General features: G+C 45.6%; 9 protein-coding genes across 31 annotated transcripts in view; 4 read left to right on the top strand and 5 right to left on the bottom strand.

The window, feature by feature from the left end:
* The window catches only part of tns1a (tensin 1a), a 47,441-nt gene extending 362 nt beyond the window's left edge, over positions 1 to 47,079 (top strand). Inside the window, exons 1-35 of one of the 16 annotated variants that reach the window (XM_057026522.1) lie at positions 1 to 609; positions 12,789 to 12,903; positions 14,111 to 14,148; positions 21,359 to 21,397; positions 22,323 to 22,364; positions 24,070 to 24,119; positions 24,697 to 24,868; positions 24,942 to 24,992; positions 25,079 to 25,201; positions 25,324 to 25,388; positions 25,724 to 25,807; positions 27,076 to 27,188; positions 27,261 to 27,321; positions 27,416 to 27,491; positions 27,557 to 27,686; positions 27,790 to 27,855; positions 27,945 to 28,070; positions 35,219 to 36,895; positions 37,580 to 37,660; positions 37,949 to 38,112; positions 38,296 to 38,377; positions 40,835 to 40,900; positions 41,332 to 41,358; positions 41,504 to 41,585; positions 41,820 to 42,355; positions 42,453 to 42,539; positions 42,683 to 42,811; positions 42,908 to 43,003; positions 43,088 to 43,165; positions 43,240 to 43,311; positions 43,504 to 43,530; positions 43,765 to 43,933; positions 44,106 to 44,174; positions 44,289 to 44,318; positions 44,572 to 47,079. The exon at positions 1 to 609 is cut by the window's left edge and continues 355 nt beyond it. In XM_057026522.1, coding sequence (XP_056882502.1) covers positions 514 to 609; positions 12,789 to 12,903; positions 14,111 to 14,148; positions 21,359 to 21,397; positions 22,323 to 22,364; positions 24,070 to 24,119; positions 24,697 to 24,868; positions 24,942 to 24,992; positions 25,079 to 25,201; positions 25,324 to 25,388; positions 25,724 to 25,807; positions 27,076 to 27,188; positions 27,261 to 27,321; positions 27,416 to 27,491; positions 27,557 to 27,686; positions 27,790 to 27,855; positions 27,945 to 28,070; positions 35,219 to 36,895; positions 37,580 to 37,660; positions 37,949 to 38,112; positions 38,296 to 38,377; positions 40,835 to 40,900; positions 41,332 to 41,358; positions 41,504 to 41,585; positions 41,820 to 42,355; positions 42,453 to 42,539; positions 42,683 to 42,811; positions 42,908 to 43,003; positions 43,088 to 43,165; positions 43,240 to 43,311; positions 43,504 to 43,530; positions 43,765 to 43,933; positions 44,106 to 44,174; positions 44,289 to 44,318; positions 44,572 to 44,701 — 5,049 coding nt within the window. In that variant the 5' untranslated portion in view covers positions 1 to 513 and the 3' untranslated portion in view covers positions 44,702 to 47,079. Of the gene's footprint in view, positions 610 to 4,523; positions 4,905 to 12,788; positions 12,904 to 14,110; positions 14,149 to 17,046; positions 17,389 to 20,178; positions 20,287 to 21,358; positions 21,398 to 22,322; positions 22,365 to 22,728; positions 23,718 to 24,069; positions 24,120 to 24,696; positions 24,869 to 24,941; positions 24,993 to 25,078; positions 25,202 to 25,323; positions 25,389 to 25,723; positions 25,808 to 27,075; positions 27,189 to 27,260; positions 27,322 to 27,415; positions 27,492 to 27,556; positions 27,687 to 27,789; positions 27,856 to 27,944; positions 28,071 to 35,218; positions 36,896 to 37,579; positions 37,661 to 37,948; positions 38,113 to 38,295; positions 38,441 to 40,834; positions 40,901 to 41,331; positions 41,359 to 41,503; positions 41,586 to 41,819; positions 42,356 to 42,452; positions 42,540 to 42,682; positions 42,812 to 42,905; positions 43,004 to 43,087; positions 43,166 to 43,239; positions 43,312 to 43,503; positions 43,531 to 43,764; positions 43,934 to 44,105; positions 44,175 to 44,288; positions 44,319 to 44,571 lie in introns of those variants that run through there. The other 15 variants (XM_057026516.1, XM_057026517.1, XM_057026518.1 and 12 more) reach the window with 15 other exon arrangements.
* On the bottom strand, positions 38,471 to 40,839 carry LOC130522323 (putative C-type lectin domain family 20 member A). The gene has a single exon (XM_057026532.1). It carries the CDS (start codon positions 39,473 to 39,475, stop codon positions 38,633 to 38,635), a length of 843 nt encoding a protein of 280 aa, XP_056882512.1. The 5' UTR covers positions 39,476 to 40,839; the 3' UTR covers positions 38,471 to 38,632.
* Positions 47,080 to 63,587: 16,508 nt separating the features above from the next.
* LOC130522789 (insulin-like growth factor-binding protein 5) lies at positions 63,588 to 69,988 on the top strand. Its single transcript, XM_057027511.1, has 4 exons — positions 63,588 to 64,420; positions 67,623 to 67,822; positions 67,889 to 68,008; positions 68,078 to 69,988. Exons 1-4 carry the CDS (start codon positions 63,976 to 63,978, stop codon positions 68,213 to 68,215), a joined length of 903 nt encoding a protein of 300 aa, XP_056883491.1. The 5' UTR covers positions 63,588 to 63,975; the 3' UTR covers positions 68,216 to 69,988.
* Positions 69,989 to 70,656: 668 nt separating this feature from the next.
* On the bottom strand, positions 70,657 to 80,639 carry igfbp2a (insulin-like growth factor binding protein 2a). Its single transcript, XM_057027821.1, has 4 exons — positions 80,165 to 80,639; positions 72,122 to 72,303; positions 71,393 to 71,533; positions 70,657 to 71,252 (listed from the first exon to the last, which is right to left on the bottom strand). The coding sequence occupies exons 1-4, from the start codon at positions 80,562 to 80,564 to the stop codon at positions 71,094 to 71,096; spliced, it is 882 nt and encodes a 293-aa protein (XP_056883801.1). The 5' UTR covers positions 80,565 to 80,639; the 3' UTR covers positions 70,657 to 71,093.
* Positions 80,640 to 88,177: 7,538 nt separating this feature from the next.
* stk11ip (serine/threonine kinase 11 interacting protein) lies at positions 88,178 to 107,239 on the top strand. Of its 2 annotated transcripts, XM_057027242.1 has the most exons (26): positions 88,178 to 88,325; positions 88,496 to 88,563; positions 89,234 to 89,436; positions 89,761 to 89,835; positions 89,916 to 90,011; positions 90,105 to 90,212; positions 90,288 to 90,359; positions 90,459 to 90,588; positions 90,922 to 91,025; positions 91,098 to 91,187; positions 91,304 to 91,345; positions 91,450 to 91,614; positions 91,698 to 91,779; positions 91,874 to 92,308; positions 92,455 to 92,675; positions 93,539 to 93,649; positions 94,167 to 94,401; positions 95,582 to 95,727; positions 95,822 to 96,074; positions 96,995 to 97,104; positions 98,355 to 98,452; positions 99,114 to 99,295; positions 103,093 to 103,177; positions 103,872 to 103,954; positions 105,694 to 105,911; positions 106,426 to 107,239. In XM_057027242.1, exons 2-26 carry the CDS (start codon positions 88,497 to 88,499, stop codon positions 106,555 to 106,557), a joined length of 3,543 nt encoding a protein of 1,180 aa, XP_056883222.1. In that variant the 5' UTR covers positions 88,178 to 88,325; position 88,496; the 3' UTR covers positions 106,558 to 107,239. The 2 variants fall into 2 exon arrangements, with proteins under 2 accessions (XP_056883222.1, XP_056883223.1); XM_057027243.1 differs by having other exon boundaries at positions 88,192 to 88,563.
* A 3,543-nt stretch (positions 107,240 to 110,782) lies between these two features.
* On the top strand, positions 110,783 to 116,899 carry LOC130522858 (gap junction gamma-1 protein-like). 6 transcript variants are annotated; one of them, XM_057027637.1, is made up of 5 exons: positions 110,783 to 110,990; positions 113,685 to 113,956; positions 114,044 to 114,269; positions 114,343 to 115,023; positions 115,611 to 116,899. In XM_057027637.1, the coding sequence occupies exons 2-5, from the start codon at positions 113,717 to 113,719 to the stop codon at positions 115,622 to 115,624; spliced, it is 1,161 nt and encodes a 386-aa protein (XP_056883617.1). In that variant the 5' UTR covers positions 110,783 to 110,990; positions 113,685 to 113,716; the 3' UTR covers positions 115,625 to 116,899. The 6 variants fall into 6 exon arrangements, with proteins under 6 accessions (XP_056883617.1, XP_056883618.1, XP_056883622.1 ...); XM_057027638.1 differs by lacking the exon at positions 110,783 to 110,990 and adding an exon at positions 111,002 to 111,146; XM_057027642.1 differs by lacking the exon at positions 110,783 to 110,990 and adding an exon at positions 111,738 to 111,882.
* A 2,480-nt stretch (positions 116,900 to 119,379) lies between these two features.
* On the bottom strand, positions 119,380 to 120,847 carry LOC130522735 (trichohyalin-like). Its single transcript, XM_057027417.1, has 2 exons — positions 120,117 to 120,847; positions 119,380 to 120,030 (listed from the first exon to the last, which is right to left on the bottom strand). Exons 1-2 carry the CDS (start codon positions 120,822 to 120,824, stop codon positions 119,914 to 119,916), a joined length of 825 nt encoding a protein of 274 aa, XP_056883397.1. The 5' UTR covers positions 120,825 to 120,847; the 3' UTR covers positions 119,380 to 119,913.
* Positions 120,848 to 124,374: 3,527 nt separating this feature from the next.
* On the bottom strand, positions 124,375 to 125,973 carry LOC130522657 (L-rhamnose-binding lectin CSL1-like). Of its 2 annotated transcripts, XM_057027237.1 has the most exons (8): positions 125,900 to 125,973; positions 125,788 to 125,820; positions 125,589 to 125,639; positions 125,254 to 125,389; positions 125,047 to 125,162; positions 124,910 to 124,960; positions 124,708 to 124,831; positions 124,375 to 124,621 (listed from the first exon to the last, which is right to left on the bottom strand). In XM_057027237.1, exons 1-8 carry the CDS (start codon positions 125,928 to 125,930, stop codon positions 124,507 to 124,509), a joined length of 657 nt encoding a protein of 218 aa, XP_056883217.1. In that variant the 5' UTR covers positions 125,931 to 125,973; the 3' UTR covers positions 124,375 to 124,506. The 2 variants fall into 2 exon arrangements, with proteins under 2 accessions (XP_056883217.1, XP_056883218.1); XM_057027238.1 differs by lacking the exon at positions 125,589 to 125,639 and having other exon boundaries at positions 125,900 to 125,945.
* Positions 125,974 to 129,480: 3,507 nt separating this feature from the next.
* LOC130523146 (L-rhamnose-binding lectin CSL1-like) lies at positions 129,481 to 131,088 on the bottom strand. The gene is made up of 8 exons (XM_057028166.1): positions 131,013 to 131,088; positions 130,899 to 130,931; positions 130,699 to 130,749; positions 130,363 to 130,498; positions 130,156 to 130,271; positions 130,020 to 130,070; positions 129,818 to 129,941; positions 129,481 to 129,731 (listed from the first exon to the last, which is right to left on the bottom strand). The coding sequence occupies exons 1-8, from the start codon at positions 131,041 to 131,043 to the stop codon at positions 129,617 to 129,619; spliced, it is 657 nt and encodes a 218-aa protein (XP_056884146.1). The 5' UTR covers positions 131,044 to 131,088; the 3' UTR covers positions 129,481 to 129,616.
* Positions 131,089 to 134,824: the final 3,736 nt, after the last annotated feature.

Raw genomic sequence — 134,824 nt, 5'->3', positions numbered from 1 at the left:
GCCGCCGTGCGACGAGAGGGGGCTCTTCTGCCTGTGGATGTATGCGCCAGGACATCGGCGGTCTTCTCTCGTGCGTGTGGGCATCCCAGCCTGCAAACGCCTCAACAGCGTCGTCGTTCAGCGAGCGGCTCTTTGCAGTATGCGGCCAACGGTGCTCGCCACACTTTGAGGACTGACTCATCCGGCTTGTGGAAACAGAGGAGATGGAGGAGATTGATGGAAAGAAAAGGAGGCAGTCTTAGGGTCCCTCTGCGCCGTCCAAGGGTCTCGTCCATCTGTGGGACACCAGGGGCTTCACCCGCGTCCCCCTTGACAACTGGAATTGCAGACACAAAACCGTGACAAAGGGGGAAATAAATCTCTCCATCCGACTTCACAAAGGGTTTTGGTTCATCTGGACGGACCAGGACCAGTGGGCTTCCTCTTTTTTCTCTTCACGGGGGGTGGGGGGTGGGTCGCAGGATCCAATCCCGGAGCTGAGAGGCTGGCAGACGAGACAGGAAGGAAACAGGCATGGCTCGCCTCAACTGGTGCCTGGCTGCCGTCATCAGCTGGGGCAAGTTCCTCTTCGCCTGCTTCTTCCCACTGCGGGGGGCCAAGCGAGACACGGTAAGTCCTCAGAGCGGGGGACTGCGAGGCGGCAGGGGGCTGTTGTGAATGGGAGATTTGGACGGATTCATGGGAATCAGAGTTCTCGATTATGTGCAAACCCAGATTGGGTATTGGCATCGGGCTAGGCCTGGTTCTTGGTCTCACCTCCAAACCGCGGTGGTCGGTGTGGTGCTGCCTGAGCCACCAAATGACGTAGCCACGGAATTCTGGTAGCGGTGGTGGACCCTGGGCTGGGGACCAGTTTGTGTGTCTCTAAGTGATGATCGGAGTTCAGCGTTATTTCTCCATGAGGTCTCCAGGCAACCGTTCCAGATAGAGATGTTGGAGAAGCACGAGGAGGGAATTTGGACTCCTGCGTTTGCAGCTTCTGCTGGAATGACCATCAGTTTCTCCTGGCGCATTGGGTCACCTTGCATTTCAGAGCTGCAAGATCACCAAGCCCCATGATTGAAAGAGCTCTCCCCATTCATCTCATGCCGCAACTGCTAATTTCTGACCGAGGAGGAAGGAAAGGGGGGCGTGTGAGGCTTTCGCTGCTGCGCCATATTCCGATAGCCGCACATGTCAGCACCCAAAGCCAATCCGAGTTCAATTACCGGCAGCGGGCGGAATTTCCGTTGTTGCTTCCCAAAGCCAGAAATGATCGGCGATATTTCGCCAATCAGGCGTTGAAGCCCGGTCCGAACGGTCCGGTCCACTGTTGCACACATGGAGGTTGCAGCAAGTTGGACCCTGAAGGCTGCAGAGAAAGAGTAGAAACCGGATTCCTCCCCCCCACCATCGCGTTTTCTACCAAAAGGCCACAGTGTGCAGCGCTGCAGCCGCCCGTCCTCTCTCCAAGCCCCAACACCCTCCCACCAGCAGCAAACCCCCCCACTTCGTTGCCGCAGCTCCTTATCTCTACACCCGTGCACAATCCAACTACCCCCCCCCCCCCCCCCCCCCCGCCCCTCGTCTCCTGCTTCAAACCGTGTGTGATTGTTCTCTCTCCACGCATCACTATGAACACCAAACCGTGTGCACTCCACCGTTTTTCATGTTTTATATAAAAAAAGCAAACGTTTTGCATATGCGGGGGGGGGGGACCGGCTCAGTTTGCATGGAAGCTGTCTGCCAGGGAAGATGTTCGGGCTGCAATGATTTCATTCCTGCCTGGTGAATTCTTTTATTAGGGAATACGGATGAGTGAGGGTGTCGTTTACCTGCCTGGAAAGTTCTTGAAAGTTGTTGGAAATGTCACTCCCACAATAACAAACTCTGAGCAAACTTCCATCTTCAATCACTTTTTTTACACTCAGGTTGTCACTGAAAATGAATATTTTCAGCATGAATGAATGAATGAATGAATGAATGGATGGATGGATGGATGGATGGATGGATGGATGGATGGATGGATGGATGGATGGAGCACTGGCAGGCTCTTCCCACACATGATCGCCATTCACACTGCAGCGCCACAGCTTGGTCACGTGACTGGGGAGGTGAAAGTGGAGAGGTAAGGCTCTGTGCCTTCCCTCCAAGGACCACTGTGAGATGTTCAGTTTCCATGGCAACGCGGCTCACGCAGTCCCCACATAACGATGGGCCAGGTTAACAGCGGGAGATGGGCTCATCGCTGTTTATCAGTATGTGCACCGGCTACAAATCTGTCGGTTTTTTCTTTTTATTTAAGGGGGATGTGGAGGAAGAGGATGACATTTCCTTTCCTTCAGTTCTTCTCTTTTTTCTTTTTTGGATCCCATCTTTATCTAATCCTGTCTTTACATTGACAAAATACCTTTTAATTCCATGGTTATTGTGGGATGTCATTCAGCAATAAGATATAAATGTATGCAACTATCTTAGGCATGAAAATGTCTTCAAGTCGTGGAGTAACTCATTCATAATCCTTATTTTTCTAAAGTAAATAAATACATAATTCCAGTAAACATGTGAAACATGTAAACAATCTATTCTGTGCAGACAGGATGTTATAGCCCCTGCAAATATCAATTTACAGGCTTTTTATTAACTTTGGAGTGACATTTTTAGAGAAATACTGACCTTTATGGCTGCTGAAGTGTTCCTGCGGGAGCCCAGTGCAGACCAACGGGTGTGAATCTGAACTTGAGCTGGACGGAAACCAGTTGAGGATGCAGGTTTGGAGCTCTCTGACTGGCACCAGAGGGTATTCCCACTGAGTCCTCCACGCTGGACCTTTAAAAATGGAGCCTCTGGTGTGTAATTAGGGGAAGGGGTACGCACTCACTGACCTCTCGCTGTTCGGTTCCCTGTGTTATGTTCTCCTCCCTCCTCATGGCTCCCCCCCTTAACTCCTCACGCATTGTGTGTTTGCTTTTCCTGGGCCTTTGTTTTTTTCGTCTCCTCACTTTTTTGTGCTTAGTTACCTCTTTATTTTGTCAACCGATGTCCCTCTGGACAGTGGATTATAGTCAGAAGAGAAGAGGGTGCTGGAGAACCCAGTTGGCAGGATGGTTCCTTATCTTCTCCCACTAAATTGCTTCCTCCAGCAGATGCACTAAAACCTCCACCCTTGCTTGTTGTATTTATCGCACACTCCCACATACCTGTTTTTGCCCTGGCGAGGCATTCAGGTACCGGGTTTCAGGATTCTGCCCTGAATGGCTCATTGTGCTCCAGCCCACTGTTCAACATGATGAATGTGCTGTTATTCTAACATTAAAGCTTTAATGTGATGGATTCTCCAGCAGCAGGAGAGGAGACTGCAGCTGGCTTGCCCCTTCTTATTCACCCCTTTTTTATTCGATCCGCAAATTCGGAATATCTGAACATCTCTTCGGCGTGTTTGTGAGGGTGGAGCCGAAGGATCCAACACGCATTTGTCAGTGACATATCTAAGAGTTCTGAGGCTGCTAATACCAATAGTCTAGGAATTAACTGTCCAAATTCCTTCATTTCCTGAGCAGATTTTTGTGGGAAACAAAGGGAGTTTGTGCTGGTTGCGCTGGGAATAAGGGAGCAAGGACCTGACCTCACCCCTCCCAAGACTGATGCTTTTTGCAGGTTGCAGAGGAGCTACGTGTGCATTTACAGCACAACTGCCTCTGCAAAACGTCTCTCTGAGATGGTCTGGAGCCACTAGAGGCTGCTAGCAACCCGGTTTAGACTCAGCCAAAGATATAAACACTGGATCCATTTATTGGTTCAGAAGTCAAACTGTGCTGCTGTCAGAGCCCGGAGTGTTACCCCAGTGGGTCCACGCTGTGTTGTGTGTGGACATTATGTTAATAGACCACACACACACACACACACACACACACACACACACACACACACACACACACACACACACACACACAGATGATGTGTCAGGTTAAACTATGGATCGAGGTAACAGTTACGGAGCAAGTGATGGAGTGCACGAGGATCAATAAAGGGTGTTTTCTCAAAATGAATTGGCTCTTAGGCCTTTATGGATCTGACTGTGGAGCAGTGGAATGATGCCTGCACGGCAGATATGATGTCAGAGAACTCCATGTGCACTTGCTCTGGAATGCTCGCATGCATCGCTCCTGTGTGTGCACAATGAGAGTCGCCCCTCTTCGTGGTTGGCGTCCTTCCAGTTGGTTCTGGGCTCAGGGGTGTTATTTGTGATGGCTGATGTTGACAACATCTGGCCAGGTGGGTCCGGTCACGGCGGCTTCGAGTCTCGGAGATGTTTTCCAAGGAGTGGACAGGGAACAGGAAGGCAGCGCCGATGAAAAATTGAAGTGACATGAGTGCAGACATGAGTGGGCATGCTTGCACGGGAGAGGTGGAAGGAGAGAGGTGAGGTATGCGAGGGTGGTCAATAGTGTGTGGAGAAGGGGGGAAGGAGTGGCTAACAAGGATCATTTGAGGAAAGTTGAGTCACCGGAGGGGGAAAAGTAAAGACCAGGAATCACCTCCCCCTCACCCTGTTTTTACCTCCGTGGAATAAAGTTCCTCGACTCCAAGAGCAGGAAAAAGTGAGTGAAAGCAGGAGAGAGAAAGCGGGAGGAGGGGAAAGAGTAGAATAGAAAGAGAGAGAGGGGGCGAGCGCTGATGCACAAGGCTGACCGAGTCCATCAGAGAGCCGGAAAACCAGAAACCGGAGCAGCGTCTGATTCCCTGCCTCTGGTATGAATCTGTGTCGTCCCAGCCTGTGCGGAACTGGTGGGAATTTTTGGGAATACCATGGGAATGCTGCGGTGACGGATTAGATTTTCAGGATGCCCTCGGTCTCTCTGTCGTTGCCCTCCAGCCTGGCTGGGAGGACCAGGACCTGGGTTTGCCTCTCCTGCATGTTCTGGGTAAGAATTCAGGTGTCACAAACAAACCAGAGTCATCGACATAGTTTGGTTAGTCGCCAGATCATCAAACCTTCCACGTTTGGAATGTTTGTCACCAAACCTTTTCAACGGTTTTGGTTACATTTTGGATGACTGGTACCTGGAGCTATCGTCTGCATCCGTTCCTCACCTGAGATCAGTTTCAGACCTTCTTTTTGTCAGTTTTATTTCAGGATCTAGCTTTAATGCTAACTGGGATCCCTATAGACACCCCTAAATAAGGAAACTACCCCAACTAAGAGGTTTAACTATCAAACAAGCAACACACAACTATCTCCACACGCTGCGTACCCGCTTCTATCGTGCTGCTCCATCATCTGGCCTTAATCCGGTCGACTGCCTTCCGGCGTCTCACGCCAGCGTGTTCCTGCATCGGGTCCACGCAGCCTTGGCACTACAGCTATTTCTGGTCTCTCCTGTATAATTTAATCTGCTGCTTGCTTCTCCTCCTATCTGGGACTGGGCCGGTGTGCCAGGCACCGGCAGCTTTCCACGCAGCATCTGTGTCAACACAACAAATTGTTTAAAACAAGGAGTGAAAAGTCACAAACTTGTCTGCTTAAAGCTCTCGGGGGACATTTGAAACAGGCACCTTTGTTGATGAAAGAGGCGACTTGATTAAATTCACACGAAGCATCTTTCAAACCTGAGATCTGTGGCGCCTCTGTCCTCATTTCTCTCCAGCTTGCAGCGCAGAAGAGGGTCATTTATGCAAAAAGGGGGGAAAAGAAAAGGACTAGTTTATATTCGAAGTAGGGCAGCGCTCTGCCCGCTCGCTGCCGCTTCCAGTCGCTGCGTTAATATTGACAACAGATGGAGATTGAAGAGGGGGAACGAAGGGAAGATGGACGAGCGCCGCGAACGAAAGAGGAGGAGCGAGCAGCTGGGCTGAGTGACGTGCCAGAAGCCCATTCTGAGAAAGCTCCTCAAATACACGTTATTAATAATGTATCCGCCCAACCCCCCCCACCCCACCCCACACACACACAGACGGAGAGGGAATATTAGATTTGACACTCTGACAGAAGCAGCCGCGAACGCATGCTAGCTCCTCCAGTCCTGTAGCCGAGCGCATCAGCGCGCTCTTCACCGGCATCTCTGCCATGAAATGAACAAGTTTTATACCTGTTGTGTGGATTTTTGTTGGGCTTCCACCCCCCCCCCCCCTTGAAAACCGACACCGTGAAGCTGCAGAACAAACACCTGCGACACTTTGAGTCAAGACGTATGGTTGATCCATCATGTCTGCAGTTGTCCAACAGAGTCCGTTATCGAGCGGGCCGGATCCCCGGAGAGCTCTGAAAATCAATCAGGCTTTGATTGTACCGTTACCGCCACGCCTGTGTGTCACCTCGCCGCCGCACGTGTGTGTGGTCCTCCGTGCACGCTGGGAATGTCATTTCCCGACGCCGCCGTGCAGCTGCCGGGGGCCCGCCAGGCAGGGCGATTAGCTCCCGTTTAGAGGGGAGATTCTTGAGGAATGAAACCGTCTCTACGTCATTTTTACCGGTTTATTTTCTGCAACATTGAGACTTTTCTCCGCTCTGGACTTTGTTTATAAGAATCTGTAACTGAACCACAGGGCTGCTTGTTGCTAACAGGCTCCCGGGAGGCTTCCCGCTGCCACACATGCTCCCCGCCCACCCACCTGACCCCTCCAGCTCACTCAGGAGCTTTCGCCACGCTTGTTTTCCAGCCAGTGATGCGTGTGTGTGTGTGTGTGTGTGTGTGTGTGCTTTATCTCCGAGAGCCAGTCCATCCCCAAAGAGGTTAGCCGTTGCTCTGGCTAAACATCGCTCCATCGTGGATGTGACCAGGTGATTTATATGCGATGTGACCGGATGCCTCCCTCCGGGCCCCGTGGTTGCTGCCGGCCAGTCCAGGACCCGGCTTTAGCGCACCCTCCCCCCACGGGAAGAGTGCATCTCTTGTCCCACATTTCACATCCAGTCTCGGATGAGCGGCGACGGAGTTCAGGAGAAACTCGGAGCGTCGCTAAGAAAACAGGGAATGTGGGATTTTTTTTGGTTTTCAAAGTGAGCATATGCGACGTTTTTAGTTCATTAGCATCTGGCTGCTGATTACAAGCACCCGAGCCTGGACGATCTCAGCTCAATGATCGACTTGGCTCCCCGTGCACACCTGGTATTGATCAGCCGTAGGCCTGCAGTCAAACCCACATGGCAACATGTGTTCCGTCTCTGTAACATGTCAGTCGGTAACGGTGTTTGGCGGGATTTACTACAGGCTGGCGCCGGGCCAGTGTCCCTCCAGTGGCATGGGTTCCGCTTGGAGCCATAAATAAAATATCCTGAGCGTGTAACTACGGTCGTGTCCGCCTGTCACTTATGGAATTCCTGTTTCTGGAAGCTTCTCTGAATGCGTCGATGGATCCACACCTGGTGTTTTTGAACATGGGGGTTTAGCTCGTGTAGCCAGAATCATCTCAACCAGAATAACGACTGTCCCAAAGAACGGATTGGCCCTCCGCTCTGTTATTCGCCCATCTCAGATGTCCAGGAACAGCAGGGCACTCCAGGATCTGTGGTTCTGACCTCCTCTGGTCCTGGAGCCTCTTCACTGAGCCAGTAAAAGTTGCAGCGCGGTTCCACCTGAGCAGTTTGGCGGGCGGGTCTGAGGCAGCCTGGAACATTTGAAGTACCATCTGTGTTATGAGACCGGGGATCCACGAGGGACCCTGGCAGGGTTTACTGCGAGGTGACGAGTCTCTTGGAGACGGGGAGAGCAGGGCCGTATTTAGCTCCTGCCTGATAAAAGCTTGCTGCATCCAGAACCAGCCTGAAGAGGTGGAAGTTTCTCGGGGCACCCCGAGGGCCTCCCCTGTCAAACTGAGCCTTCGCTTGAACATCTTCATCCAACATTCAAGAGCCAAACTCTCGGGGTTTCAAAATGACATTGGCTCAGCTCAGCCCCTCCGGGTGGAGCTCTCTGACCCCCCACTCGGACGCCCCCCCTTCATAAAGCTTTATATAATCTCAGGGCCTGACCCCCAACAAGCAACAGTGGCAAAAAAAACCCTCTCCTTTAACAGGAAGAAACCGTGAGCAGGACCATTAGAATGTAGGTCTGATGTAGAAGTAGTGAGCAAATATGGTTTTCAGTGCTGGTCATGGTGACACCAGGAGCATTGTGGGAAACTTCAGCCAGAAACTTTACGCACGTGCACCTAAATTCAGCAATGCTCACCGTCCACTTAGGAGCCGAAGACAGAGAGAAGGACTCCGACAGGAGGGTGTCGTTCACAAACACGTCTCTCTGTGAAACGTGTGCGAACACGTGACCTGCGCGCACATGTGCAAATATTACAACTGGTTCTCATTTTCCTTGTTTTTGTGTTTCTCGTCTCTGCGTCTCACAAAGACGCTCTTGTCCTGTACAGAATTTCAATTTAGCCCAAAGTGAAAACAGGTGCAGCTCTGCTTCATCTGTGCGTGTGTGTGTGTGTGTGTGTGTGTGCTCTTTACCAAATCCTACAGTTTGGTTCTGGTTAATTTTACCTCTCCCGGCCTCACCCACATGTAAAATGTCCTGTTTTTTGTCTTTATGACTGCCGACGGCCACCAGGAAGCGGAGCCGGAGATTAATGGACTTCAACATTATGCAAAATGACAGCAAACATGTGAACCTTTGGCCTCTTTTGTGTTTTTAAAACATTCTTCTAAGTCATGCAGAAGGATTTTCCTCATACCGAGCTATAATTGGGGCCACATGTGGATTTTTACAATATAAGAGTCACGTTGGTCTTACAAATGGGATTCTGGACCCACAATTCAGGTCCATGATGTGGTCTCCAAAACCTTCTCGTCTCAGCTCAGTGTAGGAAGGTTAGACCTCATCACTTTATCATGTTTTATCCTTGTTGGAAATGATGCATGTTGGGGCTGTGGCTTCCCTCAATAATTAGCAACTAGCTTATGTTAACGGTGGAGAAACTGAGCATGTCATGGTTGCAACTCAACCTCTAGCTAGCAAGAATTAGCCTCACTCATCACTTTTGTACTTGCATTTTCTCTCATATGAATATGTGATTCCAGTACGTGAGCTAAATTTCTGGCTGACACTGACTTTGTCAGTCATTATTTCACAACTGTTGTAGTTGTGTTTGGGTCGTAACAGCTGATATCTGCCCCCCGCACAGATGTAGCAATCACAGTCTATAATCTGCTGCCTCAATCAGCCATCTTTTCACTGTGGCTAACTCTTGAATGCGAGAAATGAGAAATATACAGTGGAGTATTAGTTTTGAGTGTCATTCATAATATGTGGTCGGACTGACCAGCTTGGCGGTGATCTGGACCCTCTGTGCTTTGTTTGGAGTTGCTAATGCAAACCCTCCAAGTCTCCTGTTGGTATAAGAGAAAAATAGCTGCAGCGAACGTATTTGTGAGGAAATGATTTTGCTTTTGCATAATTATATCAGTCCCAACTCCTGCAATCAGAAGAGGAGCAATTATTTATGCTAACCCTGGCTTGCTAGCCTCTCTGTAAAGGTGACTTCTGCTGCATTGTGATGTTGCCATAGCAGAAGTGATTCGGCATGTTTAGTCGCTGCTGCATCTGTTACAGATGGCATACATGTTCTGTGATTGATTGCACGTGTCCTCGATGATTTGTGTTCTTCTACACCCCCCCACCACCACCAATGCCCCCCCCCACACACACACACACACTCCCTCATCTTAGCTCTAAGTGGAGTCGCGGTCAAGGTAGCACAGCGGTGCTTTTCATTAGCTAAGTGCAACTGCAGGGAGAGGAGCACAGAGCTTTGATTTACTGGCCCTGGGAACACAGACACCCAGAGATACACTCCTCTTTTTCTCCATCTCTGCATTTTAGATGGTTCTCTCCATCCCTTCATCCCCATTTCCTCTGTATCTGCAATCAGGCCTTTTACTTTCTGCACGGCTTTTCAGTTTCTTTCCCTGGCCTCTCATGGGAGCCAGCTAACGCAGCTCAACGCTGGTTATCTCCTTTTATTATCGCTGCCATGTTGTTTTGAGTTTGTTTTCAGAAGTCAAACAGACTTTTTGCTTAAAAATCCACACCCTTAAATGTCCCTCCAAGTTTCCATGACTGTGAGTTCCCTCGCTTTGGCTAGCACACAGTGTTATCGTTTTAAAAGATGTCATCTTGGCTGAACATTTACGAGGAGCTCAGCAGAACATATGTTGTTGTTTCCGTCGCAACGGTCCCAGAAAAGCACTCATCGGCGATAAATGGCTAAATCTGCCCCTTTAAAGCCACTCAGCGCTCAACTTTATCACGACCTGCTCCCATTTATGCAAAAAGTGGCTGAGGACTATTTTCACATTATTTATTATTATTTTGGAGATATTTCATACAAAAGTCTTTCTTTTTGAACTTTGTTTGGGGCTGAAGTTAAAGTCATGTAGGTTCTGATACTAGAATTACCCTGATGCATTAACTTGCAGTTCTTGCAATGTTTTCATGAAGATTCGTATTTCCAGATGACATACAAAATACCTCTTTGCTAAAGCGATCCACATGTTTTAGAGCTAGCAAAGGAAAATGAAGCTCTTGTCAAACATTTGGCTGCTCCGATGAGCAGCTAATCTGTCAGCAGAGAAACTAAAACTGAAACCTCGAATGTTCTGAAAAGCTGACAAAGCATTTTTTAAAATATACAATTCTTCACCTCTAGTTTTTGCTAACTTTGTTCCCAGCATTTAGAAACACACGTGACCTCATGACCTTCACCCGGCACGTCTGGCAAACAGGAGCTTCTCCTGCTGCTAACTTTGGTTACTGTCACCTAGTTTGCTTGCGTCTGACAAATAAAACATGTTCATTTTTAGAGACTTTTAAAAACAGCAGACACCATCATGATGCACAAGGTGTCGACAGCGAGGTGCTGCTGTTCCCTGTTCAAACGTGCCAGGATGGGGTGTAAATCACCTGGAAACACATGTGGTCCAGGGTTGGCTGCTGCCTGTAGTGTTCAGATGAACTGAGTTAATAGCAAGCTAACGGTACATTTCCACTGCAGCACGTCCTGGTAAAGACTGGGAGCAGGAACTTTACAGGGACCGTTCTGCTCACGTTGCCTTGTGACGGTCGTGCCTCCACTGTGGGGACGTCAATTTCTGGTTGGTGTGTTTGTGTACATGGTGGTAGATGATATGAACCATGTTAAATTCCATGTTACATCAGGCGCTAAGTTTCTTCAGTCAGCGCCAAATAAAAATCAAGCCCCACCAGAAGTTTTCCGAGTCAGATCGAGCGACCTACCCTGGAGCAAGGTCATGGTTAGGCCCATAAACGCACCTATAAATGGCTGTTCGGGAGAGGTGCCTGCAGCTGAGACACGCAACAATGGCCTCGGCCTCATAAAATCCCCCGAAGTTCCGACAATGGAAAGGAGCCCGAACACCTCTGAAGGTGTGACATAAACTGCTAGCTGCTGCGCTACTAGCTTTAGGAACATAAGAGACATCGTATTCGTTTTTATCGAACACGAAGCAGGATTCTGTGTTTTTTGCTTTGATGATTCTGGGTCAAAGTGTCTGAAGCCCGCTCTGCCTCTGGAAACCGATGCCAGGATCCCAGACGCTCCGCGGCCTCCGTCCAAGAGCCATTTGCACTCATGTGGTGGTGAGATTCACAACCGGCCTGTTTGCCAATCTGCCTGTGTGTCTGGAAACGTGAGTTTCTCCGTCCTTTCACTCTCATCCACCTTCATCCATCATCGCTTGACAGGACATGTTGACCGCGGTTGCCGTGGCAGCCAGGTAACCATGGCTCCTGCCCGGGACACATCTGGCTGCGGCTGATTGGTTTAGTCTGTGGCGCCGAGCCAGGTCGTCTTTAAAGCCAGGCTCGCGGGGCGGCACCACGCCATTTCAAACAGTCCGTCCAAGAGAATCCCCTCCCCAAATAAAGCTGAGCCGAATGCCTCCCCGTCTTCCCACCTCCGTCAAGGTTAACCGGGACTGTTCCGGCGAGCGTGTCCCGGCGTGACAAAACCCATTAAGATGTCAAGCGATAAGCGAGCGGAAACTCTTAGAATTACACTTTTTAAAAACCCATCCGGATTGTGGCAAATGGAGTGTGGGGATTGGGAGGAATTAAAACGAGGCACCGGCCTTCGGGGGAGGGGGGGATTAGCACATCTGTGCTACCGCTAAACCATTTTTCTTCATCAATTCGTGCTGTGTGGTTGAGTCCGGTTAAAGAATTGCCGTGCAGTTGCAGTTTCGGTTGTCCCGGTCCCGGCCGCACTCAGGCGTGTCCAGAGGGAAAACACGAGCGCATCATCACGCTCATAAAAGAAACACATTCAGGTCGATGACGGCACGCTGCAGATGTGAGGACAAGCCAAAATGTCCCCACAATCTCCCCAAAAATGGCCCCCTTCTGCCAGATCAAGCAGTTTCTGGTGCTCACAGTGTGTGTGTGTGTGTGTGCATGAGAGGCCTCATATTTGCACCTCCACCCTTAATTAGTCTCGTCTTTGAACAACTTCAAAGTGAAAAAAAAAATCAATGTGAATGGGCGGAGCAAAACAGTGTGTTGTTCTGCATGTGTGTGTTTTTGTGTACATATTGAGGAACAAAGTCTTCATACAACTAGTAAAAAACTTCCATTGACTGAGGGTTTGGACATGGGACATGGCTTTAGGGTTGGGTTTAGGACAGGGTCATTGGGGTGGTTAGGGTTAAGGGCGGGGGCTGGGACATCGTAGACGACTTGGTTAATTGAAATCTAAACCCTTGATTCTGTCTCACACAGACATCGGAATATTAACGTGCTTCTGTCGGTCATTTATCCCACCATCTTCCATCTGCCTCCCTTTTCTCCATGCAGCCGGATGAGCTGGAGGGCGTCCACACTCACACCTTCAAGCTGAAGCCATTCAAGAAGGCCAAAAGCTGTGACATCTGTAAGCAGGCCATCACCAAGGAGGGCCTCGTCTGCAAAGGTTAGCATCTGTGCACGACTTTAACCTGGAATCTACAACGCAGAACTGGAGCTAAGGAGCTAAATGCTAACTGCAGTCTGTACAGATAAGCTTGCAGATGTGCGCATACATTAAACACAAACTAGCATAGATAATTAGCTGGGTGGCAGTGAGCAGGTTCTCTTTGTCCTCCAGGAAGTAGCCGCATCTAATTTTAGAAGGACTGCCGGTTCTGTTGGAACTCCGAGAAAAAATCCAGCGAAGCTCTGGAGCAGCTTCATTTCCCTCCCTTCCCCTCTTCCTCCCAACACGGCAAAAGCTGAGCCGACAAAGAGAAGGGGGCCTGCGCGAGGCTTTGGCGGAGGATTTGCTGTTAAAATTAGCATGGCCGCTGCTTCCACTGCTGCGTTAGCCTAGATAAGATGGGTAAACGGGGAAAGAGGGGGGAGGTGGGGGGTTGTTGTGGAGCCAAGGCTGAATAAAGACGGTGAAATCGGGCTGCAAAGGGATTGGTACATGAACAACAGGCTGGAAAGGAAAGCGAGCAGACTTAAAAACCTCAGACTGACGGCTACATACAATTTTCTTGCTTTTTATGGACACATTTAGCGAGCTGAATATCGCAGAAGAAAATCCAGAGATTTACGCCAACAAAGTAACAAATTAACATCCAAAAACCATCTTAGTAACACAAATGACAGGTTTACCTGAAAGGTGGGCGGGGCAAAAGAAGAAAGAGGAAGTGCAAGCAGGGTGGAAGTGATGCATTCTGGTTAATATTTGCTGATCTGTATCAACAGCCAGAACAGCTGTTTAACCCTTTTTCCAGGCATTAGACTTGAGGAAATCATCATTACTATGATTTCAGTGGTTTCCTCTGGCAATGATGCAAGAATTGATGCAAGAGAATCAAAATAAAAGAGCTGCTCAATGTTGGAAAATGACTTTGACTCAAACAAATGTTGCTCGTATTTAGCAAGAAAGCATGTTTCTGTAATTAAACCTAAAGAAAGTATTTTGAAAAGTATTCAACGTTGGGAAAATTAAACTTGGATTAAATTTTTATCGCCTTTCAAAATGTAACCTTTATTTTTCCACTATAATTATGTGATTTGCTCCTGGGGCCACTAGGGGGACACAGCACATCACGTTAGAGGGAAAAGAAACTTCATTTCTGCACGTTTGTCTGACAGTTTTTAACCATTCCCACCTTTCTGTGTTCCTCCAGCGTGTCGTCTCTCCTGCCACAAAAAATGTGAAGTGAAGGTAAGAGACAAACTCACACCCACGAGTCTTCTTCTTTAGAGATGGTGTGTTGGTGTTGGTCTTTTTCTAAATTTCCATTTCAATGACTTGCTTTCAAGAGCCACATTACTGAGTACTGAAACATAAAGATATTAGAAAAAAGGTTGAAGCGTTAGAGTAGGAGGGGACAAAGGATGACCTGCTCTAGAGGAGGGGTGGAGCTTAAACCAGCGAGGGAAGATCATTTCATACAGGGAAAGAATGGAGGGTCAATTCAGGTGATACAGGGTGAGAGAGCGCTCAGGTGGTTCAGCTGGTCCTGGAGCAGCTGCTCCACTCATAGCAAGCCGCTCGCCTCCACCCCAAACCAGCCTCCTGTTGGAACAAAAGCTCAGACATTTCCAAAACATCTGAAAAAGCAAGAAAACTCCCTCTGAAGCCAGGCAGAGCCATTACAGTGGCCAGCAGGGGGCGTCGGGGCGACCGGAGTGGTTTAATCTGGTGGAAAAGAGAGTTCTGGCACCACCGCGGGACAAACATTTATCCTGGCATTTCTGCCCCTCTCCATCCCCCCCCCCCCCCCTCCCCCGCAGCGGCACATTTATTGTTCCAGGCCGGAAGAGCGCGGAACGCCTCTGTGCAAACAGGGTTGTGGATCCTGCGCTGGTGCTGGTGCTGGTGCGGCGCGGCTCTGACCTTCAGCTGTAAATGTGTCAAGAAGCACAATGAGCCGATAACTGCCGATTCCTCTTTATGTGTTTATTATTTCAGGTTGCCACAACTTCCTGATTTAATGTTGCAGCTGACAGGCTGAAGCACCTGCTGTACGCGGGATTTACTAGCCTTTACACCCCGCCGCCACCGCCGCCGTCGTCTTGCTTCATATCAATACGTGTGTCTCTGTCTTTGCATCGAGACCACAGCGGCCCAAACGTGTCGCCTGAAGGTCGAAGGATCTGTTTATTTGCAGTCGCACAGATTGGGAATTCCGGAGAAACAGGTAGAGCAGCATCCCCCGCGCTCACCTGACGCTCCCATCATCGCCGTGGCAACCATCAGAGTCTCCTCCAATGTTCCCCTGTTGTTTTTCCCATGGTACGTTTGGCACAGCTGCAGCTGGAGGGTCCGAACTGAGCCGCCTCCCGGCATTCCTCCGGCGAATCCGTGCGCGCTCCCTCTGTTCCGTCCCATCGTCCACAGAAACAAGCCTTCCTTATTCCTGAGCATTTTTCCCAGCCGTGTCTTGGACCAGCCTTCTGGAATTCCACCGCAGCGGTTTGTGCTTTTCGGGGGAGGGTTTGGCAGGAAAACGGACGGCAGCGAGACTTTGGAGTGATGGGAACGCGACTATTTCGTATTTAAGCACAATTGTTTCAGAAAATGCGGTTTTCGGGGCCACCCTTTCAAAAGGCTCCGTCTCAGGGGCCACAACTAGATCTCCACCACATTCTGCTCCTCCACTCCAAAACAATCGTCCATGTTGTTTTTGTGACCTCAGCTCACCAAAGTCTCCTTGGAAATCCAAATAAACGCGTGTTCTTTGTCGTTTCTGTCTTCCAGCAGCTCAGCAGTGGGGGGTTCTGACTCTAACGTGAGTTATTAACCTGCGTTTTCAGCGCAGGAGGACATAATCCCGCTTCCCAAAAACATCCAATCTCACAGCTTGTTTGCTTATCAGCACTGTCAGTTGGAGAGGCGGAGGTCCAGTAATGAGTCTTTTCCAGCTCCGAAACACAAACCAAATGATCTTTTTTTGGGCCTTTAAACCCTTTAAAGTAGACTTTTTTTCGGCCGTGTCTCGGCTCCATTCCGGACTTTTCTAACCCTGATTTCAGCGAAGCCAGACCCTCATTTCTGAGGTCGAGACTTTAGCTTTTTAATCCTGGTGGTGTAATCCACATCCCTCACACATGTGGATGTGTGAAACCTGGGAGAGGTCTTTAATTGGACCTTCTGGAAATAACAAGCGCTATAAATGGATCCCAGGTTAGTGCTTTAATAGTTCAGGGGGGGTTTTAACACCGACTGTAAAACTCTGGACTGGGTGATCACAGAGCAAGCAGAGGCTCTCCGTGTTTTTGTTGAGAGTCAAACTGGTCGGACCTCTGTGGTCCTAGAGGCCGGACTGTTCCCAAAGAGCCCGCGAAGCTCTTCTCCATGGCGACGCCCTTCGGCCTGTAGCTGTGGTTGTCCAGAGAAGGTGCCGGCAGACAAATGCTAGAGGAGGGCTAATAAGTGTGTGCTACCAGATGACTGATGGACTAATTTACCCCGGTGTTCACGCGAAGGTCAAGAGCTGGGTCAGCACAACTGTTGAAGACCCCAGTGGGGGGGTGTTTCAGGGATATTCAGCTGGCCCCCCTGCAGTTATGTCAGTGTGGAGAGCTGCTAAAGTTTAGTTGCTTTCATTGAACATTTTGTGAGTCTTGTGAGGACTAGCTGCTTTACAGCGTTCTTTGTCCCAGGACTGTCTTTTGTCCAGTTCTGCTGTGCTGTGACTGGTCCGTTCTCCTGGTGCCTTGTGCCAGAATGTGGACCTCAGACTCTTAAACAGCCAAGCAGGGAAGGTTTCAAATTTGCCGTTGCTCCAAAGATGCACCATCGTGCTACCAAGTCCGGTTTATCAGAGAGGAAACTGGGCTTAGATAAAGGCCAGTAAGTTTTAAAACGGGACCGAGCCAGACGATCCAGAGTCCAGAAATCGGTCCGTCTAAAGGCGACTCTGATTATTAAGTCATTTTTGGTGGGTTGAATTCACCCATTTTTACTCGTGTTCTATAGTCGGTGTCCGAAAAAGATGAAGAACAGAATAGTTCTTCCTTTCCTTCTTCCTCCCTGTCGAATGTGTCATCAGCTCGGGAGAAAGGGAGGGAGGAGGAGAGGAGTACTTGTAGAGGGAGGGATAGACAGGGATATGCCCTCTCTCTCTCTCTCGTTTTGGGTACCGGGCTCACAGCGAAGCCTCGAGACACTTTTTTGGCCTTATATAGTGTGCTTCAAAGGTTCTTGGCAGTTCAGCAGAGCTGGCGGCCTTAGCAGAGTCTCCAGGTCCCGTCCGGAGGTAGTGTACACACTCAAAGAGCCCAGTCCAGTAGCTTCCTGGCACGCGTTCCGGATTGCTGCTGTTGTTTTGATCCAGAGGTGGGGGCAGAGGGGGAGGAGGAAAAGGGCCTGTATTTGGTTCTGTTCTTGCTCCTGGATGGAGGTCTGGCCTGACAGAATGCGACGGTAGAGACAAAGCATCAGAAGAAAAAGAGACAGGTAAGAAACCTGGAGCTGCTCACTTCCTGCAGGGTTTTGCTGTCTTATGTCTGAGTGTTTCCCCTGAAGGTTATTTTCATGTGAAAGGCTGGTGGTGCTCCTCAGCTTTATCGGCGTGTTTTGGGTCTGTCAGGCTTTCATGGGAAAGTTGTTCCCCTGAGAAAAAGACAGACTCCAGGAGCCATGACCTGACCAGTGGTGATTTGTGGCACCAGAGTCCTGGAGAGACTGGGAACAACTGGTCGTCCCAGCAGGGCAGCACGTGTTTTCTGGCTCAGCGTTAAACTGCATCTGCTTTGCTGTCAGGAGTCACTTGTGCCCCCGCGCTTTTCTTTTTCCCACCACTTTCTTTTTTCTTCCCACCCCTGAGAGGACAAGCAGACTGACGGGGGCAATCAGTCACCTTTGACCTTGAGCCAACACGGGGATGGTAGTTAAACACGAGTGGTCAGGAGGTCGCCACCATCGTGTGACTTGTCTCTTGTTCGAGAGTCGAACCAGGAGGAAAGAATGTGACCCTTTCATCTGCACTTTTGAATTTAACTTCAGGGACACGTAAAAAGGGCAGAATTAATCAGACTTATATTTGCTGATGCTTGACCAGAGAGAGAGTTAAGGTGCTTAAACCCCTCCCTCCCCTTCCTCCTATATATGAAGCAGGAGGCCCCTGGGTAGAACTTCAGGTTTTCAACGTGACTTTGGAACCTTCATTAGTTTTATTGAAGGAGCAGACAGTTTTGGAAGCAGCGGTGGAGATAGTAAAGGAAGGATTTAACACGACTCTAAGAAGTCAGATGGTCTGTCCTGATCACCTATTTCTGTTAATAGGTGACCACACGAGATCACATGAGGAGGAAAGGCAAAGCTGCAAAGTGGTCACGTCCAAGTGCAGATATTTAGCCTGCGGTCGCGTCAGATATTTGGAGCAACTTTCCTTTTAATCAGGTTTTCATTTGTATTTTTCAAAAAAGGAGAGAAAAAATAGTTCTAGCGTCCAACAAACAGGATCTGAGAGGTCCGGAAGAGACCCATCACCACCGCCATTTAGAAGACTCCATCCTGTAAATGATGAAAACATGCTTGTTTGTGAAGCCCGAGTTTCAAATCCAAACTGACGCCCACAGGGGAAACACTTGATGAGCACAGATGAGCTTTGATCCAAACCTCAATGCATCAGCTCCAGAAACGCTGATCATGGAGGCGTTCCTTCCCAGCCAGCCTGAATTCAAACTGAGTCGCAGTTGCACATATGATATCCATCATTTCCTTGTATTATAGCTTGCAGCAATTTGGTTGTAAGCATACGAGGGATTAAGTTGCCAAACCGAGGCTCGCTCATCATGGTCCCTGATCAAAGGGCCACCCCCTGTCGCCGGCCTCCTCATGAGCCCCTGGATGGAGCTCCTCAAACCCAACCCTGGCACGTCAGACTTGAGGTGAAAACAAATCGCTGCCGGACACAAATTGGAGCTAGCCTGGGAATCAAAATGGCTGAAAATCATTTGCCCCGATCCTCTGGGGAGGTGTTCTGCCCCCACACTCAACCATATGGCAGCGATTTTAGCCTTCTGGAGTTTATCCACGAGGTTTAAATGTTGGGTTCTTCTCAAGAATGAGCATCAAAGCTTCTCTTTGCCCTTTCGCGACCCCTCGTTTGTTCAACAACAACAAAACTGTTTTTCAGCTTGTTTGAGCGAAGACGCTGATGGACGGCAGCGGAAGCAGCTGGTGGCCATTGTTCTGAGTTCTGAAGCTGCACCAGCGTTCCCAGCATCCCAGATCGGCAGCGATACCCGGCCTTGACCAGTATGGTCCCACAGCGAGTTCTCGGTATTCCCGGCGATGCGCTCGACAGAAAGAGGATCGCATTTTTGCGGTCAACTTTTCCCACAATTGTTTTTTTTTTTGGAAGCAGCCTCACTGAGTCGCTCGCTCTACTACGACTCCGCTCAAGTCTCCTCTGATGTGCTACATCATGACATGACCACAGGCGCTGGCAGCTTCACGTGGCACCCGTTCCCGACATGGCGTGCCACACACTTGGCGTTGAACACGGCAAAGCTCTTGTAGCGCTCGGCAGATTAACTCGCCTCTCCAAGTAAAATAGAAAGCCAGCCGATGTTTAAACCCCCTCCAGAGGGGCCCTTTGAACTCCAGTCCTTATTTGGCCCCCGTTCGGAAAGTGAAGAATGTTCTGTTGTGTATGGGCAGGACAAGGGTTTGAGGAATTCCGCCTGTGGTCGCAACCAGCAGCAGGCTGGAGGACTGGGGCCAACAAGTTGCTCGATGGTCAATCTGCAACTACGTGCGTCCTGTCACCGGTTTGATGGAGAAGATCAGGTGGAATCAGAGCAACTGTTGCCAAGGAAACAAAGTCTGTTGAAGAGGTTTAGTGCAGGTGATTTAAAGAGTGTGAAATGGAGCACTGGCGCATTATCCAATCGTAGGAGCCAACGGGCTTTGATTTCCCAGACTTGAATAATTACAGAAAGACCCCCCCCCCCCCAAAAAAAAAAAAAAATGAAGAGGGGGGCTGGAGGAAAATCTGCAAGAGACTCACCTGAAACTTTGAAACATTCCCACACACTCGTCTCAGGTCACTTCTGTTTGCCCCCTGATGACACATTCTGGCTGGGTTGAGATTGGAAATTGCAGGCCCCCCCCCTTGGGGGTCTGTCTGAGGCCTAGTTCCAGTTCAGCGGCTTTTCAGACTCCCCTTGTGACTTGATAAGAGTATAAGCTGCAGGTTTTTAAAAGCCCGAGTCCACCGTGACGTCCCTTCTCTCACTGCTCGACGGTTTTTTAATGCGGTTTGCTGGACCAATATCTCATCGTCATCTTCATCTTCTCCAGTTGCCACACAGCTCAAAAACCTATGTACCTCGTTGCTGCGCCAGAGTAGGTATCTCAATAATATTGACTTGGTAAACTTAAGAAATACACAAGGGTGTTGTTTAAAAATGGTGGGTTTGAGTTCCGTTAAACGGGACTCGGCAATCAGAACATTAGCAGATCAACACTAGCATGATCAGCGGAAGTGGAAAATCCTCCAAACTGTTCGGTGTCACGCTGAAAAGAGAGAAAGAAAGAAAGATCAAGAAAGAAATGCTGTGCGACCGTTTTGTGTGGGTAAACAGAATGTGTTGACGTCACATGCTAACACCTGATGTTAGCATGTGACATTGTTTGGGTGGAGGACAGATCACCTCTGATTATTGTTTTCATGTATCAGGCTCTTTTATCGTCCACATTCTGATGGATTTGATGATAGCATAACAAAGAACACGTCATTTGTTCTCCAAATGAGGGGGCTAATCACGGCTTCCTTCCTGCCAGCTTGCCTCTGTTGACGGCTGATATAGCGCGCTCTCATCTTACCGCTCGTAAACATCCGGCAACTCACAACTGTTCCCAGAGTTCAGCATCCATGGACTTGAGCATCGAAGAGCGCCTGTTCATGAACCATAAACAGTCAAATAATGCGCTAACAGCTATCCTGTTAGCACTGGGCCACCATGCAGTCAAACTTAGCATCCAAGTTTGTGGAATTTGGAGGCACCTGGAGACCATAGCATGCATTACAAAAACAAAATACTTGTCCTCATTTCAGAAGTGTCTGAACTGACAAAATGAATTTTTCTGTGACTGGATCCCCAAGAACGTCCCATCCAAATGCTTCTTGTTGTACATAAACTGTTTTTTTGTTTTTTTCGTGCTGATTCGCATGTTTCCCAGTGAATCTGCTGCCATTTTTCCGGAATGACCCGGACGGTTTTCCCACAGGCTCAGTCAGCTCCGTCCTTTCTGTTGCATCAGAGGCTATTTACGTCCTGCTGGGGGCAGTTTGGGAACCACTGAGGAATTCAGGGGGGAATATTCCAAGACGTCCAACCTCCTCTGCTCCCAGAAATCATGGTCAACCGTTCACGTGCTCCACGTGCTCACGGTGTCTCCGTTTGTCCTTTTGCAGGTCACCACATCATGTCAGACGTCCACCAACCATGAGCTGGTGAGTGTGGAAACACTTGTGTCAAACATGTTCCATTCGTACCTTTGGTGCAACCTTCATGAAAAATGGTGCCGTGGAAGCCTTCAGAAACACGACGTCAGTGATACAACCGTTGACACTTATGGGATGGACGTGATAGTTTGCTCAGAATCTTAATGTGTGATGGACGTCTTGGTCGAAGACGCGGGTGAAATCGAACAAGATGTTTAAAGCAAGAAGCATTTCACAAGTCTGCTCCTCTTCAGTTGCTGGTTTGTTCCCAAAAAAAAGGCCCATCAGTGTTTTCTTTAACGTCACATGGCCACTTCTGTCATCCCCCCTTTAATGAGCTTGTGTGGGAGGTTCGATTCCCTCCCAGAAAGGCTGCACGCTCAGCACATATTTCCATGAGTCGACTGTTTTATTTTACCTGAAGGAAAGAAGTTCTCTGTTGACCAGTTTTAAGATAATTGACCAAGATTTGACCAAATTAGGAGCGTTTCAGGCTGGACTAAAGCAGCTTTTGACTTATTTACTTTGGGCTGCTGACCTTTTAAAGAACCTCAGCAGCTCGTTAAACAGCCCCTGCTTTTGTTTATGGAGCTTACATCAGCGTACGACTCCAAGACTTATTAACGCATGCATCATTGTCAAGATCCGCTCTATTACGTGTGTGTGTGTGTGTGTGTGTGTGTGTGTGAGTGTGAGACTCCAGCCTCCTGTCCTGGTGCAGTTAGCTTGTTCTCCCTGTACTGGAGTGTGTTTTCAGTCCTGTTTCATATCTTTTAAGCGAACAGAAAGTAAGCTAACAAAAGTGATCACTGAGGTGTCCGGAGCATTCTCTCCATCCTCTCCTCTCCTCCCCTCTCATCTTCTCTTCCCCGTGTTGTTTCTTCCTCCGTGTGAAAGAAACAATGACTAACCGCCTGTCTCGTTCTCTCTCCAGCCCCCCACTCCGCAGCTGCCATTAAAGCATGTAGACACGCCGGTAAGTAGCGCCTCTTCTCTGTCGGAGACATGCTTTAAGCGCTGCTCATCCATCCCTTCACAGAAATGACATTTTTGAGGATGCTTGTTCCTGCAGGCTGCAGAAGGTGGCAGCACGATGCAGCACATCGTAGAGCTAACTGTTTATACAGCATGCATACAGCTAGCACAAATAAACATCGCAGACTATGAAACCGTAAACGCTGCACATCTGTTAGCATCCGTTTGCTTCCAGTTTGCATATAAATGTGTCTCGCCAGTGTCGCGGATCACAGCCGAGCGTTGGCCCGCGCGAGCGTGTTTGGCTCCGCTGAGGAATGGCAGCTGTGGGCAGGTGCAGCAGGGCGCCAAGAAGGCCAGATTCCAGGAAAAATAAATAAAAGAGAGTCAAACATCAAAAAGGAGCTCGTCTGCTCTTTTCATCAGCTCAGCAGCAGCTCCAGTATAGGAGCTGCGCTGACGTCTCTCATCCTACTTTATCACTTGTGTTTGCGTCTGAAGTCGCCTGAATGTTTAGAAGTTCTGCTGTGACTCATGCTGGGACGATGTACACGATTAGGCTAGCAGATTAGCAGTTTGAAGAGATTAAGTCTGTTTTCACTTCGAAAGAACACTTGAGACCTGAATAATGTTTTTGGTTAGCTTATTCACTTTTCTACTACCGGTATGTCTCTGTCTGAGTTAGTTTGGCAACATATATATGAAACCTATTTCATCTACATTAATAGTTGTTAACAGTTGTCCATGCTAGCATATAATGGAGTGTAAGTTTTGGCTACCAGAGCTAACAGTTGCTAACTTTGCTGTGGCACCTCATAGGATGGGAAAAACATGTGCGTATTGGGAATATTTATGTTTGAAGGGGGTTTAGCTTCTGTTTTATTGCTATTTAAAAGGGTTCCAATACCAAAACATGAGTTACCAACACATCAGTTTGTTTGCAATTAAAAAAAAAATGTGGAAAGAAATGTGGCCCGAGGGACGGCTGTGACAGGAAAGAGTTGGTAATTACGAGAGCTAATGAGCCCGTGGGAGGACCCTGTCCCAGAGATAGAGCGATAGAAGAGGGACAAGAGAAACCATGGGGAGCACAGGAGAAGACAGAGGAGCGGTGAAGACATGATAGGAGCATAAACAGCATGTATATCACGTCCTCACTGGCACGAAGTTCATGAGAAGTCGGTGTTTTGTCTCAGGCGAGGACCTGCAGCCTCATTTTTTAAAATTTTGGATTTTATTCTGGAATCCGAACAGCTGTTAGCTGTTAGCGATGTCTCTGGGAAACTCAGTAGAGAAAAGATTTTCTCACCTGCGTTCATCCTTGAGATGGAGCACCGGTCACCTGTTCAGCAAGGTAGGCCCCGCCGTCAGTGGGACAACAGCCGTGTTTCTAACGGTAACCCCCCGAAACGCTGCACAGACAGGCTGACCAGGCTCACCAGAGTCCGTAGAGCATCTGGTTCCTCTGAAGCGATGAAGCGTTACGCTTCTGAGTTCTCAGGTCAGGATTCGGGACAGAGAGCTCCAGGTTTGTGTGTTGGGGAACATTCCTGCCAAAATGGTCATTTAAAGCATCGTGGGAGAATGTGTGGGCTGAGGAGGTGCACTCAGCTGCTGTATCCCTCTTTCTGGCTGTTATTGACTCAACTGTCAACTGCCGCATTTTCATGTCCACCCTGTGTTTAATACATGTTTCTGATTTCCAGGGATCTGCGAGGTCCTGCAAGAGTGTGGAGATAAGGCGGAAGCAGTCTCGGTAAGGAGATGTGGTGTCAAAACCACCCGATTGGGCTGTTTAAGGTCAACCAACTTGAACGTCTTCAAGAACGCTTGATCTCCACAACTTGGAGTTGAAAAAGAGCCTGTAAATGTTTTTCTCTCCTGTGAGCTGCAGGAGTTTACTGTTAATGGAGTGAATGTTCATGTTAAACTTTGGTTGTCACAGCATCTGGATAAAGGATTAATTTAGATATGTGAACAATTAACATTTGATGTCAAATAAAGCAGCCTATGAATCATTAAATAGAAATTTGCATCAGGCAGATGATTATTAACAGTGGACGTTAAATTGCGTGTCGTCGGCATAACAACGCGCTCTGTCAACACTGCACAAAATCCCTCCTCATGATTAGATTAATATTTAATCAGATCCAGATTTCAGGCTGTGTTTTGACGATCTCAAACACATTAGCTTGATGTGGGGCTTAGAAAGTTTGGGAGGTTTAATGAAGCCCAAATTCAAATACTGTCCCGTGACTAAACTGAAAGTGAAACTAAACATTTAAAAGATCCAACACAACCATGACAAAAACTAGTTCTGTGCTCGACTCCAGAAGCCAGAGTGTGGTTCTGACCATGGAGGAGAACTATGAGGTGGACCTGGTCTACATCACGGAGAGGATCATCTCCCTCTGCTTCCCCATTGGCATGGAGGACCAGGGCTACATCGCCAACCTCAAGGAGGTGGCCACCATGCTGCGATCCAAACATGGAGATCATTATTTGGTGAGTGTCTGAAGACGCGCAGAACACTTTTACATGTTCTCACAGCTTACGGGGATCCTCTTTGTCGGTTCAGGTGCTGAACCTGAGTGAATGGAGGACTGAGTTATCGAAGCTAAACCACAAGGTACAAACATCTCCAAGACCCAGTCCAAAAACACACTGGCATGTGGTTCTAGCAAGTGCCTGACTTTCTGGTTCTATCTCCATCAGGTCTTGGAATTTGGCTGGCCGGACTTTCACGCACCAGCCCTGGACAAGATCTGTAGCATGTGCAAAGCGATTGACACGTGGCTCAATGGAGACTCGCGCAATGTGGTGGTGCTTCACAACAAGGTAGGGCACACCTGTTAGCTTCCTGCTTCCCGATTTGTTACATCATTAAAACATTTCCTTGTATTTAATCAGCCTTCTCATACTTCCTGAACCCTGAGACTTCCTCCGTGTTTGTGTCACAGGGGAACCGAGGTCGAACTGGGGTCGTGGTGGCTGCTTACATGCACTATAGCAACATATCAGCAAGGTATCCAAAGGACTTGGCTCTGATTAGCTAACATGTTAACGCTTGTTAATGCTTGTAAAATTGTCCTCGTTACGTGTCCTCACATGGACGAGAGATTTGACTGGTCCTAGTTAGATATGGAAAACCCGTCAAACACTCCATCCCATCCAGCTTATTTTTCTGAATCGATTAGCCGAGGCGCTCCAAAATGGTTAGCATGCCTTCATGAGCGCATTAACAGTTGTGATGGAGCCAAAAGCCTCATTGTGAGGGCATTAAAAATCTGAGGTTGAAAAATGAATCTTCTGAGTGTTGTGACGAATTTAACGGTTCTCGTCTCATGTGGCTTCGTGCAGTGCTGACCAGGCCTTGGACAGGTTCGCCATGAGACGGTTCTACGAGGATAAAGCACTTCCTGTGGGTCAGCCGTCACAAAAAAGGTCATTTATATTTTGGTTTTTATAAGTTTGACCTTTGCTAACCGAGCGACACTTTAAAACTCCAACATGGTGGTGCTGTAACTCCTCCCCCCTCTACAGGTGTAAAAGCAATGCACATGCTAATTAGCAGGATATGCTAAAACATGTGGATTGTGACAGCAGACAAATATCCTTCATTTCTTAATATTAACAAACAGTCTGTTGAACTGTATGAAAGAGCAAACCAAGCATTGAAGCATCCATTCCTCCAGTTTTGTTTTGGAAAAGCCCAAAACAGGAAATTATTTTCATTCCTGTCTTTCAGAGAACAGCTGTAAGCAGAGGGAAAAGTTTTATCTCTAGGGATTCTGTTGCCGTCCCATAGGGCATCATCTGCATAGTTTTAGAACAATTTTTTTTGGAACAATTATCCTTTTTGAGTTAGCATTGGCTGATTCCGCATGATTCTTTTTCCAGAGTGACCGTAGCAGAATGGAGTGACGCCAATCATGAGCAGTCTGAAGGTAGCTCAGCAAGTGTCCTCCGAATCCTTAATACTTTACAAGCACCGTTGTTAGCGTCTCGGCGTTATTAGACAGGGCAACGCTTAAAGGTACGCCCGTGGTTAAACACAGAGGGAGTAATCGTGATCTGAATGAGAGGGACAAAGGTCAGAGGGAATACATGAGGTGGAGAAACTGAAGAAACAGCAGGGGAGCTCACACCTCTTCATCTGAGCTTGTGAATTAGACAGCAGCCTTTCTCTGCAGGTCTCTAGCCTTGCCCTCTGCCCTGCTGCTATTTCCTGCATTGGATATAATTATCTCTGCTCCGGGAGTCCGAAAGGATTACGGTGTGGAATGTGTGACATCAAGACGAGGAGGTTTTAGCTCAATCTGCCACTGCTGTAAAGGTGCGACGCTCCAACGTTAATAACTGCTAATCACAGCGGGAAGTCAGGCTGCGGTAAACAATCCCCCGGCCCCCAGGGAGCGCCGCTGGACTCCAGACTGCACTGGGAATGTGCAAAGCAAAGGATGAAAAGTTGGGAAAACAGGAATCAGTTTGGCCCAGCTGAATCTTTCATTTTCATATGAACTTGCTCACATTTAAACTTAGAAGCCAGGAGTGTCGCCTTCTGAATGTTAGCAACATGTTAGCTCTCAGGAGCCACTGGATATTTGCCTCCATCTAAATGCAAGCTTCCTCACTGGCGAAAACCTTTTTTCGCAAGCTCAGACCTGTGATTTTTAAATTAAAACCAGTTAAGATTCAAAATTTGCCGGCAGGTATGTGCGATACTTCAATGGCCTTCTGTCGGGGCACATCAAAATCAACAACAAACCTCTCTTCCTGCACCACGTCATCATGCACGGTATCCCCAACTTTGAGTCTAAAGGAGGTGAGCACCCGCCAGATGAACCGGAGCACATTGTTCTGGCAGGATTGTGAATAGGTTGTCTTGGTTGCACAGGCTGCCGCCCTTTCCTGAAGATCTACCAAGCGATGCAGCCAGTCTACACGTCAGGGATATAGTAAGAAAACGTTTATTCCATCATCTATCTGTGTTTTAGTTAGGAGACAAGGATGTTAGCCTACGCTAACACTTTATCGCTGTGATTCTTTTAGCAACGTGCAGGGAGACAGTAACACTAGTATCTGCATCACCATCGAACCAGGCCTCCTCCTGAAGGGAGACATCCTGGTAAGTTTTCCCGAGTGGGCGGGCGAACGGCTTGAGCTTTGTACTGACCTGACATCTCGCCGTAGCTGAAGTGTTACCACAAACGATACAGAGGCCCGACCAGAGACGTAGTGTTCCGGGTGCAGTTCCACACCTGTGCCATCCACGACCTTGGCGTGGTGTTCGGGAAGAGCGAACTGGACGAGACCTTCAAAGGTAATGGCTTTGCGGAGCTTTTAACATTAAAGTAACAAATAAACATAACTATTATTTGACCTGCTGCTCATTATTAATCATTTCATCCTCCTCGTCTGTGCAGACGACAGGTTTCCTGAATACGGGAAAGTGGAGTTTGTTTTCTCCTATGCACCAGAAAAAATTAGAGGTAGCTTTTATAATAGCACTGTTCCACATGGAAGCGAATGGTGGTGTCAGTAAGAGACTTCATTACCCATAATCCCCTCTGGTCCTCAGGCTTAGACCACCTGGAGAACGGCCCCAGTGTTTCCGTGGACTACAACACCCAGGAAAACCTGATTCGCTGTGATTCATATGACAACTTTAGCCAGCGCTCTGAAGATGCCGTGGATGGAGAGCGTGGTACGGCCCAGCACACACACATTTGTATTTTTGTATGTTTGTGAGGACTCATCACCATGGTTGTTGGTTGAGGCCCTCCCAAAGTGGCATGTATGCACACAAGTTTGTGTTTTTATTTTCGAGAACTCTCATCAATATTGGTAGATGTAGCCTGTAGGAGAACACACACATCCATACACACACACACACACACACACATAAAAACACATAAAATAAAATAACACTGTTTTAATTGCCTACAATGTTGCTTTTACCACGAAATCAGGAGGAAATTCAATTAGAGATCAGCAATAAAGTTTAAAATTATTATTACAATGTTTTATTATAGCTGATAAGCAACATTTCTGAATGATTACAGCCTTTTATTTACTTTACTGGCCAAATTCTTACACTATTATTTAATACTGTGTGAGTTTTCAGTGCCCCCCCCCTTCCGCCTGTCATTTACAACTTTAAATAGCTGTTGCAGAAATAGGGGGCGTCAGTCGCCGCACAGCTGACCCCCCCACCTCCTCCGGGGAGGGGAGGTTGTAACCTGAGATACCTTCATTCTCAGAGCCCCGAAAGCTTTCAAGTGCACGTCCGCCTGCTCCAATGTTTTGCTTCTGTTGCACCAGGAATTCAAATGACTGTACGAACGCTTCATGTCGCTTTTATGAAATTGCAGCTCCTGTAATCGCTTGGCGACAGCAGGGTTCTCAGCACTCAGCTGAGCAGGAAAACCATCCCCGCCGGTTTATTCCTTCCTCTAATTGCAGCCGTCACTCTGAGCTGCAACTGAGGGACTTTTCACTTGTTTTGGAGACCAAACTGAAAATTTTCTGTCAACATCAGATTAATTACGACGGCATAAAATTCTGGGAAAAAGATTCAGAAAGGCAGAGAATGTTAATTAGGCAGCAAATACATGTGTGAGATTGCTAATGCAGCAAGCCGCCGCCACATGAAAGACACTGATATGCTCCCAGAGAGAAACTCCTATTTTTACTCTCCACAGTTCAGGGGCGACAGTTCAGCCCACGACTGCAGACTTGTTTATGTGTCCAGGTGCGAAACGCTCGTTTCATCCTTTGGGGATGGCCGACTCATCCCGGTGCCGTTTCTAACAAAGACTGGAAAACTTGGCATTCTGTTCTCAAAGACTTGGTGAAAGATGGCTGTCTGTAAAGGCTTGGCAGGATTAGGGGCTCCAAATGTGATGCCCTGGACTGCAGAGAGCATTTAGGAACAGTCACTGAGCTTGAGGGCATTCAATAATTAGACGGTTTCCTTTATATAAGCAAATAACGTGCTTATGTATGTGCAACTTCTCATGAGGCAATATTTCATCCGTGGAGTTGTTCTTTTTCTTATAGCCCCCACAGAGTGGATGCATCCACCCAGCCAGAGGTCAAACCAGTTAGAGGCCACTCGTTTCCGTGTCAGTCCTTGGCAAAATACCCTCCAGGGCTGTTATCCAAAACGTGATAAAATGCCACCAGGGGTACCTTTGGATTGAAGAACTGGTCTCTAAGGAGTATTTCCACTCGACAACATTTGAAGAGTAGCTTCTTAGGAATGTTTCTGATGGATAAGATGTGATAAAAATGCCCTATACATTCACTTTCAAGAGATAACACCTCAGGAAAGTGCCTGATAAGATGTGTTAAGGAGTCTAGTGTAGTATAGGATGTTGGTTTAGGCTAAATAATAGTGAGCTGTAGGGTTTTTAGGCACATGATACTGTCTAATACAGTAGCCTCTCAGTTCCCTTTACATAAAGAGCCTTTTTAAATTCATAGGAAATATTCAGCTGTGTGACGGTAATAAATTTGTTTAAAATGTAGTGTTGTAGTGTGTCGTCGTTTTACGTGCAGTTAATTTGTGCGTCTGGTGTACAGTGACGCGGCAGCTCATTCCTCCGTGTTTACCGTCCTCCTCTCATATTTGGTTGGGGCTGAGCCCTGAAACATGTCTGGAGTCGGCAGAGACAGAGATAGAGAGAGGGGCCCCAGAGGAGGGCCACACGCAGAGAGCAGCAGACTTCTGTGTCGAACAAGGAAGGTTCGGTTTGTGTTCAGCTGCAGATATACATACTTGACTGTGAGGGAGACCTTGAAATCCCGACTAACTACTTTCTTTGGGAGTTTGTCACTCCCGTTGGCCATTAACGAGGACTAATGTTCAAAGTTATTTGATAAAACAATAAAGTGTATTAATTTGGATACTGGGCAGTCAAATCACTGCAGCATTAGCTAGCTGAAATGTCATCCCGTGACTGACGAGCATTTTGTATCCATTTGGTTCATGGACAAAAGAGTCCGTTTGTCTGTTTGTTGCGTTACCGTGGCAACGTCATTGCGCCCTGTGTGTTTGGCACCTGGCCTGCATAAAATGAGTCATGGAACGGGCGATTTCTGTGTGGAACACTTTATGAGCAGGCTACAATTTGGGTACACCAAAACTATGCGGGGCCTCCAGTTGGTAGTTTTATGTGAAATCCAGAGACGCGGACACAAGACATCCAGTGTCAGTCTGTGCCTAATGTGTTGCACAGTTGAATTACATAATCGTGCGGCTTAGCGAGTCAAATAACACTGTTCGGTTTTCACGGCAACGGCTGCGTGCTGCGCTGTGACGAGACTTTGAAATGTTGAAGGTCCAAAGCGTCGTTTCCAGGTTGAGAAAAGCTCCCCGTGTGCCTCACAAGAGGGCTTCTACTTAGACGTCCTGCTGACAGCACAGTGAGCTGTTGCAGCAGGTTTAGATCTGAGCCCTGGAGACCCCGCTGAGCCGGTACTCATCTTCTAATGTCTCCTTCTCCTACCATCCTCCAGCTTGGTCTCCCGCTCTGTTTTCCTCTGTTCCCGCCTCCTTTATTCACTACTTCAGGGTTACTGACTGTTTTATATAAGGTTAAATGTTTTTGGCAGGAAACCATGTTGACGGCTGGCCGACTGTGATTTTCATGGCAGCTAAAAGTTGTCATTTCAAAGACAGATGGACAAACAGATGCACAGAAAACAGACCCACCAGGCAGGAGACACCAGGCGTGCAGAGGAGGGTGTGGCGGACAAGCCAGCAAATCATCCTGATGTGATCCCATCTCTCATCAAAGAGACGAGGACAGTTTTATTTCTGTCCTTATGCAAAAATGTTCATCCGAGCCCCACCCTAATCCACTTTAACCCAATCAAAAGTGTTGGTTTTTTTGAGAGAACGCCTTCTCTAACCAGGGTGAGGTTACCAGATTTAAACCTTCTCTTCACGCTTTTAGGACTTTGTTTTGTACGTTTCCATTTTCTGCCTGGGAAGTCAGATAACCCATCTGGTTTGTTGCTCTTGAGGACTGGTTTTCTGCTTGAGAGCACAGTCCTGCAAGGACTGCAATTTTCTGGACATGTCTGACTCCTGCTGGTGTTGGACCCACTGGAGGAATGACCCCTGTTCCCGTTTCCCAGGCCCCAGGGGTGACTCCCCAGACACAGTGTGCTGCACGTCAGCAAGATTCTCCCAGGGATGCTACTCTGTTCCTGAGTTCTTTCATTCAGACGCCCTAACTCTTCACCAGTTTCTGTAGATGGGGGCTCAGAGTCTGAATGGATAGTGAGAGGTGTGTTTGAAATCCACCTGATGCTACACAAGGATTCATCCAGTCCGTAGAAAGACATATTGCTCCTCCTGTTGTGCACCTGTTGAGTTTATCACTTCTGAATCATACAAGCTACCGTGGTCCAGAGCTCCGTGATCCGAGCTGACAAATTCCTGCTGTCTAAATGGAAAAGAGTCAGATGCAGCCTGACAACCGACAGCCCGAGTCTCATCGTATGACAGACAAGGTAGGAATGAGTGACATCATCCCGAAAGCAGTCTTGGGGACAGACGCTTATACAGTCACGTTACCTCAATCGGTGACAGCTGGACGGTGGATGACGGATGTGCTCACAGGCAGACACGGCAAATATAAAACCCTGACAGTTTTCCTTGTGCCGGTCACTGATACACTCATCACGATTCTTTCACAGATATTCCAAATGTCCCTCTTTAAACTAGCTCCTCTTCAGTTTTATCAGGTTAGAACATCATTTTCCAGCCCTTCCTATTAGTCTCAGGCACCCAGAGGTCTTTAGGAGGAATCAGTCGATACTTGTCACCACCCGTTGGCATGCATGCAGCCATTTTCACGATGATATGAAAGCTGTGAAGGTGAAAGTCGCATCCTGCTGCGAGACGCTCAACGGCTCCTTGACAGCACCCTGCCTGCTGTCACGGGTTGCCTTGTGATGAAGGCCCTCCTCAAGTCGCTGGACTTCAGAGCTTTAAAAGTTGGAGTGGCAGGTTGATAAATTAACCTTCAACACAGGTGGGAAAAGATTCATCTTAAGATGATGATGGTGAAGGAAGCCAAGTGGAAAATCGTTTTCATGTTAGAAAAAAGTCAAATATCTTTCACCATGTCTTTAAATTGGAATTAAAGTTAATTCGCAAGACTGACCCCCTGCAGAGCAAACAAAAGTACCCACAATATAGTCTGAATCATCCAGATTTATCAGTGTTTTTCTGTGCTGATTCTCACTGTTAAGCTGATGCTACGCTCTTTGACTGCCCCATTTGTTTCATCCTTTATGAGCGTGAAAGGACGAATCATTCTTTCCAGAGGTCCTGGGTTTACGGTGTACCTGCCCAGTTCTCTGTAAACCTGCAGACCACAGACCAGAGACAAATACCCAGTCTAGACAGGTCAGATTTTGACATTGGTTTAAAGCAAAACAAGGTTTCTTCCCCGTCTTGACCTTTCTTAAAACCTTAAACACCAATTAAGTTGCTAAGTTGATATTTTTTAGGGAAGATTGTGATGTGTTCTAATGCTGGTCCTCCCGTTGTGGATTTTACTGAATATGTATGAGGTTGCGGTTTTGAAGTGTGACTGCGGTGAATAGCGCTTGTTTACTACAGTGGGAAACAAGTTGTGAAATGTATTTATGTGGGTCACACTTCTGCAAATCCAGAGATCTAATTTGAGGTCTGATGTAAGTGTTTACTGAAACCAATGTTGTTCCCTCCAGCTCCTGAGAGTCAGCAGCAGGAAGGTGGATCTGCCTTATATCACAGTTGAGACAGGAGATTGTTCGGAATGGAACTGAGTCTCTTTCAAGGGCACCTTTTCTAAAGAAAAAAAAGCCACGTGATTCTTGCGGCTGATGGACAAGGCTGTGACTGCGGCCCTCATTTGAGTTCCTGTCATGCCGTGTTTGCGTGGCACTTCCCATGTTTATGGAGGACACCTGTCTTCCGCTTTTGGAGGGAAAAAAAATAGCAGCGGAGGCGGTTAAGGGGGTGACACTCACCCCGGAAACATTCACACTTGGCCGTTGAGTTGTCTCACTCAGCTGACGTCAGTGCAGCTACTTCATCTCGCTGGCACGCACGTAACTTGAAAACATGTCAGCGGCATCACAGCCAACCAAAAAGTGGTGCAGTTTGCTGAACAAAAATAGATTTACAGAAGCGAGCTCTGCTGAAGAACATCTGTGCTTTATGTGTGTCGCACTGTTCACGAGTCCTGGTGAACTGATCAATGCTGCAACGCCAGCAATTCACATCAAATCAGTGAACAGTCACAGATCAGCAAGCAGGGGTGAGGCGAAGGGGATCCCCTCTGATGACATCAGCAGGTGGCAGATGGTGTGGGAGTTGTAGTTTATTTCAGACAGCTGGGTGGTGGTGGTGGCGGTAGAGTCCCTCCCCCACTGACGAGGGGAGAGCTCATCCCAGAACGCCAGCTCACCCCTTTAGGCAGCACTGTGGTACGGCCCCACCTCTCCTCATACAGCATATGTTGGGTGATGAGAGGACACGAGAGCAAGAGTCCAGACGTAGATATTTCAGTCTCTGAGAGGCAACTGAAGGACTTTGTAAACTGGGATTTAGCTTCATTTTTAGATTAAACAAACTGACTGAAGGGGAGGAATTCTTCATTGCTTCAGTTGTGAATGAGAATTAAACTGTTGACTGACTCCAGGTAAGCATGGCTTTCAAATGATGGACAGAAGGAAGGCAACAATGTGGACGAGGGATTAAGATCTGAAGCAACATTTTCATCCAGATTAATTGAGACCACCTCTGTATCCAGCTCCGTAACCTGCTTTACAACTTGATTTTAGCCCTTTCGTTGTTGCATGAGAGCTGTCGCTGAAAGTGAGGTAGCAGCAGTCAACATATGAACCATGTGTGTGTCATATGTCACTGAGCAAATGTGTGTGCTGGACGTGGGAAGCCTGTGGCAGTGTGTGTTTTTCCTCTGGTAAACTTTCAACAATGCCTTCCACAAAATGAGCGATGGCACGTGCGATTGTTGTCTTGGGAGCATCTAAGTTGGTGTTTACTGTTGCAGGACGTGTTGCCATCATATAATTACACTGACAACTCTCGCTATGCCATGTTTGTTGTTGGTTTAAATGTATGCTTTTAAGGTCCAGCCTTTTTCATCCAGGTTTGCGTTCTTGCTGAAATTCACAGACTGGTTTTAAAGCTCTCATCAACAACATTTACTCTGTGTTCCTTGGAAGAACATCCAGACCAGAAGAATTTGGGTTTGGGTTGAGGTTCAGTTCGGCTTCACATGCCATTTCGGATTTGAACACCCCCCCCGAAAACACAAAAATCATAAAATTTTGCCTGGATGGTTTCTATAAATACATATGTTACTCATTGCTGTGGAAAATAATATCTTGTGGTATCCCAAAATTGTGTAACATGCTGGCATGGTTTGACTTCACCAGAGTGATTTAGCAGCTAGAAACCAATTTCAGCTCAACATCCTGTCCCGTAGCCCAGTTCAGTTCTGGGTGTTCTGACTGGCCTAGACTCACAGGCCTGCTCTTTCTTTGCGTGAGACAGGAACCACCCTGGGTCGCGTCACACCGTGTGGGCATGGACTTGCGCAACGTGACATAGGCTGTAGACCTACAAAATAGTTATAAATAGCACTTGGTTGCTAGAGGCTGTGCCTAATGCTACACCTCACTTTCAGAGTAAAATGGGTGGGTGTGTTTTTGGTATCCCAGTTCAGTTCAAATGTTAAAGCAAAACAGATTAAATTTCACATGGGTGAAGCCAACCAGATCCTGCACTGATCATTTTGTTTTGTTTGTGTGGTTTTTTTCCAGAGGTCATTCACACTCAAGGTCCACTTGATGGAAGCCTTTATGCCCGGGTCTGTAAGAAAGACTCCCTGGAGGGAGTTGTCGCCATCAACGGTAATCCAGTCCATGAAAATTCCTTAGCCAGCACAGAGAACCAGTTACAACACACAAGCTCCTTGCTTCAAACCGCCGAACAGACCCTTCCTGTGATTGGCCACGCTTCTCTTCCTGCTGTTGACCACACACTCTCTGTGAGCAGTGACTCGGGCAACTCCACTGCATCCATTAAAACTGATCGTACCGACGAGCACAGCCAGCCAGTGCACAGCACTGTCAACCACAACAATCCGGCAGTTCCCCACCCGACACTTAGTCCCCAGGAGAAAAAAGAGCTTGATCAGCTCCTTAGTGGCCTCGAAGCACCGACTCTTCAACGACAAGCCTACCTGGCTACATCCACCAGTCCGGGAGGCGGTGTCCGACACCTGGTCCCAGCACAAGTGCACGTTAACGGAGGCCACCCAAGGCTAGTTCCTGTCCCCTCAACGGAAGAGCGTGAGACGGACATTCTTGACGACGAGCTGCCAAATAGCCAAGAGGGAAACAGTGTGGACAGCCTGGGTACACTGTCATCCTTAGAGGGTCAAGCAACCCCAGGGGATCTCTATTACCAACAAGAGAAGTCTGTCAGCAGACAAAACGACGGGCCATATCTTGAGAGAGGCGTTTGCCGGGAAAAAAAAAACGAGATGCCCATGCATGGAGTTCATACTCCGATGATGCAGGAAAGACCTGTGGACTCTGTATCCCCACAAGGGGGATATAACAAATACCAGAACGGTGGTGGGATGTACCACTCTGAATCCTATGGGATTCCACCTGCCATCAGCCCGGAGGGAAACCCTAAACTGATGCCCAGGGCCCCAGAGAGAAGCACAAGTAGCCGGGAGGCTGTTCAAAGGGGCCTCAATGCCTGGCACCAGTATAGCCTCCCAGATGATCCATTTGGACCCCCCCTGCAGTCAACCCATAGCATGCCACAGTTCCCCACAGCAGCCTCACAGCGGGACATAGAGCAGTCCATCGAGGCACTGAATATGCTCATGCTTGACCTGGACCCCATTAACTCTCACATGTCCAAGTCCCATAGTGCACCCTCCGGGGAGAACATCCTGAATTCATCCCAGGCACCCTTCTCCCAGACCCTCTCCAGACCCTCATACCAAGGAGACTCCGCCATCCACAGATACAATAACTCTGAATCTGTCAACAATCCCTCCCATCAGCCCATATGGTCAGCTGGAAGAGTGTCAGCAGTGCCTAACCAGAGCCCTATTATGGATTCTCAAGCACATTTGCCCCAGAGATCCAGCTCGAGCTGTCAACACCAGAAAACCACCCCAACACACACCCCAGAGCCCAATCTCCATGCACGACAAGGAGCCATCCATTACCCCATTGATCCCTCCTTTAATTTCAACCAGCATCTCCCAGTTAGGCCTGCAAACACTTTCCCAGGTGTTTCCCCCTCCCCAGACCTGCAGGGTTCGTCTCCATACCAGGGCTTCAGTGCCTCTTCCTCACCCCTTCCTGCGCTCACTCCACAGCCAAAGAACACATCGTCTTCATCCCTGCCTCAAGAACAAGATGTTGAGGAAGAGGCGCTGAACTTGGAAGGTCTGGTGGCTCATCGCATTGCCGGTATGATTTATATTGTTATAATGTTGCAACGTAATACAGGTGTTTTAAGTTTGTTTTACAGTGCTCTTTAACTGTTCACCAGTCAAATATGCAAACAGCACTCTCGGGGTTCGTTCTGTAAAATCTGGCTCCAGCTGGGAGCAGGCCCTGAGCACCAGGCTGCACGTGAGCCGCGTGGCTTCCAGTGGTCTTTACCACTGATTAGTCACTGGGGGTTGCAGCGGAGTCTGACCCGGTGCTGTAAATTTAGCTGTGCTGCAGAGCTGCTGGGTGTGGAGATGGAATGAAAGTAAGAATAGCTGCGCATCCAGGAGCTCAAGCTTCCAGGGATTTTCTGCATTCTTGGTTACCTTTATGGGAAATGGTCTTTAGGGTCTGAGGCTCCCCCAGTGGTGCAGTTGTGAACTGCATTCACTTTTAGATGAGGCAACTTGTTTTTAACATTCTAAGAGGTTTAAAACATCTCATTTCACATCTTTTGAATCAATTTCATTCGAGACATTTTTTTCTGATTTTTCTTCTCCTTTTTCTGTTCAATCTATCTCCCCCACTGTGTGGATGACTTCCCCTCCCTCTAAAAAACAATGCTTTCTTCTCGGCACTGCTCTCATCTTCTTCCCCTACTTGCCTCCTCCATCTCCTGACCTCCACTCACCACCCTGACCTCCCTCTCTCGGAAAACAGAGTACAACGCTCGTATCCGGGGCATCAGCGAAAGCATGACACCGCAACAATCTGACCGTCACCGCTCCTATTCCTTCTCTGGTTTGTCCACTTTGCCTCGCTTTTATGTTCCGACATATATTTTATTTTAAAAATACTTTCCATTAATTTTTACCTCCATGAATTTTCATCATTTCTGCTATCTTTTCATTTCCACTGCTCCCCTTTCCCTTCTCTCTTGTTTTCTCGCTGACGACAGGTTGAGGTTATGCTCGCGCTACATTTAAGGATTATTTTTTCCCAAACTTCCGACTGCTAGTCCTTTTCTGTGTCTGCTCTTAAACTTCTGATGGTCGATCTTGTTCTTATGAATATTTCCGCGTGGTTCAGGCGTTCGCTCCAGAGGAATGACCCCAGAAGTGACACAGGAGAGCGGTCGACGTAGGACCACCAGTGAGGGACAGTACCAGAGCAGCCACGACAGCACACCAATGGTTGATTCACCGGACTTTGCCCACAGTTTGACCCTCAACCCTGGAGGCAGACCCAGAGAGGTCAGCCTTGTTACAGTGCTCTAAATGTGTTGACTAAACCGAGTAGAAAATTCAACCCATGTGATAACTGCACACGTCAATGTTCAAAGCCAAAAAATAAAATAACTACAGTGTGTGAAAATAATGGAGGCCAGTTATCGTGCTGATTGGTTCATGTTGTGGTGGACTCATTTTTTTCTTCAGGGCCAGATTCACAGCTACAGGGAGGCGTTGGAGGACAGCGAGGTGGACCTTGTCATGCACAGTCCCACCTTCAGAGGCGGTGGTGAGAATTCCCCTCAGACCCCCAAGTTCCCTGTGTCACCACAGACTCCTTACTTTAACATGTGTAGGTTGACTCAAATTCTCAACACTGAAGTCTTCTGATTTGTGTCTTTATTTTCTACTACATCATAAAAGCCATGAACAAACCAAAGCAACAAAGAAGTCAAAGCAGTTCAGGGTTCCAGGTTGTGGTGGGATTGGAATAATGCAGCTGGATTTTACATCAGTGGCTCAAGGACAGAAATTAAATAGTCTCTTAGTGACAAATCAAAGGAAGTTGGTCGTCACAATTACGGGCTTCCCATTCGTATACAAAATTATTTGTAGCATTGTCAAAATTAGAAACCATGCTGTTGGTGTCCTTCATCCGTAGGGCAGCGCAAACCTGCTTAGAATTAGGACATCCGGGTTCTCCACCCTGACCCCAGGCCTTGTAACTAGTTGTCTCGCCGTCCACCCACAGCCATTTCCCTGAGAAGAAATGCAGACCAATCCAAACGGGCTCTGTGCTTTGGGTTTTGAGCAACTCTTTGCTAATCAACATCATCTCGGTTTCAGACAGCAGGCTGGCAAGGTCACGGTGGTGCTGCCTGCAGTAGCCCATAGCTTCCTCCCAAGTTTTCCTCTTCCTCACCACGATGGGGCTGTAGCAAAAAAATGTTGTCTTGTCGTCAGGGCCTACATCATGCCAACCATCGTCACGTATCATGCCATAGTCTTCTCCATTTTTATGATCAGGCTGATCAGAGGCCCAGAATAATACAGACGCCTCTCCACCTCCGGACCACCTCCATTTCTCTCTGTGTGTAGAATTTCTATAAAGTCCAATCCAGCTTCTCTCAGTGCGTTTGTCCTCAAGTCTCTGGTTGTCGTTGCTGTTGCTAACGTGAGCCAGGTCAGTGTGATGCTCCTGGCAGAATTCCTGAGCTTTGTGCCAGGTCATTTTTTCCTCGATGTAGACATACTTGCTTGAAATTGTGGACCAGCTCAGCAGTAGCAGGGTGCAAGAGAAGGTTTTCTCCATCTGTTCCTCGTACATCAGGCAGCACAACAAAGGTGTAAATGAGGCTGGGTTTGGTTTTGCACCTTTATTTTGCATTCTCCGGGCCCTCCCACTGACACCCAGCGGCAGCTTCAGGCAACAACACACAAATTACACTGGAACAAATATGTGATAGATCAGTCATTTGGCTAAAGATATTGACCTCCTTTAATATGATGCTAAAACAGTCGAAAAGGGACCAAATCTGTGTTTCTTATTAATCGTTTGTAAATATGAGAAACATAGAAACATTAATGTTCTTTCTCAATGACACGTCTCAAGCAAATGTGGAATTTGTTTCAGGCAAAACAGGCCATGTTTTTGCATGACTTGCAAAACAGCAACAACAGCAGCAGAGGTGCAAATCACACTTGAAAATACCAACAACTGGCAACCCGTCAGGTTCCAGAAGCAAATGAAGACTAGAACACATATTTCTGGGCTCCAACACAGCATCACAACTAAAACAAAGCACATTTAACTAAATTTTCTGGAGTACATCGCAGAAGTTGTTGCAACCTTTACTCCCTGTTTGGTCGACAACTGGAACTTGCTGTGCTGCACCCACTTGTGTTTGCTGTCACCTGATCACTGCGGCTAATAGCTAACTGGTGTGGATGTTGTCTACCAGTGGCAGCTTTTTTTGACAGACATTAAGTAGATGTTGACAAATATTAGCTATACATTAGGTAGAGCAGCTTGTTAAAATAATATAAGACCACAGCTTTTTGGACTTTACTTACACTTAATGCAAGTCTAATGCCCTATAAAAGATGTGAGCCAACTGTTGAGGACAATGTTTAGCGAATTCTGAAGGTAAATTGCAATTGAAAATGGAACACATTTTTTAAGAGGATTATTCTTTTGATAGATCTAGGTTTCACTTTGACACCATTTTGCTGTGCTATGCTAAGCTGTAGTCAATCCCGAGCTCACAAAGTTGCAGTAAGTGACTGTTCTGTGGCACAAACCATTACCTTGACCATCACCTGTCAGCACGCCACCTACTCTGAGTTCTTGTTATTATGTTGATTTAGATTCTTTCTGGAATGCCAGTTTTTCTGGCACAAGGAATGAGTCAGCACCAGCATGGATCATGGCACCTCAATTTTGGAAATAACTCCTCTGTTTTGATTATTTTGTATCTCTTCATCATATGACCTCATGCTTAACCTTTGATATGTGGTTTTGACTCATCTACAGAGCATTTACTCTGATCTCAGAGTCAGTGTTGGTTGGCAGAATATGTTTTTCATGACTTTGTGGTTGTCCTTGGTTGATGCCAAAACTAATTCCACCGAAATCAGTTGACTCCTTATTTAATCTATTTCCATTCCAGACATTCTGACATCTTTTCATGCCTCATCACATGCTCTTCGTCTTTCATCTGTCGTGGTTTCATGTCTTTTCCTGCAGCTCGTGTCCCTCCAGGTCTGGCCAAGACTCCTCTGTCAGCACTGGAACTGAAGCCCCATGATCACGGTGGGTTCAAACACACCAGACTCTTTACGGCATTTGCAGCTTGTTTCGGCCTTTTCTGCATGTGCATTTGGACATGACTGCGTTGCTCTCCTTAGTTTAACTCGGTTCAAGATGCTTTTGATTTAATCCTAGAGTTTGATCCTAAAATTTACAAAGATTTGTGGGATTATGTCCGGATTTAAATTTATAGAGTGAAATATGATTTTCAAAGCCACTTATAAAGATCAAAGGTAGAATAATCCTGTAAACAGCCTCTCTGCGTTTCATCTAGCGCCCCCTGGTGGTCAGAATTATCATTATTTCATGAAGGTTCTCCCTGTTGTGGCGAGCACTCCCTCCTAGTTTTGCTTGGCACTCAACCTTTTTCTCCTTTTCTGCTCCTCCTCCACACATCTCCTGTCTCTTGTCTGTCTCTCTTTTCTTGCCACCAGACTCTGATTCAAATGAGGGAGAGCAAGGTAAGGGTGTTTCTATGACAACACACTCTCCAGAACAGGTCTTTCTTTCCAACATCCCATTTCCCTCCCCCTTTAACTTTATTAAAATGTCTTCTTTTAGAATCAACACTTGTGACCCACTTGACGTGTTTTGAATCTTCTCCAGATAACCACACTTCCAGGGACTCAAGAGTTCAACCCTTCAACACCTCTTTCTCTTCCCCCTACCCTAGTCACAGCAGTGATGGGTGAGTCTGTGGTACGATAATAATCTGGACATTAAGAGATTTATATGGGCATAAGAAAGGAGAAAATAAAAGTGTTGAAAACAGTCTGACTCTACTCAAACATCTCACGAACCCCCTGGTGGTTGGTTCAGGAGAGGTCAGGACTGTGACAGTAAATGGTACCATTGGAAATCCAGAGCAGGTGATCCTGCCAACAAGCCATTTACCGTAGATATCATCTTTACTTTTGTCCAGAAGAAGAACCGGTTCTTCAGACGTTCACAGCCACACCCCCTCCTACGCAAACAGACCCACCTCCGCTGAGGGCTCCCAGGTCAACGTCATGGGAGTCCACACAGTGCCTGGCAGTCCCAACACCCTCCATCGCACCGTAGCCACCAACACTCCACCAAGCCCGGCCCTTCAGAGACGTCTGGGTCAAGCCAGTCCCTCACTAGCCAGACACCAACCCCCAGCTGGTGCCAACAGGGACAGTGTCCCCTCCAGTCCTCTGATTGGCCGCAACCCTAAAACAGCAGCTGCTGGCGTGCCCCCCAGCCCTCTAATGGGCCGCCGAACGGCGATGAGCGGCCACAGCACGCCTGATGACATCGGCCCACCACCTTCTACGCCTGCCTTCCCTGTGTCCCCACAGCTACCAGAAAAGAGGCACATGTCCACTGGAGACGTGGAGAGGACAGATAACAAGAACCTTATGGCCGGTGTTGGCAGCAGTGCGCCAAACCTGTCTGGCACGCACACGTTGACAGACGTCCAAAAGTCCATCTATGGTAAGACGCACAGATGAAATATCAGAAATTCTATTTAATCCCCTCTTGGATTGTGTCCTTCACTTGAAATCTTTCTTCATCTCTTTGGTTCCAACAGATGGGTATCCGGACATTAAGATGAATGTGAAGTTTGTCCAAGACACATCCAAGTTCTGGTACAAGCCAGACATCTCCAGAGAGCAAGGTGAGAGGAGAACAAGCTGCAGCCCACGAAGACAAATCTAGTTGACGGAGTGAAAGGACACCAGCGTGCATTCATATTTCTTCCTCTATTTATCCCTTTTTGCCCTCTTCGCCCCTCATCTTTTCTCTCTTATCTCCTTTCAGCCATCAATCTGTTGAAGGACAGAGAGCCTGGGGCCTTCATCATAAGGGACAGCCATTCCTTCCGTGGAGCTTACGGCCTTGCAATGAAGGTGGCCTGCCCGCCGCCAACTGTCCAGCAGAACAAAAAAGGTAGACATTTGGAGAGTGATATTGACGGGTCCTCTACATTTACAAGTTTCCGAATTCTTATTGTCCAATCAAACAAAATTGAAATCATTTTCCTAGTTGGAGACTTGACCAACGAGCTTGTGAGACACTTCCTGATTGAGACAAGCTCCAGAGGTGTTCGACTCAAAGGCTGTCCCAATGAACCCTACTTTGGTGAGAGTCTGCCTCGTTGAGATGGTCACATGGTGACAGTGGGCTGTTTTTTGTTTGTTTTTTACATCATTTTTGGCCTTGTAGGTTGCCTCTCAGCGCTGGTTTATCAACATTCAATGACCCCGCTAGCTCTGCCCTGTAAGCTGATGATCCCCACCAAAGGTCAGGCCCAACCACGCCAACTTCTGGAAGCAAGAGTCGTCTTTCTGCTAATTCTTCCAATTTCTCTCTTGTAGACCCGAACGAGGAAGCGCTGGAATTGGCCACACCCACTGACCCAGTTGTCGAGCTTCTGAAGCAAGGAGCAGGTGAATTGTGGGAGATTGGTTGACTCAGACAGACTGCTGGTACTCTAGAAAAGCGTATGACAAAGTAGGAAAAAGGGGGAAATAATGTCAAAGGCCGGCTTGTGATTGGAGTTATTTGAGCGTTTGAAAAAGAAAAAGAAACAGGACACATTGTTCCTCTCAGCTGACACCTTGTCATCCTTACTGTTACAGTTCAGAAGGTTCCAGAGGAGGCTTACGGTAAATATTGGTTTGCACTGTTCTGCCCCAGCCTTTGACTGAATGCAGGAATGTCAGATATTATATTATACAGCCAAATAAAGTCAGCTGATGCATGACACGTTAAGAGTCACGTACTAGAGGACTGTGCATGACTGGCCGCCACCACATTCTTCACAAGGCTGCACGCTTGATGACTTCTTCCTGTTTCTCTTTCTTCTTTTTCTTTAATGTGTTTGGTCTGTTTGCCTGCAGCGTGTAACGTCCTCTACATCAACTCGGTGGACATGGAGTCTCTCACGGGGCCCCAGGCCATCGCCAAGGCGATCAGCCTGACTTTGGCGACAAACCCCCTGCCGGCCGCCACCACCGTCCACTTCAAAGTGTCTATGCAGGGCATCACGCTCACCGACAGCCAGAGGAAGTGAGTCGGCATGCACGGAAAAGCTGCTACCAATGGTTCCCCTCAGAGGCCTTTGAGTGCGCCACATTGTATGTGGTGTCTTTAGGTGCCCTCTAGTGGTGAACATTGAGATACTGCAGAAGCAAATTGAAGATGCTGCACATGTCTGAAACTGAAAACTTTTCTGCTGCAGACTTTTTTTCAGACGCCACTATCCCATCAACACCATAACGTTCTGTGACATTGACCCGCAGAACAGGAAGTAGGTGTTTTTAGCCAGCATCAGTAGCTTTTATGACTTAAGCTCATAGTACTGTTGAATAAACACGTTAGAATATGGCTTCACATGTTTGAAGGGAATCTTTTTTGTTTTTAGATGGGGAAAAGAAGGAGGCGGTTCAGTGAAGTAAGTTTAAGCATTGTTTTAGATCTTTTCTACCGCATGGTACCGACAACTCCACAAGCTTTTGAGTCTACCGAGAGACCTGACTCCACAACTGACTCAGATTAGTCATGATTGTAAATCAGAAAATGATAAATTATTCTGTCTTAATATTTTTAAATACTTTATAAACTGCGCAAAGGGCTTGAAGAATCCATTTAACATTAGTTCATGTTTAGTTTAAATTTGCTAGCATCCTCTTCTTCTATCCCGCCAGGCTGTTTGGTTTTGTGGCACGGAAACAAGGAAGCACAACCGACAACGTGAGCCACCTGTTCGCAGAGCTGGACCCAGATCAGCCGGCCTCCGCCATCACCAGTTTTGTCTCCAAGACGATGAAGCGGTGAAACCTTTCCGTTGCCTCGGAAACCTTCCTCAGTTACCGGGACTCCATGTCGTCCTTTGATCTTGTGTTTCCTGTTACTTTCTTTCCTTTTGTTTTCTCTCTGCCTGGCTGGTTTGTCTTGACTTTTCAGAGGTGAGAAAGTTTGAAAGGTTAGCGGAAGTACGTATGCTGCGGAGCTGCGGGCAGGAAAACACAAAGCCGATAATGGGACAACTCGAACCCGACATGGTTCCCTGTGCTAATGTTAGATAAAGATAATGCTACGTTGAGTCGGAGATGTCAAAGGACTCGTATGTATCAGGGTTTTCTGGGTTTTTTGGGGGGGTTTTTTGTTGATTGATTTACCAAAGGTAGTTGTAACACAAGTTCAAGAATGATGTAGCTATTAAGCCATTATTATTTCCTTTTTTCAAAAGATGAAATGTCATACCGCTAAAAAAAAAAAGTTTCTTCTTGTCTTCAGAAAAAGAAAAAAAATGGCCTTGACAGCCATTAGCAAGACACTCTGAAGACGTTATGCATGTTAGCTTGATCTTTAAGCTTCAAACTTCCACGTAAGTCATTGTGAAATCCTTAGACTGGTCATTTCTGGGTCTGTTGTGTGTTAGAAAGGGCTCTGCAGTAAAACCTCCACTGTTCTTAACTGCACATTAGCAGAACAGACTCTTAAAAAAGGAGAACTAAAGACACTAAAAGAAACACAACGCTAAGGATCATGTTAGCGCGCCGCTTTCATCGCCTCAGTGTCCAGTTAACACCTGAAAACAGGTAACGACTGTTTTTCCACAAGATGGCGCCACCCATCCTGGCTTGGATCACTCCTGACACCCTCCTGTTAGACTTTACCCATCAGCCACCGCTTGCATTTGGGGATCTGTCTGCTACTGAAACACACTGGAAAGCACCAGGGACTGGACCTATGCACTGTTCTTTATGCATGTTGTTGTCCCACAATGCACCTCTCGCTCATAGTTACATTCACCATCCCTGAAAACGCCCCGACGCTTTGTGCTTAAAAGGAGAGGAAAAAAAAACAAACACATGCGCACTGAGGTCGTTTGACTTGTCTGCATGAAATAGAACATTTTTGTACACTTCTAGAGTCTTGAGAAGTAGACACATTCTAGTTGAAGTAGTCACATGACCGTGAGATGCTATATTTTTTACCTTTCTTTTTTTCGGTTCCTTTGAGCCGAGGTTACCTTTCACTGTCTGATCTTTGTTGGCTTTTTCCACCCACAGTGTTGTCAAGATTTACACTTAGATACTGTTTAGGGGGAGAAATCGGGAGTTTCCACACTGTGCACCTGCTTATTGAACACATTCACAATAAGCTACGGAAAACTGATAAAAATGTACATAGATATACTACTTTGAAAGGTGACATAGCGAAAAAGTATTTATTTTTGTTGCTTTGGTCCCTCATGATTACTCATATATACATAAATTGTACAGTCTAGATAAAGATACCTTATGGGTTGAGAAAAAATATAGACTTATTTTGGCTAATGATTTCAAAGTCTGACGATTTTGAAATGTGTTTGAATATATGGTGTACATTACTTTGTACATGTATGTTTGTTTTTTTTCCATCGTTCCTGAGCGAGGTCGGCATGAACAAGCGCAAAGTGCATGGACAGAAGCATTTTTGAGCGAGCAAGCTCGCTAGCAGAATTGGGTAGAGACATAGAGAAAAAAAAAAACGCACGAGAAGCGGCCAAACCTCAGATGCAATATGAAAAAACAGGCCGTGTGCGTCCATGACAGTTTTTCATTTTGCCAAAGATTCAACACATCACTCGTCCATCTCGGCTGCATGAGGTTTTTTTTACACTTAGCTGCTGCTACCTGCTAACTTTTGCATTCGCAGCTTTAGCAACACATTTTCAGGTCAGAGATCAGGCCCGCTGTTCTGAAATACGTAATTGTTTTGAATAAATAGATGAATAAGCACTTGCATTCGTTGAATTAACAGAATATCAGTGTTGGACGAAAACACAGTTGCAGTGTTGCTAAAACTCTGCAGCTTTTGTCAGACAGTCAAAAAAATAAATAAAAAAAACCTTATTTATTCCTATTTATTCCTTTCATTTGTCCAGGAAGCCTTGTGGCTTTGTCGCATTCATGAAAAGCAGACGGCTACACTGGAGCCATTTATTCTGATTTGAACAAAAAAATAAATAAATCCAAAAGCTCCATTCCTGCTGATAGAAGAAAAAGTGACCCTGACTTGTGTGAATGTGCTACTTCGGATGTATAAAAAAAGAAAACAAAGGGTCTGGGATTTTGTTTGTGCTTCTCATTAAGGTTCTACTGTCATGGCTTACCTGTTCCCCAGGAGAAAAAAACATTAAAGCAATACAAATCTGTTACATCAAAGCTTGTCTGGCTGCTGTTTTGTTTAGAACACAGGAGCTCATCAAGGTTGATGCAGGGCAACTTGGGGACGTTCATTTAAAACAGGGGTCGGGAACCTTTTTGGCTGAGAGAGCCATGAACAAGACATATTTTTAAATGTAATTCCGTGAGAGCCATACACGGAATTTAAAACTAAAAATACAAGTAAATGTGTGCATTTTATGTCATTTAAACTTTTAAAGTACAATAAGTCTCTGAATTGTTTTTATTGTTATGCTGTTGCTAATCAATGAGGAGTATTTCTTACCATTAATGCGACTTCTGGTTTACTGATGGCTTTGATACGTGGTGAGGTGAAGCTTCACGTTGAGACTTCCATCCAATAAACGTGATCATAGGTTGGTCTTCATGTTCTTTAGATGTGAGAAAGCCTGCTCACATGCATGCATCGAGCCAAACACGCTGCAGCGTGCGGTATGTGACGGGAAGCACGTCCCAAGTTTTGACAATTAGCTGGTCTGCGGGGTGAAGTTTTTTTCATTTCTGCCCACTTGTGTCGGCTCGCCAACTCTGCTGGTCGTGCAAGTCTTTCCAAATCCTCATTCAGTGACGTGAATGCATTCACCCACATGTCTGAGTCCTTCAGAGGCCTTTGTAGCTCAAAATCTCTGACGGAGACACCGATGTAACGCAGGTCAGCGCTGTCCACTGAACACACGTGTGGATGGGTGATGAACTTAAAAAGACGAGCGCGCTCGCGAAATTCCCCAAAGCGAGCTTTGAATGACTGCAGGAGATTAGATGTGAAGCCAGCTAGATGCTGAAGATCAGGATGTTGAGCAGGGTCACTTGCTGTGCATGCATCTTTAAACTCTACAAGTTTTTCTAAGTGTAATAAACGACCAGTTTCGATGTCGGCGATGAAGAGTTATAGCTTGTTTTCAAATGCAAACAATTCTTGTTGCAGGGGTAAGATTGGATTTCCAATGCCCTGCATTTTCACATTGAGCTGGTTTAGATGTTCAGTCATGTCCACAAGTCAGTGGAACGTCAGGAGCCACTCAGTGGCAGCTAACTCGGGATGCTCGGCATTTTTCATTTCAAGAAAAGTCCGGATTTCTCTCAGACAAGCTGCAAAACAGCTGAGCACCTTCCCCCTTGCCAACCAATGCACGTTGCTGTGCACAAGCAGACCAGGATAATTATTCCCAACTTCATCCAGCAGTGTTTTAAACTGGCGACCATTTAAAGCTCGGGCAACAATAAAGTTGACCACCCGAATGACCAGACATCACCCCACCAAGCTGCTCTCCACACATCTGAGCACAAAGCGCCTCCTGGTGGCCGCAGTGAAAACTTAGGATGCGTCTCTTTTCACGAATCCTCTGTTTTTCCCCACCGTCCTTGGAGAACCATCAGTGCACACCAAAACAAGCGTATCCAAGACTTTCCTCGTGTAGTGTCACCGACAGCATACCTTGCAATCACGCTGAACTGGGATTGATTGCTTATGCATTTATTTCCTTCACTTGCGTTGCCTCAATTTGATTTGGCATCATGATGGTCCGGTCGTTCTTGCCGACAGAGGCATGTCTTTTATTCATTTTATTATCTTGTCTTTATCCGAAAAGTCATCAAAATGTCCATTGGCAGCATCAAGCGTGACTGCTTTGGCGTACTCCCCACCTGTGACTGGCTCGATTGCTAAAGCGCCAGCCAAGCTAGCCGAAGTCCAGTCACCTTGTTGGGTCCAAACACGGAGTTGCTGCTGACTACTTGCACTCTTGACAGTAGATCTTGACATGCTTTCTTCCTGCTGTCCCCCGCAGGATATTTCGATGCAAACGTAGGACGGCGTGTGTCGAAGTGCCGCTTTATATTTCACCGTTTCATAGACGCAATTTTAGCATTGAAGAACCCGCAGAAATCGCTCTCTCCACAGAGGCAATTTCCTCTGTCCATTCCTGCTGAAAAGTATGATGCTCCCTTTTTTTTTCCTTTAGCCATTTTCTCAAAGGGGTTTCCAAAATTAATTAGCTGACAATGTGGGAAGTTTATTTACTAATCTCACGACAAGCTGTTGGGCGACGCTTGTTTTGCGCATGCGCACATCAGCCGCTATTGAGCAAAATACGGCAACCTCACTTAAACAGCGTCTCTGCCTGATCTGCGTTGCCTCTGCGAATGATAGTTACATAAATAAATAGGTAGATAGACACAACGACGTGTATGTTTGCCACTTTCCCACTGAAATTACTGCAAACCAGCTTTCTAGTTGCGCATGCGCAAAGGAGTCTAACGAGACATTTTTTTATGATTAAAGATTTGTCTGCCAGCCAGATGAAGCCATCAAAAGAGCCATATCTGGCTCGCGAGCCATAGGGTACCGACCCCTGATTTAAAGGCTCCTGGAGAGCTGCTCAGAGCTGCATCATGGGTCTCAATGATCGGTGGTAATACTGTCAGCTGCTCATGGGTTAACCCAATAATCTGTGAACTAGTACTACAGAAAGTGTAGTAAACTATCTGAGTCATCCCAGTTTGTGACCATTACCCAAAGTTACACCACAACCACTGTGTTAGGCCTGTGAGAGTCCTGGATTGAGTTTCTGCCATCTCATGTCACCTTCTCTTCTTGAAGTCTGTTTTGGACTCTGACTTCACGTGGAGGATCCAAAAGTAGCTTGAGAAATATTAGGTTTTGAGTGTGACAGCCCCACATGTCTACCCTTTCAGAGATGTTGATTGTATTGTCTGATCACACTGGTCACATGATGCGGTTGAGAGGTAGTTACAGACAGGTTCAGGGATATTTCCAGTCTTGGGGCTTCTTGGAGTGTCCAAACCAGTGTGTCCTACATTTGTGTTGGTCCTTTACAGTCGGAACATGGTATTTTCTTGCATTGCTGCCATGCTAGTTTGCTGTAGCTTTTCTGTCATGTTCCCGATGAGACGCTGTCAGATCTGCTGTATAATGTTCAAATCTGCTGTATCAAGTTTCACTACTTCACATAAACCTCTGGAAGACGGTGGAACACGATCAGTCTTTGGCCAGAAGAGGAGTCAGTCACACAAAAGAGTGATTTTTACAGCATGTAAGCTGATACCCACGTTTGTGACTCTCACAGTATCTTTTTCTTGGTTTGTTGAACCGCAGAGGAAACCTGACGTTAAATCCCATCCCTCAGATTTAGCTAGAGCTGAAAATAAAGTACGTCACACGTCAGATTTGCAGTGTGTTTTTGTGGCCAAACCGGGAAAACCCAGGGTGCAGACGCACAAGGGCAGGCCTCCAAACCAGTAGCCCCGAGAGCACGTTTGTGGCCTGAACGCCGCCACACCCGACAGTGAGAACCTGGCAAATATGAGTGAAGTTACAACTCCCGCGGCTGCAGACAGTGCTCAAACTCACAAAAATGTATGACACGATCGCCGCCTGACCAATGACGTGTGCAGTTGCCTGGCTGCTGAGCTGCTTGGGAGATGCAACAGGTTTGTTGCAATGGGTTAATCATTTATTTGTCTATAAAGTAAATACATGCCCAAATTTTACATCAATTTGATTTCGCGAAGCAAAATGTGCACGTCAAGCTGATCACTATTTCCAAGTTAGTCGATGGAAAATAAACATTATTTAGTGCAGTTTAGTAGTTATTTGACCTTGCAGACTATCAAATTACTCCTAATCTAGAATGTATCGGATTAAAACACTTATTTTGCTGTCAAATTACAGTTGCCAAAATTATTAATCAACAGTTTAATTCTTATTGATCCTCATAGATATTAGCCTCCAAGGACAGAGGGGGCGCTCACGAGCAAAACAAGGTTTCTAAAAATGTGGGTTCAGAGCTACGGGCCTGCAGGCATACCCTACTCTATAGACCTGAGGCGGCACGCACTTTGTCACATTTTTTCATTACAATCAAAACTATTTGCCAAAATGTCAATGGAATTAATGAATGATGGGGCACTTTATATTAAAACTTACTGCATATTCATTCCCAAACCTCTTCTTCTCTTCAACCAATCAGCTGACAGCACCCTGCACATGGGTATGACCATACAGAATCCAACTTATCTCATTGGTTCAGGTTCAGTTGCTCGTGAAAAAGAAACCTGAAGACAAGAGACAAGAAATCAGCGTGGAAGACGGCGCTCACGGGTCTCAGACGCTGCAGATGGTTCATCTTCCAGCAGTGATCACATGACTCCAAGGAGACAATAAGAAAAAGTTGGAAAAAACACAGACAGAAAGGGAAAAAGGAGCACATGTGGATGGAAAGAATGCACAATGATGCGTACAAAGTTCACGTCCTGGACTGTCTGCTTCTCATGGTGGACTTCTGTTTGCACTTTTCTAATGTCACCATTTAAAAAATGTTTTGATTGTTTGAGTTGTTATCTGTTATTTTATACTGTTTTACGTTTAGCAGGTCAGATGTCTGTAAAAGAAAGACCTATTTTAGATATTTCTTGTATTCTGTCAACAGGTTTAACTTTATACAGAGGTACTGATGTTCTTCTGTAACTTGGACAACTTCAAGCAAACGTGAGCAACAGATGGTCGAAAGAACACGATCTTTGAGAGCGATCTCACCCAGGTATGACCTTCCTCCAGAGGCACACTCAGGCCTTGGAAAACCTGACCCTTCGTACAAAGCCGCCACTGAACTGTAAATATTCAAATAAGGGGAAATTTCCTCTCTGCTTTTATCGAATGGAAAAATCAACCTGCTGGTTTTCACTTGACAAAGAGTTTAGGACTCATAACCTTCAGCGAGCAGACTACAGGAGAATGACATGTTTAATTATCTGGAGCAGACCGCTCACACCTGATGTTATTGGCACACAGACGATGAAGACGAGTGCTTCCAGAAATATTTCAAAGCTCCTGATTGAGCTCATTTGCTGCACTGCTAACTCCTAGCCTGACAGATCAGAGCTCTCCTTTCAGATAACAGTGCTGTGTTCAGGCTGATTAGGGTCGGAAACGCCACATTAGCCTCCTCCTTGCATCCACATGTTGGTCAGAGCTCTGATACAAGCCAGCTGTTCTCACACCGAGGAGGCGAGGCCCTGCCACAGCTCTCAACATGCTCTCCTTGCTAACTCCCCCACTGGCTTCACGCTCGTGTGAAATCTCTCTGGAAGAGCGATCCTGCATCAGAGCGCTCATCAGCTCTCATATCTGCCCCACCGACGCACATTTTTCAGAGTCGTGGGAGAATTCAGCTCCACCAAGTGAGAGAGGAGACTGGGAGGCAAAGGAAGCTTGGATTTGGAATGCAGGTTTCTCACGTTGGTCCCGATAAGAATCCTTCTCCTGCAACAAAAACAAATGCAGTATCAAGGTTTTGGTTTGCTGAGGAGTTCACTGCCACTGGATGGAAAGGTTTAGATTTTGGAACATCTGAAGAGCTGTCAAGCATATAAAGATTCATTTACCTGAGGTCCTGAAATGGGGTTCATGTTACTTTAAGCTTGCCAAAAAGAGCCCCCACCTCTAGGCCAGATGCCTTCCAGAGTTTCTTTTCAACTTGACTTGAAACTTAAAGCTTCAACAAACGGATTCCAGAAAAACTGTTTTAATGAGATTGAGCTCATCCATCTCTATTCTGGGCAGAGACGTAGGGTCATAGACACAGTCTCTGAGACTACAGCCAAATACTAAAGGGAAACATATTCATGAGGGTGAGATCTGAGGGGCAGTTAGCATAAGCATTAGTGGAGGAGCCTGATTTTAGAGTTGGCTGATCTGAAGTTTAAAGGACAGTTTGAGTCCTTTAGATGCCTTTTACCTTGGATTTAAGTAGCCATGCTAAACTGACAGCTTTAACAATGAATGCTATTATTAGCTTATAATTTATAACTAAACTGATGAAACTGGTTGGCTCAACACATTTTAGCTAAAGTAATCCTAAAGCATATTAGCTAAAGTAGTGAAAGTAATAAGTGAGGACGCGATGAACAAGTTTACCTGCTTTTGTTTGATCATTCAACCTAGCATGTGAAGTTTCCTTTGGCTGTTGAGGGCAACTCATTCTTCCACCCCTCCGGGGTTCCAGAATATAAATGTATCATCTTCCATACGGACTCACCAAACTCTCCAAAGCTTTTTTTTTTACCTGCCGCTTCCTGAAAAAAAACACCAGCGATAATTACCAGCATGAAGGAACGCGACCACCACATTTATTTCTTGTCTTGAAGGCGGCCCTGATTCCATTACACTACCATTATTTAGTCTATAAATTCTGCCAATGGTAATAAAAATCGAGACAAACCCCTCAACCATAGAACACCGCTCACACATTCATTCGGCAACATATTTTCTTCTTTCTATCTGTGACTCTACCTCTTTCTAATTACATTTATGTTATTTTTACTACAGTTCACTGTTGCTACACGGATGCGCACAGTCTTCTAACTGGTCAGGGTAGGGGTTGCGTCCCCTGTGACCCCACTCCGACCGCCGCAGACACACACACCTACCAAGCCATTGTAACTCGGGGACCTGAGGCACAGTTCTGCATCTGATTATTGTTTCTTTAAATTTACTTCAGATTGTTTCCTCACTTGTGTTTTCTCAATTCATTCGCTATCTATTCAAAGTAAGCAAAATTGTCTGGTCATATAGCCTTTAGACCCATTTCAGCTACGTGGCAAATGGAATACTTTTTCTTATTGTGTGCTTGTAGTGTGTTTTCTGACTGTTTGCTATCCAAAGACTTTCTCATCAAATCAAAATTGACTGGCTGTAAATATAAGTACGCGACGATTGCATCTGAATCGAGGAATTTGCTCGAAGAACCTGACATCAGACAGTCACTGAAGCATAACCGACAAACCACAACGGTGTAGGAAATGCGTTTGCTTCACTAAGCAGAACCATAACAAGCCTATAAGAGGCAGAAACCTCACCCAGACCCCTGTCCAGGCTGGTGTGGGGATGAAGGATTCATTTATCATCAAATTTTGAAAACTTACACTGTATTTGTTTGGAAATTTAGACCTCTGTACTTCAAGAATGTCTAATTAGTTGGTTTCTTTTAACTTTAACTTGTGCATGCTGGAAACGCTCTAATATCCCCCCGTAACACCTCTGTCAGAGCCTGCTCCGTCTGCAACAGCTTTAAATCCTCAGTCAGCCCAGAAATCTCTGACATAATTAACCAGTCTCTCAACACTAACTGTCAGGAGTACCCTTGAGCAAACTGTCCCACCCGGGTGTTGCTTAGCAGTTAATAGGCTGCATTTTTGATCATGTTCCAAGTATCAGAATGGTAAACTTTTGCAAGGCAGGTGAAACTGAGAGGAGAAAGTGCCTGATCAGCAAAAGAAGAGGGGCAACAAAAAAACGAAAAAAAGCACTTGCATGAGGAAAGTCACCCAGAATTACCAGTTCAACCATTAAATTGGGCAAATTTCCCCACAGAGGCCATTTTAAACCAGTGTAAGTCCATTTTCACACCTTGTTACGCATGCAGAGCAGCTCCTGCACTTGCTTGAATTTGACCGACAGTTATTCATGGATGACTGCAGCACTGCCCCTGTTTCCCAGTTATTAGCCGCAAATTGCACACTGTCACCAGTTCCTGGACATCATCCTTTAGAGTCTTTCTGAGGCAATCTGTCTTGTTCGACTTGGAATCTTGATCAATGCCCAATGTGTTCAGGACATGCACCTTAGATGTTACTCAGCAGGGCCAGATAAGCTCATTATTACGCCTTGAGCACCAGTACGCTATACTGGTGAACGAGCTGTGTGTGGCACCCTATGCTGTCACTCAAACAAGCTTGTGGGTCAGCTCCCTTTCACCCCACCCCCCAACAAATAAATCTTTCCATCACAACAAAGCAGGCTCAGCTCATCCATCATCCTGACACCCAGTGTTGTGACTCCCGCTCACTGTTTTCAGGTCAAGTCAAAGGAATAAAGGCTGGTTATGTACATTTCTGTAAGAGGGTTGCATGGCCAAGCTGTAAAGAGAGACGTCTTGGCCAGTTTTTGGTAATCTCATCCCCTCTGATGGCAAAATGCTACTTTTAAACAGCAAACATAGCAAGCAAGCCGGATTGGCAGGGTGTTGTCACTGCATGTTTAAAACCTCAGCGCCTCCCAAACAATATCTGCTATCGTGGAATTAATCACATGTTCGTGTGACCAGTTTCATCTCAAATCGGCCACAAGTGAAGAATAAACTGGAGCCACTTTTCACACTGCTCCCCCGTCATTTTTGGAGACAAAAAGTGAAACTGAAGTAGGAATTATAATGCTGCGGCGTGCAGATAACAAACCCCCCACCCCCCTGTCGTCACTCCTCTCTGATCTGCTGTAAGAGGATCTGCGGGCCTGGATTTGGTATGGCAGCTGTACAAGGCACCAAGCTCCCAAACACACCATATCTGTTTGCTTTGGATACTCACGTTGTTGCAAAACCTCCCGCAAGAGGATAATATTTCTTTGTAATTAATAGCAGCCTGTTCTGTCCTCTGGCCTGGGAAGGAAGCTGCTTTGCAAACAGAGAGAGACGGAAATTTGGTTTCCTTGCCAGTCGTTCACTGAGCAGGATCAGCTGGACCGATCGAGCTCAAGAGTTTGGAAAAACTCACTGTCCTTCAAAGACAAAGTTATCTTCTTGTTTTCTGCATTTTAAAACCCAAGTTTTTTTGTTTTTTTTAAAATACCAGTTCCTGTTGGGTTCAGTGGACCAGGACTGCAGGACACCTTTGGTACTCCAATTCACATTAAGAGATATTTGCCACATCTGAGATTAGAGCATCAAATAGAAATACATTGTTGAGATTAGCAGAGCGACTCAGCATTCCAAGTTTACTACTTCCTGTGGGAAAATGCTTTCTCATGAAGCTAAACCAGCTGTTTCATATTCCCCTAGTTTAATATTCTGTCTTATAGATGTCAAAAACCAGGCCTCATCTTGCCCTCAATTCCAGAAATCTTGACATAAAAAGCATTTCATGGAAGGCGTGAAGTTATTGTGTTCACCATCTGATGTCACAGAGTTCGTTGACTTGGCAATGGCTCCGTGTGAATTGGCATCAAGGATAGTATGAGCAGTATGTGGCGTAATCCTCAAGAATTGTAGCATTTAAAACCGTAATCCTTCGCGGCTTTGAGACTCTCACAACATAAAAATGGTAACATGTTATTTAAGCGCTAAATTCAGAATATTTGCATATTTTTAGAAGGACCAAGGGGTTTCTCAGCTCCTGTTAGCTACTGTAACAAATCGGTACCTGCACCAATAAACAAACCTGAATGGTAGCTTTTCTGCACAATGGTTTGCAAAATCTACTTGCATCCAAAAAATGAGCCCCTCTGGAAGTGCAACCCGCCCACCCCCTCTTGACACATTTCCATCAACTTCTCGTGTGATTCTAAGTGCTTGATCTCTGTCTGGAAATGTGACTCAGGCCACACATCTGAGATGTTGTTAAAGGCAAGCTGTAGCCCATTAATGCACAGGGGTGACAGCATGGTGAAAGGTTTATTTTTGGCATTTGTTTTTTCCCTATGGGGAAGAAAGATTTATGCGTGATGATATATGACTAAAAAGATCATAGACACCACTGCAACTGGACACCAGTTAGCTGTGCTAGCTATCTTATGTTACATGTTTAATGATTGCTAACCAAACCACTATGTAGCTGTGATGATACATCATACTTAAACATGGGAAATGAAGCCGCAAGCAAACAGCAAAATCTGTCTCCAACCACCTCTGACACGCAGTATTTCATGTTCTATCACGTTTGTGTCATCTGCACAATGAATGGAGGGAAAATCTGCCAAAGGATCACATGTTAGACTGTTGTTAGAGGAAGACACCCTCAGAACATTCATCTCCTGCTTGTTCAGGTCTTCATGCTGAGCTACGTTACCTGTCTGATGTCTCTAAATGCTTGAGGAAGCAAACGATCGGCCTTTCTCTCTTCAGCCACTGAGAACAAGCACCCACATGCTGTTGAGTAGTTCTTTCGTCTGCTTAAAGCAACAACTCTGACTTGCTGCAGCCTGACAATGCCCTCTTGTTGCAATATTGCATGTCTCAGACCTGATATTGATAGAGGAGGCGCAAGTTGAGCTGCAGGTTCATCAACGTGGCATTGTTTCAACATTTCACGATACGATTTCACGAGTGTCATCAGTGTAAAATCTCAGGAACTCGGCGTCCAGATATGTGGAACTTCCAGGCTCAGCACATGTGATAGGAATCTGCAGCACTCATGGAAAGATCACCCTATCATGCTGGCCTTCAAGGCCATGTGAGGCAAGGACACCAATGGAAGTGCTCTAATTGTTGGGATGTTGGATTCGATGTCAGGTACCATGAGGCCATCCCACTGTACTTGTTTCCCAGTTCCTGGACATCAACACATGCAGGGTCTGTTTTCGTCTTCCCAGAGGTGCATCTTAATTTCACTACACATTCTTTTGTTCACAATACCCCTCCTTTATAACACACTAGTCAAGCAAGACACGGGGTGCTGCTTTATGAGCAGTCAATCTTGACATTTTTATGACTTGATTAAGGGTTGCAGCGAAGGGTGTCAGCAGATTTCGACACGTATTGAAGTTATTTCCAACCAAGTTACTCCGAGTCACATTAAGGCAGGAACCAACCCGATTAGCCCTGTGAGGCAGCTGCCCAAAGTCGTCTGCTGGAAAGATTTTGCTGCTGGTTATTTAAGCTTTGGATTGATGCAGAGTTTAATCTGTGGGATTGCCACAACTCTTATACAACACAAATACTTGCCCTTTGAGGTCGCAGTAGATAATGAATTACCCTCGCTGAGTTTAGGGTGTGTCCGATGGAGACAATTGGAAGTGCTGCCCACAAAGTTTGTTGCTGTCAAGGTTGACTTCTTTGTTTACGAAAACAGTTCCCTCCCAAAAAATCAGTGAAGTCTGTTGACATTTCTGAAGTGACACAGCAGGACAGTGCGTTTCATCATGAGTGACAGTTCTATTGGATGCCCCCGATTCTTGCACCACGTTGATCTTACAGAAAGTATAACGAAAGTATCTCTATGATCTCATATGAAGAGAAGGAGAATGTGAGAAAAACTGCTAGGGTTAGCAACAATATTCTGGTATTATCATCCTGCTAATAAACCCCTCAAACTTCACGTCTTCTGAAACACATAGTTTTCTGAACTCACAGTCAGGATTGTTCTTTTCTGACCATCTATGGATGAGCTCCGAAGTGAATAGCTGGAGTTCATTGCTCTGACTTTGTTGAGCCTCTCCAAGAGGTGCTGACCCCGTCAACCATAGCAGTTATGATTCTGGGAAATACCCTTGACAGAACGATCACTCACCGTATCGTGAGGCGATGCCAATGGGAAAGCAGGCCGCGCCGAGGACAACATGACCACAAGTTCAAATTCTTCACCACAATAAAGGCTGAAGCCTCTTAGTATCCAATCAGAACAAGTCCTCTGGGAGCCTTGTCTGAGTAGACCATTCATTTTTATAGCGGGGGATCGTCTGCATGCCGTGCTGTAGATTATTGGAGAGCAAAGTTCTGAGAAAGCCTTTTCTGATTCCTGTTTTCCATGAAATGTGTTGTTTTCTCCGAGTTGCAGGTGTTGTGCTGCCCCGGCTTGAGTAAATCATCTGCATTTTTCTTCTCTTTAAAACGCATTCAAATATGGATTCTGGCAAACAAATGTTTTCCCAGGAGGATCAGCAATTCATGAAAATGTCTTCACCACATTTGGCCGCTTGTTTTGGATCATATTGGAGTTCCCACCCTCAGAGTTTCGACCACCTGATGCCGCTTGAATTGGGTGCAGGGCCTGTGAGTTGGATTTCTCCAAACTAATTTCATTGTATCCGAGTTCAAGAATTCAAAGGGGGAAAAAGGGAGTTGCATTCATGAAATCGGAAATAGGCACACCAAAGCTTTTCCACATCTGGAACCAATGATCTGCTCCTGTCCAGCACACTGTTGCCAGGGCCACACAGATGTGCTGACGAGGTTTTAGCCAATCTGCCATTCTGCTTCTTCAAATTGTAACACAGCCGTTCCTTAGAACTAGCTAGCTTGCACCATAGCCCCTTGCCGCTTTCGCCTAATCTGCGGTTTATGTTTCCCAAATATATCCAGCCTGGTGTGTAATTTTGATGGCCGTGGCGGCAACCGGAGGGCACCGTCATCACTGTGTGAATCAGAGAAACCACAGGAGCAAACACTACGGTGTAGTTTTTGTTTTCCACAACCAACTTGTATCTTTTTTCCCTTGCTGTATTTTCATTTCCTTTCATTAATCAGATGCAATTGGCGATGCTGGAAAGGGTAGATGTGGGACTGAAAGTGTGGCTGTGATGTTGGAGCTCTTTCTGGGAATTTGCGTGGCTGAATTATGTCTGCCTAATTGCTTTCCTCTATTCATCATTTACAGTCGAACAGCCGAGAGGAAATTTTTCCTGACAATTTTTTCCTGTGGATTTTGATACCAATCGATATTCAACCAAATATCTCACAAACAAATGTATTTCTTTCTTTTGTTACGTAATTCTGAGAAAACAGTTTACATCTGTTGGCTGTCACAGCCATAATAATAATGGCTTTCTGGGAAGTCGGTGTCGTTTGGGGGCGGGTACGGTAAGACCCACCACCTCAGCAGATTCCTGGCACCTGATTTGGTTTTGTCATTTACAGCAAATTCTGGATGTGTCACACATCCAGTATTCTGTTAGAACTATCACCGTCAAAGACTTCACAGAACACTCATCTAAGAGTGTGGGAAGTTCTTCAGAGAGGTGGCTCGTGATTTGTACACAAAACTAGCAACAGATGATGAACAACCACTTGGGAATCTCTGTCACAGGCTTGGAATGGGGCACTTCTTTCTGCTCTACCTAGTTTGTGGTTTCACTTTTATGAAGGAAAGGTAGCTAATTATAATAATTGAAAGTAGTAAGGCTCATTTCTAGCTGATCCTACTCACATGCATCGCTGTTGGCATCAGTGATCATAGTGGAATACGACACCCTGGGACACTGTCCCACAACGTTTAGCCTTCGGTGTGATTGCATTTGTCTGTCTCCCATCCTTCAATTGAACGCAACATTCTATTTGACCTCCCATATAAAGAAATGGTGCGATGGAGAGGATGCATCCACCTCTCTTCTTTAGCCATTACTAAAATTCTGAACAGCCACACTTATTATTGAGGAAAAGGAACTACCTAGGGTCCAAACCTGAATATGACCTCCAGTCGGGGAAATCTGTTCTCCGTTATACCACTTGTACCACTTTCATGATGATCACGTCATTTTACAGAACACTTCTCTCTCTCTCCCATCACGAAGTTCACTCGCCCGAGATCAGGACAGAAACATGAGACCAGTGCGACATATCCCAGAGATTTAATCATTGCTCGTAAACTGACATTTCTCATTTTTCTCCCACTTTTGATTGTTCCGACGTTGCCGACAGGAACGTTGACTCTGGTTCTTTCGCCTCTGCCAGATTAAGTGTGGCGGACATGAAAAGCCAAAGAGCAGAAGAAAGGACAGGTGATGTGATCAAAATGCTCAGTTTTGATCTTTGTTGATGACGTAGTCAAATGCAGCTTAGCAGATCTGGAAAACTGTGGTGTTTCCAATGACATGATCATTGTAGTTTTTATAAGCTATAAAAACAATATTTAAAGAATGTAACACATGAAGTGTGGTTCAGACAGAAAATTCTTCCCCCCAAGTTTAACACCGCAAATCCACGTGGAACTGTGCAAGGAGACAGTGAGAAAGAGCTAAGAGACAGAACGATTAATCAAGCGAGAGAGAGCGAATCAAAACAGATCTAAAAGCTGCTGAAGTTGTCACAGGTGGATTTTACATCGAGCAGAATACTGATGGATTATTTCCCAAGTCACGTGCACAACAGGAGCACTCAGATCACATGAGGGTGATCTAATGGTTTGGCCTTAAATCTGAATTAAATTGGAATTGAAAATTGAGCATGTTGAAAGCAATCCATTGCAGGCCTTTTTGAAATCTGTGTAGTATTGAAGAAACTATCGTAAATGCAGTTGAAAAGTGAAAACATGCGCTTGTGTACAGGCTGGACTAAGACTGGAGGTAATGGCTGAAGCCTTTAATGGTGCAGATCAGATCAAAGGAACCCTTAATTTGCTGCACAGGCACTCGTTCCATCTGTGGACCCCTGACTCTTTGCCAAATGAGAAAACCCAAACTTAAAAGTGGCTCTGAGTTTACCAACACTCACAGTCATGGCATCCCAACTTCCTCCACTTCTCACAAACGCCAACAGATTCACATATAATAAGTCGTTAATCATCAATGCTCAGGCAGCTCTCAGGAGCATTTGAGGAGGAGGGATTTGGGTTGTACGTGGTGAAAGTCAGAGTTTTTGCATAGGGTTGCAAGATGAAAGGAGCTCTGTCTCTCAAAAAGTGGCAGATAAGAAGATTAAATTGGGTGTGAGGGCCATGCCCAGCTGAACTTTCCGCCACGTCATCTGACACTTGATACGACGCAAAGGTCAAGGGCAAAGGCAAATACGGGTCAGGTGAGCTCAATAGAGCTCAACAACAATCTTTTACAGAGAGGGAGGCACAAAGAGGAAGTGAAACTCGATGCGGCTGTGGAATGAGAGCTTTGATCAGTTTTCAAAGGTCAGTTTCAGTACTGACTGACTTTTTCATCCATTAACCAACACTTAGCGTGGTGGTGGGCTGTGAAGCACCTTCCAAAGCGGGACTGATCTAGACAGGTAAAAATGAGAAAAAGACGGGAGCAGTAAATTAGCATCTTCGGGTGTCTGACTGTGTTTAACAAAAAGAAAAGCATGCTGATCATCTTCAACCCGAACATATATGAATATCTGCCAAAACATCAAGTGGATTATGAGTCCTCTGTCCAGAGAACAGGCCACTTATCTCGGGTGACGCTGACCTCACTGACTCGTGAAACACACTCGGTCCATGTTGGGCTTGCCCTGATCTGGCCGTTGTTGAGACCTTCAGAAAATTCATTCGTCATGGTTGCGACACGATCACAAAAATGTTTTAAGCTCTTTGGCAGGCGAGAGGCCAGAGAAGATATGAGAGGAATTATGAGAGCGTTATTGGTTTACAAGCTGGGATCCACCCTTAATCCAGCCTGGAAGCACCAAGCAGACGGAACAACCCCAATTTAAAAATACAGATTTTTCCTCTCACCTTTACTGCTTTTGCTCTCCAGCAAGATTCTTTCGCAGGGCGGTTCAAGGGTTCAGATGCTGCCAATTGAAATATTAAATAAAACAAATGATGCAAGACATGATGAGGAACAGCAAATTCCAGGGACAAAACTCAAGACAAGCAGTTGACAAAGTTTCCACCAAGTAAAGATTTTTATTTTCCTCTCCACACCCAGGTGATTAGCTGCAGTTGGCTCCTTATTCTGGATATTCCGCCTCCAGCATCAGACGCCACATCACCACGTATGACGGCACGTTTCGCCCTCTAGCGGCTGGATCCAGACACAGCAATAAGTTCCTCCCTCTCAAATATTTTAGACTGAATTTTGTACTATTCTTTAGCATGATCTCTTCGATTTAGGTCCAGTCATATTAGATCTGACTCCATCTAGTAGTGAAAAAACAGATTACAAGAGCTCAACTGACTCCATTTTCAGGAGTGATGGAAAAATTTTGCTGGTCTTTTCATAGTTTTATCCAAGTTGACGTCACAAAACCTTCCTGGATCCCTTAAACATAGACAAGCAATGTTGTAGCAGTGTGGTGAGGGACCAGCAGTGATGTTTCGAGTTATTACACACTATGGGAAGCATTTCCATGTCTACTATTGTCAATGTTCCGAACGAGGATCATTAATGCAAACATCTATGCTGACCACAGACATTGTTGTGTCCCTGCTGCTGGTCCACAGATTTGCGAACCTCGCTGTAAGCTAGCGGGCTATTTTAGATCTTTCCTGTAGTCCCGTAACAGCAACAAGATCAAAGTTAAAGATACGGTAATGTGACAGCAAACTGTTAAATTAACAATCCAAACTCTGAAGCAGCTCCATCTACCTGCATAATAACACATAACAACAGCCTTAGGTTACATCTCTTTGCTGATGATGAGCTACTGTTGGTGAAGAAATGTGCCAACCTTGAACAACAAACCTCCTGAACCTTTAATGAATTAATCTCTTAATGGAATCTTTCCAGCAGTTGAAATATATATAAAATGGCAGCATAATTGATCTGTGACTTGTACAAACACAACAGTGTCTTGAATGTAGAATTTTATTAACTTATTTGTAATTTTCACTGTATTTTGGTGGCGACTTTTCCAGCTTAGCTAGTATTATTAGGTATTCACGTTAAATCTATGGTTTGGACTTTTGGAAATACCTTTTTTCTCTTTTGTTCATTCTGATCTTAGTTTTCATGCTTCCCATCATCATTTCACTGGTAAATCAGTTACTATTTTGTGCTCTCTCCGTGTGGTGAAAGTGCATGTCCCCTCTGCAGAGGCAGATTCTCCTGAAGCATCGCTCGGTATCTGGCAGATCTGGAGGCATGCCAGCACCCGCCCTGTGAAAGCAGCATCGCGGAGTTGACAAGTGCGCCTCCCCCTCCAACGTTGTTTGACATACCCATCGTTACGGGCTTCGCCTCGGGCAGTTTCTTTTTTTAAAAGGCAAGCTCAAAGCCACAGATTATACATTTTGCTCGCAAAGCGTGCCGCTGAAAGAACCCGCAGAGGGGGCCACTGGAGGAGCCGCTGCGCTTTAGGGGCATCACTGAAGGGAGACAGACGCGCCGCGCGGATATTTCTTCCTTCTCTTTCCATTGCTGAATTGCTGCTGCAGAGGACGCAGAGTGACCGGGAGAAGGAGCGTCGTGTTCGCCTGCTGAGCGCGCACCTGTGGATGCGGCACCCCGACCCCGGATGTGCGGACTCGAACCGGCCGCAAAGGAAAGATTGGCATCGAAATCCAGTTGATAACTGTTGCGGTTCCTGCGGTTTTTCCAGACAAACCAAGATGCTGTTGCGCGTTTCCCTGCTGCTGCCACTGCTCTGCCTCCGCGGCTGCGGCGCGTCGTTCGTGCCGTGTCAGCCGTGCGACCAGAAGGCCCAGTCCATGTGCCCCCCGGTGCCGCTGGGCTGCCAGCTGGTGAAGGAGCCCGGCTGCGGCTGCTGCCTGACGTGCGCGCTCGAAGAGGGCCAGCCGTGCGGCGTGTACACCGGGCCGTGCACGCGCGGGCTGCGCTGCCTGCCCAAGAACGGCGAGGAGAAGCCGCTGCACGCGCTACTGCACGGTCGCGGCGCGTGCAGGAACGAGAAGTTGTACAAACTGATGCATCCGTCCAAAGGTAGGAGCCGGATTCGGTTTATTCCGATTATTCAATAAATCGGCTTTCGCGAGCTTTGACAGAATCTGGAGAAATCGTGTCATATAAAATATTTGTATTCTTCAACGAAGTTCCGCGTTAAAGAAAACTTCTTTGATTTAGTTACTGTTTTGTCAGTCGTGTTATTACTATGTATCACCAGTAGGGTGCGCATCAGTGCTACCGCGATAGCAATGGGGGTGGGTAAATCTGTGCACCTACCATTCTGTCACTGGGCCCGTCAGCAGTTGCAAACAGGCTTTGTTGATGATATGAGTGAAACATTTATGAGAAGTGCAGTTGTTAAGCATAAAAGATGGGGTCTTATTTCAGTCGTGCAGCCAAGACGTGTTGTTATGCTTCCACAGGAGACGGTTGTTAAACATGCAAAATGAAAAAATGAGTGCGAAAAATGAGCGAAATGGTGAAGACAAACTCAGTTTTTTGTATACACACACACACACACACACCCCTTGGACCCCTGAAAACCCGAGTTTTCCCTCCTACACAGCTGCCGTCAGGCTGGTTTTGCACTTATGAGGGCGTCTCCCCAAAGAACTTTTTAACAAAGACACCTGTCATTAGCAAGGCACACGACTTACACACACACACACACACACACACACACACACACACACTAAAAGAGCTGCGTTTTGACCCTGTGAACTCTGTCAGCAGTCGGTGCAAAGCGCCGATCAGTCTGTCATTTGTTTGAAAGAGGAGGGGTAAATCAGCGGGTTTTTGAGTGAGCGTCCCTTCGGGGGTCTGCCCCCCCCCTCCCCCCATACACACACAACCACCCCCCACCAGAGGACTGAAAAACGGGTAAAGATTACAGGTGGCGTCTGAGCAAGGCTCCTTTGAACGACAGTTTGGGGACAGTCACCGTGGAGGACCATATGGGAAATGTTAGCTAACATCCCTCTTCTCTGCAAAAATAGTAAAGAAAAATGTTCAAATGTCTTTTGCCAGTAAATATACCCTTGTGAAGGCACAGCTCTGAGAATTTGGACTATTAAATTCTTAAAAAAGAGTCAATAGTTGATGAATAATTGAGAAAAATGATAAATAATTGAATATTGATCTTAAAATAGAAAGACACAATGTGCAGGACTCCTCTGCTCTGCATTGTCTTCCTCCTCACCTTCTTCCTTACGTGAACATATGAAAACATCTGGAAACATAAATAATTCCATTGGCTGCGTTCAAACCTCACTGGGCCGAGGCCAGACTTCCCAGTTTCACCTTTAAATTTGCCATCAAATTAAGCTCATTTTATTGAAGAACTAATCTCCTCTTTCCCTTTGCTCCTTCCCTCCCAACCTTCATCCCTCTCAGGCTGTCGTGATTCAGCAGAACGCTGCCCCCCCCACACACACACACACACATCCCTGCTCAAAACTACACACCTCTGACTGGAGATGTTCTCCACATTTTCAAGTGCAGAATGTGGGAATTTAAAAAAAAGAGTAAATAAAAATACATTTTTTGCCCAGTTGGAACGTAGCTGAATTCATTCAAGATGCCAGAATGTGAGAATGTGAGGGAACTGACACCAAAAAGTCACCAATTGCAGCGACAACTGTGACAAATGCCGAAACTGCTCTGTAATTTGTATGAAATTAGAGATTATAGCCATCAGATCAATGCTGAAAACACTGATGGCTGAATTATGACCTGTAGACGTCAACGTATAGATTTAGGTGCAAGATTAAGAAAACTTAAAAGAAATGCCACAACGTTTATTCAATATTTTACATACAGGTGATGCTGTTTGCAAACAACCAAAATGTTGTTTTTTTAGGATTCTATGCTGCAGCGCACAGCGAAAAGGGTGCGTGTCCATTCAGCGTATTTATGTTCAGCTCTGAAACGTCTGCGACGTGCATGTTTGAGAACGTCTGACAGATTTGTCCAGATGTGCTGAAAAAGGAATCTTCTTGTCAAGACAAAAAGAGGAAGAGATGAGAGAGAGAGAGAGAAAGGGGGTGGGGGGGGATGAAAGATGTGATCAGTCAGGACAGGTCAGATTTGACGATCTTGAGGATTAGCATGTGAGGACTTGATTGGACTTACACATGCTGATCTGCTGCAGATTTCTCTGGATGAAAGAAAAGATATAACAGTGTCAGCAGGGAGCTGTGGAGGGAATCTAGCCCCCCCCCACCCTCATTTTTCCAGGAAGCTGTCATCATACCGATGACATCACCCCCGCTCATCATCACTCAGGGGTTAGAGTTTTAAAACATCATCCGCAACGTGGCACTGACCTTGTTTCACTGCCCGGTTAGCTTAGTAGCTTAGCGATCACGTCATGCAGAGTTTGCAATCTGCCAAAAAGTGGTAACGAGTGTGTATGACACAGCAGTGGAAATGGGCCAGCTGTGGCTTACGACACATACGCAGCTAACGCGCAGCTACGGCTATAAATGAAGCCGTTTAAAGGGGCTTTTGGGGGAAACATTCGACCACCAGGAGGTCAGTCCCAACTTAGCAAACAGCTGCATTTCTGACCAGATGAAGGACGCATGTAGTCGAGGGTTCCAGGGGCCCCAGAACCCAGGTTGTGGCTAATTCTGGGGGCCCGCCACATGACAAGTGTAATAGCATGTTTACATGGGCCTAGGTGCCAGCGTGAGACTAAATATTTCATTTAGGTCACCAGCTATAAAAGTTTAAAAACCTTGGTCTCCGTCTCCCCCAAACTGGCAACCTGCCTGGCCATAAATGCAGGCTGTGTTGTCCCTGTATGTCAACACGTCCAATAAGACGCTTGCTGGCGGCCATTAGCTTTGCTAAATAAACATTCAGCTTCAGTGGCATCATCCCGTAGCGTTGGGACGTTACCACGCTTTTGTTTTGTTTAAGCAAAGCAGAAATGCTATTTCTCAACCTTCTGTAAAAAAAACGTCGTAAATTTGATTCTAATGTGCTGATATGACAACCGAGGACCTTGATCCAAATTTAAGGTTTGTTTTTCATGGTAGCCTGACAACTGGAGGACTTGAACAAGGGAAGCTAAAGCTATGTAGCTGGTGGATGGATGTATCCCAGGTCCGATTGCCATCAGCAGTCTACTTGACTCCTCAGTAGGAGATTCCTTTAGTGAGTCATGAGCAAATGATGCTGTTTTTTTTGTTGTTTTTTAACATTCTCTGCTACTTATCTCTGTCATTTCTGTCAGATGGAGAAGCTCGCGATGCTAGCATGCTACCTGTCCCTGACTTTCAAACCAAGGTGCCCTTATATGGAAGAGACCACATCAACAGCCGAAAGGTGCAGGCCATGAAGCAGGCGAAGGACCGCAAGAAGCAGTTAGCCAGGCTGGGAACCGGCAACCTGGACTTCTCGCCACTCAGTGTGGACAAGCTGGAGCCCGACTTTGTAAGTGAGTTTGGGGTTAGACAGGCCAAACCCTTTTGACGAGGCTAACGTGTGTTTGTGGCGCAGGGACCCTGCAGGATAAGACTGGACAACCTCCTCCAGAGCATGAAGGACACATCAAGGGTCCTGGCTCTTTCTCTGTACATCCCCAACTGTGACAAGAAGGGCTTCTTCAAGCGCCGGCAGGTGAGGGCACGCCTCTCTCCGCATATCTTTGTTGCTTTCTCACCGACTGACCCAGCTGCCCGTTCGCAGTGTAAGCCATCTCGCGGGAGGAGGAGGGGCATCTGCTGGTGCGTCGATCGATTTGGCGTCAAGATCCCCGGCATCACCTACGCCGGTGGCGACCTCCAGTGTAAAGAACACGAAAGCAGCAGCAACAGCAATGAATGAGAGCACCTGCTGGTTCCGAGCTGAGCCGTGATCTTCTTTAAACCAATCAAGCTAGCACCCTTCATGACCGCCAATCAGAAAAAGCGGCATAATTACTTCTCTATATTTGTGTGTGGTCAGGTGTGATTGACTGTTGTCTTTCTTTGTTTTTATGGGCGCTGATAAGCTTTTATTGGGTGAAACTCTGCACATTTAAGTCTTATCTCCCCACCATCGGTGTAGCATGTCTGAGGTCGGCGAACCTCCCCTCTTTGTATCCATAGATGATAGAGAATATATATATTTGTATGATATAATAACAAGTTACGTACTCATGAGTCTATATCTAAATTTATCTTTGTGACAAGACATATTTTAAGTGTGGCTATAAAAAAACATTGTTATTCTTGATTTTCTGTGGTGATGATCAACATAAAATCCCTGAAAATGATCATGATTAGTTAAGGTGCAGAGTGTACTGACTGAATTTTAGCCACTTCGTAGCATTTTTGAAGAAATGACGGGTCATAATATTTTGGGAAAACAAACACATAACAGGGAACTCGCTGAATTCGCTGACTGTGGTGTTTCTGCTGTATCAGCACGATGGCTATCATGGTCAGCTCCGCCAAAGTTCAGAAATTCATTCTTCTGTTCTCACAACTGTCCTCGAACAGAAGCAATTAGCTTCGTGTAGCAGAGAAACTGACATTCTTTTTTTTTTTTTTTTTTAAAAAAAGAAGAAGCTTTGTTTCAGTTTTTGTGAGTTATCGGGTCTTTGTTCATCAGTTAGAGATTCGATTTGTGCGACCTTTCACAAAGGTCAAACCCCTAAAACTAACACCTGGGCCTTTGCCTCCTCATGGTCACCCTGTCACTGTTTGGAACTCTCAATTGTCCCAATTACCCTCATTTGGTTTTTGCTAGGAACTGCTACCCCCCTCATGCTAACTACTACAAACAGCAGGCAGTAAAGTCCTTATCAGGGTGAGAACAGACCCGCCCCCACCTTTGGGAAAAAGCAATTATCAGATCACTTCACTCATAAACAAGCTATATTGTACTGTAAAAGATTAGCTTGAAAACACTCGCCACATGCCTTTATCCAGTTTGTAAATTGATGTACAGTGTGTGTGTGAGAGAGTGTGTGTACTGTCCTCTATGTCCCTCATCAATCTCCACTTTCAACTACCCCGGGCCCAACCTGCCCGAGCTACTGTCGGACAAATACAAAACAAATTGTATGCAAAGGCCACGGCGCCACTTCTGCCGGGCCTTCGCCGATCACCAGGAAGGCAAATCTATGGGATGGCCTTGAATTGTGTCGGTTTACTCCTCTGCCCTGAAGAGAACGAGGTCACTGGGTTTGTATGGAAATTCGGGTGGTTCCTGTCCTGTGCCTCTTTGAATTCCTATTTGCATGTGGACTCATTTTTAAAGGGGGGGGAGCGAGAATGGAGGTGGTCCCCACAAAGATACCAACCTCACGTCACGTGCTGCTGAGGAAATTCGTTTTTGTTTGATAGCTGTTTGTCTTATTACTGTTTTATTTCTCTGCTCAGCTGATGACACCTACATGTTGAGACATTCCCATTCTAGCAACAGTAAGCTAGCGCTAACAGGCTCATCACCTGACTCCTGAAGAAATTCTAGCGCACATTTAAGCACAACACAACTCAGAGAGAGAACAGATTAATGTGAACGTTATGGTGAAATCCTTATCAGGTGTGTAATTGATGTACTCGTTTTTCTGACAAAATCACTATTTAAATAAAGTTCGTGTACTCACAAGTATCTGCTGACTGGAGTGTTCTTTTTCTCTTGCTGTGTCACTTAAGAGTTCTTAAGGTTCTTGGTAACGTAACTCATTTTCAGTGGTCAGCATGAGAAATCTATCACAAAAACCGAATCGAGAACTATTAGGATTTAATCATTATTGAGTTATGTCCAGATTTACACTGAAAAAAGGTTCTTTTTTAGAGAAAATTCCAAATTTCTGTGTTAATTACGGTGTGTTTACATGGACATCAAATTTGATAGCATGTTTATGGAGCTAACTGTAACTAGTGCTAATCAAAGATCCTATAGTCTCATATTTACAGTTCAAACTGTAAATGTTAGATGATCCCATCTTTTCTTTCCAGTTGTGGTCAATTTTCATCTTGGCATTTGGTCACAATCTCAACATTAGCATTTTGTTTCTGGCCTGCTGATGTTAGTATTAAGCTAAAACCAATAGCTGCTAGGCCTTACCGAATACTCCAGTGATTAATATTAGTGGTACTTGGTAAAACCCAGGAGTCGCTAGTTGAAAAAGGGGATGGCAAACAGAATTAAGACTACAAAGGCATTCTCTTTATTATTTCTTTTTACCAAAATGAGAAAAATACACTCTGTAATGGATTTTATTACTCAGCTTCCTGTTGTGGGAATTGAAATTATAAAAAACAAACAGGACCAAACAGACTTTATTATTTTATTGGTGTTATCTGTTAGAGACATAACAGTAGTCTGCAGGCTACAGCACCGAAACACACCTAAAAAAACACACACTGAGCATGTCGACGGCTTTTTCTGTGTCAACACACGATACAAAACACACATAACCATTCTGAGCAACGTCACAATTAGTAAAGCCGAGTCACCGAGGCTCCGACTGACAGCTACGGAACATATGGGGAGGGGGGGGTCTTATCTTTACTTCCTCTAAGAACATTCTGCAGTTACATCCTATGCAGTAAGGTCAGGTTTCTATCGTTTAACCTTGTTTTGGTGGTCTCAAATGTCATCAAATGAACTAGAAACAAACACACAGAAAGATAATATATAGCTTACTCAGTTGTTCTTTGTTCCCAAGTACTCAACAGTTTTTTTTTTCCTTCTTCTTTCTCAGGCCATGTTATATCTGGGCCAGGTCAGGGAGCTCCAGCTCCAGCTCTGCAAGGTACTGGCTGCAGTTGGGGTCACCCCTCACGGTGGGGGCCGATGGGATCGGTCGTCCGGTGTGAGGATTGACGCACCAACACTCACCCCTCTGACCGTGGAGAGACATCTTGCACTGAAACACAGATTTATTTAATTATTATTAGCGCTCGCTGTCAAGATGTTAGGTGTTCTTGGTGTAGCGTAAAATAATGTGCAAAGTTTTTAAAAATGCTAAAAAATATCGTTTTTCGTGCTGGGATTTTATCAGGCCACCTGTTTGAGGTTATACTGCCCCCTTTTGTCGCAGTTGGGGATATGCAGGGCATACAGGTCTTCCAGGGGACCTCTGTTATCTCTGAAGGGCATCTTGGATATCCTCTCCAGGATCTGGTCCAGCTCCTGCTGACACAGGGTCTTGGAGGAGAAGCAAAGACAAGAAGAGCCGTCAAGTACGCAGATTCTTCTGGGAACACTCGAGTTGGTCCAGAATTAATGGTTCATTGCATCATGAAGGTATATAAGTAAGGGCAAAGGGCAGTCTTGATTGTTGGGCCCTGAAGTGACCTTGAAGTGATTTTCAAATAAAGCAAATGAGGCCCAACCTAAACATGAGCAACTGCTGCACCAGAGGGAGGCAGCACTGCCCTGTTTTTGACTTTTCCAGACACATCCTGGCTTTCCGAAGACCTGCCGACCCACGAAGAACCATCACGGATGCATTTCCAGCGGGACTGTCATGTTACCTAATCTTTAAATGTCTAAAGCCCAAAGCTACATCAAGATATTAGTGGTTTTTCATCATGTTTCTGTTAATTTCCCAAAAACCTCAGCAAAAGAGTCAGATCTTGCTCTGTGGGTGTCCAGTTGCCTTGTTATAGAAACAAACCCTTGATATTATTAAAGACCTATTAAAGATAAACATCTACGTTGGAAAGTATGACAGTAACGTTCCCATTGATGGAGCTTACAGAGGTAAAGACTCTGATCGGGGCTCCGTCTCACCTGTTTGGGCTGTGCTGGTTTGACCTCCTCCACTTTGTTGGTCTTCATCTTGGTCTTCAGGTCCTGCCTGTGTTGGCGTACGGCGCTCTCTTTGGGGCTCATCCAGGTGGCATCTTTGCTGGGTTTGCGGATGGCAGGAATGTCGCTCATGCCCTGCTCAGGTGGAGCCTCCACAGCTTCACCTGCAGAACAACTCATTTATTGGTGGGATCTCATTTGTTCTCTCAGTGGATCAAAGATGGTCGAATCCTTCTGCTCGTACGATACTTTAACCGTTGAACCTTTTAGACCCAGAAAATTTGTCTGTTTAAACAACAATATGCAAAAATATTGTCGTTTCTAAATAAACTCAAAGACGTATCGACGCGGTAAACCTCCCCTGAGCCCCCCTCAAACATCTGATATTCCTCTAGGAGGGTTTCTTCGAGTTTCTCTCTCTTTTCCCTCCCAGGAGTCTTGTTAAACATCAACCCAAAAGGAAAAAAAGGCTCTCCTCAAACAGATGGAGCAAACAATGTGAGAGGCCATCAGGTCCAACCCAACATGTTGTCTCTGACAACAGAGCACACTTAGGGGTTGAGGGTTGACCCGGAGGGAGTGGAAGAGGACCGGCGGACTCGATCCAGAAAAAAATGATGCAAATTCCAGAGAGAGCAGTCCAGTTTGAGCAGATTTGCACAGATCGCAGGGTTCTTTTCTGCACTTTCTTGCAGCATTTCACCTCTTTCCCCCTGACTTTATTTGACACCTGAAGTACCGAGAGGAAATAAGCTCAGACAGTGAAGAAGGCCAAACAGTCGGCAAGGAGGTGGATCAGATTTATGCAAGGCCAGAAATTCAAGTGTGCAGACTTTTAAAAGGCCTTTGTAGGTGGAAAAAAACCTCAAAAGTGAAAAGTGAGTGTCTGTTTCTGGACTCTCTGAGAATATGGAGAAAAGGATCAGAAAATCCTAAAAGAGAAGGAAATTCCAAACAGGGCAACAACCAGGCGCTGGCTTGGTGCTGTCAGACTTCAGTTCCCCCTCGGAGCTCTGCTCTGATGTCTGAGCTTTTTCTTTGAAGGTTGACTTTCTTTGCACAATACAGGGGCAAAAGTCAACTGAAATCAGGCGTGCACACATGCACGTGAGGCACATAAACTTTCCGAAATACTCTTCCCGCCTTACATAACGACCGGATCAGAAACCAGCTCTGCTGCTCGCTTGAAGAAACCTCGATGTTGATACAAAGACACAATTTGCGGCGCCCAGGAGCAGCGAAAACACGACACAAAACGAAATATTACCTCGGCCTGCCTAACTGGAAGTGCATGTAAATGCGTGAGTCCGACTGATATTGGTGCTCTCCATATCTGAGTAAGACACAACGCGATCAGAGGTGGATATACTCCAGCACGTAGACCCGATGGTGGGGCAAAACCATCCAAGAGACCTCGCTGCAGAACACCCCGAAGGAGGTTTCTGCTTCTCATCTGCAAAAGATCCAGTTGTGTATTATGTGATGTAATATGTCAACTGGAAAGGTGGGTCATAGCAGCCTCCTGAAACGATGCACATCGCCACCTAGTGATGAGGAGGACATCTTCCCCTCAGTTACCAGACTTTCTCCAATGCAAGTGAACCCGGGCAAGGAACAAATTCCAACGACATGGCAAAGTCCAATTCTGAGCATAGTACGAAAAGGTGGGCATGTAAACATACTGGCTGAGTATGCCCCACTCCGGACACACACACACGTGTGAACGTGCGCACACACAAAAAGCTAGGCCTCTGCAGTCGAGCGGTGGGCTCGGGATCAGTCGTGTCAACAGAGCAGTAGGCCTACTGTCCAGTCTACTGCTTGAGTTAATCCTCTCACAATAGCCGGAAAGGCGTCCATTCTGTATCTGATCCACATTGAATTCCCAGGTGGCACGCACGCCAGAAGTGTCATGTCTGATCCTCCAGGTTCTGGTCAACTGAGCAAATAGTAGACTTGGCCAGGTTGCGGAGGAGTTGGTCCAAGCTTTATCTTTACTTCGATACAAACAGGGTCTTGCTTAAAGGTGAGGTGAACCTCTGGCTACCTTAGCCTTTCAAAGTTGCCACTGAATCAAGCTAGCCTGGCCAGGCTAGGTTGGCCAAAATGATGCCAGATTTTTCTAAGGCTCTTTTCTTTGACTCACCTAATCAGCTCATCTGACAGACCTGCCTATGTTCGCTGGCTGCCATGGAGATCTGACCTGCCAGAAGTGAACGAAACATCTCATTCATCAGACATAAAACCTAAAGTCTTCTCAATAATAGGCTGTGACCTTCAGTCAGCCAGCACTGCTGGGTTTTTTTTGAGAGGATTTGTTTCTGTGGGGAACTTTTTCAAGTGTTTTTATAGCAGAGTAGGGCTAAATAATAATAAGACAGTGAGTTGAATAAAGCCAACAACAACGCTCACTAATTGGGCGATCCACCATCCTTTGACACCGACTTAGAAACGTATAGGTATGTTTACCTTCCAGGCTTATCTCTGGATGGACAGGCTCTGACATGTACGTGCACAGCGTGGCATTTAAGGTGAGCCATCGCGCTCACTCCCAGCACTGCTAGCTAAACATTGAGGCAGTCGCAATGGACAAAAGTAGGGCACCGACTCCAACATGCTTGAACACATGCAACCTGTGATATGTGACAGGCAGCAGTTAATGACTGTCATTCTCAGATGCCAGGGGAAGATCAGACACGCTAACAGGTGGGTTAGGTCATGCTGGAGTTCCTTCAGCTATATGGGAAACAGTCTACATGGATGAGCGTTTTAAAATAAGAGATGGTGTCAACATGATTTAGTGAATTACAGGGATTAATATTTTGGTACAATCGAGACATCCTTTACTGCAGACGATGCCACATTAGCATTATGTTTAAACTAACAGCCAAAAGTCGTATATATTATCGTACGAATCCCAACTGTCATTGGCTCCTGGTTGATCTTAAACAGATTTTATACATTGATGACTTCAAAATCTGGGAAAAGCGCGCAGGGATGTAACTTTGGAGAATTTCCACGATTGTTCGAATGAAGTACAAGCATGTGATTAAAACCTGGATGTAGTCGCATCTGCTAGCATAAGTCTGAGCTTGCAGTGGAAAATCAGTTGTCAATACAAAATACAGGCAGATACCCCGAATGGAAAAAAAATGATATGAATTTAAAAATATGAACTTCTGATGAGAGGTAATGGGAGTTCTACTCACAGGTGGTGAGAGGAGACATGGAACCTAATCAATCACGGTAATCGGAGGATGACAAATCATAACACAAGTTGGAAATGTAAACTGTCATAGATTATAACTTTAAAATACAGTCCAACATGAAAATGGTGGTAGAGAAGGATACAGTTAGAGCACATTGTGCTGTGGATAATTCTGAAGACATGTTAGCAGCAGCGCACACCCCCAGTGTCAGTAGCATTTCAGTAGCAGACAAAGTTTGTATTGTCTTAAAGCACCCCTTGACCAAAAACGACAGTGGGAAGTTATTCTGGACCACAATAGGCACGAGGAGATTCTTGGCAAGGGCACACATGAAGTAAACGCCTGGGGGGGAGATGGCACAAATGTGCCTGTTTTTAGGAGAAGCCTGGGGTGGGGGGGGATTATCTCAGAGCTATTTCAGGCCTGTGTGCTCCGTCTGGATGCCCCGCAGGTACACAGGAATGCCCCTTGTTAGCTAACAGTGTTGTTTTAGCGGCAGAGGAGTTTTCCACTTTTCTGTCTGACCGATTTTCCCTCCATAGCCGTTTTTACAACAGTGTTACGAAAAAACATCTCTTATGAATCCAACAGATGTGGAAAACATTCTAATGGTTGGATAAAACATGGAATTCCAAGTCCGTTTGGCTAGTTAAGAAAATGATTTTCCAATTCTTTATAAAAGAAAGGATACCGCTAGCTTTGCCCTCACTTTTCCTATTTCAAGCAACTGACTTCGGGCTCAGCGTGAGCTACGCTAACCCTCACGTTCCCTCTTGAGGTCATATATGGTGTGATTCCAGTCAAAACAAGGAAAGGCCAATCCAATCTCATTAAAAGGAACCTTTGTTTGGGTCCACGTTTCTGTGGAAACGGAATATCAAGTGATACTGTACATAAACACAGACGGCACGGATGCTAGGGTTTAGCCAGGAGACTTTCCAGCTGTGAGCGCGTAACTGAATCTTTCTTCCAGGAAAAAAACATTTAAAATTAAATGAAACTATTAAAATTATGCAGGGGTGGGACGTGCATTTTATGCCCAGGCCTTCACTGATGTCCTACTTAGTCCTACCTAAATTAATACCCCTCCTAATACCATTAATATCACACCACGGCTCAAGAATCCATACAGAATCACGCTTACATGTTACATCAACGTAACACGGGCCAGTCAAGCAACACTAAATATCCGGAGCATTGTCCTATAAACTGCACATTGATGGGGTTTAAGACACTAACAAGATGTTAATGAAACAAATTATTCACTGAAATTAGAAATGTATTTAGCAGCAAAACCATTGAACATGTTGGTGCAGCTGTGACGGTCAAAATGAAATGAAATAATAAAATGGCTCATGAAAAAGAAAATGCTTGCCACAGATCTCACCTGCGTATTTGAAAATAAACCCATTCTCTTTTCTTTTCTCAAGACAACTTCAGTGGTTCTTTGATACCATTTATCTGTCTCTTTTAGTTCCATCAAAACATCCTTTTCTGTGGACATGGAGGCTGATGCTGAAAGCTGTCTGTCTTGTTTCTGGCATAAGTTTAAGTTGCTTTGTTGCTGAGATTCACCCCTCAGCTGAAGCAGCGGCCACATGAACATCTGCAACCAAATCTATCTCTTCTCCTTCAGCCATCGTGGGTAAAGAAAACGCAGTGATAGCTGTTGGTGGCTAATTGATCTCTGGGTTTGGATCAGGTATTTTGTAAGTTTTGTGCCTTTCAGGTTCTTATGAGGGCATAGCTAGCAAAAATATGATTGGATAAAACGGCTACAATATTATGCAGGACTGGAACCGAGTGGATCTAAGAGAACATGAAGAGAAAAGCCTCTGAAGAATAATTTTACTTATATATTTTCAAAGAAAAACAAAAAACCATTTACCCTACTAGCATATTTAGGCCAGATGAGAAGGCTCTGCTGGCCCTGACGGCTCACGCCACTTGATTTATATTCTAAATATGTTCAAATTACCTGTTTTATTCTGTTCACAGCTCAACTTTGTGAATGATGAAATGAAATGAGACAAGTTTTCTGAGGTTTTTTTGCTTTGTAGCATTAAAATCTGACCCGATCAACATTCTGTAGCCTAAAGAACTTAAACTCAAACGCGCCACAATTATTTTCAGATAAAATGCTTCTCGGGAGAAACCCTCAGAATCCTCCCTGGATTATCACACAATGCCACATTAAGAGTTCATAGGCTTTGTATATTTGATTATATTTCTGAGTAAAACTGGAAATATCAAAGAACTTGATAAATTGAGTGTTTTAGTGGTCAGAATAGGGTGAATTACAATAATTCACTGGTGGAAAAACTCCCCATTAAAACCTTTTAAGTGACTGTCGAAGATGCGGTTGTGCCAAAATAAGTTATTTTCAGACCAGAAAGATTCACGTTTTACTATTTGACTATTCTTCTGAAGACCTTAATGAGTTGGGTACATACCGACGATTAATTCACAGGTGTTCCTGATGTTTAAAGTACATTTAAAGATTTGACTGCTTTATCCCTTTCAGTATCATGGGAGGGTGCTGGAGCCTATCTCAGCTGTATGAAGGCAGGGTTGATTACTGATCCTCCAGCTCATTCCAGGGCCCTATGGGGGCATTTTGGGGTTCGGTACCTTGCTCAAGGGTGCCTCGCCGGTCCCCTGAAGGTGCCCTTGCACCTCCCTCAACTACCAGAATAACTTCCATGCTTTCTCTGCAAGGGGGCTTGAACTGAGAACCCTCCGCTACTCAGCCTGACCCCTAAAGAGTGAGCTACCACCGCCCTCACATTTAAATATTAGCCAGAGTTTTAAATGTGATGGATCTCTGAATAATTTCGTACCACATTTCAAGCCTAATCTGAGCGTTTTTCTCACTGGGCTTTGACCAATCACAAATAAACTCCTGTCTCAGCACTCTCTCGCATTAGTCATGGAAAACAGGTCAATAACCAATGTCTGAAGTCATCGTTTTATAAAAGAAATTAACACTATTTAGAAGCAAGTCATCATCATAAATGGAATTTAATTGAGGGTTTGTCATGAACCTCCTACTGCGCTACACTCCAAACGCTAAGCAGTAAAATTTCTCCGTTCCCTCATTTATGAAGGAATATCTCTTCTCTCCTTACTGAGTGACTAAAGCCATGCAATTAGGTGCTTCAGTAATTGGAAACAGTGAACGAAAATGGCCCGTGGTCCAGACTGGAGAGGAAAATAAACTGGAGAAGCACCAGTACATTTAATCCAATTAGCCACATTAAAAACAAACAAAACGCTAAAAATGAGCACGTTGCTCAGCGCTACTGCAAACAGTCCTGCAAGCTCCATTAGGCTGGAGCTGTTTTTAGACATGATTTAGTTTTTTTGAATAAAAAGAAACAGCGAATTTTGTTCCAACGGGAAAACGACTCGGCTTCCGTCAGAAACGTGCTGGCTCATGAGGAAACGTCAGAATCAGCGCAGGACGTTTCTGATTGGCCAAACGCCTCATTAACTGCTGTTTACACTCTCACTGCTCTGGTCATTGACTGGAAAGTGATGAATTTATGGACTGATGAGTCTAAATATGTGAAATGTTTGAGTGAAGCAAAAGAACCCAATGAGACAGTAACTAAAACTGATGAAGAGGAGGCTTCTTCGTTTTGTGAGATGTTTCAAGATTTGGGCTGTTTTAAGGGGAAGGACATCCTTTCATATCTTTCCATTATGCACACAAGTACAATATTTTCTAAAAAGCTGTTTGGAGCCGGTTGGATGGACAGGTGAAAGAGCTACATTGGACAATGGAGAAACCTTCTCATGAAAAGAGACACAGAAAATTCATCTAACAACGTGAAAAAATAGTTTCCTCTTCATCCTGTGACCTTGAAAGCGGTCTGCTGACCTCTCTGTCCCAGACGTCATCCGGAATCACGGCAGACATTTTTTTATTTTGTTGAGGAACCTTCGGTTTCCTCTTGCTTTGCTCCTCTTTAACTCGGATCTGGAACGGTACGCTTTGTATGCTTATGTTGATCTATCGACCGATAGCTCCGCCATAAACGTTTTGCAAGCCTGTTTCTGCTGCGTTGGAGAATCCTTTGAGGTTTAACCCAGAACACCAGGCCCGTTAAAGCGGTCGTTGACTTGTCTTGGTCCTTGTTTTCGACGCCGGCCTCCACCGCAGCCCTCTGAGCCCTTTACAGTCACTGCTCAAAGCCTAAAGTCCACTTTTCCGATCAATGCGGCGCTCCTGCTGCCTTCTCGCTGCACTCCCCCCGGAGAAATGTCAACATCAATACTGTGATGTTTTATGTGTTCGTCATTCTGGGAATTTTCGGCCCCCACCTTGTTCTCCCAGCCTTCCACTGGAGTTAACTTGGCCAAAGTGACCTTTTGTTTTCGCTCACCCTGAGTTTGGGCCGTTGACATGCGCTCGCCATGTACGTCAGTAGCACAGATGCTTTGTATATTTCATAAAGAAAAGCATTAAAAATAGGTCAGACCTGCAGCAGAAGTGAAGTTAGATGCAGAAAAGAGACAATAATCCACCATTAGGGAAGTAAGAAATGATGCAAACTTGAAGATGACTTCAAGTTTGTCGGAGAATCGTGCACATGGAGGTGAACTGCTCTTAAACCGCAGTAATTCCTTAAAAAGGCAAGAATACTGGTGATATCATAAACTATTTTCAGAATAACATGGCTTTGAGCAGCAGAACATGACTGACACAGGTTTGGGCTCAGCCTTCATGACAAAGCATTATTTCAACCCCTGCAGTCTAGACAGTCAATAATAACTGATAGAAGGAAAGCAGATTTCCAGCTAGCACACTGACCACTGGTTTGCTCCCGCTGCTCCTGGCTGTAAGTGGCCGCCTCGGTGTCCACCTTGTGCCGGCACTGGCCCTGGCCCTGCACCAGTTGCTCCAGGGGAAGCTCCGAGTTGGGCGTCGGGTAGCACCGCAGACCGGTGGCGCATCTCGGGGTGTACACGCCACACATCTCGCCCTCCTGCCGGGCGCACACAGGGCAGCACCCGCAGCCGGGTTCGCGCACGATCTCCGCGCAGGTCTCGGTGAGCTTCGGGCACAGCGCCTGGCGCTCCGCGGTGCAGCCCGGGCAGCGGAACACCATCTCGGCCAGTGAGGCGCCAGCGAGGGACGCGGAGATTATCAGCAAGTTGCAACTGACGTACAGGAGCATTGTTAGGGGCAAGAGGTTTTTGGTCATTATCATGGGGCGATGGAAGGCAAACCTAAGTAATAAAAAAAGAAATGGGGTGGGGGGGAAGAAATGTGCAGGCGAACAGGTGAAGCCGGGGGCTGGGAGGTCTGCTGGGTCCTACAAATTCCCAGATTTGCTCTGGGGGCCACAAGTTGATGTGGAGTTTGGGGAAACCTGAAGCAGCGACGTTTTTGTTTTGTGTTTTTCTTTTTAAAAATAACCGTTTAAACGAGAACGGGGGGGACTTTTTAAAATGATTATTTTTAAATTATGGCTCATCTGTGTCGGCACTAAAGGGTGGAATAATTGCCCCATTTGTTTAAGTTAAAAGCGCAAATCAGTCAGAGTTGATTTATTTTTGACAGCGAGTTTTCTTTAAGCTCTTTAATATTTCAATTTTTTTCACATCATGGTCTCAGTGGTAATGTTTATCCGAGCCCCACATGCTTGGCTGCCTGTTGTGGCAGCTGGAGCTTCACCTCTTTTGTCAGGGACAGTTCCAGGTTTGAGTTCATGTTTTGAGCAACTTCACTTGTTAAAGTGACCATTGCAATATGTTTTAAAGTTTGTTTTTAAAATTGCAAAGACTCATCCTGGTGGAAATGGAAAAGCAGACAACGACCTTTACATTATAATTCTGAATGTATAACAGGTCGCGAGCTCTCAGCGCGAGTTGGGCTCCCCTCGGAGGAGGACTCTGCATTAATAAACATACTGTAGCCTGTTTGTTTCAATCAGTGTAGTCTGACTGCTGCATTCCAAAAATGCATAAATAAACAAACAAGAAGACTATGTACAGAGCGTTCCTGACCTGGAAAAACCTTCCCAAAGTGGCAGACATGTCCATTAACGCTCAATTAAATCTCACTGGCCACCAGCAGCTTATATACCTGCGCACAGTAAAGCCACTGTGCACATATACAGCAGCGTTTCCTATCGATCATTGAAGGTCAAGCTTCGTGTGTCTCGCCCACCAACCAAACAGGCTCCTATTAACCCTGTACAGGGAGGTAAATTGATCGCTGTTTATCCAAGGGCCCAGAAATAGCAGCAACATGAGTAACTTTACTCTCTACCTATATGTGGATTATTTTGTTTTGTGGGTACCCCCTGGTTTAATAGCATTTGGCCCTGGCATCCAAGCTTGCTGTGGGGGTGCGTTCGGGGAGAAAGGACATATTTGAAGCCATTTCTCGTCACAGGCAACGCAAGTCAGGGGGATGCCCAGAGGGCTGTTTGCTCACAGAACCTCATATGGCATTTTCTGAATCCCTCGGATGGAAAATCAGCGGGATGGCCCCTGGCTAATAGGCCAAGCAGGCCGCAGCATCAGCCCGTGTGTGTGCAGAGTAATCCCCACCAAGGTCACTTACTTCAATTCCTCTCCATGGAACTGTTGGGCAAACACAAACTCTGGATATACTTCAGATTGTCAGAGGGAGGTAAGAGATGGCTGATGGGCCAAAGACACGTGGGCCTCGGCCAGCACACAGAGAGAGGTTTGTGTGTCAGGGTTCTTAATTACTGCCCTGTAAACCACCAAAACCACCTGGGCTTTTTACTGTATCATGACACTTTATTCCATTCGCATCATTAGCATGGATTAGCATAATAAACAGATGATGCTTCTGCGCACTTAGCAGTGTGCAAAATAATAATTTTCAGCATGGACTAGTGTCAGGAGTACTTGTCACAATATTAGGCTGTTTAGTGTACTCTGCTTTACAGCACTGTTGTAACGTTATGGGGGAGTTACGACAGTAGACAGGCGGCTATTTCCGGTTGTTTTGATGGATGTGCATCATGTATGAACACAGCTGAAGTGGAAGTTACCAACCACTGCCTGTCATTGATTTATTACATTGTGCCAGAAAGTGGTCCGTATTTTGCAAAGAGTGTAAATCAAGTGACCCAAAGGACTGGACGAACTGGAAAAAGCATTTTGAGAGATTTCGAACGGCTGAAAAACTCACAGAAAGTCTCATGAAATGTAAGAATGTTCCCTGGTGCACATGGTGGGGGTGAAGTAGAACATATTTTTAAGTCCTGGACTAGCCCACCAGAATAACAACAAAATAGTGATGCAGAAGTAGAGTATTTAGCCAGGTGAGTAGACAGAGACGTTTATGATTGCAGTTTATGCCTTATCAGACTGACTGTCAGAGACAGTGAACATGCAAATCAGTGTGAAGGCAGCAGAAGCTTTGGTAGCCACAGCAACCATACAAGAGGTGCAAAGAAGAATCCAAAATGACATCAAGAGAGGGAGAAAGCTAGAGCAGAAGAAAGTGTGGAATACAGAACAAGGATACAGACAGATGCCACACTCATAACTCAGCTTTCAACATATACAGCAGAAACAGACATTGGAAGAGCCGGCGCGAAGCCAAAGCGGAGACAGACGAGCAGAGTGAATACTTCTTGGGATCAGTGAATGCAAATGCAAGTGACGAGTGGGCTGTACAACATCTCATTGGTGTAACGCCTGTAAAATTTGAGATCAACACTGGGGCTATTGCTAGTGTAATATGTGAAGAGACTTTCAACATGCTCATTCCACAGAGATAAGTGAATCAGGCTAGCATATTTTTGGCCAGCCCAGGGGGTCAAATAAATTGTCTTGGACAATTTGATGGACTTACAATCCATTCAGTAGGTGAAGAACCATTGTGGTGTCCAGTGGAACATTGTGGGTGGATAACCAAATGTACTCGTCTGGTTGATAGTGGGGGCTGGAAGTTGGCAGAGTGCCGGCTAACACCACAGTTCTGAGTGCGGTCAAGAAGCACTTGAGTACTCTTCAACCCCTTCCGGGCTTGCACTGACGGAACTGTTCTTTCCCGTTCTTGAACAGCGATTAGTGGAGGGTGATAGATTTGGGGCCTCAAATGGGGACGAGCCCGTAGCTGAACAAGTGAGGGAACTATTCCACCCAATGGAGATGAGGGCTCCATGAAGATGGATTGGTGGCCGTGACACAACGAAGGGCCAACTCCAGGAACTGAAAAGCCCTCTCAGATAGGCCGTTGGTCCGGAGGTGATAGGCTGAGGAAAAGCTGACCGTGGCCCCAAATCATTAACAAATGCATTTCAACCTTAGAAGATGAATTTGGGACCTCTGTCAAAAAAGCAGATCAGCAGGAATTCCATGGACTCAAAAAACATGCTGAACCAAGAGGTTAGCAGTCTCCAGAGTGGGGAGTTTCGCAAGGCTAAAATTGACCAGATTTAAAGAAGGTAGACAGTTGTCAATATTACTTACCTCTGGACACCAGAAGGCAGTAACAAAGTCCAAGGCGATGTGTGGCCAAAGTCTACCCTGGATGTGTAGCGATTGCAGCAGTCTTGCTGGAGTTTGAAGAAAGGACGTGCCCCGACCACAGACAGTACACACTGCCACAGTGTCTTTACCCAGAGTTGACCACTAGAAGTTGGAACCAAGGAGGGAAATGGTAATGTTCATTCCCGGGTGGCAGGGAGGCTGGGAGGAATGTCCCCACTGCAAAACTTATAGTCTTATAGACAGACTAATTATTAGGTTAACATCTTGGTTATGCTGCCATAGGCTGAGGCTGCCGGGATACAGAAACATGACCCATCCAGGGCCTCCTCACCTAGTAGGTCAGTGATGATGTCATGAACACACTTTCCTGTGTCGTTTTTCTGCTTCTCTCCCCCTCTCTCTGTATCCATCTACAGGTATCGTCAACTTCATAGCTGTGCGCTGATCTGCTGACCTCTGACCCCGCCAACCCACTCAACCCTTACACTGACAGCTTGTTGTAATTAATGTACTTGCCTGATCAATGCCTATTCTATCCTCTACCTGTCCTCCCTCTCTGCCCACTCAGCCATCAGCAGGAGGGTCCCCCTACATGGGCCTGGTCCTGCTCAATGAGAATGAGGAGAATCAAGCCTTCTTCTACAACTACCCAATCCCAACATCAACCAGGTGGCAACATCCTCACCAAGCTGGAACATCAGAAATCCTGGACAGCTCCTGTAGTAGTGCCCACTGAGATCATCATGCCTTGCTCCTACATCATCCAGATGCAGCAGGGGTCAACACTCAGGCCGAATCAGCGCCACCTCCAGTCACATTACCTCTCTCACCTGTTGGAAAGGACATCTATCAAGAGACAGGTAATGCCAGTGTCAGTGTGCAGGTTGGTACAAGGTCTGAATGGATGCCAAAGGCATTAATCAGAGTGGACTTGGGAGTTAACCTGATGTCACAATCATTTGGGGGAAGAAGGGAGAAGAGTTGCAGGTGGTAAATTCCAGAGAATGTTGAAAACTGTTTTTTTAAATAATTAATGTCAAGATTTTATTGCAAAGAGTACTTTAGTAACTTTGATTATTTAAATGTTGAAATTTCAGTTCTATAGAGATAGACTGAGGGTTGGATGTTCTTTATTGATGTTTGAAAATAAAAATGTAACACTAGCATTTTACAGGATGTTTAATGAATTCCTGCTGGTTGCAATAGATGAGCACTGTTATTTACAGAATGTTTCTGTGTACTTTGAGGTAAGAATAAAAAAAGGGGTGATGTCAGAGTTGTTACGTGGGAGTTAAGGAGGGAAGGACCCAGATGCAGAGTGTAAAACAAAAGGTTCTTTATTGCCAAAAATGCAAAGAGAGACCATTCTCAGGATGAAGGATCAAATAAAGTAACAAAAAACTATAAGGAAGTAGCAACAGAAAAGCAAATTAAAAATCACCATGAAACGGGAAAGAAAACTGTCAAGAAAAAGTACAACTGAAAACAGTGACAAGGCACTGAAAAAACCCACTACACTGGAGAATAACAAGGGATAACACGAGGCAACGGGCTGGAGATCTCTGTGAGCTGGAGCTAGGTGCTGAAGCATGTGGAACGATCCGGCACTGGAGACAAAGGGGGGAGAGCTGCAGGTGTGCCAGAGGCTCAGCGCTCCCAGAGGTCGGCCCGCCCCTAAATGGCGCTCCTGCAGGTAGAGAGGGGGGTGAGAAGTCCGAGTGACAACACAAAAACGGAACCACAACAAGAGTATTAGTGTTTATGGTACTCTGCTTTACAGGACTGTTGTGAGGCTGTGGGGGAATTATGACAGTAGACGGGGTTATTTCTGGTAGTTTTTGATGAGTTTATTTATGCATGAACAGAGAGCGACATGAATAAAGTGGAAAAAAGCCTGCCTGGACATTTTGTGATTTATTACACTTCTTATGAAACTTATCAGTAAAAACATAAACACAGAGTTGTTTGTAAAATCTATTCAGAGTAAAGGAGGAACTACAATGGTTTAAATAAGAATTGTTCACAAGATGTCTTCCAAAGTTGATGACAAATGCTTGAACAAACACTTCCAAACCCAAACGTTTCTTTCTTAAGAAGCAGACTAACATTTGACTGATTTCACCTAAATATCAAAATTAAAACTTAAATAACTTCAACTGTGTGAGGTGTTGACTAAACGTGATCAGGGCTGTCAGCCTTCACCACTGCCCTTTTCCCAACAGAGCTGCTTCACAGTGGACTCAAGGGATGGTCTAACATTTAGCCAGCGTGCCCACTTGGACACCCCTGGTTCACTAAAAACAGGATTAAGTGCCTGTTGAGGTGTCCTTCCAGGGGGAAACTCTACAGTTCTCCCTCTGATGCTCCTTCAGCGAGAAGAAAGTGACAAAGTGCCATGCAAACATCTGGAGTGCCTGTAATATGCAAAAGACCATAAAGTTCCCTCTGGGATGTCTTTACAGGGAACAAACTGCAATAAACTCTCCAATACAATGCTCCTTAACTGTAAAAACATAAATAACCTCTAAGTTCCTCACAACCAATTTAAATGCCCCTTAAATAACATAAATTGTAAACAAAGAAATAAACAAAATCCCAATATAATGACATCTGATATTGAAAGCAAAGAAAATCTCTCCAAAGGTCCTTGATCAGTGGATAAAAGTGCTCTCTGAGATGCCCTTTCCCTAACTTTCCCCTGCCTGTTCAACATCCTGAGCAGCTAATCACTGGCCTTCTCTCTGTGTGTGTGTGTGTGTGTGTGTGTGTGTGTGTGTGTGTGTGTGTGTGTGTGTGTGTGTGTGTGTGTGGGTGTGTGCCCCTTCTTAATCATGTGTTGTAAGGCTTTGGCCAAAATTTTTTCCAGCTTTATCTAAATCAAACCTGCTTCATCATCAAAAGCTCTTGCTCAGTTCTGGCTCTCTACTCACTTCTTATCAAGTGAAATGAATCTTTGGAGACAGCCTCGTGCAGGCGTATGGGTAATGAATGATTGCACTCTTTAATGTTTGCTTTTGAGTGGACTTAATTGAGCCTCCCTTTGTTTAGATGACTGATTAGATGAGCACAGAGGCAGTGAGTGGAGCGTTTGGAGAAGGAATTCATCATCTGATTATTGGACTTGTTTGAAAGAAGGAGGCGCTGCAGCTGGATTATGTGTCTCATCTGAAACTAAAATGCTCTGAAACGTATAAACACAAGTGAGAAGAGAGGTTAAACGTGTAAGAAACTTAAGTTTTTACTCCTTAAACTCATGCTGGCACAGGTACCTAGTAGAAACATTTAACTTACATCCAGTATTTCTGGAGACAAAAAGTCCCAAATGGATTAGTTTTTGTGTGTGTTTACATCTTTCCTCTGCATTAATCAAGTGTGAGTATGTTTGTTTGTCATCTAGCAACAAGTGATGCATGCGCAAATTTAGAGAAATAATCAGCATCCACCATACAAGATACTGCACAATTAGACATGCAATCTGGTGAATAATATTTAAAAAAAATAACAATTGCTATCCAAAACAAGCAATACAAAGTACCGGTAAGTTTAACAGAAACCTAACATGCACCATCTCACTTTTTCTTTATTATTGCTGTGACAAGTGTCGGGTTTGTCTGAAATGTGTCAATGGTCTGAAACTATATATGACAGCTGGCATTTATTTAACTCTCTTAGGCCTCAGTTGAAGCATAATGGGTGCAGTTGGCTTCTGAAAACCCATATATTCAATGAGAAACCTCTGGTTTGAGGGTCAAATGGTGAAACTCATTTCAGGTGGCAAAATGAATGCACACACACACACACACACACACACACACACACACACACACACACACATACATATTTTTCCCCCGCAATATCAGTATTTGACTCAAGAATCATTTTGGGATCCTATCAAATTGCGACACCATGTGGTCATTTGGACGAATTTTTCAATTAACTCTGAAACTGAAAAGTTTATCTGGAAACTGCACTTTTCTTGAATTTTATTTGAAGTTGAAATTTTAAAATGTTGATATTTGACATAATGCCATGAAATTTAAAAACAAACTAAAGATAATAATTTAAAACTAAAAATGAGGAAAATTATTGCTTTATAAAGAAGTTTGATTACGTTAGATATAACCACAGAAACTGGATATTATACTTTTATTTTAAGGAAATATTTATGTTACTTACATTATTATAACTACTGGTCAGTATGTATTTTTTTTTTAAAATGCAAGGTGCCGAAATAATAGGTAAACATTCGTAAAGACCTTAAAATAGAAAGAAAATAAAATCGTTCATGTTAGGAAAAAGACTATTTTCGGACCTCTCGGCCACCGTAGAGGTTGCACTCATTTGGTCACGTGACCGCGAACATGTCAACATTCGCTTTCGCTCGCGTTGCTGTGCGTCTGTTAAAGTCCTACTGAAGATTTATGTGCAGGAGTGGCACTTTGATTCCAAACTTGATGTGAGTCCTCAGTTCTCCGGCTGTCATTGTACAGGTATGTTGTTGGGAGCTAAACGTCAGCGACCTGGAAGCTGACGTTTTCTTTATTAGGCTAATGTTAGCCTTTGCGGAAGCGCACACGAATATACAAAAATTAAAGGCTGCGTAAAAGACTTGCCTCGGTGTTAAGTCCTGCTGACCTCAACCTTGTCTGGATCCTTCCAGGATGGCGGTGTCTAACAGCAGCCAATGTCCTTTGGTGCACAGCTTGGCCAAACTTCTCCGGAATGACGGTACGTTAAACAAATACGATAAATTCACGTGTGGTTTTCCTTTTCATCCAGAATCAGACACTTTGGGTGCGAAGACTTTATTAGGCCAGGACCTTCGGCATATCTGGATTTCGTCTGTGTGAAGCCCTGTTAGTGTACATAATATTTAATCTAACAGCATTACAATAGATTTGACATAAAGCTTGTTTTGGGCCAGCTTTGTCCCTTTGGTGTGTAATGGCAAATGAAGGAGGAGGAAGGTTCTGAGATGAACTGGCATCTAGTAGCTGTGTGATTAGAGTGACACTGTCGGGCTGAAGTCCTAAGAGATAGAATATCTGTGCAGGCAGATAATCAAAACAATAGAGATGTCAGTTGGAAGAGACATTGTATCACTAAGTATAATGTTCGGTAACACCAAAAGACCTCGACTTCATCTGTGGAGGGGGGAAAAGGTTGATGACCCTCTGAAAGAGGTCAGGGTTTAATAGATAGAGGAACAGGAATGTATTGGATCTGTACAAACACAAATGCTGCAGAAGCAAAAGGATGACACTCATAAATGGAGAAAGAAAAACCTGCCGACCAGATGTTTAATAGAAAACTTCACTTTGGTCCTAAAATGAAGCATACACTTTTCTTTGAGTTGGAACATATGCCAAATGCGCTAATTTTCTCGCCCATCCTCCAGGTGACTTGGTGCTGGATGGCAGCAGCACGCTGACCCTCACCGCCTCCAGCTTGCAGCAGCTCACCCGGATGTTTGAGCAGTACTTGCTGCCCAGGAGCAAACAGCATGGGTTCCTCGCACTGCCCTCCCACCCTGCTGACACTGCATCTCTGCTGCAGCTCCAGTTCCTCTTTGATGTGTTGCAGAAAACCGTCTCCCTCAAGGTGTGCAAGGACCAGGAACACAGCCTGTTAAAATATTGTTCAGCTCTTTAACACGGTAACCTTTAAAATGAAAGATGTTTTGCAACCTTTCACTGACCCAAAAGAGCATCAGAGGCAATCGGAGGATTTCAGAAGCATTCAGGATCAGGAAGACCACCAGCTTCTCAAATTTAAATTCTTTTAAATTAGAATATGTGTGCAGAATTCTATCTTCCTCTTAACTCCTTGTCACATGTGGTCACTCACTTCAATTTGATGAAAGTTTAATTCACATCAACGCCTGACATTTTGTTTATGCTGTCTTTTTAACAATTACAAAAACAGCTCATCAATCCGCCCAGTGTGAGACTTCAGTCTGTGGTGAAAATCTTTCCATTCAAGTCTCTGAAGTATTTGGAGGTAGAGTATGATTCCTGAGTGATTGTTCTGTTACGAAGGGGTAAAAGTATCATTTTTCACCTTGTTTCTCTGCTAACCAGCTGAAACAGATCCCTCCTCACTGTCTGGAAGGTCTCAGAGGTATTTATTCTCAATTGGAAATCTTCACATGTTCCAAGAGCCTCAACACCCTGGAGGTACCTTTTGTTTTCAGGTCATTTGGCTGAATAGATCGTATTCATTTTGGTTTGTTGGAAAATAATTGTGTGCGTTGTTATTTGATTTGCTAGGAGCTGCTTTCTCTTTGTGGAGGTGACCTGAGCTCAGCGCTGCCTTGGCTGGAGCTGCACACCCTTAACTTCAGCTACAACTCTATTGTGTGTCTGGATCAGTCATTAGTAAGACACACTTATATACACACACACATACACACAGAGTGTACTCCTGTTAACTCACCCTCTTTCTTTTTGCAGAGTTTACTCAACGCCCTCAAATCTTTAGATTTAAGCCATAACAAGATTCAGGAGTGTGCAGAATTTCTAAAGGTTCCTCTTTATCTCATTGTGTTTCATTTAAAATTCTTTTTTTTTCCAGCTCCCCCCCCCCCACTCTTGACTTTTTCTTTGCTTTTCACTGTCTCACAGCCCTTGAGTGAGCTGCAAACCTTGATCCTGTCCTACAATCGCCTGCAGAGGGCGCCAGAGCTCAGCCTGAGCACCCGGGCCAAACTGGTCACGCTCAACCTCAGGAACAATGAGCTGGAGACTATAAACGGTAAAGACCAACTGGGCCAATCCATCCAAGCGTGTGGATAAGAGTGAGTGAGTGAGTGAGACCTAAACAGGAAGTTGAGCACACAAATGAAAATGTGCTGACCAGCCAGCAGATTTTTCCAAGACAAACAGTCCCCTTTTCTGGTCCGGGATGTTTATCATGGCGCAGTGTAGCAATAGATCACCTTACATCTAGTTGTTTGTTAGGTGTTTGGAGGTTACTGGGGAGTTGCTCAAGAGTGAGAAATGTGAGCTACAGTTTTTGTGTCTTCCCTGTGCAAACTGTTTGTTTCTGATGGGTGGCCTCTCGTTGCTGTCCCGTTTCGTCAAATAGGTGTCGAACAGTTATCTTCACTCCAGCACTTAGACCTGGCCTACAACCTCCTGTTGGAGCACTCCCAGCTTGCTCCCCTCTCCCTGCTGCACTGCCTAAACACTGTGAGAAAACACACAGATGCACACACACATTTATTGTTCAGACGACTTAACTCAGTCCAGTGCCTATTTTAGCTCAACCTGAAGGGCAACCCACTGTACTTCCATAAAACCCACCGCCGATGCACCATTCGACATCTCTCACCAAAGGCTGCTAACCTGAGAGTGAGTAATAATGATGCTACGCACACATACGCACACATACCTTTTACTTATCACACTATCCTTCACATATTCCATGATCGCAGCCATATTTAGCTCTTTTCTCTCTGTGTTCACAGCTTCAACTCGATGGTGTCCCACTGTCCTCATCTGAATTATCAGTAAGTTAGGAGTATTAAAGTTTTCAGATGATATTTTTAGTTGTCATTGTTTAACTGAAGTTCCTAAATCTAACCAATGAAATATCTGAAATGCTCTTGTGCAGGTTCTGCCTAGGCTGGGCCAGCAGATCCACAGTCAGAATGCTCCGCCAGCTGTCGAGGCACTCGAAAGGAGCCACCAGGAAGTGTCCAGCGGCGCTGGCGAGCTCAGTGACAGCGTTTCCGTTCCAGAATTTGGTGCAACAAACTTTCAGAAGAAGAGGAATAGGGTGAGAAAGCAGCTAACTGCGAAAAAATTGTTCTATTCTATTCTGTTAATCCTAATACTGAGGGCCAACAATTTGGGTTTTAGAGCAAAGTTAAAGTCCGACGAGCCAGCATATCTGAGCCCAGTGACACCGATTATGAGACCCGGTGGACTTCCTCTACTGAGGGTTGGTTTTATGAAGCTAATATTTTAATAAATTCAACATCTTGCTTGGGTAATTTGCACAGATGCTATTGAAGAAAATGTCACCTCTCCATCAGGTATGGTGCTTCCTCACCAGCAGGAGATTGAGCGCATGTCCAGCTTCAGAGATCAGCTGGGCGAGGATTGGCTGAGGTACCAACATCACCTCGACAGAGCCTCCCCCAACTACCAGCCATGTACACAAACTCCACCCCTCCCCAATGGTGGGAACGCCGCTGCTCTCCCTTCTCTGTCCCCAAATACCCTGGATGTCCTCCCGCCTCCTCGGCACTCAGAGACAGCGGTAGATCCATGTGACGAAGTCGAAGACCTGGAAACCGAGTCGACCCTGCAGTGGCCTGGTCACAGCCCTCGGCCTACAGAGTCCACCCTGGAGGACAGCGTGCTGGACGGTCTGCCGCTCAGCCAAAGAAGGCCGAGGGCGGAGTCTAAAGAGTTGACAAATTGGGACAGTGAAGACTCCAAGGAGGATGAAGAGGAGGATCTTGGAGGTAAGAGTTTAGCCACCTTCTCGTTTCTCAAGACACATGAAGGTGACCGTGGACAAGAGCTTCTGTGGGGGGGCAGCCAGGATTGGTCAGTTTTAAAAGTAAGATGCGTTGATTGCAGGATTCTGATCCTTCTTCTTTTTTGTTAGTGGACCTCTGCCACCCCCTGCTGGTGGGCATCTTATCTGACAATGAGGAAGACGACGTAGGGGGGACGAGGGACGGCAGCAGCCTGAGGAGGGAGGTGTTTCTGTGCATCAAGCAGGGTTTGGCGTTGGAGGTGGACATGAAGCACGGCCGGGAGAGATGCCGTTTAGAGCTCAGCAGTCTGGCTCGGGTGAAGACCACAGAAGCCGCCTGGACCCGTGGGGTGAGACAAGGGAACAGTGCAAAGATGTGGTTTTAAGTGTTCACACCTTTGCATATTCACTGTCAGGTTGGCAGTCATACTTATGTTCAGATAGAGATGATCTTGCATTTTTTGTTTCATCTTAAAAGAAGTTTCCAGGAGCTTAGTAAGTATTGCAGTACCACTTGTAAGCATGGAGTCAGGGTCGGGCAGCGTAGCATTGTTTTAGGCTAGACAATAAAACATTTGGACGACTTTGGCCTTATAGGGCCGTTTACGCGATGATGAAAACGGGTTCGTTGCTTATGCACCTTTTGCTCACATGAGAATAATGCCCGGAGTTCCTGAACCCACAAATGGTGAAACAGGGCTGCAGAATGAACAGTTTTGCTTTCATCTCATTGTAAACAGGGATGTCTCCACATGCGTATTAATCTATTAGAGAGGTCACTTGTTGTAACTCCACTGTTTCACTACAAACTGAGATCGCCATCTACTGGCTTGGCATGCTCGCGACCACTTCTTTAGTCCTCATCACGAATCTGAGGGAACTTTCATTGTTTTCACACCATCTCCACGTGAACACAGAGCACTTTTGGAAATGCAAAAAAAAAATCTTTCTGTTTCTGGTGACAACATTGTAAACATGGCATCAGTTCTACCTGCCACTGATTTGGTCCATAAATGGAAGCAACTACCTCTGTTTTAGGAAACCTTCTGATAGTTTCTGATTCAGCACCTTTTGTGTGTCAGTGCTCACCCTGTGGAAGAACCCAGCATTGCCAACTGTTGCTTCGTATTTTCCTTCTAATCTTCTATGTTGTTGTGTTTTGGACCTGTTTAGGCATTTTTATACCCTCGTTTTTTTTTCTTACTTCTCTCAGGAGACCCAGGAGGTGCTTCCAGCTATGGAGCTTCATTTTGATTACATCAGCAAGGACAAGAGAAGGAGGTGCTACGTCCTGCTTGATGACGACCCTCATCAAGCGCTGCAGGTTAATTAGGCCCCTCCACGCACCCACACACCCTCCAGCGTGAGCAGAATTCTTTAACATCCCCTTCATGTCCAGTCTCGCGGTCTGCTCTTATTATCATGTTTCAAAGGTGAGGTCACCTCCACAGCATATTTGCAGCCATTAGTACCCATTGAGCAACCTCTATTCTCTGCCAGATGTCATTTCTTACACAGGGAGCTAAAATCAATTCTGCAGTTTATGTGTTTTTCAGATCTGTTTTAAGCCCTGAAAGAATTAAACCCCCTCTAGGAGACGGCCTGTCCAAGCATGCACAGGTCGAGCACGTATTTTATGGTGGCAAAGCTTGTGTTTTGCTCTTGAAGTCAATTTTCACAAAAAAGTCAACGGCTGAATCTCAGATTTGCCGGTGATTGCTAAAAAAACCTACGCCTCATCTCCTTTTCTCCGCCTGCTCATGATTCCTGGTCATGGTTTGACTTTTCCTTTGGTGATCAGCATCAAAACATTTGGTGAATCATTATTATTTGCTGATCAGGCCCTGACGGATGTGCTGACAAATGCGGTGGAGGAAAACCAGCGGCGTGAGTCTGACGTCCGTCCCCGCTGCACTCGCCTGCAGTGCCTGCGCTGCAGGTCTGAGGTCACCTGTCGGGACGAGGGAGAGGAGGAGGAGACTCTCAGGAGGAGGATGAGGAAGGCCTTGATGCTGACAGGTGGTGTTGAAGATCAGGATGAAGAGGAGGAGATACACAGGGAGGACGACACCCGAGGTGAGAGGGACAGACACAGAAAATACCTGACATGTTTTTGTTATCCAGAATTTTCTCTTTTTTGCCTTTTTTTTTTTTTTTTGAGGTTCCATAGCCAGAATAACATCGGTAACCACTCAAATACACATTGTTTGGGAGAGTTTTTTAAAGTTTAAAAGAAAGCAGCAGAAACATGCAGAAAAGTGCTGTTGTTGAAGTTAGGAGTGAACAGTTGCCAGATGGTAAAAGGCTTCTTAAAACAGAATCCAATCTGGATTTGACAATAAACAAATGCCACATCTTTGCTGAAAACGATGCCCGAGCATCCAGAGTGTTTGAATTCAGGGTTTTTTTTGCTTGCGGCCTTGACTCGGTGTGAGTCACGCACACAGGTGATTCACGCACGGCCTCCCCTGCACACTTAACAAGCGTTTGAATTTTCCACATCGTTAAATCATCATGGGTCTGATGTCATAACAGCAGATGTCGGACAAGGTCAGGAGTTTCACCTGCCACGTTGTCAAACTCCTAACGCTTCAGCTCGGATGGGCTGTGGGGACCCGTCCGCAATTAACCCCGTTTCTTTCTTTTTGCCGAGCGTCCCAGGTTCCCACCACTGTAATCGGACAGATGTTGCCCCTTTGCTCCCACAGCTGCCACCTAGCAGTTTTGGGTCAAGCCTTACATTGAGGCCTGTCCAGGCATGTGCACCAGCTTTGTTCCACAGATGTTTTGGTGTTTTTTTGGAACCACTGCTCTTTTGTTCGTGTGCTTACTCTGCTGCTTTGATTAGATTTCAGGCAGTAAATACCAACATCACTTGCCTGTTTACGGACTTACACGTCTGTCAACCAGCAGAAGCAAACGGGAAATTCCTGCTCTGCAGACCCAAAAAACAATGCTCCTATCCTCTTTTGTCAGACTACATTTAGTCATTAGTGATTTAAGTGTCCCAACATGGTTTAAAATGTTGGATAAACAAACCTTGAAAAAAATGCAGCTTCCAATTTAAAACCAAATACCCTCAGGTCAACAACTGGTTTTCTTGCAATGACTGATTCTGGCCACCAGGGTGAGCACATCCCTTTCCTGTCTGTTCTTTTTGTAAATTTAAATTCGTTTATTGCTGCTCTGGTTTGACTCTGAAAGCATTCAGATTTATTCTACTTGCCTCCATTTATGATTGCATTTTTCCTAATAGGTAGTGTGACTATTTGCCCAGAGTGTGGCAGCGATCAAGTGGTCCAGCTGGCTGGCCCACCGGGTCCCTACAGCAGCACACCAATAAATAACTCCTCAATACAGGACAGCGACGTCAATGTTCCAATCAACCAAAGCCTGCAAGAGGTCAGTGATGCTCTCTTGACCTCTGTAGCCAGCTTTCGTTCTAAACCTTTTGTAGAAAACTGATCATTTCTCTGTCATTGTAATGTTCATTCAGGATGAAGGAACAGATGTTAGCATTAGTGGCAGCTCTCTTCCGGAAGCCGGCACCACTACAGAAGATCCAACCTTCATCACTGCCCAAGGAAGCTCCTTCTTTATCGGAGATGGTCAGGGTGACGTCTCGAGCATCTCGTCCAACGCGGACAGCCAGAGTAAGGACGGCCTGTTCGGGAGCTACTGCTACACCTCCACAGGTGCTACACCGCCCGAGCTCCACGCTCCACCTGCTGGGAGATCCACGCCACACGGTGAGCTTGAGTGATGATTTCAAAGTCGGAAACGGGAACTTCCTGCACAAACGAAACAGTGACCGCTCTCTGTTGTTAAATGAACCCTCTCTATGGTTGCATGATGCACAATATAAACCCATGCAAACCTTCAAATTGTCACATTGCTGATCTCAACCATCTCGCCACCCACCCCGAGATGGGAAGCATTTGCTAATAACGCGTGGCGCCGAGATCCCTCCGCTTCGTATCTCTGCGATAGCGTCCGATTTCTCCCACATGTCGCTGCCATTTTTAGACAAACCACATGTGTGAGGAGACAGATTGGAATCATTACTGGAAGTGATGGTAGAGGAATGAAAGCTGCTGAGAGGAGGAGGGTTGGAGTGGTAATAACAGTTTGCTGTGTCTTTCTGTAAACTGCAGCAGCAATGACATATAATCTGGTCTGTTGGAGCGACCGCTTTTGCACTCATCCTGAAAGCAGGAAGGCTACTCTAGGTGTCTGTTTTCACAGACGCAGACACCGTTTGGGAGGTCCCATTTTGCCCGGACAGACAAAAACACCTGTCTCCCCCGGCGTACATCTTTCACCCCCTCATCTGAAGGATCGTACGCTTTTTTTCCCGCTGCTCTGTTTGCGCTCTTTCCAAATGAAAGGGTTTGTTTTGGCTTCTGCAGCTCCGAGCCCTGTCATTTTTCAGCTGCTGTAACCATTAATCAATGTTCAGATTGCCTCCGTCGGTGCATTTCATTCCGCCGGAGGGAGGTTGGCTAATACCAATCTCCTGCAGCAAAGTCTGGAAACGGTTTAATCCCAAACCAGCGCATATTTGAGCCTTTGCATCACCCCCGGGGCAACTCAAGATATCATTTAATGGGTAAAAAAAGGAAAAGATTCATTTATTTTGGAGGCTGACCGACTGTTGCTGTGTCTACAGATGATTTGGACCTGCTCTCCGATAACGACTCGGCCGTGGACCATCGGCTGCAGCTTTTCCTGGATGTGGACGTCTTTGAGGAGGAGGAGGAGCTTAAGTCTTTCCTGAAGGTATAAAAGTGTGAGGCAGGAAAACTGGGCTGTAAGCAGGGAAGCAGCGCTTTTATGTCCTACATTAAGTGAACAAATGGGCCAAAATACTCTGATTTATTAAATTCAGAGAGTTTTGTGCTTTTCTCCATGTTCCTACCTGGTCTGGGTTGTTGGAGGCAGCAGTGTTGATACGCTGCCTTCTCCTCTTATACCTCTCCTTGTTTTAGCCTCTCACCTTTGCTTTGGGAGATCTTTCCCAGAAGCAAAGCAACCCAGAGGCTCCCAGGTTAACCCTTCTAGATCGCGATCACTCACAAAAAAGTCTGACTACTTTCACCTCCAATGAAATGGGTGACTGAGAATCTCCCCACAGTAGCTCATAACATCCAGATGTTTGTTCCGACCAGTTTGTCTTTAAACATTTGATCCCATAAAACACACCTGGCTTTCTTTTCACAGGTGATGTGTCAGATAAACCCGGCCCAAATGTCCAGAATGTGACCAAAAAAAGCAAAGATATCCAGAAATCTTGTAGCGTTGGCAGGAAGTAGCGGGTTCACATCAGACTCCATTGTTCACAGTATGAAGCTGATTGAGAAAATAGGTTTTCGGGGCCATTAAGTTCTGACTGGACCTACTTTTCAGGCAGGAACCAGTGTTGTTGGCAGGCTGTGGCGTTCAGGCTGCATCTGCGTGTGACTGATTCCATGAACGTTTTGGTGCTGCTGTTATTGTTTCTTCAGTGGCTGCAGTCTGACAGCCAATCGTATCTCCTGCTCAGCCAAAGCCATTCTGCTGTAATTAGTGGTGACAGCTTTAATACCTACAACACTTGAGATGCGGTTTCACCCCAGTCATGAATATTGTCGATAAATCCGCAGGGATCCACTGTGTCGCCCTTATTTGCTACGCAGTGCATCCTGGGAGCTCTTTAAACTCGCCGGCCTGTTTGCATTTCTCTGTCGGACACCTGAAGAAGAAAACCAAGAGCGGAACTGAACCGGGGCCATCGCTGCTGGAAACAGGAGGTTCCGTTCTGTTCCTCTCAGCCGTGTTTGTTTATCCAGGGATGGGAGCCGGTCGCAGTTTCACCAGTTTGAGAGGAAACGAGGCCGCACACGGCCCGAGGGTTTGGTTTTAAATCCCCGCAGAGCCGGCGAAACTGGTGTCAGCTGAGTTCAGGGTTGCGCAATGTCGACTTTGTATTATTCTGCTGCTCGACCATTGTCCTCTGTGCTCAAAGTGGATTTCTCTCTGTGTGTATTCAGATGTCAGCCATCAAGTTTGGGGAGCTGGGGGAGGTTCCATCTCTGCTGGTCGTCTCAGACCGACGCATCTATTTCTTGGAAATAACATCGGAAATCCAGTGAGTACATCGTCACATAGCGTTTGTTTTTATACTGTCGATCCGAGAGCATTGGATTTTCTATGCATTATTGAGCCCTCTTTTTCCAAGAATGCGGAGGGGCTGGAAATGTCCGCTATTGCTCAGACAAACTAATTTTGAAGACTTGCAGATGATACAGGCAACAGCATCACTGATGCCTCCGGAGGCTGACTGACCTTTGGGGTCTCGTTCCTCGTCCCCAGGGCATCACTGTTGCCTCCAGATGCCTGTGCAGCATTACAATCAAACACTGCTGCCTGATCCAAGGAATTTCAAATCCACCTGGAACAGACAGTAAAATATCAATGGAACAGATTCTAAATGGGGCGCCATTTTGCTGTGAGTGCCTGGGATGTAAATGCTCCCATCGCCCCTTTAGGTTGTGGATTTTATTGCATAACCTGTGCAGGTTTCTGGGTCACATCTTGAGAACACATTAACCCGACGTGGACTGAAAGTCTTTTCTCTGTTCTCCTCCTTATCCCGCCAGGTAAAACGGGATCAGTTATTGCCACATATGAGGCTTCATCATGTACAAGAAATGTATCTTTTAGCGTATAAAGCTAATAGGTGCTGCTTTGGTACCCAGGTTCCATTTTGTAGCATTTTCCTGCCGTCTAACTCGTCCTTTCCCTCCCAGCAAAGACCAGCTGTCTGATTGGCTTCAGAAGCGTGACAGCCACCCCATCATGGAGCTGAGCTACTTGGAGGTGGGACTGGGCTCTCAGAGCATCCACATGCAGTTCGGAGACGGGGGCGCGGCGTACACGCTGCTGGCGAGGGACAGTTTGCGCTGCAAGCGTTTCTTCGGCCTGCTCACAGGTAAACTGAGACCAACACACAAAGCGTTTGATTTCTCATTTTTCTTAGAGGAGAATTAAACTGTGGGCTCAGTCTGTAACAGTGGAATCCTACTGGCAGGTATCAGAATAGCCCGTTCCCCTCACAAACCATATATGTGCTATGACAGGCAGATTTCTGCCCCCTCCCCCGAAGGAAAACCTCGTAGAACGTCTGGAGAAATATGGAAAATGAATCCGACAATAACCAGTGTGGGGAAAAAAACGTACTGGCACAAGTGGCAAGGTTTTTCCGCTCGTGCACATAATCCTTCGTTTTGTTTTTGTAGAAAACGTGACGAAAACTAGGTTTTCCATAATTATCGTTTCATATTAGCAGAAATAGAAAACACGTGGGCGAGAAGTGACGTTTTTTTTCCACAAACACTCGTGATCCTGCTCAGCTTTCACTCCAGTTGAGATCCAACTTGAGGTTTTTTTTTGTTTGTTTGTTTTTGCACATAATGGCTTTGATTCCCATTTTTGGGCTGGTTTTGAGTTGAGTGTCTGCAGCAGGCCCAAGTCACCGTAGTCATCCCATGTCAGGACCCATTTAGAGCTCATTAAAGTCACCGGGGCGAGAGGTTGAAACGTGCTGCGGTTGGCTGTAAAGTTTCACCACAGGTGAAACGATCTGTAATTAGCATCGATATGAGTCACACGTGACATATTTATGTGCCAATAATGGGAAAACCCAACCCCGACATTTCCTTTGACCCACCGGTGGAAGTTGAAACACGTCCTTGTGTGTCTACGTTCAGCCCGAGGCCTCAGTGGTTGTGCTGATAATGTAGAATTCTGTCAGTGATCCTGAGCAGGTTTGACTGTTTGAAAAGCTTTAAGCCCTCATGGAATCCTCCCGTGTTGACTTAAACCACATAAATCCTCTCAGATTTTGATGCATTTAAATGACTAATAACCCAAATTATGTTGATTCGTGAGGTCTTCGTGACCCCACCTCCGGCCAAGCGGCTCCGACAAGTGACGAAACTCCTGCATTCCGCGGTAATTGAAGCATTGTGTTGCTAAGGGCACGCTCCGGTTTTCCAATTCAGTTTTTCAGACGTCACTTGGTTGGTGCACAATCAAGCAAACATCCTCATTTTTGGATTTTTCCAGTGGAAAAAGGGATATTGCGATATGGCTATCATTACAGGCAGATGGTGTTCTGAGGTATGAAGAGCACAATGAACGCCGTTATTATAGAAGCAGTTATCAACATTTGCTGTAAATAGCTCTCATGTGCCAACACTTCTCTTTTTTTCACTTCCATTCTGCCCTCTCAGAGCTTTTTAATGTCTAATTTCATAAACAGTTTATTTAGCCTGCTTTAGTCTTGGCTGAAAAAGCTTCCAAATTGCTTTCGGGAACACTACAAAGGTCGTCCAAGACGCAGCGAGCGAGCCGATGCCAGCGAGGATTGTGTTGGTTTGATGTAACCTAGGTGCCTCCTAAAAATAGTCGCTGGTCCCGCTGACTTTGGCGTCCGCCTGCCAAAAGCTACGTGTGAAGTACATCGTGTTTACATTTGGCTCTTCAACAACAAGTCGCTGCTTTTGCAGGCCGGCTTCCCTTGATGCGGAAAAGCCTTGAAAACAGCTGCTTCCAGGCTCGTTCCAGAGAGGCGTGTGGAGGGTTAACTGTAACAAAGCCTGTCCACCGTCCGTCCTGGCCTCCCGCACCAGGGCGAGGAGATGAGAGGGAAAAGACGTCTGTTCCAGCTTTATTGAAACGTGAGCGATAACACGAGACGTCTGAACGCTGCAGCCGACAGACACAGAGATGAGCTTCTTGCTGCTCTGTTTTCCTTGGCTCAGGCGTTCGCACAAATTTGTCAGCTTTCGTTGTTGGACGTCCACAAAGATTTGTGCTGTGAGCGGGAGACGTTTGAACTGAAACAGGCTCAGATCGACGTCTGCACACGCTCAGCCGTCACCTTTACAAGTCCCCTCTACTGCCCCCTCAGCCTGGAGGTCATCTGATCCTCTGGCGAGTGTGAGCTTGGCTTCCTGCCCGTGACGTGGCAGGCTGCGAGCCATCGGCGGCGTTTTTATGGGCCTTTGTACTTTGGAAACTAAATAAAAGAATTGAACAGAAAAAAAGGAAATAAGAACTGACATTTAGGGGGGAAAAAGTAGAGCAGGAGAGGGGAAGAGCAACTTTTAACCTTCTCAACATGTCTAGGAAGAATCGGCAGCAGAGCTTGCTTTAGTTTAATCAAAAGGACTCAAGTTTAGGAGGAAAACGGAGATATGCTTCAGGGGACTGAAGCCTGCAGGAACAACAGCAGCAAAGTCAAATGCCGCCTGCCACCGATTAGCTTGGTCTAAACAGCGGCACTGGATCATTAGCATTAGCCGTCCTCTGAACAAGTTGCCACGCTAATTCTATCGACCCTGAGAGTCGTCGTCTGTTAACTGTGGCGAGTCAAAAGCTACCGTATGTTCTGGACTATATGTTGCTCCGGAGTTTAAGTCGCACTAGCCAAAAAATGCATAATAAAGAAGAAAAAAAGATATATAAGTCGCACTGGACTATAAGTATTGTCATTTTGGGGGAAAATTTATTTGATAAAATCCGAGACCAAGAACATACATTTCATCTTGAAAGGCAATTAGCATGGATTAGCAATAGCGTTACGGTATGCTAACGTAACAAATTCTGCTACATGACCCACAACGAACTGAGTACGTGTCTGCTTTGTTAACGTAACATATTAACAGTTGTTCAGATAACTATAGCATGAACAACATCCGAGCAAGTTTACCAAACAATCAAGTCTAACTCCATAGACGAAGCACCGCTTCTTCTTCTGCGTCGTTCCTCAGTACACACGCCTAGAGCGCCCTCTTGTGGTTGTCAGTGTGAAAATAACGAACATGTGAAATTCTGTAATAATGTATTTATAAGTTGCTCCGGAGTACAAGTCGCACCCCCTGACAAACTATGAAAAAAAAGTGCGATTTATAGTCTGGAAAATATGGTAATGTGACAAATTCCCTCTGTAGATGTCGAAATCCAAGCGTGTTCCTCCGGCAAACCCTGAAGTTTGGAGTCAGATGTTTGGCTCCTTGATGCAGGGGCATCCCCCTTCTTCTGTGTCGTTGTCGGCATCAATGACACGCTGCCATCGGTGAATTGCAGCGTGACCCAGCTCATTGTGTTCACAGCATTTTCTCACCCTGCTGTTTCTTTTCAGCTGAAATTTTACACCTGCAGCTCAAAGGCCTTTGGCGTTCCTCCCCAAGTTACAATAGCCAAAGAAGAAATCTGAGGTCAAGTTCGGCTTTCACGTGTAGTCCCCCCCCCCCCCCCCCCCCCCCCCCCCGTGGGTGCGGCCATTTTAGTCTCCTGTGTCTGTCGTGTATCACTGATAAAGACCAAGGAAGTGACTCGTTTCTGTCTTCGAAATCTGCGATTTCTGTGTTAGTTACGACCGAAACAGGCAACTCTCAGGGCAGCTCGGTTGGGATATCAAAGAGAATTCCTTCTCATTGAAAATCTCCAACAATTACTGCCGCTGATGGAAACATGATAAAGGTGAAGCTCCAGTCAGGGGCTGCAAACCATTCCCTGCTTTTGTTGTTGGAATAAAAGCCAACAGGACTCCATCTCGTGTTTAAAGGCACCACCGCCGCTGATGGAAATCTGCTTGGGTTGGCATGGTGAGGCCAAGTGCTGCCGTCGGATCCTTCCTCTTTGAACTTTAGACGTCTTTTAATGCTACATGTAGCCTTAAGTGATCACCTTCTCATTCCCGATGTGTCAATGTTTCTGCAGGCATTGTGCGGGAGATGGCCCACAGGTCGGACAGCAAGCTGAAGTCTATCTCCACCACCAGACTGAGCCCTCAGCACCACCTCTGGTACGCCGCGCGCAGCAGCAAAATGGCCCACGGCCGACAGATGTGGCACCCACAGATGTGGCGCCGACACATGTGGCGCCGACAGGGCTGCGCTGATGTGCTAACACATCTTTAATTGATTACAATGGGGTCCTTTCGTTAAGATTTCCTGAAAGTGCGCCGCTAATTGTGCAGCTAACCACACCTTAATGGGTAACATCTGTCGCGCTGCAACCCGAAGCGTGACGTCGCGTCACCTGCCAGAGTTTTCCGACGCTGAAAACAGGCGATAGGATCTTGTGTCGGGAATCGCTGAAGTCTAATGTTTATGAGAACCAGAGCGTGATGTTGCAGAGGAGGAAGGGGTTTCTCACGAACTAGTGCACTATTGGCTGAAGTAATCAAACACTTCCGCCACACACACACACGCACACACACACACACACAGGGTCATTGTGTTGCTGCCTTCACCTGGCAAACACACTTAAAGATGAACACGTTTTTTAAGAATCCTCAGCCCAGTTTTCCCACTCGGGGCCTATTATGTCAATGATCCCCCTCCCGCCTCCCTTTGGTAGCACGCTAGCAGCTGTCACCGCCGCGCCGCGCCGTCTCAAGCCGGCGTAAACAGCGTTTGCAACTGTAATGACACAGGAGCAGGTGGAGGTGAGGCAGCAGGAGATCGCCGTGCTAACGTGTGCCATTAATCTCGCAGGCCCCTGGTGTGTGAAGACATCCAGGCAGATGTGGAGGACGGTCAGCTGCAGTTCTTCTACATCCTGGCCTTCATCCTGCAAGGTGACGTATTTGCTCATCTCCGCGCGTCTCATGTCTCGTGTTTGCTGCTGATTATTCAAGTCTTTGCGGAGTTGGTGCTAAATCCTCCACAGCTGCAGTTTCCTGCCTCCTTCCTGTCTGGGTTTTGGTGTTTTTAGGGCATAAATGCAACCAGGCCTTAAAGGTAGAAGAAAGCAGAGTAGTTTAGCAGGAGGAGCTGGTTCTCATGTCCTGGCAGCTCCTGGCTCATGCGCTTTAATGGCTTTCACATTCCCGGGGTCAGCTCACGGTCCGTGGCCTGTCAGTCCATTCCGCTCATGCGATCTGGTCTCCAGACGTCGGACCCGAGACACGGCAAGAGGAGGACTCTTTTTGTTTGGTTTGTGTTTGTTTGCCAGGACATGTCTCATTGAGATCTGGAATGTCTTTTTTTTTTTTTTTTAAATAAAAGGACCAAAACTGGGCACGACAACAACTACAATTATTGGGCAATTCAGCCCAAATATATCACGTTTATGCGACGTGTCCGCTTCTGTGTCACGTTTGTCCTAAATTCTGCTGCGGTACCACTGGCTGAGGTGGCGTTAGCCGCCAGGAGTCCGGGATGAGACGTGCATCCAAATACGATGACATTTTTGCTCGATTGGCGTAAATAATTGATGCAACTGAACTTTCTGTCTTCAAAGGAGATCGCAGGAGTCGAATTATGGGTGGCGTCAAGCCATCTCATCCTCCCGCAGTCTGACCTTTGACATCAACCCACTATGTATGAAGAAGTTAGCCAGCCAGGCAGCCGCCACAGCAGCATTGGAGGCCGGCCTGCCGTCCACATGCTCTCATAATTCAACACAACTGAGCTTTCCGGGGGTGCTAGACCCACATTTGTGCTACTCTGGGCTGATTCTGGTTGAGCTCAGGGGTCTGCATTAATTTTATGTAACCAAACTATTGCAAGAATTTGGTTTCCGTGCGCGCATGTAAATGCACTTAATGGCTGATCTGGATCCAGTTCCGTTCTTCTGATTCCAGATTATCCGCTGGAGAACAAAGAGCCACTGTACTGGAGCTGGTGGGCACATTATCTAGAATAAATCCAACCTTAAAGGAGATCCTAATTATCTCCATTTGATGTTGTTGAACAGAACCACAGAAGAATTAGCCAGAGGTCTGATGCCAAAATTCCAGCAGCAGTGGTCCGAGGAGGAGACGGCGGGTCTGCTCTGCTTCAGGAGCCGGTGGGGGCACCTGAAACAGGAGCGTGACTCTGCTTTATCAGCACTACCAGGGGGAAAAAAGACCAGGATGGGTTAGATCAAGATGGCTGTCATTCCGGTTTAAGATCAGAACCAGGCTGGATCAAGGCTGATGTCTCTGGTCTCATCTGGAGGGGTCTGCTCTGTGGTTTCCACCCATTTTCCTTGGAATCATGTTGCAATCTGCCCGGCTGCCGTGCTAACCCTGCTAGCTGAGTTAGCGTTGGCAGGTGCATCTGAAACTTTAAGATGTACAAGACAACAACATAAACAGGAACAAATGGAAACGAATGCAATAATCCATGACATTTCTGTCAGAATATCCCCTAAAGAGCCTCCCTGTGGAACGAGGCCGTCCTCAGAGATCTGATTGATGTAATCAGACGTGCGGCTGCGTTGTGACCCTGACGTACCTGCAGGCAGCAAACGTGCCCCGATCCGCCTTCAGTGCTCACACAGATGACTTGAGCGGCTGACACGTGTGAACGTTGCTCCCGTCTCTTTCAGACAGCGTCTGGCAGTCTTTGACCATCCTGGCGACCAGGGAGACCCTCTACCTGCTCCAGGAGGACCACCAGTGGAGGAAGGGGCCCGGCGAGCTGGCGGAGGGCGAGGCGAGCAGCGGCGCCTTCACCGTGCTGGAGAGCCTCCCCATCAGCTGCGTGAGCTCGCTCCGCCTCTGGCCCTCAGACGGGTGCAGGATGGACATCGAGCTGTTCGACGAGGCGAGTGTGAGACGAGCACGAGCATGTGACAGACACACAACGTCCAACAATGAAGGTTTTACTGCTTATTTGCGCTCGAAGAGACTGATGTAAACACGCACGGTGAGCAGAAGTGTTTCTAAAGATTAAACGTGGAGGAAGCCAGCAGAGGTGAGGCTCTGATCTGAAGTGTGGGCTCTGGGGTAGCTGGAAGCTCCTAACTAAACCAGTAAAAGCAGGTATTTATAGCGCGGCGCTTGGTGTTGATTCGTCCCACATGTTGGTCCCGTCGCTGCTCTGGAAGCCGATCGCTCTAATTGTCCCTGTTTTCACTCTCGCCTGCAAACACAACCGCACAATTTGTCTCCTCGCTGCTGCTGAGAACAGCTTTTGTCCGACCCAGCATCAGTAAATGTCCTTTTGTTGTTGTGTTTTACGGCTGCAGTTTAATCCTGGACGCAAACAAACAGGAGGGGATCTATCGCAGTTGGTTTCCATGATCCTCTTTTAATACGTTGACCTTTTCCTCCCTCAGACGGTGAAGCAGGAGAAGACCTGGTGCGTCCGCGCCGAAGGTGCCGAGCTGCTCCAGGGGCTGCTGGCCTGGGTCAGAGCGCAGTGGGAGGCCATGTTCGGCGTCAAACTACAGACCCATCTGCAGGACTGAGTCACATTAAGGCTGAAAACCTGCATTAAAGAGACTGTTGTCATTGGTGGCAAAGTTGGGCTGTCTTGAATTCTAACTTGAGTCTGAACAGTTTGAAAGTAGCCTTCCTGATTGTGCTCTCATGTTTTATGAGTGGGAACATGTTTCTGGGAGATATTCAGCCTGGAAGCCAAGAACTCTCAAACGTTCGTGCCCGTCCAGCCCATAAAAACCCACATTGCATCAGTTCCCCTCCAGAAATGCAGTTTCAACAGCGAAAAACAGATTTGTGCCTTATTTCTTTTACATGCTGGAACTCGATAAGGCATCAAAGCTCAGAAAGTTGCTGAGTCCACACTGGTTTTTGGGTGCACGGAGTCAAAGTCACGCGCTCGCTGTGAGGCTCGGGGTTCTACTTAGAGGTCAGGACGCTGTCTCACACACCTCCGTCCCCTTAATAAGTCTTGTGATGCGTCTCTGCGCCTCGTCATGTGAGCACAAAAGGAGGTCAGGACTGTTCAGGAAAACAGTATTTTTTTGGTTCTTGTTTCTTTTTGGTGTTTGGGATTTAACAAAAGTTGATGGTGTGAAAAATGCACAACCTGCACTGTTAACTTATGTCTGTTAGCTTGTCAACGAGGGGAAAAAGTCTTATTTTTCTATGAATCTGTGACTTATGTGTAGAATACAAAAGTGACGTGTTTACCTGTGTGGTTTCTTCATTCATTCAGAAGAAGCAGCTTTGGTGTGATTTGGTCTCACCCAGGCTGGGCCGGATTTCTGTTCCACTTCCTTAATAAAGTCTTTTCCTTGTAACTTACCTGAAACCTTTCACCAGCTTCAGAAACAATGAGTCACACCTGAGGTATTCGGCTCCTTTCGGAGCACACCAAAGGCCGTCCCCAACTAATCCAGGTGATAAAAGGTTGCTGTTCCCCACAAACGGCTGCGCTTCATCCCATCTGCTTAATCGCATTATTCCCAGCTGCGGCAGCAGGGCAGGAATGCTAAAAATGCGCTAAAGTAGTCATGGATATTTGATTACTGGGTGAAAACTTGTGCTTGGTTACACAGGCTTCTTTGTGCCACTTAACACCGTGCTGCTGGCCCCGCCCCTCCAAGCCTCCATCAGAGCACCTTAACTCTGCATGGCTGTTTTTCGAGGGGGGGGGGGGGGGTTTCCAGGTAGGCCCGGCTTACCAGGTCAATGTAATTCCAATAACCTGTATTTGGTGAGGAAAAGAATGAAAAGCATTGCTAATATCCTCCTAGCATCTTAGCATAAAGGGAGCTGCGCACCGACTGTTCCACCCCATTACTCACTGCGGAAGCAACTAACGAGTGCTCAAACTGTTCCAGGTCCGAGACGTTATCAGGGGGGGCAATAACAGCCACAAATCAGCCCAAGTGTCGGCTAACGTCTGGGTGCTTCTCCGTGCAGCTTTCAGGTCCTTCACTAAACTAATTTCCAGCTTCGTCACGTCGTGTTCCTGTTGGAATAGCAAAGATGTCGCCGGCATCAGTGGACCTGCCACCATCACTCTGTTCTGGCACATTTCTGTCTTAGGGTTAGGGTTAGGAGCGTTGGGAGCGTCTTTACAGATGTGAATCACCTGTGGAGAACAAATATCTGAGTGTTGATGCTTGTGAGCTCAGGCAGGTCCACACAAGAGCGCGTGCTGAGTGCCCCGCAGCCAGCCACTTTTATAGGCCATTCTTTGCACAAACAACTATTCCAAGGCTCGGTTCATCACCTAAACTCACCCCAGCAACCCTGACAGTCCATTTTCAATCAATCAAGTTTTTGTTTTTCGGAGAACTTGGAGGCCAAAGGTCAAAAATGGCTGTGACCTTAATCCGTACATCCACATTATGGCGAATTCTTGATAAATAAAGGTGGCACTAACTGTCATTTCCAAAGTTCCCTAAAATGTTTCGGATGAGTTCCTACCAGCAGTTGACTCAATACGGCAAGAAAAAACGTCTCTGGTGTAAATAATTTTTCTGGTCTTGACAAAATCAAGCTGTGTTTTGTTCTTTCTTCGGGGGGATCGGTGTCCAAGCGCAACTTTTCCCCTCAAAGAAAAGGTTTAATTGAAAGCAAAGAATGCAGGTACATAAAACTGGAGTGAATGGCAAAGTACATGTGCATCATTAATCCCATTTTATGGATGTGAAATGGCATCTGGGACCATTTTCTCACTCTTACATGCCCATATTAAGCCATGCATTTCACATTTTTATGACGCTTCCCCATCTGTTAATTGTTCATTTTCTCTTGTATTTTCTGCAAACGGCCGTTGCCGCCCTGCCAAGAGTAAAATACTTTGGTTTTTGGGCCTAAAGTGCGATCAAATTAATGAGCCCAGAAACTCAGTTTTCAAAAATCCATGAGTCATAACGGCTCCACACCGTGAATTCATGTCGCGGAGTTATGGGGAGGAAGCAGCAAATCCAGCGAAACACTCAAACACGACCGCAACATGTGGGCCCGACAGTGTAGACGGTCCGTTTCAGGCTCCCTCCACCCCTGGTGCCACCTCCATGTGGGCCCGACAGTAGGTTTCAGGCTCACTCCACCCCTGGTGCCACCTCCATGTGGGCCCGACAGTAGGTTTCAGGCTCCCTCCACCCCTGGTGCCACCTCCATGTGGGCCCGACAGTAGGTTTCAGGCTCACTCCACCCCTGGTGCCACCTCCATGTGGGCCCGACAGTAGGTTTCAGGCTCACTCCACCCCTGGTGCCACCTCCATGTGGGCCCGACAGTAGGTTTCAGGCTCACTCCACCCCTGGTGCCACCTCCTCTCAGGGTTCACCGTAGGTCCAGCTGTGGCCCTGAGGTTCACGCCTCTAAGTCAAAGCCAGAAAGAAGAACCTGGTACCAGGAGGTGCCTGGTTTCTAATCTGGCCAGGCCCGTAAAGGTGCAGGTGAATGGGTTCACCTCTTGCTGGGGCAAGAAGTGAGAAGCAGAGCGGATATTTGGCATGAGAGGAAGCTGGGCTGACGCCATGGCAACACATCTGGCCCCACTCGAGTCCCCATAGACTCTCCCGCCATGGTTCTGCTTGTCTGGTCACTCCAGGAGCACAGCGGACGCTTTCAATTTTGGCATTCAGCCCAGATTTCACGTTCTCCTGGTTCATACGGAGGGCAAAGCAGACTTTGCAGTGGGAAAATGGGCTGTTTTTGGGAGCTTTAATAAGGCACAAATCCATAAATGTGAGAAAGAAACGAACTCCTGTGGACAGTTTGCTGTTGGTTCTGTTATCCTGAATCAACAGGCTGGGTTCTGGTACAAATCGAAGCAAAAACTGTCTGAAGTTGACGTAAAAATGTCAAAACAATCTAAACTTAAGCAAGAAAAAAGAAAAGTTGATTTAAAAAAAAAAAAAAGTTAATTTAGCAGCGGGTTCTTGATTCGAGCCCCAGGGCAGACAGAACATGGAAGGTGCCAGAGCACCTTCAGAGCACTGCCGAGGTGCCCTTGAGCAAGGTACCGAACCCACAAATACTCATCTAGGGCCCTGTGATGAACTGGCGACTCATCCAGGGATGGACCTGCCTTCGCCCAATGTGGACCCTCCCAGTGACCCCCCCCAAAAAAGCAGTTAAAGACAAGAAGATGAGAGAAAAGCCAATTTACCCTCATATTTGTTGTGCCATCTTTTTGTAACATCAAATGGAAATCATTCAGTTTAAACAATTCTTTCAAAACTTTCCTGAATCAGTTCCTAAAATCCAGAAATTAGATTACTCCACGAAAAACAAATGCACAAACCTTGACCTCTGAGAAACATTTGAAGAAGAACAGACTGTTTTGGAAAAATATAAATCGAACGCACCTCAAATCTGTGCGTAACTACTAATTTCCCAGTTTGGAGACAGAAATTACTGAGACAACAATTCCCAGATTAAAGGCCTCAGATCCTTTTAATCCCGGTGGTTTAACATTTATAAGGAATTCGTGCCATTGATGAAATATTTTATGAGCAACCTCGGTTTTGTTTTATTTGTCTTGGAAGCGAAAGCAACTTTGCGCTGAAGCAACTTGGAGAGTTTGTGCAGACTTTATTGCGCCTGACGGTATTTTTAATCTGTTGTAAAGCGTCTGAGGTTTGAAACTGTCATAAAAAAAAACTATAACAGGACTCTCAAAGCGTCCTGTAGCGGCGGGGGCAGAACGGTAGCCCCGGTCCCGGGTCTCGGGTTTCAGGCGCCGCCTCCTTCTTGAACCGGGGCCGAGTTTACGTGGAGGAGGTGCGGGAGGAGCGGGGCCACTGCAGGACTCGCACAGGCTTTCGTGTCGTCGGGGGACCCTCACACATGGGGTCAGCTCGGGCTGGACGGGTTCACTGTGACGGAGGGGCCCCGACGAGAGTGCGCGCTAATTAGGAAAACCTGCTCAAGCAATTAAGAGCCGCGAGGGACGCCGCGCGGATTGTTGCGCCGAAGGTGGGTGTCCGCGAAAAAGTGGCTCCGCAGCTTTTACAGCTTATTTAAACCCCCGCGGCGATTTTTTTAGTCTGCTTTTCTGGAGAAGTGGAATCTTTCAGACACGCGTCCACGATTTTTTTTTTTTTTTTTTAAATCTGTGCGTGCTGGAGCGGGGTGAGTCCTGCTTCCACAACTTTCCACATCTGTAAAAGTCGGTTTGAATCCCGTCGCATCGCTTCGGCGACTCGCCGAAAGTTGCATCGGATTGAGCGACGCGCGGATGGCCGCGTCCCCAGTTGGGGCGCCGAAGCCGAACTGGCACGTTGGCTTTTGCTGCGGCCACAGTTCGAGACTGACTCGGCAAAGCGTGTTCCACGTTGGATGTTTTCAATCTACTTTTCTGTGGCTTGTGTGACGTATGAAGCTGCTGTGTCGCTGCGCGTCTGTGCCATTTCCCCCCCTTTTTGAATTTTCTGAGGGTCTTTTTGGCAGCAGCGAGCGGAGGAGCCGTGATTGACGTGTCAAAGTTGTGCTTTCTCACTGCTCCTCATCCTGCATCGAGGGTGTTCTTGTACCTCCATGTCTGGTCCCTAATAACCAGAATTCTGCTTTTGGTTAAGCAGGAATGTCGACCTTGTCCAGAGCTTTTGTTCCCCCCCCCCCCCTTCATGCGCAGAAACCCTCTTCTCCTGCCCCCTCCATCTCCTCCTGGGGAGAGCTGTGAAGCAGAAAAGCCATTAAATCGGTTGAGCTGGGTTTAGCTCGCATGAGCAAATAAGCTACTGTTGAAAAGCTGTCTCTGCTTAGTAGCTGGGAGGTTGCCACTGCAAAAAAATGTTGCCTGGAGTTAAGAGGCCACTTTTGTTTGTGTATACATCGACTTCATGCTAAGAGAAGGGGAACGGTAACGGTAAACTCGACTTAAACCTCGTTTGTGATCGCTGTTGACCTTTAGGCGCAATGTATTGGCCCTCAGCAGGAGCCATAACACCTGCTTTACCATGAGCCACTGAAAAGGCTCACAAAATGTAGCGGGGGAGCGTTTGTAGTCCAAGCAACACCCAGAACAGCGAGGCAGCGGGAGCTCGGTATTGCACTTAGTCGTGTTGTGGCAGTGGGGATGTGAAGGGCTTTAAACCCCCCACCCACAGATGAGGGCTGGATGCTTGGAGGACAGATTTTTGATCAAACTTATTACAATTGAGCAGCGTGATCATAATTCTGATGCAAGAGGCAACGAGCATCGGCAAAAATAATTAATTACTGGTAAACTTCTGTTTTCCTGCTGGTTTAAGCTTCCTGTTTCTTTAAACACATCTGGAGTTAAGGGGCAGATTCTGACACAGCTGGACGTCTTTTCCTGAACTTTCAGGATCGTAGCTGCCAATAATACGTCGATCTTTGGATTTGAAGGTGTGACGTCCCAGCGGACACTGAAGGAGGAATTTATTGCCCACGACGCTCTTTTAAACCTGAGCATCCTGTAATTTGCGCTGTCTGTTTCCAGCCGGGCTGTTTGGAGATCTGTCAGCGGAGAGGACGCGGCTCTCCAAACAGGAAGTGTCTGAATTTTGGAAGATCTGTGGCTAAATCCTCCTCGGCCTTTGCCCACTTTTGAAGGTGCACAATTTCCGAACCAGTTTTTCAAAGGAACGGATGAGTAACATGAATTGACGTCCACAGATCCGAAATGTCATCCTGCTGCGCTGAGTCATAAAAATCTGGTTATTTTCTTTGCTACACCCTGTTTTTTTGGAAGGTCCAAGTTTAGGGAAGGTGGACTGCGATGGTCCAAAAGGTTCTCTGGGGCTTTAGATTTATTCACATTGAGGTTTTTTTCTCTGCCGAAATAAGATGTCGGGTTAAACAATTAACTCTGCTTCAGCACCTCCGGGGTTAGATTAAATCTAAAAGTCGTTTTTCCTCTCCGGACCCTTTAGACGTTTGTATAAACCCGCCAGCATCATATCAGCTTGCGGTTGCGGTGGAGCTGGCATGTGGGCGGAAATAAATTCCTCCTCTCATTCACCGCTCTAGTGTCATTCTTCGTACGGTCCAAAGCAGCAGAAGGTCACCTCACAGCCTGCTGCGACTTGCCAGCCAGAACTTTGCTGTTTGCTGTGGCTCAGACTCAGCAAGAATGTGGGATGACTGAGTTTCTGCCAGGCCCGGTGTGTTCAGGATACCTGTGGCTCTGATTAAAGGCATGCTGCCGTGTTTGTGTATCGTTTTTGTGGTTCGGCTCGACACGAAACACTTTGCTCCTTCCTTCTTTAATCACCGTGTTGTTTTGTGAACGCGCTACGCTCGCGCCTGTTTATCCCAAATGTCAGAAAGTTGCCTGTTGCCTCCATTTGATGTCTCGAAGCTTCTTGCACAATTGGTGGCCTGGAGTCCAAAAGCATATTTTCCATCATCGGAAACGAAGAAAATTCTTTTAATTTTGAGTGTTTATTTTCCAGTCAAAATCCAAAAACGGACAGAATGAAGGAGTACAAAAGTAAACGCTGCTGCTTTTGTGGTCAGATTGTTCAAGTTTGCACAGTGGAAGATCCCCTCCTTCTCCTTCTTTGGTAGAGGTGCAACCCCAAGAGCAAACAATGCAAAGCTGCAAAACACCACATGTTTGCGCTGCAGCGGTTGCGCTCTAAATTGGAAAAGGAAAAACTAAACGAAACGGGTGAAAGTATTTTATTGCTTCTTTTCCTCCAGAGCTGAATTAGCTCCCCGGTCAAAGAGGCACCATGAGCTGGAGTTTCCTGACGCGTTTGCTGGACGAGATCTCCAACCACTCCACCTTCGTGGGGAAGATCTGGCTGACCGTCCTGATCATCTTCCGCATCGTGCTGACCGCCGTCGGCGGCGAGACCATCTACTACGATGAGCAAAGTAAATTTGTTTGCAACACGCAGCAGCCTGGATGTGAGAACGTCTGCTACGATGCCTTCGCCCCGCTCTCACACGTACGATTCTGGATCTTTCAGGTGAGCTTCACACCATCGTTCAGATCATCTGAAAGACGGCGTTAAACTGATTTTCTCCCTTTATGGTCACGGGCATCTCCTGTCCAGGTGATTTTGATAACCACCCCCACCATAATGTACCTGGGCTTCGCCATGCACAAGATCGCACGCATGGACGACAGCGAGTACCGCATCGTCCGGAAACCCAAAAAGAGGATGCCCATCGTTAGCCGCGGGGCTGTTAGGGACTATGAGGAGGCAGAGGACAATGGAGAGGAAGACCCCATGATTGCCGAGGAGATTGAACAAGAAAAGCCTGACAAAACGGAGAAAGGTAAGGTGGAATTTCTTTCTCTTGCTCTTCCGATGCAAATTGTCAGATCCTAACTGGTATCTGTGTCATCCAGGCACAGAGAAGAAGCACGACGGCCGGCGGCGAATCCAGCGCGACGGCCTAATGAAGGTCTACGTGTGCCAGCTGCTGTGGCGCTCATCCTTTGAGGTTGCGTTCCTTTTCGGCCAGTACATCCTCTACGGTTTTGAGGTTTTTCCGTCCTTTGTGTGCACCCGCTCACCATGCCCCCACACCGTGGACTGCTTCGTGTCGCGCCCCACAGAGAAGACCATCTTCCTGCTGGTCATGTACGTCGTGTCTTTCCTCTGCCTGCTCCTCACCGTTTTTGAAATGATCCATTTGGGGATAGGAGGTGTCCGCGACACCTTTCGGAGACGGGCCACTCTCAACCCACGTGCCCCTCGTCCGTCCACCACACGCGGCATACCCACAGCCCCGCCAGGATACCACGCCACTATGAAGAAGGAGAAACTGAAAGGACAGCTGAGGGACTTGCCGATGGGGGACTCTGGGCGGGAGAGCTTCGGTGATGAGGGTCCGTCATCCAGGGAACTGGAGCGCTTGAGGAGGCACCTGAAGCTGGCCCAGCAACACCTGGATTTGGCCTACCAGGTCGAGGAAGGAAACCCCTCACGGAGCAGCAGCCCCGAGGTGAACACGGCTGCACAGACGGCTGCCGAGCAGAACCGACTCAACTTTGCCCAGGAGAAGCAGGGAGAAACAACCGAAAAAGGTAAACCGGCGAGAAACTGGCTGAAATGTGCTATAACGTTATCGTGACAGTCGCGATTGGAAAATCAGAAATACCGAGGAAAAATTTGACTACCCAGTATCTTACATGGGCCTAATTAGGACAGTTGGTGGTTTTGTTCAGGAGGCTTTAGTAAAATATAACCAGATTATAATATCATCCATTTTCAGAGGTGTTTCTCTGACTGCCACTGTTAACAGTTGGTGTCAGGAGTCCCCGGTTCTGGACTTGGTTTCTCCCCGTTGGCCTCGTTAGCCATCGTGATTTGAAAATTGCTGTGTTGACTCGACATGGAAAACAATTTCAGTGTTTAATTGCAGCTCGAGTTTGGATGTTTGATTTGCTTGCAAAACATCTGGAGGAAAATACCTTCGTCTTGAACTGTTATGATTAAATCTGAAGCAAATTTAGTCAATTATGGAATTTACTTGCAGAGCTTTGTCCAACCAGGGTCATGCAACATTTGTTCCACCGTGGCGCCATGTTAACGACTACACGGGTCTTATGAACGTCTGATCAAGCATTCCGCGGAGTGTACATGAATATTCCTCTCATCTCCACCTCTGCAGGGATACATGCCTGAGCCTGCCTCCTGCCGCAGACATCTGCCCTTCATACCTTCTGGCCTTTAAGCACATGAGGGGAGCACGTCAGAGGAGGGCAGTCAGACCACTGATGGAGACACGTGCGTGCGTGTTTGTGCGTGTGTGTGGGGTAAAATGCCTTTCAGTATTTGGGGGTCGGTAAGATGGAAGAAATCTGCTGACTGTGCTGTTGTGACTTCACATCTGTAAACTTGAATTCCTGCTTCATCTCCCGAGTCTTCCCTCCAGCCAGATGTCCCACTGTGCCTTCAGCCTCCACCCTATTCTCCTGCGCTCTCTTCTGTACTTCGACCACGTCAGGATAATCAAAAAGCTTTAAGTTCCTCCAGGCAGAAGCACCTCTGTCGTCACAAAAGGGAGACTTTCCATTAAAGATGTCACCAGCCGCCCATCTGCGCACGTTTCTGGACACTTTCTTTTTTTTGTTTTACCTTCCCATCGATTTTTATGTTTAACCAGGATTAAATGTGGGATTATTGGTGTTTACAGCAGATTGTTGAAACATGTTTCTTTACCAAAATTGGCCATAACTATTTACCTGGGAAATGCTTGAATTGTTCGGGAAACGTCCCAAGTTAAGTGTTGACCAAAGAGGATTCTTTTCTAGGGAACATATGACTGATCTGCTAAACAGACACCCACCTTTTGATGTTTGACGAGTGCTCTTCCACCATGTCAGGATTTGCTATGCAAAAGTTGTTGGTTTTTTTTTTGGTAACTGGCTAAAAACATCTGTCCTCCCTGTTGCCATCAACAATGACATTCCGTCCTTGTCTCTGGTAATTTACATACTTGTTTGGTGAGGCATACTTTTCCGACTTTGACGTGCGCCACCACCCTTTGTTGTGCAGAAACATTTTGATGCTTTCAAAGACACCACCACCCAGCTGAGCAGAGGACGACCCTGGGCTGCTGACGCACACACATCTGTTTTTTTTAAGTAAACATAACACATACAACACATAATCTTCACTGTGAGCGACCTTCTGCTTCATAGACAATGCCTCTTGTAGCCTGTCAGCTGTGTTTCTTGGGCTTTGAATTTATGGAACTACAAAATCGCAGAATTGCTGTGTAGATGCTGTATTTTTGTGTAATCATCTCATTTCCAGTTTTTTGCTACTTATTGCAAGGTACGACATTCCGTATTTGAATATGGTTCTTTTTCCAATGGTTTATACTTTTTTTTCTATTGCAAATTTTGTAGTTTTTGTAGAGATTGTCTTCAGAGTAAATAAATATATTTGAATGGTTGTGTTTTTGCTTTTTGTGAAGTTGCCATCTTGTCCGTTGGAGACTTATTTTTAAATTATCCTGAAACTAACTTGTTGACCTTTTGAAGAAGGAGATGAAGAAATGTGTGATTAAGGAAATGGCTGCAATCAAATTGAATCACTGGTATAGTTGTGAAATAAGGCAGTTTAAAAGCTATCTTAGACTGCCCTCTAAAGGTGGTTATCATCAACACAAGACCCCAAAACTGGTTGCTTTCTCAAAACTATTCTTCAGTCAACGATACAAAGGTTTACCTGTCGTCTACAAGTATTTAGCTAGAAAGTCGTGACTGTTTGGGCTTGTTGCTGGTACCATTTGCTTCTTGAAGTCTTGTCTAAGGCCCAAAACCCAAATAAAGTGTGTTATAAAAGGCTTCCTTTAGAGGTTGGTCCTCAGAAACTGGTTTCTATGGATCGATGATCTCTAAAGCTGATTTCCACCTCTGCCTGGTAACTTAATGTTTTTGGCCTTCACCTACCATGGTCTCTCGATCAGTGAACTGGTCGCCAGTACCTGAAGGGGTAGGAAAAGGTGGAGAAAAGGTACTTGTCTGGTTCATTCTGGTAGTGAGAGGCAGCTGAGTTGGCAGCTGGAGCATAACAAAGTCCTCAGCCATTAAGCAGAGTTTAATCCAACTCTTAGGTGGTCCATCCATCCGAGCTTGATGCTGATGATCCCTCGGGCCTCCTGGAGAATCTGAGGTGATGAACTGGGAATAAACAGATGGGCAAAGGACCTGGCTGTGGCTTCTTTCCCAGCAGAGAATCTGAAGTAGCGGTGACCAGAGTCTTGTGGGTGTTGATGGAAGTCTGGAACAAGCATGTGAGTTCAGTGTTGGTGGTCTCCAAGAGCTGAGTCAGATTTGCCCCAACGTGCAATGGCCAACTCATGATGAGAGAACACACAGAAGTTTGACACCAGTGTACATGAACTTAGGAGTCGTCTTTTCCCCTGCAATCACCAATTTCAAGCAGATTAAAATGAACTGCAACACTGGTGAACAAGACTTAGGGTTTAAGTTGTCATTTAAGATGTGGGTGCAGCTTTTGTTCCCGACAAAAACGAGAAAGAAGAAATATTTTTGTCCGTATCACGTGACTGATGCGACCCACTGGTGACACCTGGTGGTCAGGGTTTCGAACTGCAGCAACGGCACCGACTTCGAGGCCAGTTCTCGATTAAATGTATTAATTCTAAATAATATACAGATAGAAAGCGACTAATTTTCCACATTATGGCAAGTCCTGTAACTACCTGCTAATCAATCAACCAATCAATCAATCTTTATTTATATAGCATCTGTTACAATCAAAATGGTTTCTAGGTGCTTTACAGAATCCCAGGGCCTGACCCCAAACAAGCAACAGTGGCAAGGAAAAACTCCCCTTTAACAGGAAGAAACCTTGAGCAGGACCAGGCTCATGTAGGGGGACCCTCCTGCTGATGGCCGGCTGGGTAAATCAACGCTGAAGCGGAACCGGTCGGTGAGTCCAATTCAGATGATTAAGAAGAGGAATTCGGGATGTTGGACATTGAAATAGTGCAGCTGTTTAATTCAGATACAGAAGATGAAAACTTTGATGGTTTTGTGGCGGAAGAATGAATATTTTGTTCAATAAATGTGTCGAAACTCACTGTTTTACTTCCATTGTCATTTTTTACTGTATGTTTCAGCATGCGCCTAATAATACGATGCGTCTTATGTATGTTTTAAATACAGAAATAGCACCCATAACTGAGACTGCACCTTTTAATACAGTGCGTCTTATGGTCGTAAAAATACGGTATCTATTTTACGAGAATACCACTTCCTTTCTAGTCTGCGCGCTTTCTGCTTGAGGGTCCTGATATGTGAATTACCAGGGGGCACACCTCCTCTGACTTACTATTTTCTTTTTCAGGGGGGCAACAGAATCAAGTGTGATTCTCAGTGAGGTTGCTGCACCTTCAGCAATAGAGTCGACCTCAGCAGGGCTAAGATTATAATGATTGATCCCTGGAGAAACACACAGTGGTCCTGGGATTAGCACAGAGATCACTTCCTTAAACTTAGCTACAGCATTATCTGAAAGACATCTGCTATAGTAAGACTGTGTTCTGAGCATAGAAGAATCCTTAATCATAAATGTAAACGTGATCAAAGAATGATCTGACAGGAGGGGGTTCTGAGGGAACACTGACACATGTTCTACCTCAACACCATAAGTCAGGACTAGATCTAGGGTGTGGTTGAAGCTATGAGTTGGTTGGTTTAGCTGTCGAAGGAAACCAACTGACTCAAGTAATGAAATGAAGCCATTTCCAAAGCTGTCATTTACAACATCTACAACAGGGGTGTCCAGACTTTTTGCAAAGAGGGCCAGATTTGATAACGTGAAGATGCCCGGGGGCCAGTAGATCCTTCTGATGTTTTTTTAACCAGAAAAGTTACATGCAAATGGACACTAATATAAAACAATTTTCATTGTCACAATTCTCTTTATTTTTCAAATGGCAGTGTAACCAAATATAAGCCACTCAGGCAGACGTGAACAACTCTAAAAACACAATTCTGCTTTTAATTCATATCTGGAGAGTCAGATAACATTGAACACTGAACTGTATGGAATACCTTAAATTTCCATGAGTTTGATAAATGTAATGCAAAGTTGTCTGTTATCATTCAAGTTTAAAACAAGTAAATTTTGCTCTTGTCTTTTACAAGATCTACAAGAAAGGAGGAATTACATTTTAGTGATTTATCTATTCTGTTAGTGCCAGCGGGCCATAAATAATACATTGTAAGACTGAAGTTGCGGGACATATGAAATCTTAGCGCGGGCCGTGATTGGCCCCCGGGCCGGACTTTGGACATGCCTGATCTACAATAATCTTTTGGTTTACTTTGAGTTGTATTGTTTCTACATCATAGATCCAAACATAGAACATAAACAATGATTATACTGTAAAATAAAACTAAAAAAAAAAAAGACAGGATGTGATGCTGTGGAGGTCAGGATGGAGAGGAGCAGGAGGGCTTTGGGAGCTCTGGAATTGTTGTTTGCTTCCTCTTTTTCCAGAACTTCCATCTCCAGAAGCTTTTTTTCTTCTGCTTCTTTAATACTTGAAGCTGCAGAAAAGAGAGATTGGGTTTTAGATTTCACTGAACATCATCTGAAATCTTCTGGAAGAGTAACAAAGGCAAAAGCATCTCACCTCAAGTTGGAGGTTTGCTTCAGAGAGCCTCTGGAGCTCCTCTTTGTTCTTCTCCTCCTCGTGTTGCCTCAAACTTAGGCTCTCCTGGAACCTGTGCTCCAGCTCTTCGTTCTTCTGTGCCCATTTCTGAGCTGTGCTCTCCCACCGCTGACAAACATCAGCCAGCATCCTGTTAAAGTTCTCTTCTTGAGCCAACAGCTGCTGCTTCAGCGACTCTTCATTTTCCAAGATCTTCTCATCATATTTGTGTCGCTCTTCATCAAGCAGTTTCTTAAACTTTTCTTCTTGTCGAAAGAGCTGCTGCCTCATGGCCTCTTTCTCTTCATTATTCCTCTGCTTCTCTTCCTCCAGCTGCCTCTCAAATTCCTCCTCGATCACAAGGAGCTTGTGATTCAGACCTTCCTCCTGCTCCATCAGCTCTCTCCTGCGTCTCTCCTCTTTCTCCTGCTGCTGACTGTGGAGGGTTTCCTCCAGAGAAGCACATTTGAGTTTGCTCTCCTTCAGAGCAGCTTGTGTGCTGTTCAGCAGGGTCAGGGTCTCCACGTGGGCCACAGTTCTCATCTGTCTCCTCTTCACTGCCTTGCTGAGCTGCTCCTCCTTCTCAGCCAGGGCTTCTCTGAGCTGCTGGACCTCTTCCCTCCAAGTTTCCGCTGATGATTCCATCGGTTCTTGCTCTGCCTTCAGCTGCTGGGTTCCTCTCTGTGCCATTGATGCGTCTGCTGGTCACCAGTGTGTTAGGGTTAGGGTTAGGGTTAGTGTTGAGCTCCTCAGGCGTGTATTGAAAGAGGTAGAGCTGCTTGTGTTTGATCTGATTTCTCCTTTGATCTCTTCAGTGATCTGACATGAAAGAACAACTTTGACATCAATGACATAAAGGAGATCAAAGACTAAATGCCAACTTAAGATCAAAGACAACAATGACAACTTAAGATCAAAGACTTTAAAGTTTAATCTTAGTAGAGATCACATCTCTCTCTCTTTGTGGATGGTTGTTGTTTTCTAACAAATATGGCTTCTTTTTTTTGCCAACTAATTTGTCTTCAGTAGACTAAAACTTTTAGGTTGCTGCCCCAGAACGACTGACTTTTGACTTTAAGGTGCAGGTGAACAGCAAAGTCCTGTCCCAAAGAGTTGCCTCTCTTGTGTTGGACAGGTCTTTGCGACACGGGTCAGCAGCACAACATTGTTGTGTTTCTGGGTATTCTGTCTGTTTCTGGGTATTTGGGTGGATTGACCTCTGTTACAGTATCACCAGATTGGAAATAAGCAAGAGTTTATTCTCTCGTTCTTTGTAGGTGTAAATCGATGTCTTAAATAAAAATGTATTTTTGTTGAGAGATCTGTTCTGTTTGGAGTGTATATATATTCTCAATTGTTCATGAAATAATGCAGTGAGACACCTTTTATACAGTTTCTTTACACCACTTTGCGTGCCAGTCAGTGACATCAACAGCCTCTGTGAGCATGAATATTCTTTATTACAGGTACTTCAACATTGCCTTTGGCTTAAAAAAACAATACCAAAGAAATGCTATCTGTATATATCCCCAAGGAGTAACTGAAATATGAAATGTGGTCCTAAACTTTATTGAATGAGCATCACAATGTCGTGTTCAAAAAAGTGAAAAAACATTTAAAATCTATAGAAAAGCTTTAACTTTTCACACTTCTCCATTCTCGTAGTAGCTTAAATAGTAAACATGAGTGTTCAGGAGAAACTGTGCATGTTATTTTCCAAATGAAGAAATTAATGGGGAAAAGTAAATGTTTTTCCTCATTTTCCAGAATAGTGAAGAAATCAGATATTTGGCTGTTCTAAAATATCAGTGGTTTCAATTAGACAAGACATTGATTCTGTGAAAGAAAACGGTTGGCCCACACCACAGGACGAAGGCAGCAGATGTTTTACTTCCTAGTTAAATGATCATAAATGTTTCAAAACATCATACAAACCCAGAAAGATGTGGAAGAAAACGGGAAACTATCCTTTGAATAAATGGAAAAATATCTCAAACAGCAAAAACTGATCCAATAATCTGCTACTGAGTAATCAAAGAAGGTCTAAAGTGTCCTCTGGGTACTGTAAAAACACATGAACACCTATGGGAAGATAATCTATCAGTACGAAACCCCTTCAGAAGCCCACCGATGGAAAAAATATGGGTAAAATGCCTTTCAGTATTTGGGGGTCAGTCAGATGGAAGAAATCTGCTGACTATGCTGTTGTGACTTCACATCTGTCAACTTGAATTCCTGCTTCACCTCACGAGTCTTCTCTCTCTTTTCGGGGGAACATATGACTGATCTGATGAACAGACACCCAACTTTTGATGTGTTTTTGTTTCTCCCCTGCCCCCCTTTCTCTATAGTTGGTATCTCCATGTGTGTCTGTTTTCCTCCAGGCTGAGACGAGCAGACCCCATTGCTAGTCATCGTTTGATTTTGAAGTTGGCAACTTTTTTTGTTCAGTCTTCAAAGTGTTCAAAGAATCCACTTCCATCTCCTGTGTCGGCATTTTGGGATTCTGTCTGTACCTGCAAGTTAGCGTCTTAACAATGTCAGGATTCGCAAGGCAAAATATTTTTTGTGGTAACCACCTAAAAACAAGTCCTCCCTGTTGCCATCAACAATGACATTGCATGCTTGTCTCTGGTAATTTACATACTTGTTTGGGGAGGCATACTTTTCCGACTTTGACATGCGCCACCACCCTTTGTTGTGCAGAAACATTTTGATGCTTTCACATAGTTCTAGTCTTCCTGGTACGAGTTCTTGAGGATTATCAACCTGTGGGATTATTTCCTGGATTATTTGAACACTGTATTCTTTGGTGATCTGCAACTTATTCTGAATAAAATACCGTCACTCGCAAAGTTATCCTCCTTTGTGTGCTGCAGCTGGGTCCTGCTGGGGTGCCCTTGCGCAAGGTACCAAACCCACAAATGCTCACATCGGGCCCTGTGATGAACTGTCGACTCATCCGTGGGTGGACCCTGCCTTTGCCATGTGCACACGCTCTGTGACCCCGAAAATGAAAAAGCAGTCAGAAGATGAGGAGAATTTGTTCGGCTATTGTATTGTTGGTTTCTTAAATGGGACAATGTGTGGTTTCTTTGAAAGGTTTGTTTTAGCTCACATGGTGTACACTTTGGTGAATTTATTAAAACACTATAGGTTTGTTGACAGTAGAGGATCTTTTCCTGTCTGTATTTTGTGTATGCAAGCTTATTGATTTTAAAGTGTTACTTAGACTCTGAGAATATATCAAGACAATGGAATGGTTATGTATGGTTGTTTGAATTCTTTAGCTGTGGTGTGTTGTATTGATGGTAGTTTGAGGTTTATTAATTAAGGACAGACTAAGTGGGACATCAGTGAAGGTCTAGATGTAAAATGTCCGGGACTCCCGCTGGTGTTAAATTGTTCAATGGCGTTAGTTCAATCCAATTTACTGTCTGTCCAAATGGGCTGTGAGGTCTGACTTTCTGCTCAATGTTATCTTAAAACCCAGCCACGAGTTTCGTACCGTGAACCACAGAACAGGTTTTTCTGACTTATAACAATGCCTGATATCATGTTCTAGCCTTCGAGCTCTTAGTTAATGGTTTAAACTAAAACATCAAACATTAGCTGATATCAGTAAACTGTTTTATATGTACTTCCTGAACATGTGAGGATTAATAAGGGCTTCATTTGAACAGACGTATGTTTTGTGTGGCTGGATTTCTGCAACCCCGTCGCTGACCTCCCTCATCTGAGGACCAGGACTTATGTGGAGCTTGCAACGATAATACGAGCCTCATAATCACAAAATTCTGACGTTGGATTTTTTTGATTTTTGAAGAAACATCTCTTATGGATGGTTGTTGTGTTCTAACAAATATGGCTTCTTCATCTGTCTTCAAGAGAATAAACTTTTAGGTTGCTGCCCCAGAACGACTGACTTTTGACCTTAAGGTGCAGGTGAATAGCAAAGTCCTGTCCCAAAGAGTTGCCTCTCTTGTGTTGGACAGGTCTTTGCGACACGGGTCAGCAGCACAACATTGTTGTGTTTCTGGGTATTCTGTCCTTTGGGTGGATTGACCTCTGACACAGTGTCACCAGATTGGAAATAAGCAGGAATTTCTTTTCTAGTTCTTTGTAGGTGTAAATCGATGTCTTAAATAAAAATGTATTTTTGTAGAGAGATCTGTTCTGTTTGGGGTGTATATATATTCTCAATTGGTCATGAAATGTTGACAGAAGACACAGGCCCAGATGATAGTTCCTCTCTTTTATTAATTGGGTTTTTTACTTTTTAGATTTGGAACAAGGTTCCTCAGATGCAGGAGAAATCCTCCATCTTCAGGTCACCTGTACACCAACTGTTGGTGTTCATTGTGTACTTATCCTATGCTTCACAGACGTAGGACACGTACACATACTTGGGGGATTCATCACAGAATGAAAACACTATCCTCCCTTTAGGATTGCCTGGAATTGAACACTCTTTTCTACCGTTGCACCTGTAGACAGGAAAAATGAATCGGCAGGGTTCAAAATTAATTCTGTCCATCAGGAATCTGGAAAGTTGGATTATTTCTCGACATACATGCTTTTCACATCTTCTCCAAAGCCTCCAGCTGTACAAAAGGTGTAATCAGAAGGCGTGTCTGTGCAGGTGTTCTGGTCGAGACGTCCGTAATTGGACTTGATGATGCGAATAACACCCTTTTCTGAGGGTGAAGCAGGCAGGATATGACAAAAAGGCTTTAGAAAGATCTTCTGTGTGTAAAAAAACAAAACATTCTTACCACACTTTAAGTTGGCAGTCTGATCCTTGCAGGCAATGGCAGTACGTTTATCTGTGGAAACATCAGTAAGGACACGAGGTTGGCATCCACACGGGGAATCGTTTCGTTAATTGATCCCAGATCAGATACAAACTCACCTGGAAACTTGTTCTCACAAGTGTAGAAGGCTGAAACGGTGGTGAAGGTATCGACATCGCAGGTCAATATTCTTTTGTCTGGTTTGGCCAACCTGCACTCCTGCAGGTCATCACAGCTGTAGACAGAAACGTCTGATATCAGTTCTCTGCAACACCGATTCGAGTGTAGTCATGGCAACAATAGAAGAACAGAATAGCAGAACCTACATAGACTTTGACCACGGCATGAACATGGGATGTAAACAGCTTGAAGGTGCAATGCTGCTGCAGAAGTCCTGAGCATTATTCTCAAACCCCTTGTTGCTGTGAACCATTGACACGATGTTGATCTCCTGTCCTCGAGCTGAAGGTGTAATGCCCCAAAATCAATAATAGTTGAACAATTTTCACATACTCGGGCTACAATAATTTGTTCCAGTTTGGCTTTTGACTATCAACTGTTTTGTTAATTCCACCTAATAATTCTACATCATTTTCTTGCCATTTCAAAAACCAAGCAGATTAATTAACAGACAAATCTGAGAAACAAAGACAAGACGTACGGCAGGACAGCATCAGGTTGCTACCCAGAGGAGCCATGCTCATCATTTGTCCTGCAGGAGGGAAAGTTCTCAGATAGTGTGAGCAAATCCAGAATATGATAAATTTACTGCATGAGAAAAGTTAAATAAAGAATGTAGATATTTCTGAAATGATGAAAAGAAAGTAATCAGCAAAAAAGAAGGTTCAGAGAATCTTTACCTTGACATCCTGAACACCAACAGGCAACCAGGACTAAAATATGAATCAGATATTTATTGATTAAGCTCAAATAAAACAAAGCTTCCTACAGCCTATTGGAGGGTGGACTTACAGGTGAGGAGGGTTACAAGTGAGAAAGACATGGTACCACTTCTCTTGACTGGTGCCTCTTTCAGCAGGGAGCCGCCTTTTATACAGTTTCTTTACACCACTTTGCGTGCCAGTCAGTGACATCAACAGCCTCTGTGAGCATGAATATTCTTCATTACAGGTACTTCAACATTGCCTTTGGCTTAAAAAAACAATACCAAAGAAACGCTATCTGTATATATCCCCAAGGAGTAACTGAAATATGAAATGTGGTCCTAAAATTTATTGAATGAGCATCACAATGCCGTGTTCAAAAAAGTGAAAAACATTTAAAATCTATAGAAAAGCTTTAACTTTTCACACTTCTCCATTCTCGTAGTAGCTTAAATAGTAAACATGAGCGTTCAGGAGAAACTGTGCATGTTATTTTCCAAATGAAGAAATTAATGGGGAAAAGTAAATGTTTTTCCTCATTTTCCAGAATAGTGAAGAAATCAGATATTTGGCTGTTCTAAAATATCAGTGGTTTCAATGAGACAAGACATTGATTCTGTGAAAGAAAACGGTTGGCCCACACCACAGGACGAAGGCAGCAGATGTTTTACTTCCTAGTTAAATGATCATAAATGTTTCAAAACATCATACAAACCCAGAAAGATGTGGAAGAAAACGGGAAACTATCCTTTGAATAAATGGAAAAATATCTCAAACAGCAAAAACTGATCCAATAATCTGCTACTGAGTAATCAAAGAAGGTCTAAAGTGTCCTCTGGGTACTGTAAAAACACATGAACACCTATGGGAAGATAATCTATCAGTACGAAACCCCTTCAGAAGCCCACCGATGGAAAAAATATGGGTAAAATGCCTTTCAGTATTTGGGGGTCAGTCAGATGGAAGAAATCTGCTGACTATGCTGTTGTGACTTCACATCTGTCAACTTGAATTCCTGCTTCACCTCACGAGTCTTCTCTCTCTTTTCGGGGGAACATATGACTGATCTGATGAACAGACACCCAACTTTTGATGTGTTTGTTTCTCCCCTGCCCCCCTTTCTCTATAGTTGGTATCTCCATGTGTGTCTGTTTTCCTCCAGGCTGAGACGAGCAGACCCCATTGCTAGTCATCGTTTGATTTTGAAGTTGGCAACTTTTTTTGTTCAGTCTTCAAAGTGTTCAAAGAATCCACTTCCATCTCCTGTGTCGGCATTTTGGGATTCTGTCTGTACCTGCAAGTTAGCGTCTTAACAATGTCAGGATTCGCAAGGCAAAATATTTTTTGTGGTAACCACCTAAAAAAAGTCCTCCCTGTTGCCATCAACAATGACATTGCATGCTTGTCTCTGGTAATTTACATACTTGTTTGGGGAGGCATACTTTTCCGACTTTGACATGCGCCACCACCCTTTGTTGTGCAGAAACATTTTGATGCTTTCACATAGTTCTAGTCTTCCTGGTACGAGTTCTTGAGGATTATCAACCTGTGGGATTATTTCCTGGATTATTTGAACACTGTATTCTTTGGTGATCTGCAACTTATTCTGAATAAAATACCGTCACTCGCAAAGTTATCCTCCTTTGTGTGCTGCAGCTGGGTCCTGCTGAGGTGCCCTTGCGCAAGGTACCAAACCCACAAATGCTCACATCGGGCCCTGTGATGAACTGTCGTCTCATCCGTGGGTGGACCCTGCCTTTGCCATGTGCACACACTCTGTGACCCCGAAAATGAAAAAGCAGTCAGAAGATGAGGAGAATTTGTTCGGCTATTGTATTGTTGGTTTCTTAAATGGGACAATGTGTGGTTTCTTTGAAAGGTTTGTTTTAGCTCACATGGTGTACACTTTGGTGAATTTATTAAAACACTATAGGTTTGTTGACAGTAGAGGATCTTTTCCTGTCTGTATTTTGTGTATGTGAGCTTATTGATTTTAAAGTGTTACTTAGACTCTGAGAATATATCAAGACAATGGAATGGTTATGTATGGTTGTTTGAATTCTTTAGCTGTGGTGTTGTATTGATGGTAGTTTGAGGTTTATTAATTAAGGACAGACTAAGTGGGACATCAGTGAAGGTCTAGATGTAAAATGTCCGGGACTCCCGCTGGTGTTAAATTGTTCAATGGCGTTAGTTCAATCCAATTTACTGTCTGTCCAAATGGGCTGTGAGGTCTGACTTTCTGCTCAATGTTGTCTTAAAACCCAGCCACGAGTTTCGTACCTTGAACCACAGAACAGGTTTTTCTGACTTATAACAATGCCTGATATCATGTTCGAGCCTTCGAGCTCTTAGTTAATGAGTTAAACTAAAGCATCAAATATTAGCTGATATCAGTAAGAAGGGGTTTATTTTCAAACAAGCAGGTGAGATCTGTGGGCGAACATTTTCTTGATAATGTCATATCACTTTAGTACTTGACCGTCACAGCGGCACCAACATGTTCAATTGTTTTGCTACTGCATACCCTCAAGAACAAATACTTTGTTTGTTTTATTTCCAATGAATAGTTTGAAAAGACAGAGTGTTGGGGGACTGGGCTGAGAAGCGGAGGATTCCCGGTTTGAGCCCTAGTGTGGACAAAAACATGGAACGTGTTGTGGTGGCGGGGAGGTGCCAGAACACCTTCAGCGTGTAAGTTTGCTCCATCCTAATCAGCACAATTCTGCACAGCTGTGTCTTCCTTTGCTCCTCAACCCAATCTGGGACGGCTGTTTGGATCTCAGTAATTTAAACTCCTTACTTGGCACTCTTGCCTTGCCAGTTTATGTGTTTATGCCTGATTCTCCAGCGTTATTCTTTGGACTGATTTGCAGGTTTTGACCCTGCCTGTTCCTGTTGTGTTTCTGTACTAATCTGCTCATTCTTCTGGTCAATTTGTTCCTGCCTTTTTCTGTTTGCCAGAGTTCTCATCTTCCTGGTATGAGCTAGCCTTCAAGCACTTAGTTAATGGTTTAAACTAAAACATCAAACATTAGCTGATATCAGTAAACTGTTTTATATGTACTTCCTGAACATGTGAGGATTAATAAGGGCTTCATTTGAACAGACGTATGTTTTGTGTGGCTGGATTTCTGCAACCGTCGCTGACCTCCCTCATCTGAGGACCAGGACTTATGTGGAGCTTGCGACGATAATACGAGCCTCATAATCACAAAATTCTGACGTTGAATTTTTTTGATTTTAGAAGAAACATCTCTCTCTTTGTGGATGGTTGTTCTGTTCTAACAAATATGGCTTCTTCATCTGTCTTCAAGAGAATAAACTTTTAGGTTGCTGCCCCAGAACGACTGACTTTTGACTTTAAGGTGCAGGTGAACAGCAAAGTCCTGTCCCAAAGAGTTGCCTCTCTTGTGTTGGACAGGTCTTTGCGACACGGGTCAGCAGCACAACGTTGTTGTGTTTCTGGGTATTCTGTCCTTTGGGTGGATTGACCTCTGACACAGTGTCACCAGATTGGAAATAAGCAGGAATTTCTTTTCTAGTTCTTTGTAGGTGTAAATCGATGTCTTAAATAAAAATGTATTTTTGTAGAGGGATCTGTTCTGTTTGGGGTGTATATATATTCTCAATTGGTCATGAAATGTTGACAGAAGACACAGGCCCAGATGATAGTTCCTCTCTTTTATTAATTTGGTTTTTTACTTTTTAGATTCGGTACAAAGTTCCTCTTTCAGATGCAGGAGAAATCCTCCATCTTCAGGTCACCTGTACACCAACTGTTGGTGTTCATTGTGTACTTATCCTATGCTTCACAGACGTAGGACACGTACACATACTTGGGGGATTCATCACAGAATGAAAACACTATCCTCCCTTTAGGATTGCCTTGAATTGAACACTCTTTTCTACCGTTGCACCTGTAGACAGGAAAAATGAATCGGCAGGGTTCAAAATTAATTCTGTCCATCAGGAATCTGGAAAGTTGGATTATTTCTCGACATACACGCTTTTCACATCTTCTCCAAAGCCTCTAGCTGTACAAAAGGTGTAATCAGAAGGCGTGTCTGTGCAGGTGTTCTGGTCGAGACGTCCGTAATTGGACTTGATGATGCGAATAACACCCTTTTCTGAGGGTGAAGCAGGCAGGATATGACAAAAAGGCTTTAGAAAGACCTTCTGTGTGTAAAAAAACAAAACATTCTTACCACACTTTAAGTCAGCAGTCTGATCCTTGCAGGCAATGACAGTACGTTTATCTGTGGAAACATCAGTAAGGACACGAGGTTGGCATCCACACGGGGAATCGTTTCGTTTATGATCCCGGATCAGATACAAACTCACCTGGAAACTTGTTCTCACAAGTGTAGAAGGCTGAAACGGCGGTGAAGGTATCGACATCGCAGGTCAACATTCTTTTGTCTACTTTGGCCAACCTGCACTCCTGCAGGTTATCACAGCTGTAGACAGAAACATCTGATATCAGTTATCTGCAACACCGATTCGAGTGTAGTCACGGCAACAATGGAAGAACAGAATAGCAGAACTTACATAGACTTTGACCACGGCATGAACATGGGATGTAAACAGCTTGAAGGTGCAATGCTGCTGCAGAAGTCCTGGGCATTATTCTCAAACCCCTTGTTGCTGTGAACCGTTGACACGATGTTGATCTCCTGTCCTCGAGCTGAAGGTGTAATGCCCCAAAATCAATAATAGTTTAACAATTTTCACATACTCAGGCTACAAGATAATCGTTCCAGTTTGGCTTTTGACTATCAACTGTTTTGTTAGTTCCAACTAGTAATTCTACATCATTTTCTTCCCATTTAAAAAACCAAGCAGATTAATTAACAGACAAATCTGAGAAACAAAGACAAGACGTACGGCAGGACAGCATCAGGTTGCTACCCAGAGGAGCCATGCTCATCATTTGTCCTGCAGGAGGGAAAGTTCTCAGATAGTGTGAGCAAATCCAGAATGTGATAAATTTACTGCATGAGAAAAGTTAAATAAAGAATGTAGATATTTCTGAAATGACAAAAAGAAAGTAATCAGCAAAAGGAGAAGGTTCAGAGAATCTTTACCTTGACATCCTGAACACCAACAGGCAACCAGGACTAAAATATGAAAATCAGATATTTATTGATTGAGCTCAAATAAAACAAAGCTTCTTACAGCCTATCGGAGGGTGGACTTACAGGTGAGGAGGGTTACAAGTGAGAAAGACATGGTACCACTTCTCTTGACTGGTGCCTCTTTCAGCAGGGAGCCGCCTTTTATACAGTTTCTTTACACCACTTTGCGTGCCAGTCAGTGACATCAACAGCCTCTGTGAGCATGAATATTCTTCATTACAGTCACTTCAACATTGCCTTTGGCTTAAAAAAACAATACCAAAGAAACGCTATCTGTATATATCCCCAAGGAGTAACTGAAATATGAAATGTGGTCCTAAAATGTATTGAATGAGCATCACAATGCCGTGTTCAAAAAAGTGAAAAACATTTAAAATCTATAGAAAAGCTTTAACTTTTCACACTTCTCCATTCTTGTGGTAGCTTAAATAGTAAACATGAGTGTTCAGGAGAAACTGCATGTTATTTTCCAAATGAAGAAATTAATGGGGAAAAGTAAATGTTTTTCCTCATTTTCCAGAATAGTGAAGAAATCAGATATTTGGCTGTTCTAAAATATCAGTGGTTTCAATGAGACAAGACATTGATTCTGTGAAAGAAAACGGTTGGCCCACACCGCAGGACGAAGGCAGCAGATGTTTTACTTCCTAGTTAAATGATCATAAATGTTTCAAAACATCATACAAACCCAGAAAGATGTGGAAGAAAACGGGAAACTATCCTTTGAATAAATGGAAAAATATCTCAAACAGCAAAAACTGATCCAATAATCTGCTACTGAGTAATCAAAGAAGGTCTAAAGTGTCCTCTGGGTACTGTAAAAACACATGAACACCTATGGGAAGATAATCTATCAGTACGAAACCCCTTCAGAAGCCCACCGATGGAAAAAAAATGGGTAAAATGCCTTTCAGTATTTGGGGGTCAGTCAGATGGAAGAAATCTGCTGACTATGCTGTTGTGACTTCACATCTGTCAACTTGAATTCCTGCTTCACCTCACGAGTCTTCTCTCTCTTTTCGGGGGAACATATGACTGATCTGATGAACAGACACCCAACTTTTGATGTGTTTGTTTCTCCCCTGCCTCCCTTCTCTATAGTTGGTATCTCCATGTGTGTCTGTTTTCCTCCAGGCTGAGAGGAGCTCTGACCAAGTCTTTTCCTGCCACCTTTTCTGTGCAGCTGTGACTCATCATCAGGATTTAAGGATGGACCATGCAAGTGTCAACTTGTTTCGATTTTTGGGATGAGTTGGAGACGCTGGTGAAAGAAAATGAGGGAGCTCTTTGGAAAAACACAGATTTAGAAAGATTCAACTGGGATGGCGACCTGGGGAGATGATGAGTATACGGGTGGTATTATGGCGATAAATGATCAGACTCCAGAGAAATCACAGCGATTGCCGCAGCTGCAAGAGGGGGTAAGTTTGGCAACAGGCCAAAATAGTAAAAGGAAGAATTATTCTAGAAACCTGGATGAAAACAACTGGATATTATAAACTTGTTGGAAGGAAGGTTATGGTGGAAAAGTGTAAACTTATCCTGAGGTTTAGGAAAGAGGATGAGAATGTCAGTATGAGCAAAATCGTGGTGATGAAGGAACTAAGGAAAAAGCTGGGGGAGGTGGAAATGGCTAAAGTCTTGAGAGAGGGAATTTGTTGATGGTACGTAAAACAGAAGAGCAGGGGAATAAAGCAAAGCAGGTCAAAAGTATTTGCAAGAAGGTGAATGGGAACATGGGAATGAGAGGAGTGATCACTGGACTCCAATGGTTTAAGTTGGTTGGTTGGTCGAAGACAAGTGAGGGTAATCTTTTCAGAATCAAGCTTGGCTCTCACAAATTTACATAAACAGATAAATCGGATATTCTATTAGAAATAATCAGAATTCAGTGGAAGGAAGGAAGATGGTATGTGGAATCCAGAGGAAGGTGGGGGAATGAGGTGTGCAGGGAGAGACAGGAGTGTGGAGGAGGTGATCACACAACTGAAATTTGGGAATGCAGGATTAAGTAATGCATTGTATAAACTACAGCAGTGGTTCTAAAGCTCGTTGGAAGTACTGAACCCCACCAGTTTCATATGTGCATTTACTGAACCCTTTTTTATCAAGAAAAAAAATCTTTTTTTTTTTGTCCAATTCAAGACATAGGTATATTTTACTGGTGCACAAAATGAATTGTGCATTAACGATACTGTGTTCAAAGAAAAAAATAGGCAAAACATGATTTTAACGCAAAAACATGGGATCGGATAAGCAATTTTGTTCGAGGCCTTGAGAATCAGTTTGGGGAGTACAAAGCTGAGAACAGGCAGGGTAACCTTTTCATCAAATCTGGCTCTCTTCACCTTGAATTTAGCAAGCATTGTGTTCTTGAATTCCCCATCTCCGTTGACCTCCACCAAACCCCAGATACTGACTTCGATCAAACCTAGGTTAAGAGCCACTGAACTTGAGAAACACAGCACGGGTGGTAATTTGTCTCTGGTAATTTACATACTTGTTTGGGGAGGCATACTTTTCCGACTTTGACATGCGCCACCACCCTTTGTTGTGCAGAAACATTTTGATGCTTTCACATAGTTCTAGTCTTCCTGGTACGAGTTCTTGAGGATTATCAACCTGTGGGATTATTTCCTGGATTATTTGAACACTGTATTCTTTGGTGATCTGCAACTTATTCTGAATAAAATACCGTCACTCGCAAAGTTATCCTCCTTTGTGTGCTGCAGCTGGGTCCTGCTGAGGTGCCCTTGCGCAAGGTACCAAACCCACAAATGCTCACATCGGGCCCTGTGATGAACTGTCGACTCATCCGTGGGTGGACCCTGCCTTTGCCATGTGCACACGCTCTGCGACCCCGAAAATGAAAAAGCAGTCAGAAGATGAGGAGAATTTGTTTGGCTATTGTATTGTTGGTTTCTTAAATGGGACAATGTGTGGTTTCTTTGAAAGGTTTGTTTTAGCTCACATGGTGTACACTTTGGTGAATTTATTAAAACACTATAGGTTTGTTGACAGTAGAGGATCTTTTCCTGTCTGTATTTTGTGTATGTGAGCTTATTGATTTTAAAGTGTTACTTAGACTCTGAGAATATATCAAGACAATGGAATGGTTATGTATGGTTGTCTGAATTCTTTAGCTGTGGTGTTGTATTGATGGTAGTTTGAGGTTTATTAATTAAGGACAGACTAAGTGGGACATCAGTGAAGGTCTAGATGTAAAATGTCCGGGACTCCCGCTGGTGTTAAATTGTTCAATGGCGTTAGTTCAATCCAATTTACTGTCTGTCCAAATGGGCTGTGAGGTCTGACTTTCTGCTCAATGTTGTCTTAAAACCCAGCCACGAGTTTCGTACATGGAACCACGAACCACAGAACAGGTTTTTCTGACTCATGATAATGCTTGATATCATGTTACCCATTTAGTTCTGAGTTAATGGGTTAAACTAAATAAACATCAAATATTAGCTGACATTCATAATGAACATGTGAGGGCTTTGTGGGTGGAATTAGGATTAATAAGGGCTTGATAATAAAGGTTAATATTAAAACCTGAAATTTAATTAATTAAAGGCACTTTATATACCAGAGTGATCAAAGAAAAATGTCTCTGAGCTTGAATGGGACCAGTCCCCATAAGGCAACAGTGGGAGCACAAATGAACTTTTTGTGTGGCTGGATTTCCAAAACCTTCACTGACCTCCCACATCTGAGGACCAGGAGTTATATGGAGCTTGCGAAGATAATACGAGCCTCAAAATCACCAAATTCTGATGTTGAATTTTCTTTATATTGGAAGAACCATCTCTTTCTTTAAGGATGGTGGTTCTGTTCTAATAAATATGGCTTCTTTTTCAAATTAACCTGTCTTC

Source organism: Takifugu flavidus, chromosome 3 (assembly GCF_003711565.1).
Source record: "Takifugu flavidus isolate HTHZ2018 chromosome 3, ASM371156v2, whole genome shotgun sequence".
NCBI lineage: Eukaryota > Metazoa > Chordata > Actinopteri > Tetraodontiformes > Tetraodontidae > Takifugu > Takifugu flavidus.
This window is presented reverse-complemented; position numbering and strand designations above follow the sequence as displayed.

What these genes read in the sequence shown, in the direction of transcription:
- LOC130522323 (XM_057026532.1), bottom strand. Translation starts at nt 39,475, where the DNA reads ATGCAAAATAAAGGTGCAAAACCAAACCCAGCCTCATTTACACCTTTG.
- LOC130522789 (XM_057027511.1), top strand. Translation starts at nt 63,976, where the DNA reads ATGCGGCACCCCGACCCCGGATGTGCGGACTCGAACCGGCCGCAAAGG. An exon ending in ACAAGCTGGAGCCCGACTTT is followed by an intron (nt 67,823 to 67,888) that starts GTAAGTGAGTTT and finishes TTTGTGGCGCAG; the next exon opens with GGACCCTGCAGGATAAGACT. An exon ending in GCTTCTTCAAGCGCCGGCAG is followed by an intron (nt 68,009 to 68,077) that starts GTGAGGGCACGC and finishes GCCCGTTCGCAG; the next exon opens with TGTAAGCCATCTCGCGGGAG.
- igfbp2a (XM_057027821.1), bottom strand. Translation starts at nt 80,564, where the DNA reads ATGATAATGACCAAAAACCTCTTGCCCCTAACAATGCTCCTGTACGTC. An exon ending in GCAGCGGGAGCAAACCAGTG is followed by an intron (nt 72,304 to 80,164) that starts GTCAGTGTGCTA and finishes GTTGTTCTGCAG; the next exon opens with GTGAAGCTGTGGAGGCTCCA. An exon ending in AACCAGCACAGCCCAAACAG is followed by an intron (nt 71,534 to 72,121) that starts GTGAGACGGAGC and finishes TTCTCCTCCAAG; the next exon opens with ACCCTGTGTCAGCAGGAGCT.
- stk11ip (XM_057027242.1), top strand. Translation starts at nt 88,497, where the DNA reads ATGGCGGTGTCTAACAGCAGCCAATGTCCTTTGGTGCACAGCTTGGCC. An exon ending in TTCAGAAGAAGAGGAATAGG is followed by an intron (nt 91,615 to 91,697) that starts GTGAGAAAGCAG and finishes TTTGGGTTTTAG; the next exon opens with AGCAAAGTTAAAGTCCGACG. An exon ending in AGCCCTCAGCACCACCTCTG is followed by an intron (nt 103,178 to 103,871) that starts GTACGCCGCGCG and finishes TTAATCTCGCAG; the next exon opens with GCCCCTGGTGTGTGAAGACA.
- LOC130522858 (XM_057027637.1), top strand. Translation starts at nt 113,717, where the DNA reads ATGAGCTGGAGTTTCCTGACGCGTTTGCTGGACGAGATCTCCAACCAC. An exon ending in TACGATTCTGGATCTTTCAG is followed by an intron (nt 113,957 to 114,043) that starts GTGAGCTTCACA and finishes TCTCCTGTCCAG; the next exon opens with GTGATTTTGATAACCACCCC. An exon ending in GCCTGACAAAACGGAGAAAG is followed by an intron (nt 114,270 to 114,342) that starts GTAAGGTGGAAT and finishes TGTGTCATCCAG; the next exon opens with GCACAGAGAAGAAGCACGAC.
- LOC130522735 (XM_057027417.1), bottom strand. Translation starts at nt 120,824, where the DNA reads ATGGCACAGAGAGGAACCCAGCAGCTGAAGGCAGAGCAAGAACCGATG. An exon ending in AAGCAAACCTCCAACTTGAG is followed by an intron (nt 120,031 to 120,116) that starts GTGAGATGCTTT and finishes TCTTTTCTGCAG; the next exon opens with CTTCAAGTATTAAAGAAGCA.
- LOC130522657 (XM_057027237.1), bottom strand. Translation starts at nt 125,930, where the DNA reads ATGTCTTTCTCACTTGTAACCCTCCTCACCT. An exon ending in CAACCTGATGCTGTCCTGCC is followed by an intron (nt 125,390 to 125,588) that starts GTACGTCTTGTC and finishes TTACACCTTCAG; the next exon opens with CTCGAGGACAGGAGATCAAC. An exon ending in GACTGCCAACTTAAAGTGTG is followed by an intron (nt 124,832 to 124,909) that starts GTAAGAATGTTT and finishes CTTCACCCTCAG; the next exon opens with AAAAGGGTGTTATTCGCATC.
- LOC130523146 (XM_057028166.1), bottom strand. Translation starts at nt 131,043, where the DNA reads ATGTCTTTCTCACTTGTAACCCTCCTCACCT. An exon ending in TTGGTGTTCAGGATGTCAAG is followed by an intron (nt 130,750 to 130,898) that starts GTAAAGATTCTC and finishes TCCCTCCTGCAG; the next exon opens with GACAAATGATGAGCATGGCT. An exon ending in GACTGCTGACTTAAAGTGTG is followed by an intron (nt 129,942 to 130,019) that starts GTAAGAATGTTT and finishes CTTCACCCTCAG; the next exon opens with AAAAGGGTGTTATTCGCATC.